General features: G+C 41.7%; 5 protein-coding genes across 8 annotated transcripts in view; 4 read left to right on the forward strand and 1 right to left on the reverse strand.

The window, feature by feature from the left end:
* The window catches only part of LOC124276797 (solute carrier family 28 member 3-like), a 20,958-nt gene extending 1,003 nt beyond the window's left edge, over positions 1-19,955 (forward strand). Inside the window, exons 2-13 of one of the 2 annotated variants that reach the window (XM_046712449.1) lie at positions 2,650-2,770; positions 3,538-3,725; positions 6,477-6,650; positions 7,979-8,123; positions 9,794-9,985; positions 11,357-11,518; positions 12,076-12,201; positions 13,201-13,331; positions 15,154-15,322; positions 16,981-17,244; positions 18,188-18,368; positions 19,470-19,955. In XM_046712449.1, coding sequence (XP_046568405.1) covers positions 2,654-2,770; positions 3,538-3,725; positions 6,477-6,650; positions 7,979-8,123; positions 9,794-9,985; positions 11,357-11,518; positions 12,076-12,201; positions 13,201-13,331; positions 15,154-15,322; positions 16,981-17,244; positions 18,188-18,368; positions 19,470-19,495 — 1,875 coding nt within the window. In that variant the 5' untranslated portion in view covers positions 2,650-2,653 and the 3' untranslated portion in view covers positions 19,496-19,955. The remainder of the gene's footprint in view (positions 1-2,649; positions 2,771-3,537; positions 3,726-6,476; positions 6,651-7,978; positions 8,124-9,793; positions 9,986-11,356; positions 11,519-12,075; positions 12,202-13,200; positions 13,332-15,153; positions 15,323-16,980; positions 17,245-18,187; positions 18,369-19,469) is intronic. The other variant, XM_046712450.1, reaches the window with a different exon arrangement.
* An 8,517-nt stretch (positions 19,956-28,472) lies between these two features.
* On the reverse strand, positions 28,473-63,403 carry LOC124276798 (serine/arginine repetitive matrix protein 2-like). Of its 2 annotated transcripts, none has more exons than XM_046712451.1 (12): positions 63,280-63,403; positions 58,927-59,077; positions 55,085-55,302; positions 52,755-52,945; positions 51,410-51,621; positions 44,840-48,832; positions 44,476-44,626; positions 43,800-44,355; positions 42,962-43,111; positions 36,103-36,168; positions 32,139-32,224; positions 28,473-29,116 (listed from the first exon to the last, which is right to left on the reverse strand). In XM_046712451.1, the coding sequence occupies exons 1-9, from the start codon at positions 63,280-63,282 to the stop codon at positions 42,971-42,973; spliced, it is 5,616 nt and encodes a 1,871-aa protein (XP_046568407.1). In that variant the 5' UTR covers positions 63,283-63,403; the 3' UTR covers positions 28,473-29,116; positions 32,139-32,224; positions 36,103-36,168; positions 42,962-42,970. The 2 variants fall into 2 exon arrangements, with proteins under 2 accessions (XP_046568407.1, XP_046568408.1); XM_046712452.1 differs by lacking the exon at positions 28,473-29,116 and adding an exon at positions 31,705-31,747.
* A 230-nt stretch (positions 63,404-63,633) lies between these two features.
* LOC124276800 lies at positions 63,634-87,647 on the forward strand. The gene is made up of 9 exons (XM_046712456.1): positions 63,634-63,834; positions 66,238-66,313; positions 74,401-74,729; positions 76,326-76,449; positions 77,911-78,070; positions 79,198-79,250; positions 80,442-80,563; positions 83,797-83,818; positions 87,514-87,647. The coding sequence occupies exons 1-8, from the start codon at positions 63,779-63,781 to the stop codon at positions 83,816-83,818; spliced, it is 942 nt and encodes a 313-aa protein (XP_046568412.1). The 5' UTR covers positions 63,634-63,778; the 3' UTR covers positions 87,514-87,647.
* A 4,877-nt stretch (positions 87,648-92,524) lies between these two features.
* On the forward strand, positions 92,525-96,434 carry LOC124276799. Of its 2 annotated transcripts, none has more exons than XM_046712455.1 (2): positions 92,525-94,079; positions 94,130-96,434. In XM_046712455.1, the coding sequence occupies exons 1-2, from the start codon at positions 92,525-92,527 to the stop codon at positions 94,909-94,911; spliced, it is 2,337 nt and encodes a 778-aa protein (XP_046568411.1). In that variant the 3' UTR covers positions 94,912-96,434. The 2 variants fall into 2 exon arrangements, with proteins under 2 accessions (XP_046568411.1, XP_046568409.1); XM_046712453.1 differs by having other exon boundaries at positions 92,525-94,070; positions 94,106-96,434.
* Positions 96,435-100,740: 4,306 nt separating this feature from the next.
* On the forward strand, positions 100,741-107,526 carry LOC124276801. Its single transcript, XM_046712457.1, has 5 exons — positions 100,741-100,849; positions 102,053-102,150; positions 103,191-103,395; positions 105,101-105,286; positions 106,232-107,526. Exons 1-5 carry the CDS (start codon positions 100,817-100,819, stop codon positions 106,358-106,360), a joined length of 651 nt encoding a protein of 216 aa, XP_046568413.1. The 5' UTR covers positions 100,741-100,816; the 3' UTR covers positions 106,361-107,526.
* Positions 107,527-144,179: the final 36,653 nt, after the last annotated feature.

Here is a 144,179-nt window from a genome sequence, read left to right on the forward strand (position 1 = left end):
GACTTGTGTCAACCAAGTCAGCGAGTCTAACCACCCGATCCCGTTAGTCGCCACATAAGACAAGCATGGGATGCTGGACCAATTCCAACCCGGATCTTCACGGGTGTTCTAGGTTTGTCGGCACCATACCGCTGTTCGTGGGGACTCATCAAAGTGGTACAAGTCCAACACCCGCATCGCGTCGGTCTTCCTCCCACCTTCAGCTGACGCATCGTGATGTGCCCGGAATACTGTTGAATATGATGTTAATCTCAAACAACGATACAAGTCCTGGGCCTAGATTTTCGAAGCTCTCTTAGCGCTAAGATAGTCGTAAGTGCCATACATTAACATTAACTTACGACTATCTTAGCGCTAAGAGAGCTTCGAAAATCTAGGGGGGCGGTGGGGTAGCCTAGTGGTTAAAGCGTTCGCTCGTCACGCCGAAGACCCAGGTTCGATTCCCCACATGGGTTCAGTGTGTGAAGCTCATTTGTGGTTTGCAAGTTTATACAAGTATACAGCACATGTTACAGGCATTTCACAAAAATTGCAGTTCAGATAAAATATTGCTTCTAAGAAAACAGCATGTTTTACATAATGCGCTAGATTACTTATCACATTTTCATTTTAAGAGGATAGAATGGAAACAAAGGCAGTTGTAGGATATTTTAACATAAAATTTTTTGGGATATATTGTTTTCTTAAATCAACATAATTTGGGCACACAAACGTGAAGTGGATTTCATCTTCTACAGCGGAGTTACATAATAGACATATTCTTAAACTTTTCTCTATTGAAAAGAAACCAAGTAATGGTTTGTTCATTAGCTTATTCTCCACAGTGAAAAGCAATAATTCTCGCTAAAATGACAGACAGACAGACAATATGCAAATACTCATGATTTAGGATTAATGGTATTTCTTAACCCAGTGTAATCTCCGTGACGACTTACGATTGAATATTATATTGTATCACGTGTGCAGGTCTTACATAATTGCTAAGAATTATATTAAAATAAAATGATAGCTTCAAAAGTTGATGGGTGTTTATAAGCTGTAAACGTTGTCATAATATATTTCATATCAAAACGGGGCGGTGGGGTAGCCTAGCGGTTAAAGCGTACGCTCATGACGCGGAAGACACGGTTCGATTCCCAACATAGGTACAATGTATGAAGCCCATTTCTGGTGTCCCCCGCCGTGATATTGCTGGAATATTGCTAAAAGCGGCGTAAAAACTCACTCACTTTTATCAAAACGATTAAAGACGTGACGAACTATTGTGTGTATAATGTATATATACTCGGCGTCATTAATGAAGGGTCAAGCTATTGGTAACAATACATTTCTGAAAAGATGTAAAATCTTCGTTTTTGTTTGAAATATATATACAACTGAATGTTTTACAAACTCTCTTAACAGTATGGAAAGACACACCAGACCGTTGAAATATCATTATTACGTTCTTTAACGTCCGATACATTCTGTTACAAATGGCATATTTTTTATTCAAATTGTCAAATGGAAAGCCACCTGCTACTTAATGTCGCAGCTTAAAATGAGACGTTTTGTGACACTTGCTGAAAGGGGTCAGGCTATAGGCCTTTTGGAATCTGGTCAAACTCAGCGGCAGGTTGCTGTCCGCTTTAATGTGAGTCAGAGTGCTATTGTAAGTGTCAAGGGGTCAGTGAAATGTGCACGTCGACCAGGTCGCCCCAGAGTCACAACAGTCGGAGATGATAGGCACATGACTAACACTGTGTTACGTAACAGGTTCCTTAACGCAGCAGATCTTCAGTCAGAACACTTCAATGTTAACAATGTAAGGATATCCAGGAGCACCGTTCGTCGACGTTTAAAGACAGACGGGCTCTGCTGTAGGCGACCTGCAGTTCGTCCACAATTACGGGAACAGTCTCGTAACTTTAAGAAATGTGGATACAATGATACGCTTTGTTCCTTGAGTACCTACGTCAAATGTGATCACGGGCGCGGATACATTGTACTCTGGCCCAGAAACTCGAAATACTGCACACAATCGTTGACATTTAAGCCATCCATATTATTTCATGTTTTTCTGATCTCCACACTTAACTAACAGTCAAAAACAAATGAAAAAAATCACTAATCGTGTAAATATTGTCTTTTTTCTTGGTTTGTTTGTTTGTTGTTTTACGCCGCACTCAGCAATATTCGAGCTATATGGCGATGGTCTGTAAATAATCCAGTCTGGACCAGACAACCCAGTGATCAACAGCATGAGCATCGATCTACGCAATTGGGATACGATGTCAGCGAGCCTGACCACCCGATCCCGTTAGTCGCCTCTTAAGACAAGCATGGGTTACTGAAGACCAATTCTATCTTCACGGGGTTTTCTTGGTTACAGTATTTAGATAAGCTGATGATGTAGATTGAGTCGCTTTGCTTCCAAAACATTTTGTAAATTGATGTAGATGTAGAAAGGCCTGTTTTTTTATGAGTGTACAAGGTTAGTGTATACTTTTTATCACAGCAGAGCATAACTGTACATAGGGGCTTGGAAAGTTGAAACATCATATTTTATCACGTTGGATTAAAAATTCACTGGGTGGCGGAATATGGGAAACATTGAAATAAGTACGGACCGAGCAGCCTCACCTATAACGTAGTTTTATTTGCATTCAGCAATATGGAGGATGCAGATGTGAAGACGATGCCTGAAAAAAGCCTTACAGAAAAAAAAATGTCGGTCCTGGTTAACCCGGCGTTCGAGAATGACAGCTCGGACTGTGAGAGAAACGGAAATGTAGGTATACTATGAACAGTGAGTGAACTGTGCGAACTATGAACAGTTTATAACAGTAACGGTAAAAATATTGGGTCAGTAGATATTTCATGTCAATCTTTCGGAATAGATCGACATATACCAACCTATCGACCTTTGATTTGGAAAAAAAAAACCAAACTTATTTGTAATTCGTATTCTGTAGATTTTGTGAGCTAAAGATAAAATTCCCGATGAAGAAGCTAGAATTAGCTCTGAAAGTTGTTATCCATAGAAAACGTGTCATGCATTCATGTTCCAACTTCTAAACGCCTTTCAGGAACCTCATTCCGTAAATTACGGGGAAGGAGGAGATCCGTCATCATGAGCTCATCTCCTCCATTATATGAATGTATGGATTCCGAGTCTACTCTGTTAAAAAAATGTCTATAATGTCATAAAACAATATTCATTCATTCCGAGGATTTCATTCTTAAACTGAACTTCAGACAAATTATGTATACACATAATCATAAATTAAGCAACATCTGATTCAAAATCCAATCCCGAAAAATTCCAATACCAAAGCCTCACCTAAGGCCAAGTGTTCACGTTTGGGGTTACTTTGGCCACCAACTTGGAGCCGACATCTTCCAGTTCACAACCTGAAGGAACCGACTCAGCCTCTGGACCAGGAATGGGTAACCAGAGGTCTGAAACATTCAGACAACATTTTGTGTCATTCGTCCACACTACCCGCTACGAATTTTGAGATTCATCGATATGCGCTTGTCTGTGTATGACCATAGGTACCATTTCCCCCCGAGGAACCCGAGGAACCTGAAGACCGGGGTAACCTGTGTTCCCGAGGGGTGGGGACTCTACAGACAGCTGTGACGTCAGCCTACACCAAACATGAGAAGGCGGTGTGGATGGTGATCAAGTTCCTCCTCATGGCGGGATACATCGGCTACTTCGGATATGCGATGTATTACAGGTATGTCACAGGTGTATAGTAGGTGTGTCAGGGATGTATTACAGGTGTGTCACAGGTGTATAATAGGTGTGTCAGGGATGTATTACAGGTGTGTCACATGTGTATAATAGGTGTGTCAGGGATGTATTACAGGTGTGTCACATGTGTATAATAGGTGTGTCAGGGGTGTATTACAGGTGTGTCACAGGTGTATAATAGGTGTGTCAGGGATGTATTACAGGTATGTCACAGGTGTGTAATAGGTGTGTCACAGGTGTATTACAGGTATGTCACAGGTGTGTCGGGTGTATTACAGGTATGTCACAGGTGTCTAATAGGTGTTTCAGAGGTGTATTACAGGTATGTCACAGCTGTCTAATAGGTGTGTCGGGTGTATTACAGGTGTGTGTCACAGGTGTATAATAGGTGTGTCACTGATGTATTACAGGTGTGTCAGAGGTGTATAATAGGTGTGTCACTGATGTATTACAGGTGTGTCACAGGTGTATAATAGGTGTGTCACTGATGTATTACAGGTATGTCACAGGTGTGTAATAGGTGTGTCACAGGTGTATTACAGGTATGTCACAGGTGTGTCGGGTGTATTACAGGTGTATTACAGGTATGTCACAGGTGTCTAATAGGTGTGTCAGAGGTGTATTACAGGTATGTCACAGCTGTCTAATAGGTGTGTCGGGTGTATTACAGGTGTGTGTCACAGGTGTATAATAGGTGTGTCACTGATGTATTACAGGTGTGTCAGAGGTGTATAATAGGTGTGTCACTGATGTATTACAGGTATGTCACAGGTGTGTAATAGGTGTGTCAGGGGTGTATTACAGGTATGTCACAGGTGTGTCGGGTGTATTACAGGTATGTCACAGGTGTCTAATAGGTGTGTCAGGGATGTATTACAGGTATGTCAAAGGTGTCTAATAGGTGTGTCGGGTGTATTACAGGTGTGTGTCACAGGTGTATAATAGGTGTGTCACTGATGTATTACAGGTGTGTCAGAGGTGTATAATAGGTGTGTCACTGATGTATAACAGGTATGTCACAGGTGTGTCATAGGTGTGTCAGGGATTTATTACAAGTATGTCACAGGTGTGTCGGGTGTATTACAGGTATGTCACAGGTGTATAATAGGTGTGTCAGGGGTGTATTACAGGTATGTCACAGGTGTCTAATAGGTGTGTCGGGGATGTTTTACAGGTGTGTCACAGGTGTATAATAGGTGTGTCAGGGGTGTATTACAGTAATGTCACAGGTGTTTAATAGCTGTGTCACTGATGTATTACAGGTATGTCACAGGTGCGTAATAGGTGTGTCACAGGTGTATTACAGGTATGTCACAGGTGTATAATAGGTGTGTCAGGGATGTATTACAGGTGTGTCACAGGTGTATAATAGGTGTGTCAGGGGTGTATTACAGGTATGTCAGAGGTGTATAATAGGTGTGTCACAGGTGTATTACAGGTATGTCACAGGTGTATAATAGGTGTGTCAGGGATGTATTACAGGCGTGTCACAGGTATATAATAGGTGTGTCAGGGATGTATTACGGGTGTGTCACAGGTGTTTAATAGGTGTGTCAGGGATGTATTACGGGTGTGTCACAGGTATATAATAGGTGTGTCAGGGGTGTATTACAGTAATGTCACAGGTGTTTAATAGCTGTGTCACTGATGTATTACAGGTATGTCACAGGTGCGTAATAGGTGTGTCACAGGTGTATTACAGGTATGTCACAGGTGTATAATAGGTGTGTCAGGGATGTATTACAGGTGTGTCACAGGTGTATAATAGGTGTGTCAGGGGTGTATTACAGGTATGTCACAGGTGTATAATAGGTGTGTCAGGGATGTATTACAGGTATGTCAGAGGTGTATAATAGGTGTGTCACAGGTGTATTACAGGTATGTCACAGGTGTATAATAGGTGTGTCAGGGATGTATTACAGGCGTGTCACAGGTATATAATAGGTGTGTCAGGGATGTATTACGGGTGTGTCACAGGTGTTTAATAGGTGTGTCAGGGATGTCTTACGGGTGTGTCACAGGTGTGTTACAGGTATGTCAGTGATGTATTGCAGGTGTGTCAGGGATGTATTACAGTTGTGTCAGTGATGTATTGCAGATGTGTCAGGGATGTATTACAGGTGTGTCAGGGATGTATTGCAGTTGTGTCATTGATGTATTACAGGTATGTGAGTGATGTATTAGAGATGTGTCAGTGATGTATTAGAGGTGTCAAGGATGTATTGCAGGTGTATCAAGTATGTATTATAGGTATGTCATTGGTGTATTGCAGTTGTGCCAGTGATGTATTTTAGGTATGTTAGTGGTGTACTAGTATTACAGGTGTGTCAGTGATGTATTACAAGTGTGTCGGTGACGTCTTATAGGTATGTCAGTGATGTATTAAAGGTGTGTCAGTGACGTCTTATAGGTATGTCAGTGATGTATTACAGGTGTGTCAGTGATGTATTTTAGGTATGTTAGTTGTGTACGCATTGGTTTTTCACTTAGTATTGGAAATCTCATGTATTTATCAAATTGAGATCAATGATACTTGTTTATATTTTTCTAGAACACAAATTTAAACATTAAGAGGAACTGGCTATCAGTATCGTACCAGCTGCATATAAAAAACCAGTAACAGAAATACTCCATCAAAGAACCAGGTGCCATCATGTCGATCAGTGTCACAATGTGTGTAAATACTCGCCATAAAACAACGCTCACTCACATCATACCACCTGCATTATTCCAGATTCGGTGACGAGGGATCCTACCGACTGATGGTGGTCACGGTCCTTGGTGTTCTCATCATTCTGTGGGGTATAGGGGGAGGCTCCGTCATGAACGTCATCAACAGCTTCCACAGAGGCTGCGTGCAATACCACGGCAGGAACAGATGCCGGATATTTTCCATTTCAGTCAGATGGTCAGTAGGAAAATAACCTTGTTCGGTGACAATGTAATGGTGTAGTCTACCGTATTTCCCCAAATTAGCGCAATAGTGTAAAACGGAAACACAATGTTATACATGTTGATTCCCAATTTGACCCCAGGAATCAGTCCACAAAATAAACTATGTGTGAAACCAATAAACAGCTAAAAATGTGATGTAATTAACAAATGGATTCTGAATCTGACAAGAAATTCACAAATCAATACAAGTCGCTAGTAATATATCATTGTGGGTGAGTGAGTTTAGTTTTACGCCGCACTCAGCAATACTCCAGCTGTATGGCGGTTGTCTGTAAATAATCAGATCTGGACCAGACACTCCAGTGATCAACAGCGTGAACATCGACCTACGCATTTGGGGTACGATGACATGTGTCAACCAATTCGATCCCTTGGTATAATGATCACCACACAGAATGCTCGTCTACAGGTAACTTGATAGGTAATGTGAGATGAGAAGCAATAGCCTGCTCCACATATATTTCCAAGGAACAGTTTAGTAATGTCTACAATACTCTCTGTGGCAGTAGAACCTGGGACCAGCACCCTGCAGTACCTTCCAGATCTGTCTGTCTAAATCTAGCACAAATCTAAACACAGAACACCACTGTCTACTACTGAATGTCAACAGATTTTGTACTGAAGCAAATATCCGAAAATGTGGGTGTTGCTTAATTTATGTTGATGTGTATATCCGTTGTATCTTAACATATATGACCGCCTCCGTGGTGTAGTCGTTAGAGCGTCCGCCCGGAGAGCGGAAGGTCGCGGGTTCGATCCCCGACCGCGTCATACCAAAAGACGTTAAGATATGGTACTTGTTGGTCCCTGCCTGGCGCTCGGCATTAATGGGTACAACAGTGACTGGTCTGTTCGGAGTCAGTATAATGTGTCTAAGTGGGGTACCGAACTCAACGTCATCAACTTTGTACATTTGAATCAATAATATGCTTTAGAAATATGGAAAGGGGGGAGGTGAGCATTTATTTTGTACATAACATTGAAAGGGGGGGGGGGCACTTACTTTGTACCTAAATTTAAAGGGTGGGGTGGTCATTCACATTGCACATGCTTCTCTATACAGATCCGTCCTCGCTCCGTCCTTCCTTCCCTCACTCACTCACTGTTTGTGTTCCAGGTTCCTGTACGTGTGTGCGGCTGTGTTTATCGGCGTGTACACGGGGGTGCCTTCCTTCCCTCACTCACTGTTTATGTTCCAGGTTTCTGTACGTGTGTGCGGCTGTGTTTATCGGCGTGTACACGGGGGTGCCTTCCTTCCCTCACTCACTGTTTGTGTTCCAGGTTTCTGTACGTGTGTGCGGCTGTGTTTATCGGCGTGTACACGGGGGTGGAGATCGGAATGAACCAACCTAGGAACCTCATGTCCCTGATTGGCATCGCATCTTTAATATTTGTCATGTACATCACAAGCACGGACCCTGCCAGGGTAGGGTCTCTTGAACAATTGTACTACCAGAATCCAATCGCGAATTCCTAATGCATATGATAAGCGGTATTTAATGGATTAAAACCCCGCAAAACGTCAGCAAAAACAGGACAATGGTAGGTCCATTCTTTCAATTTATTAGTACAGTTGAAACAATAAGAAGAATTAGAAGCTTTATATGAACGTTTTAATATATTTGATCTTTCTCGAACGAGCTACTACTTTGTTTGTTTCTTTGCCACTCTCATTTATATCCAAACTATATGGAAATAATCAAATCTGACCCGACAGACCAATGACTGAGTCAATAGCATTGGTCTACGCAGTTCAGATACCCTATAAGAAACAAGTAAGACAGCCTGACCACCCGATCCAGTTAGTGCCCTCTTACGACAAGCATGGGTTGCTGAAGACCAATTCTATCCCGGATCTTCACGGGTCTCATTCATCTTACGACTAGCTTGGATGTTTTGAACATAGAAAACGTCTAGCAATTACACGACAGAAATATTTGGTCTATGGTTTTGCACAAACGTTGCTCCCTTGACATTTTGATGTTTTGGATTACAACTGAGAAACACATGGATGTCCTAACGCAAAGGCCGAAAATACAGTATGTGTCTGACATACATGTCTCCGGTTCCTAATAACCTGCTCAGTCCCTCAGGATAACTGAACATATAACTAAAGATCCCCCATCTATTTGTGTGGTCATGTGCGTAGAGCGCAGGTCACAAATCAGTTAAGCCACGTTGGGCGCGGAGAGCAGTTGGATGGGTGACCGTGTTGGGCAGCTTGGCTCCTGAGAGTTTCGAGGAGTTCAGTCCTGCCCCACAACGAAGCACATGTGGTCTCACCTTAGGCAAGTGAGTTTGTACAAACTTGCCTCTGTTCACCCAGCAGAAAACTGGGTATCCGGTGGAATAAACCATGTGACTATTAACCTTCTAGCGCTTAACATGCAGCTTGGGTTATCTAGGGTAATAATAATCACATTGTTGCGCTTTCCGAGTGCCCCTCCGTGGTGTGGAATTCAGCACATTACAAATGCCCCGTATTATTATTAATATGGGCTGGCTTAAATGATCAAAAATCTGAAAAATCGTCGATAGGGGATGAAATATTAATGAATATCGATATGAAAATTCTGTTATCGTTAATGTCGTGCATTCACATTTGTGATCGACAAAAGTTTTAATTTTCTCACAAAATATACAACTTTAGGACTTTATTCATGGTCGGCTTCTAAATTAGGTTCAGGGCCCCGTTCCTCAAAGCGATCGTAGCGCTACGACAGTCGTAAGTCTATGTTAAAGTATGGGAGTTACGATCATCTTAGCGATACGGACGCTTTGAGGAACGGGGCCCAGGACGACGTTTGGTTATAATCCAGTGATGTGAAATATATAAATTTCTTTCAGACATTTGTTACATTTCTTCTCAAAGATACGTCTGTGCTATTTATCGATAATCGATCGGTATTTAGTGATCGATTGTCGATGTCTATGATCTATACTTATAGCCAGCCCTGGTGATATCCGCAGTGAAATATCAACAGCTTTGCCAAGCTATTGTGATAGCCATAATGTCGACTGTGGTCACCTATCCCAAAGACAATGACAAAGATCAAATTAAATAACAGATCTGGAACCTCGCCTTGATCTCGACAGGTGAACTGGCACCCTGTCTTTTGGGGGATGGCGATCCAATACATCTTCGCCTGTCTGATACTGAAGACCGCGTGGGGGTACGGTGCTTTTGATTGGCTGGGAAAGAGGATGACGGAGGTCCTGGGTTACTCTAACACAGGCGCCCAGTTTGTGTTCGGGGACAGCTATGAAGACCACATGTTTGCCTTTAAAGTAAGTAGCGCTTCTCTTCTTCGTAACCTCATAGTCAAAATCTGCACCACTACATGCAGCCTGGTTCCCTGGGTCCGGACCCAGGGAACCAGGCTGCACTACATGTCGGTTAACCGACCATCTCCTAAGCGTGATGAAAATCTTGATAAGGCCAAGTCCATTCCACCAAGTGGTCAAAACTGTCATGTTACCCACTGTATTGACTGGTGAGCGGTGAGTCGTCAGTGAACTATAGATCCCGTAAGAAGGTCACGGCACTTCGCGTGACCTTACGTTGATTACTTTAATACTTCCGGTAACAAATAACTACCTGTTCCAATGGTCTCATGGTTGTCGGTCATTCCTGCAGGAATAACAAATTTCCGATCTAACCATCCCCAAAGTAGCCAACTATTACAACTATCAACAGCTGTGACAGCCAAGCATGGTCGTACACTTGATCCAGTCTGGTAAAGTCAAATTTGGCGGTTGCGCAATTTGGAACCAGAATAGGTTCTTGAATATACGATTGCCACCGGCAGTCTGGTACCGGACGTTACGCCTCGCGAGACCTACGGGCACTACAATCATGCATGTTATAAACACCAAGTCTTTCCTCAGTGGTTGAAGTTCCAGGTGTCCCTGAACTGGGATCTCCTTCAAAGCTCTTTCTACCTCTCTGAAACTCCGCTGCACTCTTGACATGCACAAAGAAATGAGCATCATCCCATACGTTTTGGTTTTGTTTGGTGTTGTGTTATCCAACTCAGCGAGCCTGACCACCCGATCCCGTTAGTCGCCTTTTATGACAAGCATGGGTTGCTGAAGATCAATTCTTACCCGGACCTTCACGGGTCTGATCCTATAAAGTGACATCAGGCCCTAGATTTTCGAAGCTCTCTTAGCGCTAAGATAGTCAGTGCCATTCATTAACATTAACTTGGACGCGCTGTTGCCCTGGTTGGACGGCTCTTGTAGTTAGTCCCTTTCAGATATTTGGTGATAGCACGGATGCCAGTTTTGTCAATTTTTCAGCAGAGAATATCCAGCCTCCTCGATATACGTAGAAATGTACTACCGGGTTAGTTAAAAACATCCAATTAGCGTCTAGATATGAATTACGCTCAGAACGTTTCAGCCACCCCTCGTCTATCAGTAAAATTTATATTGTAACAGATTTGAAAGTCAAAAGGGTTTGTCTTAAACAGTTTCCAGCGATTTAGTTAATTTTCATTAACCAAAATTCATTTGACGTGAAAGCGGTGTGTGAACATCTGTCAGAATCGGGTTTTGTGGTTACTTATTGACCACCAAGGGCGGTACAAGCTCATGGAAAGATACCGATGATATTTACAGGATCAGAAAGTCAACCCACCACCCTTGTTTCCGCAGGTATTGCCCGTCATCGTGTACTTCAGCTCCCTCATCGCTGTTCTCTACTATATCGGAGCTATGCAGTACATCATCCGGGTACTGGGCAAGTTCCTGGCATTCTGTCTGGACACAAAGGCGACCGAGTCTCTCAACGCTGCGGGTAACATCTTCGCTGGAATGGTGAGAGACATTATGTGTAAATACACGACACAAAAAGACATGAGATGAATGGTATCTTTTTCATATGGTATTAATTTCAAAATATTCAAATTTTTCGTATTTTCGTTCAATAAGGTAACGTTTAAAGGCGCGTAGGAATACATTTCCTGAGTGAACTGTTTCATTCACAATATAGCGCCAATTATTTCAAGCCATGTTTGCTTACAAAGGCACTCATCGTGAAATCTCTGTTGATACTCTGGGGCACCTTTTGCTATAGTTTTAGTCAGTTGGCATCGCACTGGTGTATGGAGCTCAACGAAAGTAGTTCCCATGACCTTCACCATTCGTCACCACTCGCCCCTTTCCGTAACCTCCAAGAAGATCGCTATTCGGCTTGTTCCGGAATAACACGAGTTGGTCACGAATGGACCTACGAATTTATCTGGTGACGAAATCCAGTTGATCGGGCTGGTTTCACTCATGTATGTGATAAATTGTTTCACAGACTTTATACCAAAACAGGCCAATGTAAAATAACGAAATTCCAAAGTAATCGCCATTTACAAATGTTTCAGACCGAGTGCCCTCTCATGATACGCCCATTTCTGCCGTTGATGACGAAATCGGAGTTGCACGCCGTCATGACCGGAGGTTTCGCCACCGTGTCCGGCAGCGTCCTGGGCGCGTACGTTACGTACGGGGTAAGTTGACAAAGAAACGTCCACAGGTTCGCAACAAGTAAAATCACGGCATATCAGCTTGGGGATAGAAGACCAAGGTGGTGCAGGTCTCAGACGATCATAAGATTCTGCCACGTCTAAGGGACGCAACTCATATTGAATTAATGCTGTTTAGAGCCCTCGGCCACCTGCGTCGCCGACAGTGTAGGTGAATAATAAGAAAGACATGATACATAAGCCGTAACCTGTCATGAATAATTATTTGTATCATTTACAAATATTACACTTAATGTCACATCGAATATTCAGTTTAACAAGTTCTTTATTACACATCGATCTTCAGTAACCCATGCTTGTGGTAAGAGGCGACTAACGGGATCGGATGGTCAGGCTCGCTGACTTGGTAGACAAGTCATCGTATCCAAATTGCGTAGATCGATGATCTTGCTGTTGATCACTGGATTGTCTGGTCTAGACTTGATTATTTACAGACCACCGCCATGTAGCTGGAATGTTGCTGAGCGCGACGTAAAACTAAACACATGTACGCTTTCGTGACACTTCTATAAATGTTCATTGTACGTGTTATTCCACACTTGCCTTGTATTATTTTCACATGTCATTCAACTATATGAACGTCGTGCGTGTTGAAAGACTTACGCGCAGTTGGAAAATGACAAATTTCTCCTGAGACTCTCAATATGAGAGTGACGGTGAGGTATCCTAGTGGTTGAAGCGTTTGCTTGTCATGCAGAAGACCCGGTATTCCCACATGGGTCAATGTGTGGAGCCCATTTCTGATGTCCTCCGCCGTCATGTAGCTGGAATTTTGCTAAAACTACGTGTATATTCACACCTCACTTGATAACTTCTCTTTGCACTTCCAAAATCTCGAATATTCTTGCAAAACTACCAAGTTTATTATGCATTTTTCAATAATTCAAGCTTAGTTCTTATCCTGACAATTATTTTGTATTTGCATTTTGACAAAAATAAATCGTCCGATCATTTCTTCTCAAGGTGAAGGCCAACCATCTGCTAGCAGCGTCCGTGATGTCAGCTCCAGCAGCTCTAGCCATCTCCAAACTGACCTATCCCGAGACGGAGACGTCGGACATAGACCCGGACGATGTGTACAAGCTGCAGATGGAGTAGGTCCTTAATACATGCATAGATCGACCATGTAGTTTCACACTACAGGCACACTATAGACCGTGAAGGTTCTTACCAAACACACGGATAGTGCCTTTAGGTCTTCACAGTACACACTGACAAAGCCTTTAGGTCCTAACAGTACACACTGATAGAGCCTTTAGGTCCTTACAATGCGCACTGATAGAGCCTTTAGGTCATCACAGCACGCACTGACAGAGCCTTTAGGCCCTTACAATACACAATGATAGAGCCTGTAGGTCATCATAGTACATGCTGACAGAGCCTTTAGGTTGTCACAGTACACGCTGACAGAGCCTTTAGGTCATCACAGTACACACTGATAGAGCCTTTAGGTCATCACAGTACACACTGACAGAGCCTTTAGACCCTTACAATACACACTGATAGAGCCTTTAAATCATCACAGTACACACTGATAGAGCCTTTAGGTCCTTACAATGCGCACTGATAGAGCCTTTAGGTCATCACAGCACACACTGACAGAGCCTTTAGGCCCTTACAATACACACTGATAGAGCCTTTAGGTCCTTACAATACACACTGATAGAGCCTTTCAATCATCACAGTACACACTGATAGAGCTTTTAGGTTATCACAGTACACACTGACAGAGCCCTAAGATGCATACAATGCACGCGAAAAGACCGTGTAACTCCTTACTATATACACGTGTAGACACACCCGAGTAGACATGAGGTGGGGTGTGTGTGTGCGTGTCCAGTGTTTTCCTCATCTAAAATACTGAACTTCTATATGCCTTCAAACCACAATGTCCTAGCCTGAGGCGAGTTAAAACAACTTCATCTCTGCAACAACGCCGACGAATTTTAAAATGTTTGTTCACTACTGGACAAGTAGAGTACATGTGTCTACCAGTAGTTTCAATGTCCCATTTGTTTTGCCAAGATGCATTTATTGAAGAGGAAATGACAAACAAGTAATCTCTTGGAATTGGCTTAATAGATTCAATATCTGGCTGCTGAGCGTTACAAGCCATCTTAGCAAGTTTGTCGGGCTGCCGTAATTTAATGTGTAGAGTTGCGTCCCCTGGGCACTCCAGAAACCAGATCCTGGGTTCGAATCCTTGTTTACCTGGAAGATGATTCTAAGTTCGTTGGCACCATACCCGTTGTCTTGGGCTTCTCTAAAATGTATTACGCTGTGCCTTTTTCTTCAACATCAAACAGGGCGGTGGGGTAGCCAAGTGGTTATGGCGTTCGCTCGTCACGCCGAAGAACCGGGTTCGATTCCCCACATGGGTACAATATGTGAAGCCCATATCTGGTGTCCCCCGCCGTGATATTGCTGGAATATTGCTAAAAGCGGCGTAAAACCAAACTCACTCAACATCAAACACGCTGTGACGAAAGTGAAAACCTACTCAATGCTGGACATGCGTATATATCAATTGCACCTCACACACACACACACACACACACAATTCTATGGCTGTCTTTCTTTTCCTTCCAATACAATCTGACCCGTGAAGGTCCGGGTTAGAATTGATCTTCAGTAACCCATGCTTGTCGTAAGAGGCGACTAGCGGGATCGGGTGGTCAGGCTCGCTGACTTGGTTGACATGTCACCGGTTCCAAATTGCGTAGATCGATGCTCTTGCTGTTGATCACTGGATTGTCTGGTTCAGACTCGATTATTTACAGACCGCCGCCATATAGCTTGAATATTGCTGAGTGCGGCGTTAAACTAAACTCACTCACTCCAATACAATCTGGTCAATTAAAACCAAACTAAGTTTTTGAAATATGTTCAATTGATTACATGATTATCTGTCCCCAGCAAGCCAAATAACGTCATCGAGGCTGCATCAAACGGGGCATCGGTCTCCATAAGTCTTGTTGCCAACGTTGCTGTCAACGTCATGGCGTTCCTGGCGTTGCTCCAACTCGTAGACGCCTCATTGATATTTTTGGGAGACAGAGTAGGCGTTGAAAACCTGACCTTCCAAGTAGGTATATCTCCTTGGGAGACTTTTCACATACATGTATACCCTTCTCCTTCTACTTAGCAGATAAAACGTACTGTGTTTGGAAAAAAGATGAATGTTAGACCGAATTGATAGTCTCTAAATTTCATTTGAAGCCGAACCTTTTCTGATCGACCTACGACCTGTAACTTATCAAAGACTGTAAATGTTTATGACCGGCGAGTGTTGATCACGATTTCACGTACGTGCCTCCACCCCCGCATGCGACGAAAGAGAGACAGTGCTGCTTTGTGTACATGCCACTAACTTGGAATACCTTGGAATATTGTTTTCATCATTTGGGACTGGATTGTGACCAAGCTTTTTTTTCAAAGTGTACACACAGAGATGACCAGCAGTGATAGCCTTGCTTGAAGCTGACAAAGAGCAGAATTCTGGTGGTTCAATTTTTGACATGTATTTTTCGAACGATGCAACGGGACATGATGGAGTATGCATGAGTTGAATAAATTTGGTGTTTCGCCTGACAGTTATCTTGCAAATTTCCCATTGTAAACGGAAACAAATATACCACTTACCAGGTATGCAAATGTTTACTGACGTTTTGCTGTGAATTTTGTATACACGGGGATGTAAAAGGCTTTCTGACTTAGATATTGTTTGTTTATGTTTAGGGCTGTGCATTGTAATTGAGTTTGAATATTTTTATAATACAAGGTTATGTGATAGTGAAGTTCCCTAATAATTGTGGAGGAAAAATCATATAATTGTATGTTTAGAGTTTGATGAATGTTTTATAAGAATTTCAATCACGTCTGTTGTGTTGATATTAGCCATGTTGGTGGCCAAGCTGAAGTAGTGCGGCTGTGTTGTATATGTGCGCAGTGAAGCGGTCATGAAATCAGACGCATTCTCAATCCAGGATTGATGGTGTCTAATTTTCTTGATTGTCCAATCAAATTCGAGTATTTCACGTAGTCATGGAATTCCCAATAGAAACTCCAGGATTTGTTATGCATTTTGTACTAATGCTATGCAATGAGTATCATAATTTGGATGACGCCCCACCCAAGAGGATTCGATTGTCAGGCTCACTAACTTGGTTGGCACATGTCATCATATCAAGATGTTATCACTGGGTTGTCTGGTCCAGACTATTTAGAGACCACCGCCATAAAGCTGGAATATTTTGATGCGTTAATCAACAAACAAACAACTTAAAGGAGTGACAGAAATTATAATTGATGTTTCACACAGATCCCAAAAGCCGAGTGGTCGATCCCGTTGCAGCATCTAGTGGCCTCTTGGAGTTTCAGAAATCTCTTGACCCCTGAAGGCCCGGGTTAGAATTGATCTTCAGTAACCCATGCTTGTCGTAAGAGGCGACTAACGGGATCGGGTGGTCAGGGTCGCTGACTTGGTTGACACATGTCACCGTATTCCAATAGCGTAGATCGATGTTCATGCTGTTGATCACTGGATTGTGTGGTCCAGACTCGATTATTTACAGACCGCCGCCATACAGATGGAATATTCCTGAGGTTGCATAAACGTAAACTCACTCACTCAGAAATCTCTATTCCACATCAATTATATACATCCTGACCTAAAACTAGACCCTCGTAACCTTGACATGTGACAACGAAAGATGGTATGTATATATCATTCTCTGTCCACAGTTGATCTGCTCCTATGTTTTCTACCCAATCAGTTTTGTGATGGGTATTGATCCTGTCGACTGTCGGCGAATGGCGAGGTTGATTGGCTTCAAGACATTTACAAATGAGTTCGTGGCGTACATTGAGATGGGGAAACTGATAGATAACGGTCACGTATTTGACAACTACACAGCAACGTTACCTAACGCCAGTTGGGTAACTCAACCTAATGACGACATCTTTTTGACAGACTGGGGCCAAACCTTAGTTGGTGGAATTATGCTGGTAAGAAATAAGACCTAACCTTCAATTTACATTCATACATTTATCATAAACAAATTAATATTATGACGCACTGTTAAACACTATTTCACTGTTCGGCTTCGTCACACTGTTGGTCCCAGTTTTGTAAGCCGCCACAGTTTGAAGAACAAAGTTACTTCCCTTTGTATGTCAGGACCCCAGTTGTTTCTTGATTTGTAAGAGCCATACCCGCACTGGTGGATTTCATATCAGGGACCCAGTAAACGCGAGAGACATGCGTCATTTCAAGCTTTCATAAACATTTAGCTGAAATCGTGAATTGTGGATCTCCCTTTTTAAACATTTATTCATTCCATGTAAACGACAGTAAACACTTAAGGAACCAGTTTCACGTTGGAGCCAAGTCCAGATGACGAAGGGGAGTAGACATAAATACTTTGGTGAAACCTGTGAGCAAGTAATGGTGCTGACAGACCAATGGTAATATATCTGAGATTCGAGCCCAGCGGAACCTGGCCCTGTCCTGCCACCTATCTTCCCATGCCCGCGATTGTCATCATTAGATATTACGCATAATGCAATACGTTCATAATGCACTTGTTGATGTATCTGTTCTTGGTGCTCCGGACCCGTGAATATCCGGGTTAGAATTGATCTTCAGTAACCCATGCTTGTCGTAAGAGGCTACTAACGGGATCGGGTGGTCAGGCTCGCTGACTTGGTTGACACTTTTCATCGTATCCCAATAGCGTAGATTGATGCTCATGTTGTTGATCACTGGATTGTCTGGTCCAGATCCGATTATTTACAGACCGCCAACATATAGCTGGAATAATGCTGAGTGCGGCGTAAAACTAAACTCACCCACTCACTCTTGGTTCTCCACGGGGAATAGAGATTTAACTTTGCATATTTACTAAAATAATGAATAAAAAGTGACATTGTTTCATTTTATTTTCCAAAGCCCCGATCACAGGTTATCGCAACGTATGCCTTGTGTGGGTTTAGCAATCTCGGCTCCATGGGGATCCAGATCGGAGGATTAGGAGCCATGGCTCCATCTAGGAAGTCAGATCTAACAGCCATGGCTCTGAGAGCCATGATCGCCGGCAACGTAGCTTGCTTTTTGACAGCGTGCATTGCAGGTACGTATTTCTTTGAAACTGGTGGTGTAGTGGTTAGAGCGTCCGCCCGGAGAGCGGAAGGTCGCGGGTTCGATCCCCGACCGCGTCATACCAAAAGACGTTAAAATATGGTACTTGTTGGCCCCTGCCTGGCGCTCGGCATTAATGGGTACAACAAGGACTGGTCGGCTCGGAGTCAGTATAATGTGTCCGAGTGGGGTATTCATGCTTCACTGCGGCATGGTATCTCAGTGGGCTAGCACTAAAAAACCAGCTTAAGTCTGGGCTAGTACAAGCAGCCTCACATACACATACACACGCATGCACGTCGTCATATGAGCGAAATATTCTTACCACCAGGCTACCCCACCGCCCCCTTATTTGATAGTGATTCATAAACACATACCCATGATCCAGTCTGAATCACACAAAACCTGCTTTTGCCAGATATTACTGATGATGGTAGGTTTTATAGTTTTAGGGCGACACGGGCCAATAAGAGGTCTATTTGCGCCCATACTGATGATTAGAAGACGAGAGTTGTCGTCCTTATTTTCAATACGTGAGTGAGTGAGTATGGCTTTACGCCGCATTTAGCAATATTCCAGCAATATCACGGCGGGGGACACCAGAAATTGGCTTCACACATTGTACCCATGTGGGGTATCGAACCCGGGTCCTCAGCGTGGCGAGCTGCTGCTTTTACCGCTAGGTTACCCCACCGTCCATATACTTGTCTTGAAATTATACCTAAAAGAGAAATTTTAATGTATGAAGTGACAGTACTCTGACAGAAATGAAACACAGACAAAATACTTCCATGATATGGAAAATGAAGAAGATGAACAATTCATACCTAGACAAGACCTTTGCATAGAAAGTAAAGACTGACTGACTGACTGAGTTTTGGTTTTACGCCGCTTTTAGCAATATTCCAGCAACATCACGGCGGGGGACACCAGAAATGGGCTTCACACATTGTACCCATGTGGGGATTCGAACTCGGGTCTTCGGCGTGACGAGCCAACGCTTTAACCACTAGGCTACCCCACCGCCCCAGAAAGTAAAGAAGACGTATACAGAGGTTCTACTTGATTTGAGACAATCTGTTCTTTGTTACAGGACTTTTCTACAGTGGTGAGCTGTAAGCAGTATTGGTCGTCCAACAGGTTTCGAACCATCGACTGTGACAAATGAAAGGGGAATAACGATATATGAAAAATATACTGACGGTAAAATCCGACGAAACTGCAATACACACGGAAGATAAATATTTTCGGACTGGCGAAATCTATCTTGTGTTCTTGGCCTTACTGGATATTCTGGTGTTCGGTCAAACGTGGGGCACACTTGAAGCTCCTAGGATGTGCTGGAAGTCAAGGATGAGTGTATGTATCTACGTGTGTCCACTTCCACAACCAGCCAACAACGGATCCTTTGCCTTTGATTGTTAATCAAACCTTAAAAACACATGCAGATGTACTTAAAGAAACTTCCAGGAAGTACCAAGGATCTAGCTTGTAATCAGCCCAAATCCACATTATGTTCCTGCTGTCTGAACCATTTGGATAACTATCATTATATCACAGCTATAGCATATCCCAGAAATAAGAACTCTCTCTCTTGGCAAATATATCACTCAAAATATGTAGAGGGCACCTGAATTGTTCATAAACTATTCACAATTTGCTAAAGATCAAATCATTGATTCAACAGAAAACTATGATGTGGGATCACACTTGGTTTAAATATCTAAGCCTATTGTAAGCATGGATCCTTAGTTTCAGTATGTCATTGCATCTTGTGGATCGCATACCTGCTATAGACAGGTGTTGTGTACTTGTCAGTGACTCGTTCAATGATTTGCAAAAAAGGTTGATTGGTGCCATGAAACCCATTTTCTATGGTTAATCATACACCAAGAGCATACGGTTAGCTTAAAGTGGCTGTTTTCCTAAAGATGTGTTACCATATCATTATTTATCCAGTTTTAAATGGATACAATTTCAAAATAAAAATCTACGTTAAGTAAAGTTGCGTGTTTTTGTGATCCTTAGCAAAGTGTGAGTAGTATATTACTGTGGTGAATCTTTCGTGATATTGACGGATTTGGTAGTCCTTAATCTATTTTGAGTTGAATACGTTCCTTTAGTAAACACGCAACAATTAGTTTACATGTTCTTCTTGCTGTTCCAACATCAGTGTACGTAGGATGTTCCATAGACTAGAGGGGCGGTGGGGTAGCCTAGTGGTTAAAGCGTTGGCTCGTCACGCCGAAGGCCCGGGTTCGATTCCCCACATGGGCACAATGTGTTAAGCCCATTTCTGGTGTCCCCCGCCGTGATATTGCTGGAATATTGCTAAAAGCGGCGTAAAACTAAACTCAGTCAGTCCATAGACTAGATGTTCCACTATTACCAGACATGTACGTTGACTTGTACTCTGCTGGCGGTAACCATTGGCACCCTTTACTTTCCACGCGGTTCGCCAGTCTTCGCACAAGGTGACGATCCTTTAATTAAAGTTGTCAAATCGTCATTTGTCATTGCAATGTCAGAATTTTATCGGGAAATGTGTTCATATTAAATTTTCCTCGCCTCACAGGCAGCTTGGGTTATCTTGGGTAAACATGTCCAACATGTTGTATTCGCATAGAGCATGTCCCTGCTGCGTGGAGTTCTGCGTTATGTAAGTGGCCATATTTTTATTATTTCATATGGTGTCTAAATCCTAGACTAACACCTAGTCTCTGAAATGAACATATTTTACCGAAAAACTGTTCCTAAATAAAATGATGAAATGAACTGAAAATGAGCCCAGATACTTACTTCATTTTTAGAAGAGTTCATGAAACTGTGGAAATCTAGACTTATTACATTTTCTAGTATTGACTCCACTTCTGTGAATGATACATTGTGACCGTTGTAAAACTAGGAAGATTTGATTAAGATTATGTCGACATTTGCAAGTGTTACACTGTCGAATGTATGAACTGGGCTGATCTCTCTGGAATAAACCGCACGTGACTCAACAGATCAATGAATAACGAAATAATGAAATAAATATTTCTGGTAATATTTCTGTTAAACTGGGCGGTATTCTTTCATTACATCACTGAGCGAGCGAGTTGGGTTTTATTCATATATTCTAGCAAATCCACGACGGGGGACAGCAGAAATGGACTTTACACATTATACCCATGTCGGGGAATGAGCATGACGAGCAAATGCTTCAACCACTTGGACACACACACACACACACACACACACACACACACACACACACACACACACACACACACACACACACACAAACACACACAAAACACACACACACACACACACACACACACACACACACACACACACACACACACACACACACACACACACACACACACTTTTACCCGGAAATAAACGGGATCTTGTTTTAATTTATGCTCATCTGTAACCATGCATCGAACTATCGATGGATTGCATTGGTTGAGTCTCCGATAGCAATTAATCGATGGTAGAAACGAAGAACTATCGATGCATCGATTGCATGTGTGACGATCGATATCTTAGTGATTGACTTACGTTGATAAATGTGCAGCTCAAAATGCAGGAAGTACCAGATTCGTTCACTTTGATTTAGAGTTATCAACCCCTGTTACCTCTTAAACTAACTTGATCTACTCCAGCTTGTTTTTATTTCATACAAACTATACATTCACTTGGGAAATGACTTCAAATGAGAATTCAAGGAAAGAACAACTATAGTATTGCAATAGTTGGTCGCAAAAGTATGTTGCTGTATTGAGACTATCGCTATTGCGTTAGTTGTCCCCCCCCCAAAAAAAAATAATAAAAGATATATATAAAAAATATAAAAAAAATAGTCCCCTAGTAGCCAACACGTATCAAAATGCACAATCACAATGATTGCTTTCCCTGAACACGACCCTCAGCACGCCTAGAACTAATCCCGGCGGTAACAACCAAGCGAAAGAACAACAGCAACCTCTGGTTCACACCAAGACTGACTGACTGAGTTTGGTTTTACGCCGCTTTTAGCAATATTCCAGCAACATCACGGCGGGGACACCAGAAATGGGCTGGTTCACACCATGAGCAACATTCAGTATGTTAGCATATCCACATATTAAAAACGTTGTCTCTGAAATATACACATGGAAATAAGTATCACAACATCAATGATTCAACCCCCGTATAGCCATGTATAGTCACATCACAGTTACGTTTGTTTGCATGCATATTTTGACCCTTTGGGCGCACTATACATATATTTCAGAGATACATGTGTCACGATCAAAGGCGACATCACGTACAACACGTGTACCAATCATTAAGCAAACTGTACTTACAGCTCGTTTACTTAGAAAATCAGTTGATTTCGTTGTTAATATGCAAATATGGGGCCTCTTCAACTGACAACTGCACAAAGACAGCAAGTTGTATAGGTGTGAGGAATGCTGGCATGGCATTGACAGTTGTAAAGGATGACGGTTGTCATCCATCGACTATCAGCCCATAGGCCCAGAAACATCAGCAGAGGTGAAATGGTTTAAGGTCGCACTTATGAATATTTCGCTCATGTGACGATGTGCAGGCGTGTGTATATGTGTGGCTGCTTGTACTAGCCCAGACCTAAGCTGGTTTTATAGTGCCAGCTCACTGAGATACCATGTCGCAGTTAAGCATGAATACCCCACTCAGACACATTATACTGACTCCGAGCCAACCAGTCCTTGTTGTACCCATTAATGCCGAGAGCCAGGCAGGGACCTACAAGTACCATATTTTAACGTTTCTTTTGTTTGACGCGGCCGGGGATCGAACCTGCGACCATCCGCTCAGGACGTGAAGGAGTGAGTGAGTGAGTTTAGTTTTACTCCGCTTTTAGCAATATTCCAGCAATATCACCGCAGGAGACACCAGCAATTGGTTTCACACATTGTACCCATGTGGGGAATCGAACCCGGGTCTTCGGTGTGATAAGCGAACGCTTTAACCACTTGGCTATCCCACCGTCCCCTTAGGAAACACGGGTGACAACTCCAAGGGAGGTTACTGACCCTTTCAGAATTGCCATACTTCATCCATTCGTGTTAAGTGGTGTGTTAAAAACAGAGTGGCTTCCACATCGTGGATTGTCCAAATCGCCTAAAATCGGCCGGGTATAGACCCACACGGTCTATCCAATGTTCGTTGTTATCTCCAGCACACAAAGCAGCAGACTTGCTCGACGCCACTGTAGTTGAAGTCATAGGGAGGGGGTCATGTGGTCGGACGCAAGTCGATGTCATTACTAATAGTGGCCGAGCTCGTGTGTGGCGCCGCACAAACACTGCATGTGCACAACGGAATATATTGACGCAAGTACAGGTGAGGTGAGGTGAAATTGGGTTTTACGTGGTGATTGAGAATATTTCGCTCATATGACGACGTGCATGCGTGTGTGTGTGTATGTGCGGCTGCTTGTACTAGCCCAGACTGAAGCTGGTTTTATAGTGCTAGCCCACTGAGATACCATGCCGCAGTGAAGCATGAATATGAATACCCCACTCGGACACATTATACTGACTCCCAGCCAACCAGTCCTTGTTGTACCAATTAATGCCAAGCGCCAGGCAGGGACCAACAAGTACCATATTTTAACGTCTTTTGGTATGACGTGGTCGGGGATAGAACCCGCGACCTTCCGCTCTAACCACTACACCACGGAGGCGGTCGACGCAAGTACAGTGTGGTGTGGGTTTATTGATGGTGTTGGTATGCCTCTCACATGACTGTAAACTTCATCCAGACAAAATCTGACTGGAGAGCGCTGACATCCTAGACAGGGTTGTATGTTTCGATGACCATCCTTCGGACACAAGGCCACTCAGTCTGGACCAAACACACCAGTAGCTGATAACATGAGCGAATATGTCTCTCCAGATAAACTAATCCAAACACTTGTCTATCCCAACACCCATCCAGCTAAAGTTTCAGTAATATTATTCACAGGAACAAGTCCCAAACTACAGAATAACACACAATCACAATGCCAATATATCCAGTAAAGAAATAATAAAATAAGAATGAATAATAATGAGAATATTTATAACGCACCTTTTCCTGGCAAGATATCCTGCTTAAAGTGCACTATCTGATCATTATTACCCCGGATAACCCAAACTGCCTGTTAGGCCCTAGGAGGTTAAGTAGCTTCACAAGGTATTCCACCGGGTACCCATTTTCTGCTGGGTGAAATCACACAAAACACACAGCTGCTAGTCTACCATTTATTAGCCTGACATTGTGTATTTACGTACATCCACTAATACATACATGTTTAAAAGATGACAAGAAAGGATGGAAGACAGTGAAAAGACAGAAGATGAGGGTAAAGAAACATAAGAGAGTAACTAAATAGATGTAATATTCTCATAACAGCCATGGTCCTCATATGTTCATGAAAATACAACCTTTATGAGAATTAAGATGATTGCTTTTTCAATAGTAGTTCATTATTAAAAACCTGGTGAGAGTTATAAATCAAATAAAAACACATTCAAACATGTTTTATCACACTTAATCAACGATTTGGCCTAAAAAAGTTCATAATTTCAAGTGTCCTCTGGAATCAAAATGACTTGTCAAATAACCTCTTGCTTATCATATAGCACTAACGATTTGAGATTTCACACATACAAAACAAATCAATAAGTGAGGCAGGTTTGTCTTAATGCCTCTTTTATCAGCATTCTTATGACATTGCTGTGTGCCAACTTGATGTGTGTGTGGGGTGGGGCCCCGCACGCACCTCAGATGTCTACGACTTGGGACAAACCATCAAGCATGATTTGGTGCTGTCAAAAGCATCATAATCTGTCCAAACTGTGACTCAAGCCCATAATCAACGGTTTATGGCTTAGCACTAAGACTATTGTAAGTCTGTTTTTATGAATGGGAGTTAATATGATGAGAATGATGATAGTGGATATTTTTAAACTACAATAACTCCGCACAGCAAGTTGCATTGCCATAGACTACTAGGCCACCCATGCACCAAATGATTGTATGAATAAAAAAGAATGAATGATGCTTGAAATATACCAAAGCTTTCCATCACAATACAAAACTGACAGCTAAGCATCCTTGAAACAGTCATTATTTAAATACACCCTAATACACCATATGATACACCTTTATCCAAAAGCACTTTCAAATGAAATAAATGGGGACATTGTTTCTGTTTGAGGGCAAAATCTCGGCAAAAATACATCCAATACTCAAAAGCCGCCAAAGATACAACCAAAGTAATCCATCTTGCCTAAGATACAGTCACCTGGCTTACAAACAACTGAATACACTGTGTAACTGTCTGAACATGGCCTTGTTCTGCGAAATGATCTTACATAAATATTTGTATCATTTTGTGGAAGGAGGCTCTGATTGTTACATGTTCCACACTGCTCTCAGTAATCTTCAAGGTCAATGAGTGAGCTCCATAAATAAAGATCAGACAATCTGCATGAGTCACTGGACCCTGTTGGATAAAGCAGTCTTAGGGCTAAGAGTATCATAAGTCTTTTTATGAAAGGGAGTTTATATGATGAAAATGATGATAATGGTTATTCATAAAGCACCTGTTCCCACACACTTGTGTATGCTCAAGGTGACAACACATTATTACCCCGGATAACCCAAGCTGCCCGTAAGACGCTAGAAGGTTAACAGTCATATGTTATGGCCTAGGGTCTGTTCATTGTGGGGTTGGACTGAAGTCCTAGAAACTCTCAGGAGTTTAGCTGCCAAACACATCACCCATCAAACTCTCAGTGCCAAACCTTGCTTAACTTCAACTGATTTGTGACCTTGGCTCTATGCACAGGACCACACACAAGCACAGTTACAATCACCTCGTGCTAAGATAGCTTTGTGCAACAGGGCCCTGAACACTACCTGACTACCAAAAACATCCACATCTTCATCAGCAGTTAAATGATAAACACAGACACAACAACATGACAATTCAGAATAAATACAATATTATATAAAACGCTGACACAATTATAAGGCTAAAAACATACAACTTATCTGTAAAGTTCAACCTACAGATTAAGTATTACTATTCCCTAAACCAGTGTTCTTTTAGACTATACACTTGGTACACTGAGCCTCACATGAGTTGAAGCACCCATCATTTTGACTGACCTGATCCAGGGGTGGAAATAACTTTAAAATTGCTAGTGTACTCCGGTACAGTGGCACATGTAAAATCACTTGCCCTGATAATTTTTCCACTTTTCCGTCCGTTTTCTTGTTGATTTTTTAAGCAAACAACATAATTAACATTGGAAAGTCAACTGGACACTGGTACAGTGTGATTTACAAATTTGCTTGCCCGACAGAAAAAAACACTGGACTTGGACGTCGGGCAATGGGTTATTTCCACCCCTGCTGATCAATGATGTAGTAATGCACTTAACATTCAGTGCATCACAATAAAGGTATCAATACAAAAATATACAGCTATATCATTATATGTTAACACCATAAGGACAACATAAAGATTGTACGAGTTACTTTTTCTTGCTGGTACATACAAGAGCTCTCAGTATGATTATCAATAATGAACTGAAATCTACTACATGTTCCATGTTACCCTACTTCTGGTGTGCTTCATTTCAAGTCAAGTTTTCATGTCTTCTATCTAGTGAACAATGTACAGGTACAGTCTTCATGTTATTTACATGTTCTCTAGTGCCATCTGTTGCAGGTGAGTGAGTGATTTTAGTTTTATGACGCTTTTAGCAATATTCAGCAACATCACTGACTCCGAGCCGACCAGTCCATGCTGTACCCATTAATGCCGAGCGCCAGGCAGGGACCAACAAGTACCATATTGAAACGTTTCTTTTGTTTGACGCGGCTGGGGATCGAACCCCCGACTTTCCGCTCAGGACGTTAAGGTGTTTTAGTTTTATATCACGGCAGGAGACACCAGAAATAGGCTTCACACATTGTACCATTATGAGGAATCGAACACAGGTCTTTGGCATGACGAGTGAACACTTTATCCACTAGGCTACCCCTTCTGTTGAACGTGCAAGGATACAGTGAAACTGTGACACATTACGAAACATGGCCTTAAAAAAATATGTACCTGTATTCTGATGTGAGATGATACAAACTACATATTTACTGAAATAACCCTATCTTGCTTGGTTCATCACTTCTTCATATAACAGATGAAAAGGCTTTGTCAGTTGTTACAACCAACTGAAGTGACTGTTGTGTGGGTGACATCATTCCTTTACATTTAAAAACCTATCTGCCTTCTCATTGATGTTTGTCCCCCCAAAGTTTCAGATTCATTCCTTTGGGTTTTAGAGAAGTAAAAAAATCAATATGAATAAAATTCATTAATAAGGGATCAAACATACTAAAAAAGCACTACACAGTTTTAAATGATACTGTACATCTTCTTCTTGCAACACTTCTGAACACTTTACAGATCATGGAGAAATATCAAGGTGGATGAGGAAGTAGTCAAAGAATAATACTGCCATTGACCAGCAGAAAGCTCCCCATGCAACATTCCAGCAATATGACGACGGGGACACCAGAAATGGGCTTCACACATTATACCCACGTTGGGCATCAGACTAGTAACATGGACAAGAATTAAACATTCCGGTGAGTGAGTGAGTGAGTGAGTGAGTGAGTGAGTGAGTGAGTGAGTGAGTGAGTGAGTGAGTGAGTGAGTGAGTGAGTGAGTGAGTGAGTGAGTGAGTGAGTGAGTGAGTGAGTGATCTAGGTTCAGTGCCACTTTGAACAGTTTGTCAGTTATATCACTATGTGTGAGGGAAGCCCTAACTGATGCAGGTCTTGACATTTACCATTTGGTGAAGTACAGGATCTAGGGTATGCTGGCCAAGGAATTCCGGATGGGGTTTGAACCAACAATCATGGGTTTCTTGCATGGCCAAGGGACACAGTGAACAGGGATGCCTTAAACAGCTGGGCCATTGGTATCCCGACTTACATTATAAGAGACACCTTTGTAATATTTCCTAAAGAAACATTGGTTATTGCCTTTTTCCGAGTACAGTTCAAATTCAGGCGAATGTATCTACACTCCGGTTATCTATAATCCTGACACTCATTTACTGAGCTGTAAGCCAGAGACAAAAGCTTGTGGAGCTGTAGTCCTGACACACATGCTTGTCCTGATGGAACTCAGACACACATGCTTGTCCTGGTGGAACTCAGACACACATGCTTGTCCTGGTGGAACTCAGACACACATGCTTGTCCTGGTGGAACTCAGACACACATGCTTGTCCTGGTGGAACTCAGACACACATGCTTGTCCTGGTGGAACTCAGACACACATGCTTGTCCTGGTGGAACTCAGACACACAGGCTTGTCCTGGTGGAACTCAGACACACATGCTTGTCCTAGTGGAACTCAGACACACACGCTTGTCCTGGTGGAACTCAGACACACATGCTTGTCCTGGTGGAACTCAGACACACACGCTTGTCCTGGTGGAACTCAGACACACATGCCTATCAAGATGTAACCTAGACATGCCTAGATTCACAGTGACTCCTTTATACATATGCTTGACAGGATTTCATTCCTAAGGTTCCACTCTGGTGAGATGAGAACAGCTTGTGAGTTTCACATTATCTGCCAGATCTGTCAATCACTGCTGTTCACTGTGTTGGAAATATTGTCCAGAACACTGACATCAAGGCTGTCTCGCTCATCTGGAAGGAATACAAATATAACCATTAGAAACTAGAAATTGTCAGGAAGCAATTTTACAGAAATAGAACTGACAAATCAGAACCACAAATACACAATCTAACGAAAAATCGCATACTTACATTTGTTTTTGTAGATGTATGAATTTGATTAGAAAAGAAAAAACCCAATGATTACTCCACAAATATATAATATAAATATAATCATGGTAATGGTTAACTGTGTGAATAATAGGGAAAAGTCTGGCTTGGGGTAGAGAGTGATGCATAAGGTTTTAACTTTTAACATGTGGGGATCAAACCCGGTCATCATTTGACAAGCGAATGCTTTAACCACTGGCTACCCCACTGCCCTTTAAGTTGGGGAAGAACTGTTGAAGGCCAAACCCTTCTCTGAGAAAAACTGTCCAGAGTGATGTTTCAGCTGTTACGCTGGTTCAGGATGTCAATGACACCCCTCATACACACTGAATCCAGGGTTTTACACAGACTTTTAAAAATGGGAGTCATGGTGACTCACAATATTTATTTTTGGGAGTCATTTTTAATATTTGGGAGTCATGAAAATAGTAATATTTCTTTGTGTTAATCATTCTCAGTATGTAGCTATATGTATGTCACACCACCAAATGAAACTACAGCATAATTCAATTCACACAACCAGGATTACTGTCTCCTCTGAGTTCTCAAGAACAATCTGACAACTCTGTAAAAGTCAAACTATCATCGAACAATATCAGTTTTTGCTTATCAAATCGATTTTATTGAACTGAATTGTGAGGGCGGGCCACTATAAAACTTGCGTCAAGCTTGACTCATATGATAGTATTTAGGAGTCATTAACATAATTGTTGCGTCAAATACACAGGAATCACGCGCCATGTAAAACCCTGCTGAATCACATTATATTTTATAACAACAAGGGAATAAGCGGGTGACAGATACAGTAATGGTTAGTCAAAAGTGTAAATACAGAAACATGAATGAAACAGTTCACTGTTTGCATGGTGAGGACACCCCAACATTAGCACAATAACGTCAGGTAAGCATTCATTTACTTGTTCTGATAGTGGTGAAGCACAAGTCACCTCTACAATGCTGGGTAGATATAAGTTCCAGGTTGACAAGATATACAGACAACTGCTGCAGACCTTGGGTGATCATCAGCATCTGAGCAGGTCTAGACAAATCCTTGACAATGTGTATACCAGCCTGCAATGGTTCAGTCACCTGTCACACTTGTGACATGAGGTGAAGTAAAATGGGGTTTAACGTCGTATTTAAGAATATTTTGCACATATGACGATGTGCATGTGTGTGTGTGTGGCTGCTTGTACTAGCCCAGACTTCAGCTGGTTTTATAGTGCTAGCTCACTGAGATACCATGCTGCAGTTAAGCATGAATACCCCACTCAGACACATTATACTGACTCTGAGCCGACCAGTCCTTGTTGTACCCATTAATGCCGAGCGCCAGGCAGGGACCAACAAGTACCATATTTTAAAGTCTTGTATGCGGCCGGGGATCGAACCCGTGACCTTCCGCTCTCCAGGCGGACGCTCTAACCACTACACCACGGAGGCGGTCCTTGTGACACGAATAAGTAAGTCATTTCACAAACATTTAAAAGGTTAATTATATATTTTATTTGTTTGAACAGTTTGTCAGTTTCCTGTTTTGTGCAGCAGTCAGCAATATGCCAGCTATATGTAATTTGGAATGTAGATCTATGTCAAACTCAAACAAAATCACGTTTATGACTGAGAAACATTCTGTGCAAAGTCAATGATGGAGATGGTAATGTTGAAACATAACAATGGTAGTGAAAACATCCAGGGTATATATGATGCCATGGACATAAAACACTGTAGATCAATAAAGATGATCTGACAAAAAGATGAATCTTTTCCTTCAATACCCATCCTCGATAATCTCCAGAGTATACGTTCCAATAAAGCTCCACTATACCCTGGATGCATCTATGGCTTGAGCCGATGATCTTATTACCTCCCTTTTAATTGGCTGGCTTTTTATCCAATCAGGTGTCTACGCTTGGAAGTTGAGCATACCAATCACAACTCATTTTCGCTTTTTAAATTATCTAACCGATGAAACCTGGCAACACAATAATATATTGTTACAGAGGTACTCTGAAAGAGATAGAAGGAGTTCTTGCATATATTTTCTTTAAGATTTCAGACCTGTCAATTTGTCTGTATGTTTTCCCCCAAAATCTGAGTCGCACTGCGAACAAACTTTCGCGGGTGCGACTGCTATCTTTGTTGACACTGGCAAGCTCGGCTGTAACGGCGGCTTATCTGATTGGATACTGTGAGAATGCGGAGCCAGCAAAGGGAGGTAATAAAATTATTCGCTCGAGCCGTAGATGCATCCAGGGTATAGTGGACATTTATCGGAACGTATACCCTGGGGATTATCGAGGATGTTCAACACCAAACTGCTGAATATTTCATGAAAGGGTTAAGTAAAAATAATGTTAGCTGCAAGTGACAGAATTTTCCTGAAAACATGCAAAGTTTTTTCATCAATACAAACAGGTTGAAACCAACACAAACATCAACTAATTCAGTCACCATCATCTTCTTTCTTAATTCTTTTCTTTGGGACTGCCACTGTGGTAGGAACAAGGACACAAACATATTACATGATCTCACAAACACTTACAATCTAAAAATGATCCACTTGGTCAGGGTACAACATGAATCATGTGGTTGATGGTATGAGCAATGACCCACATCGTCAGGGTATAATTGGTCTTGATCAATCAAGTAACCCAGGCTGACCATCCTATCTATACATGAACTGGAAGGGCCAGCAAAGCTTGCTGGGAAACTGGCATCACCAGACTTCTGACAGTATCAAAAGTCAAAATGTCAATTGAAAGGAAAAAAACCCACACACTTTGGTTTTAATGCAGCATGCACATTTCTACTTTCTGTTTTATGACAGCAGTGGAATGCCTAGTGTAAATGTATGGTCCTTATTGAAATGCCAGGGACTTACTTTTAGCTGGTTTGGGAGATTTGAACAGCTTCAAAGGTGCCTTAGTGAAGAAATGGGATGTGCCTGGATCTCCTCGACGAAGCTTCCTGAAACATAAATAGTCCTTGTAGAGATTTATCTAGCTGGGATTGTAGATAAGGTGACATCGGCTGACAAACTGGGCAAAAATTTGGGATACTGCTCAAAACTTAGATAAACTTGTAGAGGTTTCCAATTCTTTGAAGAGAATCGTCCTTGGGGTACACATATGCATTTTCTGCGGCTGAAAATGTCATGTGACAGTTGTATCAATGTTTTAATAAAAACATTGTACAGTAAATAAAAATCTTTTTTATTTATTATACGACCCCCACCACGTGGAGTTACCTCACTGCTACGCATGCGCAGCCAACCAGGTAAGCACCCAGGCCCATATCATCATTCCTTCTGCTGAACAAATCACTGAACAGAATTGCGGGGAGGTGGGCGGCCCTACCCCAAGGACGATTCTCTTCAAAGAATTGGAAACCTCTACAGGTTTATCTAATTCTTTTTCATAGAGATCGTCCTTGGGGTACATATTTACATTAACTCAGACTCCTTTAGGCTAGGGAGGAGGGAATTCTGTCACAGTACAAATAAATAGCGATCTTGTAATTACAAACAGTTACTCACGCCATAACACTCACCTTTCACGTGTCCCCGAAGCTTCTGCGAGAGGCATTATGGGAAGTGACCCGACAGGGAGAAATCGTACTGAGGACTGACCTCAATCAAGTTAAGCATGACAACATACACATCATATAGAGTGTAAACAAACCCCGCCCACTGAGTGAAAACTCTATACAGAGCACCGTAAGGGGGAACTACAACTCACAACCGAAAATCTCAACTGAGCGATTCAAAGTTGGCAAGATTCAACAGCGGATATGTCAATGAAACAACAATTGAACACAGCGTCTCTAGAAACCAAATAACCAAGACTCACTTGGTCAGGGTGGCAGGACACTGTCCACCGGAGAGAACAGAACGGCCAAAGTATGCTCGATCACGGGAGTGTGTATCCAGCTGATAGTGCCGTATAAAACTTAAAAGTGCTAGGCCGGCTCCAAATAGCGGCAGAACAAATCTCTTCGATGGGCAGTGCCGCTGCAAACTGCCCTGACCTAGTGAGCCTTCAACACCTCAGGGGGAGGCTTTCCCTTAGCCTGACATGCAGCACAAATAACCGACACAAGCTAGCGAGAAAATGTCTGTTTGCTGGCAGGAGCCCCAGCCTTCCCGCCACCGTAACAGCAGAACAGATGGGTACCCGTACGGATCCCGTGTGTTCATTTGAGATAAACCTTGAGGGTCTTACGGACGTCCAACGGGTGAGTGCTCGTTGCAGAGGTCCCGGATGTGGAAGGCTGGTTAAGAGTAGGAAGTTGGATAGGAGCTGTCACGTGGAAAGCGTGATTGATCTTCGGACGGTAACTATCTGGGAGGTGAATACTGACGCGATCTGGATGGAACACAGTCAGCGCTGGGTCTGCAGATATGGCATATAAATCACCGACCCTTCTCCCAGATGTCACCGCCACCAGAAAAACGGCCTTCCATGTAACAAGTTGAATGGAAATAGCCAATAGACGTGAGAAAGAAGGACCAGACAGCCAATCTAGCACGATTGACAAATCCCAAGGTGGGCCGGTACTCCTGAGAGCAGGTCGAACCCGATCCACGCCAGCTAGGAAGCGCTGCATAAGAGGGTGCTGCCCCTCGACAGGGGTGTGAAAGGTGGAAATAGCGGTGGAGTAGCCACGAATGGTCGAAGCCGCCAAACCTTCTTCCAAACCAGACTGGACAAACCAAAACTCGGACTAAATCAGCAGAAAAGGAATCTGCAATTCCCCTATCTGAACACCAGCGCGCATAGTGGGACCGCCCATCCTCGTACTGAACGTACCAAAGTGGTGCCAGAGGCACAAGTAGCCGAGCTGGCTGGGTAGCTGGGAGAGGACCCAGGGAATGAGTGGTAGTGGCGGAAACGCCCACAGCACCTTGCCCGTCAAATCCAGCAGGAAGGCGTTGGAGGCCAACGCCCTCTGGTCCGGTATTCGAGAGCAGAACACGGGTATCTGATTCGTCCGGCCGGACACAAACAAATCCACCTGGAACGATCCGTACAACTGGGAGATAACTCGGAATATCTGCTGGTTGAGCTGTCTGTGGCCAGGATCCGGCGAGAGAGAGCGTCTGCTCACACGTTCTCAAGCCCCGGGAGATAAACAGGAATCACATGACAGTCGCACCAGAGGAGAAACTCCCACGTCTCCCGAAGGAGCGCTAAGGACACCGTGCCGCCTTGCTTCAGGATATACGTCATGGCCGTACGTTTGTCCAGCTGAAGACGAACCACCTGGCCCTGAACATGCTCCCGGAAGAGCTGGAAAACCAAAAGCACAGCTCTCAGTTCTAAGACATTGATGTGAAGGCAGGCCTCGGCTTCGGACCAGCGTCCTGACACCGACAGACTGCCCAGAACTGCCCAGGCAGAACTGGAGCCTCCGCTCTCAAGGGGATAGGGACTGGGTGCAAACCCTCCCTCTCCGGGGTGGCAGAGGCGTCCGGACCCGAAGCCAAAGGCAGAAGCCTCGAGGCCTATGGATCGAGGTGAGCCCGGCGATCCAACCCCCGAACTCTCCGCCCCTCGTCCAGGGCCAATGAGGAACTCCCGCCGGAGTCCTCCAACCGACTCGTGAATGAGGGACTTCACTATGCTGTTGGAACAATTGCTGTATGAAAGACATATAAAGCGATATAGATTCTGTACAATCTTTAGATTTAGAAGGCTTTTTAGCCTTTTTCGCTTTGGATGGGGGTCACATCAGTCAGGTCCCCTCACGCCTCCCTCAATTCTCTGTAGAAGAGGAAATCGGCAGCCCTTCGTTTCTGGGCACGTGGGGAGAGACCAAGGCAGAGTTCGCACACATCAGGAGTATGCCCAGCCTTTTCAAGGCAACATACGCACTTGTCATGCTTATTGGCAGGCGGTAGGCGTAGCCCGCAGGCAACGCACGCCGTAAACGCCTGAAAGCAAACATGCAATGCATGTAGCTAATGGCCAAAACAGCAGCAAAATACACTTATAAAACATTGAAAATACGTGAATACGACAACGCGACATGAAATAATTGTAGAATAAAGCAATATTTCAACCACATGACACGCCAAACTTCCTGCCATGGAATAGTAACACGTACGTAAACCACGGGAAAGCTAGCGTAAATTTTAATTCAATAGTCACATAAGTGAGAAATAACCAACTGCAAAGTCCAAAGAGCGTTCTAAAGAACGAATAAAGACCATACATACAGTAGTTGAAGTCTCAGACATTATCGTAGTATGCATCTATGTTGGTCAGCTCAATCAAGCACATGTGGACACAATGCGTCACATCAGAAGGAATGATGATACAGGCCTGGGTGCTTACCTGGTTGGCTGCGCATGCGTAGCAGGGAGGTAACTCCACGTGGTGGAGGCCGTATAATACATAAAAAAATTTTTTTATTTATTGTACAATATTTCTATTGAAACATTGATACAACTGTCACATGACATTTTCAGCCGAAGAAAATGCATATATGTACCCCAAGGACGATCTCTATGAAAAACAATCATTTGTTTTATCCTTTCTGGTAAATTCTGAGGAATTGGGAAATTTTAAATGCGAATTGAGAATTTGAAATCTCATTTGTTGGAGACTTAGGGCTCAATGTTGACCACAAAGCAGGCCATATAAAAATCCCTGCAGTGAGACAATTAAACTGTCAAGTGTACTGGCTAGCCAAACAATTTGTTGTGTGTATATCATGTATGTGCCTGAAATAATTCAGGCCACAACTACTGAAGGACAACTTTTTCTCTCAGGTTATGAGTGAGCTAGTGTTGAATAGATTTCATTTTGAGAAAATATTGCACATGTTGAAAAGGTTTTACTCACGAGTTCATTAAAGGTTCCTTGTAGCTGACTGCAACCCCTCTCCGTGACCTCTTCTCTCCTCCTTCCCTGTAAACAAGTGAACTTGACTTGCAATGTGAAGTACCGGTACATGTGTGGGTAGTAGATCCAAGTTGCAGTGGGAGGTGATCAGGAGTTGTAGGGGGGACGTAAAACTGGATGGAGCAGTGGGGGTTAACATTGAACATGGGGTGCAGTGGAGGTGAACATGGGATGGAGCAGTGGGGGTTAACGTTGAACATGGGGTGCAGCGGAGGTGAACATGGGATGGCTGCAATGGGCTTCATGTAAGATGCAGTGGGAGATGAACATGGGATGCAGTGGGAGATGAACATGGGATGCAGTGGGAGATGAACAGGGGATGCAGTGGGAGGTGAACATGGGATGGAGTGAGAGGTGAACATGGGATGCAGTGGGAGGTGAACATGGGATGCAGTGGGAGATGAACATGGGATGCAGTGGGAGATGAACATGGCATGCAGTGGGAGATGAACATGGGATGGAGTGGGAGATGAACATGGGATGCAGTGGGAGATGAACTTGGGATGCAGTGGGAGATGAACTTGGGATGCAGTGAGAGGTGAACAGGATGGAGTGAGAGGTGAACAGGGGATGGAGTGAGAGGTGAACATGGGATGGAGTGAGAGGTGAACTTGGGATGCAGTGAGAGGTGAACATGGGATGCAGTGGGAGATGAATTTGGGATGCAGTGGGAGATGAACACCGGATGCAGTGGGAGATGAACATGGGATGCAGTGGGAGGTGAACAGGGGATGCAGTGGGAGATGAACTTGGGATGCAGTGGGAGGTGTACAGGGGATGGAGTGAGAGGTGAACATGGGATGCAGTGGGAGATGAACTTGGGATGCAGTTAGGGGTGAACATGGGATGCAGTGAGAGGTGAACATTGGATGGAGTGAGAGGTGAACTTGGGATGCAGTGAGAGGTGAACTTGGGATGCAGTGGGAGGTGAACAGGGGATGCAGTGGGAGATGAACATGGGATGCAGTGGGAGGTGAACATGGGATGGAGTGAGAGGTGAACATGGGATGCAGTGGGAGATGAACTTGGGATGCAGTGGGAGGTGAACAGGGGATGGAGTGAGAGGTGAACATGGGATGCAGTGGGAGATGAACTTGGGATGGAGTGAGAGGTGAACAGGGGATGGAGTGAGAGGTGAACTTGGGATGCAGTGGGAGATGAACATGGGATGGAGTGAGAGGTGAACAGGGGATGAGAGTGAGAGGTGAACAGGGGATGGAGTGAGAGGTGAACATGGGATGCAGTGGGAGATGAACTTGGGATGCAGTGGGAGGTGAACAGGGGATGCAGTGGGAGATGAACATGGGATGCAGTGGGAGATGAACATGGGATGCAGTGGGAGGTGAACATGGGATGGAGTTTGAGGTGAACATGGGATGCAGTGGGAGATGAACATGGGATGCAGTGGGAGATGAACATGGGATGCAGTGGGAGGTGAACATGGGATGGAGTGAGAGGTGAACATGGGATGGAGTGGGAGATGAACATGGGATGCAGTGGGAGATGAACTTGGGATGCAGTGGGAGATGAACTTGGGATGCAGTGGGAGGTGAACGGGATGGAGTGAGAGGTGAACAGGGGATGGAGTGAGAGGTGAACATGGGATGGAGTGAGAAGTGAACATGGGATGCAGTGAGAGGTGAACTTGAGATGCAGTAAGAGGTGAACATGGGATGCAGTGGGAGATGAACTTGGGATGTAGTGGGAGTTGAACAGGGGATGGAGTGAGAGGTGAACATGGGATGCAGTGGGAGATGAACGTGGGATGCAGTGGGAGGTGAACAGGGGATGCAGTGGGAGATGAACATGGAGTGCAGTGGGAGATGAACATGGGATGCAGTGGGAGGTGAACATGGGATGGAGTGAGAGGTGAACATGGGATGCAGTGGGAGATGAACTTGGGATGCAGTGGGGAGATGAACTTGGGATGCAGTGGGAGGTGAGAGCGGGATGGAGTGAGAGGTGAACAGGGGATGGGTGAGAGGTGAACATGGGATGGAGTGAGAGGTGAACTTGGGGATGCGGTGAGAGGTGAACATGGGATGCAGTGGGAGATGAACTGGGATACAGTGGGGAGATGAACACCGGATGCGGTGGGGAGATGAACATGGGATGCAATGGGAGGTGAACAGGGGATGCAGTGGGAGATGAACTTGGGATGCAGTGGGAGGTGTACAGGGGATGGAGTGAGAGGTGAACATGGGATGCAGTGGGAGATGAACTTGGGATGCAGTTAGGGGTGAACATGGGATGCAGTGAGAGGTGAACAGTGGATGGAGTGAGAGGTGAACTGGGATGCAGTGAGAGGTGAACATGGGATGCAGTGAGAGGTGAACAGGGGATGGAGTGAGAGGTGAACATGGGATGCAGCTGGAGGTGAACATTGGATGGAGTGAGAGGTGAACAGGGGATGGAGTGAGAGGTGAACATGGGATGCAGTGAGAGGTGAACTTGGGATGCAGTGAGAGGTGAACATGGGCAGTGAGAGGTGAACAGGGGATGGAGTGAGAGGTGAACATGGGATGCAGTGGGAGGTGAACATGGGATGGAGTGAGAGGTGAACATGGGATGCGGTGGGGAGATGAACATGGGATGCAGTGGGAGATGAACATGGGATGCGGTGAGAGGTGAACAGGGGGGATGGGGTGAGAGAGGTGAACATGGGATGCAGTGAAGAGGTGAGCAGAGATGCAGTGAGAGGTGACATAAGGATGCAGTGGGGAGATGAACTTGGGATGCAGTGGGGGAGATGAACTTGGGATGCAGTGGGGAGGTGAACAGGGGATGCGTGTGGGAGATGAACATGGGATGCAGTGGGAGATGAACATGGGATGGGGTGAGGTGAACAGGGGATGGAGTGAGAAGTGAACATGGGATGCGGTGAGAGGTGAACATGGGATGCAGTAAGAGGGAGATGAACATGGGATGCAGTGGGAGGTGAACAGGGGATGGAGTGAGAGGTGAACAGGGGATGGAGTGAGAGGTGAACATGGGATGCAGTGAGAGGTGAACTTGAGATGCAGTAAGAGGTGAACATTGGATGCAGTAGGAGATGAACTTGGGATGCAGTGGGAGGTGAACAGGGGATGCAGTGGGAGATGAACATGGGATGCAGTGGGAGATGAACATGGGATGCAGTGGGAGGTGAACATGGGATGGAGTGAGAGGTGAACAGGGGATGGAGTGAGAGGTGAACATGGGATGCAGTGGGAGATGAACATGGGATGGAGTGAGAGGTGAACAGGGGATGGAGTGAGAGGTGAACATGGGATGCAGTGGGAGATGAACATGGGATGGAGTGAGAGGTGAACAGGGGATGGAGTGAGAGGTGAACATGGGATGCAGTGGGAGATGAACTTGGTATGCAGTGGGAGGTGAACAGGGGATGCAGTGAGAGGTGAACATGGGATGCAGTGAGAGGTGAACATGGGATGCTGTGGGAGATGAACATGGGATGCAGTGGGAGATGAACATGGGATGCAGTGGGAGATGAACATGGGATGCAGTGGGTGAATGAGTGAGTTTAGTTTTAAGCCGCACTGAGCAATATTCCAGCTATATGGCGGCGGTCTGTAAATAATTGAGTCTAGACCAGACAATCCAGTGATCAACAGCATGAGCATTGTACTGCGCATTTTGGATACGATGTCAACAAGTCAGCGAGCCTGACCACCCGATCCCGTTAGTCACCTCTTAGGACAAGCATAGTCACCGTATGACAAGCATTGGTTGCTGAAGACCTATTCTAACCCGGATCTTCACGGGTAGGGATGCAGTGGGTGGTGAACATAAGTTGCCATGGGAGGTGAACATAGGATGCAGTGGGAGGTGAACAGGGGATGCAGTGGGAGGTGAAGATGCAGTGGAGGTGAACATGGGATGCTGTTGAGGTGAAGATAGGATGCTGTAGGAGGTGAAGATAGGATGCAGTGGGAGGTGAACATGGGATGCAGTAGGAGGTGAACATGGGATGCAGCGGCAGGTTGACATCTGATATAGTTAGAGGTTCACATGGGATGGATGCAGGGGGCTTCACAACCATGGGATGCAGTGGGAGGTTAACAAGTGTCATGTTGACAGCTATAACTAAAAATTCTGAAATAACAAATTTCTGATCTTACCATACCCAAATTAGCCAACTATTACGAATATCAACAGCTGTGATCGTCAAGCATGGTTGTACACTTGGTCCAATCTAGTCATATTTGGCGATAGCGCAATTTGGGAGTGAGTGAGTGAGTTTAGTTTTAAGCCGCACTGAGCAATATTCCAGCTATATGGCGGCGGTCTGTAAATAATTGAGTCTAGACCAGACAATCCAGTGATCAACAGCATGAGCATTGTACTGCGCATTTTGGATACGATGTCAACAAGTCAGCGAGCCTGACCACCCGATCCCGTTAGTCACCTCTTACGACAAGCATAGTCACCGTATGACAAGCATGGGTTGCTGAAGACCTATTCTAACCCGGATCTTCACGGGTAGGGATGCAGTGGGAGGTGAACATAAGTTGCCATGGGAGGTGAACATAGGATGCAGTGGGAGGTGAACAGGGGATGCAGTGGAGGTGAACATGGGATGCTGTTGAGGTGAAGATAGGATGCTGTTGAGGTGAAGATAGGATGCAGTGGGAGGTGAACATGGGATGCAGTAGGAGGTGAACATGGGATGCTGTTGAGGTGAAGATAGGATGCAGTGGGAGGTGAAGATAGGATGCTGTTGAGGTGAAGATAGGATGCTGTAGGAGGTAAGATAGGATGCAGTGGGAGGTGAACATGGGATGCAGTAGGAGGTGAAGATAGGATGCAGTGGGAGGTGAACATGGGATGCTGTTGAGGTGAAGATAGGATGCTGTAGGAGGTGAAGATAGGATGCAGTGGGAGGTGAACATGGGATGCTGTTGAGGTGAAGATAGGATGCAGTGGGAGGTGAACATGGGATGCAGTAGGAGGTGAACATGGGATGCAGCGGCAGGTTGACATCTGATATAGTTAGAGGTTCACATGGGATGGATGCAGGGGGCTTCACAGCCATGGGATGCAGTGGGAGGTTAACAAGTGTCATGTTGACAGCTATAACTAAAAATTCTGAAATAACAAATTTCTGATCTTACCATACCCAAATTAGCCAACTATTACGAATATCAACAGTTGTGATCGTCAAGCATGGTTGTACACTTGGTCCAATCTAGTCATATTTGGCGATAGCGCAATTTGGGAGTGAGTGAGTGAGTTTAGTTTTACGCCCCACTCAGCAATCTTCCAACTATATGGCGGCAGCGCAATTTGGAACCAGAACTGGTTCTTGAATAGAATAGAATAGAATAGAATAGAATAGAATTATACTTTAATGCCTTTACAGGAATTTGTGTTACATCAGCAGAGCTACTGACACATTAGAGAGATACCAAACATATTTACATAAATTCATTGATTTAGGTATCTTCCCATTTGTTTAAGAGAGATATGGTACTTGGAATAAACGATGTACGGGCTCTCTAAGTTTTCACAATTGGAACTTTGTAGCGACGGCCTGAAGGGAGGAGGTTGTATTCCGAATTTAAGTAGTGAGTACGGTCAGATATAATTTTGACAGCTTGATTCACGATTTGCCGCTCATATATTCAGAGCTACAGATAACTTTTCGGGTCATTGAGTTATGTACTCGCTTGTGTTAATCTCAATTGGGTATCCTAATTGTCCTTTGAGTAACCAAATAAATTGTACCCACCTCACTCAAACTCAATTGGTTATTTGGCTAATTTGCATTAAATTTTAAAATATAACAAAGTATAAATGGCATGTATATTGGATCTGTAATATGAGAAATGATAAGAAAGACTGCATGTTGCCAAGTTCATGTGTTGAAATAGAACCTCTCAATTTACCTCAGTTATTTTATCTATGCACCGGTACGCAAGCTAAGATTTGACATCTTTGTGTGTACGCACGTAAGGTCAAACGTATTGAGTATTTACAAAACTTCAAGCGTACTTGTACGCAACTAGCTTAATTAGAATTGAGTTTTCACATAAATATTTGCGTAATTTAAGCAGATACGCAGCTTATCTGTACCTCTGTATATTGATGATAAACATTCAAATCTGACTCCAGCGATTTTACTTGCAGTGTTAACAAATTTGTCTATTTTAGATTTGAGATGAACTGAGAGATCCGTACCAACAGTGGAAGGAAAATGTTAAAATACTCTGAATAAATGCTGCATAAAAAGATGACATCACAGATGGGTTAACATTAAAAGATCTCAGTTTACGCATGAGATGAAGACGTTGTTAACACTTTTTGTATAGGGCTTCATTGTTAGAGTTCCAGTTCAGCTTAGAGTCAATGAAGGTTCCCAGATACTTATACAGATACTTATCAACATTCGCCGTTGATTATCACTGGAAGCATTTCTGTGGGCTTACTCCGAAAGTCAATTATCAGTTCCTTTGTTTTTGTGACATTTAAGAGTAAGTGGTTTTCTGCACACCAAGTCGGAAAATGATTAATGTCCTCTTTATACAGTTCTTCAGAATCAGTGTCGTTCAGTTTGCCGACAGTTGCTGCATCATCTGCGAACTCACTGGAATATATGCTTGTCACTGGAAATCTGGTAGTGGAACTAAGCTGGATGCCGTCTCACATATCACAAGTTGGCGCACAAAGGGAGCTGGGAACCAGATTAGTTCCAGAAGTAGCGAAACTTAAGGACCCTATGCTTACCACAAGGGGACAGACAAACCCAGTCCTTGCTAGATATCTCAATATATCTTAGCTGAAATCGAGAAGGACTTACCCCATTTCCTCAGATTCTCTCTTCCTCTTCAGATCTCCGTTCTCCTTCTCTGTCCCTGCGAGCGAGATCATATAGCGACATCCTCTCTGTAGGGTTGGGAAGCATGGACAACTTGCGCTTCAGCTCATTGAACATCACTTTCAGCTCAGCCTAGAACCGATGGGGGCATTCAGACATAATTTAAAGGAAGTTTTGGTTATTTTTAAATTCACAATGACCAAATTAATACAAAATGTTCTCAAAATGCTCCTGAAATTGGACAGGAGAAACATTAAGTTATCCTGACAGAAATGCCACCTGCTACCAAAAATGTGGGCCTTGTATTTTGGGAAATGTTCCTCAACATGAGGGTTAAGACCCTTCGCCTTTCACATTCCAAGGCGAGTTTGTGCTGCAATCTAATTTGGTAAAATGCGATTCAAATTCCCAAAATCTGAGTGGAAACACCAAGTGTGACCGATACTTATCAGAAAACCTAAATGTAGTTTTTACTTTCCCAAATTCTGCTACTAAGCTGAGTTTAGTTTATCACAGAAATATGTGACAGTAACGATTGCAAATAACAGGCTTCCCAAGTGGACATCACAAGAACAAATCTGTAAGACTTCAGGATAGATTGAGTTATTCAGAAAATGACTGATGACGTCTGTATTTCCCAAATGAGCCGATTTTATGGAGTACTTGATGCCACAAAATTTTAACATTTGAAAACTCTGGATAGAATTTCCAAGCTTTCAATACTGAATATAACCCATGAGTTTCTAAACACAATATTTGCCTCTTGATCAAAAACACTGACAGCCAAATGAATCATTCTGTCATTCCCATGTCCACTAACCTGTTGACTCTCCTTGCTGCGGGCAGGTTTGTCTGCTGTCACCTCCAACTTCTTCTTGGCCGATTTCTTCCCCGTAGACTTGGCGCTTTTAATTTCTGATGAAGGATTTGTCTTGTTGTCTTTATTTGTTTTCTCCTCAGATGGGGTCTGAGAGATCTCCTCATCTGATTTTCTTTTATGCAGTTTCTTGACACTTCTCTTACCACTATCTGTTGACTGCTCGGCATCAACTGTGATCTGAAGACTTTCCCTTCTTGATTGGGATTTCGAGTCATTTCCTTTGTTTCTATCAGGTGTTGCTTCCTCGTAAACAGCATGCTTTTTACTTTGGCTGCGACCTTTCTCAACCCGTGACCTTGACTTGCTCCGGGATCTCGAGTCTTTTTTCTTTGGTACCTCTGGACTTCCTTTCAAAGGTAATGAATATGTTTCACTTTGTGACTTATTGCTGGGTGGATCAGCTTTTGCACTTGATTCTTCCAACTGTATGTCATCTTCATCAGAATCTGCTTCAGTGTATTTCTTTCGTTGACTGCGACCTCTCTCGACTTGCGACCTTGACTTGCTTCGGGATCTTGAGTCTTTTGCACTCGATTCTTCCAACTGTATGTCATCTTCATCAGAATCTGCTTCAGTGTATTTCTTACGTTGACTGCGACCTCTCTCGACTCCCGACCTTGACTTGCTTCGGGATCTCGAGTCTTTTTTCTTTGGTACCTCTGGACTTCCTTTCAAAGGTAATGAATATGTTTCACTTTGTGACTTATTGCTGGGTGGATCAGCTTTTGCACTTGATTCTTCCAACTGTATGTCATCTTCATCAGAATCTGCTTCAGTGTATTTCTTAGGTTGATCTTGAGTCTTTGCTTGATTCTCTCGACTTCACTCGACCTTGACTTGCCGAGATCTCGAGTCTTTTTTCTTTGGTACCTCTGGACTTCCTTTCAAAGGTAATGAATATGTTTCACTTTGTGACTTATTGCTGGGTGGATCAGCTTTTGCACTTGATTCTTCCAACTGTATGTCATCTTCATCAGAATCTGCTTCAGTGTATTTCTTTCGTTGACTGCGACCTCTCTCGACTCGCGACCTTGACTTGCTTCGAGATCTTGAGTCTTTCTTTTTTGGTTCACCTTGACTCCCTTTCAAAGGTAACGAATAAGTCTCACTTTCTGTCCTGTTACATATCTCACTTTGTGACTTCCCACTCAGTTGTTCTCCCTTTCCAGAATGTCCACTTGACTCTTCATCCGGTACTTCCTCTTCATCATCAGAACTGGCTTCAACATACTTCTTGTGTTGACCTTTCCGAACTCTTGACCTTGACCTTGAATTCTTTTCCTTTGGTTCATCTGGACTTCCTTTCACTTGTAATGTGTATGTTCCATTTTCCTCTTCATTTTTCTTTTGTTTGTCACCTTTAGAATCAGAACTTCTGCTTGATTTTTGAAGTTGTATGTCAACTTCATCACCAGAATCTGCTTCAGTATGTTTCTTGCGCTGACTGTGACCTTTCCCTACTCTGGACCTTGACTTGCTTCTAGATCTCGAGTCTTTCTTTTTTGTTACTTCGGGACTCCCTTTCAAAGGTATTGAATAAGTCTCACTTTCTGTCTTGTCAGTTGGTTCAGCATCCCAAGAATGAATGCTTGTTTCTTTGAATTGTATTTCATCTTCATCACCACAAGCTGCTTCATTATGGTTACTGCTCCTACTTTGACCTTTCTCCATTCTTAACTCCGACCTACTTGGAGATCTTGAGTCTTTTCTTTTTGTGTCATCTGTACTTCCTTTCAATGGTGATGCCCCATTTTCCACATTTTTACCTTCGTCATTCTTGGAATTAGAAATGCTGCTGGAGACTTCTGATTGCTCTTCATCTTCATCCTGAGAATCCACTTCAATGTAGTTCTTGCGTTGACTGCAACTTCTCTCAGCTCTTGACCTTGACTTACTCCGAGATCTGGACTCTTTTCTCTTATTTTCCTCGGGGCTTGCCTTTAAAGGTAACGAATATGTTCCACTTTCGATATTTTTACATCCATCCACTTTGTCCCTCTTTCCTTCTTTACTGCTACACTTTAACTCAAAGTCTTCCGAATCAGTCCTCTTCTTGCTTCGACTACGACCCTTTGACCTTGACTGACCCCTCGCTTTGCCCTTTCCACATTCATTTGGGCTGTCCTTGAGAGGAAGATGATAAACTTCCTCTTCGTCACCAGGATCTTCCATCTCATCCAAAGGCACAAAGTGTTTAGCACTCTGATCAGTTGTTGGAGAATAATTCTTGATAGATTCTGCTATTACAACACTGTCATTTCTACAAGTTGCATTTAACCGCAAACTGTGGTCAGGATCATCAAATTCTGTGAATGCTTGGAGGAGTTCCTTTACATCAACCTTCTTCTTACTTTGAGTGCATTGCCTTTCAACCTTTTTTATTTCCTTTGGTCTTCCTCTTGATACTTCCGGTTTTCCTTTCTGGGGTAACTGACGTTCATCAGCTGATGCAGCAGCATCTTCCTTTGTCAGCTTTCTGGACCGACTTTTATCTTGTCCCATGTTCTCAGCTTTTACGGTCTCCTTTTTCTTTTCACTCTTGGCTATTTTCTTCGTAAATGCATCTTCTTCACTATTGCCTTCATCGTCTGTTGCTGGTACTACCTTCGTCTTGTTCCCAATATCATCATCTTCCGCTTCTTCATCTGTTGTAGAGACCAGACTCTTCTTGCCATCATCCACCTTAGACTGTGTTGGAGGAATCACTTCATCATCAGAGTCTGAAGGAATCCTCTGCCTTCTGACCAAGCTTCTCGAGGACTTCCTAACTGGTTGAATTTCTTCACTGTCAACCATATCCTCCTTTGATGTCTTAACTACAGGTTTTATAGAGATGAGTTTTGCAATGAAATCTCGTGAAGACACGGGCTGTAAGTCACCTACCATGGTAAGACTATCATCCATTGCTGTCCAATCATCCTGCAAATCATCACCTGCTTCCACAGCCTTCTTCCCATCTGTAACAGACTGATCTTCATCATCACTGCAGACTGCAGCCTGAATTTTGTTAATATTGTTGGCTTTTGTCTTGGCAGTTCGTGAAGCCCTGCCTAGAGGTTGTATACATTCGGGATCTGTATCTCGGGACTCTACTGCCAGGGACTCTTTGCTCTTGTCTCCCAATTTTGGTTTGTCAGGCTCATTTTCGTTATGCTTTGCTGAATCTTCAGTCTGATTTTCTGGTTTGCGCTTCTTACTCCTGCCATTTCTTGAGGATACAAATTTAGATGAATCTATTTCAGACACAGACTGCGTTAATTCAGTGTCATTATTTGCAAGTTTAGAGCTCTTTAGTTTCCTATGTGTTTTTTCAAGAATCTCTCCAGCTTCAGTGTTCATCATCTGAGCATCTTCACCCTCTGTCACATCATCAGAATCTGACTGGCTTTTCCCCCTACCAGTTTTCTGAATCTTTTCCACCCCCAAACCATCTTTCTCATTTTGGTTTTGGTTTGGCGTTTTCTCCTCATGTTCATCATTCATTTCAACATCCTCATCAGCAGGCTGTCGTTTCCTACTTTGTGACCTTGACCTTGTCATCAAACCTCTTGACCTTGACCGACCTCTATCATTACATTTCTCATCTGAATCATCGACATCCATCTCTTCTTCATTTGCATCTTCTTTTCTGGCCCGACTGTGTGACCTCCCACGTCGACCTTTGGATCTAGAACCTTTTAATCCTGATTCTTCTTTGTCAGATTCACCTTCGACTTCAGTATCTGAAGTCGGTTTTCTACTTCGACTCTTTGACCGGGAAGTGGGCCCTCTGCTTCTAGATCGACTTCTAGCTCCAAGCTTCTTCTCATCCGGGCTTCCTTTCAAAGGCATGCTGTAAGTGACACTTACAGAATCACATTTTTGGGCATCTTTCTTTGCAGTTTCTCCCTTTAACTGATTCTCTTTCTTGTTGGGCTGCTCAACTGAAGGCTGGACATTTGAATCATTTATGGAGATGTCATACACCGAGGGCTGGACCCTACTCTTCTCTGCAAGATGGACAGGCGTCTTGTCATGGAAGTCAAAGATATTCTTTGGTGAAGGGAAATTGGTGGCAATGGAGTCCTTCATATCTTTAATTTCCTTTTTACTTTTAGTTCTAGGCCTTGAGGGCAACTTGGATGGAATTGCTTTTCTGCTTCCATCAAAATCTCTCCGTGATGCAGTGAAAACAATCTTGCCAGGTTTCCGTAGCTGCAAGACAACAGCAGGTTTGCTGGATTCTTCAGATTCCTTGCTAACATCAGAATCACTCTTGGACAATTTGATGTCCTTCTTCTCTTTGGCTGATATAGAAGTAAGAGAGGTCGACTTTGCAATCTTAGACTTTGATTTCTCAACTGTCTGTGTTGGTTTTTTATCAACAGTTTTTGTCTTTTCCTTGACCTCTGATTTAGGATTCTCATCTTCATGAGGTGGCATGTCCGCTTGTTTGGCGACAGCAATCTGTTCAACGTTGATCACCTCTGTCAGCTCCATATCACTGTTGAGATAGACGGTGACATCGTCAGGATCACACACAGGGAGAGGGACTTTGAATACATCTTCCTGTTCCACCATTACTGGTTTGACTGACTGATCTGGCAGAGCTGGGCTTCTGCTCAATACAAATGTCTCTCTCTTTGAATCCTTCTTTGGCTTTTCTTTGCTTTCTGGAACAGGTTTCTTCACGACGAATGTTCCTCTACGATCCTGCTTACACCTGTCTTCAGGTTCAGCTTCTGGCTGAGGCTTGGGAGGGGGAACAACAAATGTCCCCCGGCGATCTCTCTTGAGCTCTGAAGTGTTCACATTAAGCACTTCTGGACTCTTGATCAAGTCTCCATTAGAACTGGACACTGCCTTCTGCCTGCTTTTAGATCGGCCACTTCTTTGGGATTCTTCAATGACATATTTGGGTGAGACTTTATCTGAAATGCTGGAGGAAACCGCTTCCTTGGATTCGGTCTCCGTTAACACGGGGCCTTCTGAAACTGAAAATTAAAGACAAATTGCATTGAATAACCCTGACAGTTTGTACATAGTACATGTTTGATGCCTTTACTGCCTCGTGTACATAATTGCGAATACTGGATAAGTTTTAATTCATTCACTGACACTCAAACTGTGCACATCTCATCGCCATTTCCGGCTTAGTTTATGAGATGTCCCAACCAGTCTTCATCTTTGAATATAAAACAACACGTAGCTGAATGGAAGATATAATGTAAACAGTAAACCATCATGTCTTGCAATGTTCTATCCCAAATGTTTAGTGACCAAGTTTGTTATTGTCATCTGTATTGGATTTGCTGAATGGCTACAATGTCGAAAATACAGTAGAAACCAACAGGCATGAACCCATACAGATGTTGCTAGTAGAGGTGTTGACATTTTAAAGGCACTGTCACAGTGTTCACGAATAGCGTCTGACCCTCTGACAAATCCAGCAGATTCGCCAACAGTCCGATAGAAGTCTACAACCCGCCGGCCCCAGTGTCTGACTGTATATTTCACAATGACTTTGATTGAAGTTGTTATATGTGACATGTGACACTTATTTGCCATTTATAAATCTTATGTTTGTTAATAATTTCAATGCCAATTATGAGAAATGTTAAATCTGAAATGTGTGTTTAATTTTATTCTATGGGTCCTGTGAATTTTGAATGGGTCAGAGAGACATCTGAAACTTACAGGACCCAATGTCCTGTTACTTTGAAACACCATTCGTAAACACTGCTGTCAGTAGGAGAGTACTCACTAAGATTACTTTGAGAGGGTTCATTGGTACATCCAACACAAACTCACAATTAAGGATTAACTTGTCTGACTAGTTTCTGTAATAACTATGGTACCACTACCAGTGTTGAAGGTTCACTATGGATGGGGATTTCCTTATTTGAACTAAATGTTGCTATGGAGTGATACAATTTTGACACAAACAGTCTAAATATTGATCTCACTGCAGATCTATCCATCATTCAATATTTCTGTATCCCACTACAGGAGGCAACAGAGATGAAATGACACCTTGAAATGTAAGTGCACTGTGATACACCAAGGATTGAAACAGTGCTTAACTTGCATGGCATGGCACAGTGAATATTGAAACAGCATAGATGAGATATTTTGTATGTGCCCTGGCGGCACAACTGAAATTATTGAAATAATACTTGCCATGATGCATTAATGGAAAATGTGACAAATTTGACCAACTTAAATGATTCAAGACCTAACTTTGCATCCCACCAAACTGTGTATCAGAGGTACGCTCTCTCACAGTCAGGGGTGGAAATAACCCATTGCCAGACACCCTAGTCCAGTGGTTTTTTTCTGTCGGGCAAGGAAATTTGAATATCACACAGTACCGGTGTCCAGTTGACTTTCCAATGTTAATTATGTTGTTTATGTAAAAAGTCAACAAGATAATCGGCCAATATAGCGGAAAAAAGTATCAGGGCAAGTGATTTTACATGTGCCACTGTACCAGAGTTAAACATGGGTGTGGCAGGAAATCACATTTTGGATGGTAACATAGTTTGTGGGTGAGTTTATGGGTCCAGGACAAATGAAGCTGAACTATTCTTGCCGTCTTGATAGTGTTTGGGAAATCCAGCTGTCAAAGTTAAAGGTTTGCATGATGTTTACTGATTTATTAAACAATAAATTGACATAATTGCCAAGTATAAGGTGTTGTCATATTGTTTCGTGACCTATGCATCAACCATTCAGGAAAGCAGTGGGATTTATAGTGTATGACTTTGACTGACTTTAAATCATAAATGTTTCTGAAATATACATAACAAGCCCATCCTGCACCAAAGTATGCATACTGGTTTCTGTCCAGAAGGATCTTGTGAGCGAGCGAGTGAGTATTTAGAGTCACTATCTTTAAATGAAAATCCCAGATAGGAAACAACTATTGTGATGCGGGGACTGGATATGGAATCCAGTTTTAAGTTGTGACCAAAAAATCGATGTGGGATAGAGATTGCGAAGTCGACACAGATATAGCCATGTTACAGTGGGATAAATGGGATTTTACCTGTTTAAGATCACTTCACTAACACAGCAGTGAGCACGTGGCACTTTTGTACCGCTACCCCATAAAGATAACATGCTACAGCTTAACATGGAAGTCCACCTCCGACTCCCAGAGACCAGTCCTTGTTTTACTCGTAATGCTCAGCACCATCACATTAACAAGTATCATCTTCAAGTACCTTTTGGCATGACATAAATGGAAGTCAAATCAATGACCAGTGAGTGAGTGAGTGAGTGAGTTTAGTTTTATGCCGCACTCAGCAATATTCCAGCTATATGGCGGCAGTCTGTATATAATCGAGTCTGGACCAGACAATCCAGTGATCAACAGCCTGAGCATTGATCTACGCAATTGGGAAACGATGACATGTGTTAACCAAGTCAGCGAGTCTGACCACCGGATCCCGTTAGTCGCCTCTTACAACAAGCATGGATTATTGAAGATCGATTCTAACCCGGATCTTCACGGGCGAATCACTGACCAGAGACGCTGTCTGACACCGTCCATGCGGCAGCTGACTCACCTGCAGGGAGGTCCTCACAGTCGTCATGCAGGTTCCCCTCAGCCAGTACAGACTGTTCCAGAATCATGGTCATTTCCTGCACCTGGCGGACAGTGTCAACACCCTGCTGCTGTAGGGCGTCGGTCTCCATTGGGGCGGGGTCCACGGTCTGCACCGGCTGGGGGTGGGACACTGACACACGGGAGAATGTGTTCGGGTTATAGTAGATTGAGCTGAAACCAAATATTGACGGATGGATTGTATTTTGTATCTATGGCCACAGACTTTAAGTAACACATACATAATGGTGCACATTGATAAATACATACATCATGTTATATGTATGAAGTTTCACTTGCATTGTCCATAAATAATATTTACTGCAAGAACAGGAAATCTGGAAAAAAGGGTTGTAATACTATTTGTAGCCTGATACAGCGTGTTTATCTTATTACTTGACTTGGGAGCAGCCCAGTCACAACACTGAATCATTAGTTTTTTAAATTTCAGATATCAAACAAGGACATGACATAAATAAATAGGTTGGACAGCTCAGTGAGTGTAATGCTGGTTCTGTGGCTGGCTTTGAACAGATTCATCCATCTTTCCATTCTCTTCCCACAGAGGTTACTTGTCATATCTTCCTACGCAACCTCTGTTCTAATATTTCCCGGTTCTCGTAAAATCCCCTAGCGGCAAAAGATCGCAACACGAATTATCTCCCTTCTTTCTATCCAATCAGAACACGTGTTACATCGACTTAGATTCAACTTGACTAACACAAGCAAATGTGGGGCCACAAATATCCCCCATCTGCCGGGGACTTGTGTTGATGTTACACACAAGACGTTTAATGGCTAGCTTGTCCGTTGTCAACGAGGGAGATGGAGACGCCACTGATCCGCCATAACGTGACTGAGTTCTGTCTAGAAGAAACGTTTGCGCATCGCGCAGGGGAAGAAGTTTAGTTTTCTTGAAGCATACGGAAATTACTGAGGCCTTGCGAATGATCACTTTTGAAACAACGTCGCTGATTGCACAACTAAATCTGATTGCCTCCAATCACGAGTCTTGAACGCTCACACCATGAAAGGGCCGTATTAGAACAGAGGTTACGTTAGGAAGATATGACAGGGGTAACCTCTGTGGGAAGAGAATGCCATCTTTCTAAACCTGCTACAATTGAAATGTTTTCATGCCACTTCAACTTGTGACGCAATATACTGCATGTCGTGATACAGGTGTATAAATCAGTGTATGATGGGTCATGTATCCACAAATGATACTGTTCAGCTGTACTGTTACATCTCTAGTGATTGATTTAGAGAACATAATTCACATAATCACAGTTTATCAGAGTTCTGACCTTGTGGCGCCACTGTTGATGGGGGAGTAGGCATCATCTGACGCCCCGAGGGAGGAGTTGCGAGCGCTGGAAGCCAGGGACATGCGACTGGGGTCCATACACTTGTCGAGAGCATCCTGCAGACAGCTGCCAGCATCCAGCAGATGGACACTCACCTTGCTCAGGATGTACTTGAGCTGTTGAGTCTTATCCTGTAGCACATGGAATAGAATAGAATAGAATAGAATAGAATAGAATAGAATAGAATAGAATAGAATAGAATAGAATAGAATAGAATAGAATAGAATAGAATAGAATAGAATAGAATAGAATAATACTTTAATGCCTTTTCAGGAATTTGTGTTACATCAGCAGAGCTACTGACACATTAGAGAGATACCAAACATATTTACATAAATTCTTTGATTATTAGTAGGGCTCTAACGATGCAGACTATCGATGGATTGCTATTGTTGAATCTCCGATCGCAATAAATCGATGGTAAAAACGAAATAATATCGATGCATCGATAGTATGTGTGACTATCGATAGTTTAGTAATTGACTTCCGTTGATAAATGTGTGGCGCAAAATACACTAAGTACCAGATTCGTTCACTTTGAGACTTGCAGCTTCATTGAGTGTATGTTTTAACTGTTTCCTTGGTCTGGGTTTCAAGTTTCTTGTCAGTTATTAAAAGAGACTGAAACTACTTCAGATTGTTTTTATTCCATACAAATTATACATTCATTTGGGAAATGACTTCAAATGAGACAATTCAAGGAGAAGAAAAATATTGCAATAGTATTGCAATAGTTGGTCGCAATAGACTATCTCTATCGCAAAAGTTGTTTCCCCCTCAATAGTCACCCCTAATTATTAGATCTCGACTTCAGCCCTGCCTGGACTTGATTTGTAAACTGACTGACTGATTGACTGAGTTTGGTTTTACGCCGCTTTTAGCAATATTCCAGCAACATCACGGCAGGGGACACCAGAAATGGGCTTCACACATTGTACCCATGTGGGGATTCGAACCCGGGTCTTCGGCATGACGAGATTTGTAAACTAGGACACCCAATGAGCACCATCCATCTCACTGTAACCATTGTAACCTACACACTAAATTATCCAAGAGTTTATTACATGACAGTATTTCATCTTGACCTACAAAGCCACATATACAGAGGAGCCCCAATCACTAATTTCATGGGTCTTAAAGGATATATTCAAGAAATGGAATGGTGTAATATACTGACTATTTTAATTACAGGAACCATATATTTCTTTTCAAAAATTTGATATACTGAATATTATTGAACATCTCTTGGGATGCCATTTACATCTTCTTCTGCGTCTATTTTGTACGTTTGTCCAGACTGGACACACTTATCTAAGTTTGTCCGGACTGGACACACTTTTCTGCGTCAATAACCCCCTGACATGATTATTCTGGCTTGACATTATCAGTCGCTCACTAGTCACAAGAGACACATTGGTTGATGTACCCTCTATGTTTGCTTATGTTCCCTGAGCCCGAAGTGACCAGTGAACAACATACTTATTATTAATGTTACTTATCTTACCAAACACTTCAATGTTAATTTTAAACTGTTTGAAGCACGGGTGACATGGAACCTAGCAGATGACACGAAAAACAAATTTAGAGTTATCTCCCTTCCATCGATTTTGCATTCGCAAAACATTGGTAATTTCTGTACATCAATTATTCAAGATAAAGAATTACTAACACAAAGTACCAAATGAATTCCCACACAGACTTTTAAGAATGGGAGTCATGAAAAGTTTAATATTTCTTTGTGTTAATCATTCACAGTATGTAACTGTGTATGTCACACCACCAAATGAAACTACAGCATTGTTCAATTCAAACAGCCAGGATTACTGTGTCCTCTGAGTTCTCTGGAACAATCTGACAATATCATTTTTTGCTTATCAAATCGATTTGATTGAACTGAGTTGTGAGGGTCACCCATAAAACTTGCGTCAAGCTTGACTCGTATGATAATATTTTGAGAGTCGTTTACAAAATTGTTGCGTTTAATACGCAGGAATCACGCGTCATGTAAAACCCTGCCACAATTCGGCATTCCCAGCATGCAACATAGAAAATATTGCTTCTACTATGGTTTGTTACTGTTAGACTCAGTTAGACTCAATAACAGTGTAACGAATAATACTAAGCCTAAGTTTACTTAGACTGGGTCTTTGGATTTGGTGTTTCAGATAGCAGAGAGTTCTATAACATGCCTCAATAAAGCCTCTTAAGACAAAGCTGTGTGGGTGTCATAGAGTTACAGTGCTGATCCTAAAGTTCCCTGTCAACGTTACCTCTATCCTTCGCTGAACCTCCTTCTCCAGACTGTCGTCCTTCAGTCCAGCAACACGTTCCAGGTTCATGAGGCGCAGCTGGAGGTCCTGGAACTCCTTCTTCATATCGTTGTTCACCTCGTAAGATACACGAAGATCCTGACGGACCTTCTCCAGTGACTGGGCCAACGCCTTGTTGTTTGCCCTCAGGGACGCCTTGACCACTGACGAGTTGGCTGCTGTGTAAATAAACATTATTTTGCTTTAAAACGTCTCACTAGGTAATATTCCAGCTTTATGGTTGGTACCTAAATATATATTCCAGCTTTATGAAATCTACCAATCTAGTTGGTAGCCTTATATAACAAGGATGGGTTGCTGAAAAAACAGTTCTAACGAAGATCTTCATGGGGGTACAATGAAAGACAGAATGTAAGGGGAAAGTACAAATTGAAGTGGGCTGCAAATGTTCACAACTTTGTGAAACCCTACGACTAGAAATATACTCGGCATCATTAATGAAGGGCCAAGCTATTGGTAACACTATTTCTTAACAGTTGTAAAATTGAACAAACCTGTTTCTGATTCTTTGAAGAAAGTCCTCCTGGGGGTACATATAAGCATTAAAATGTCCATTTTAAAATCCTACAACAGTTGTAACAATATTTTAATAAAAAATATATTTACAAAACAAAAAACTCGTTTTTGTCTTGTGAGACCACCCCTACAGGGCCCCGCAGAGCCCCCTACAGCCAAGAGCAGGTAACTCTCGCCGTCTACCTCGTACCTAACTTTTCATGCTGAACGTGATCGGACAGGACGTGGGGAGGCGGGTGGCCGTACCCCAAATAGGACTTTCTTCAAAGAATCAGAAACCTCTATAGGTTTGTTTGATTCTTTTTCAGAAGAAGTCCTCCTTGGGGTACATATAAGCAAAAGACAGACTCCCACAGATAGTGAATCGGGAGTGGCATTCTGTCTGACAAAACTAATCCCATTCTCCAATGGAATCTACCACTGATCGGAGATAGCAAAACACACTTACCTAGTCACCTGACCGCCGATGTCCATCAGGCCAGGGGCATGGTTTTAGGGCAGGGAGTAGATTAATGTCAAGCTCATGCGCTGATTGGCTTAGAAGCGTATCAATCAACCCCCACCTCCCCACCAACAATTTGGAAGAGTATGGGGACTCGACAACAATTCCCAGTAACATACATCTAGCCAGTGAAGCGTGGTGGAGTCACGGGGTGGAAATTACGAGTGAAGCGAGTACAACGCCGTAAAAGCCAATTTGAAGCGTGGGAAAATATCACTAGGGCTGCAACGAATACACTATGTGGCGAATATGACACGTATCATGAATTTTGGGTAACGAATACGAATAATTATTCACGAATACAATATTGTAGTTTAGTGATTAATGCACTTTATGGAACGTCCATGTTGACAGTTTTGACTTGTCACAGCAATAACCAGTGATCTCATGACACTCAAATTTGGTATGTAATAGTTATAGTCGACAGTACCATGTGCAGTCTTGGCAAACTAACATGACTTGCACTACTGCAATGCTAGTACATGTTCCATTCTTGCATATCTCACTTTGGAAAGGACATAAGGGTTCAAGTAAAACATGCTCCCTTTAAAAAATCGTAAATATTTGTTAATATTCGGTTCTGGTGACCACGAATAACGAATTAAATTCATGAAGGGCTACGGTTCGATTCAGCGAATATGAGAGTGAATCGTTACATCCTTAAATATCACCACCAAATACCATAACCGATAAAAGGAGGAATGACATGACCTAACACCAGAAAGTGCAGAATGATGTAATATCGAGAGCTCAAACGGCTCAAGAGATACAACTCGTATGTTGGCTGTATGAAGTAATATTGTACTACGGGCTGATGGCCTACATACACCAGAATAAAGAGATTGATTGAACTCCGCCCACTGTGTGGAGAACAGTCTGGCCAAACGAGTGTTTGTCCAGCTGATAGGTACAGATGAACATGCTGAGCAGATCTCCACAATGGGCAGTGCTGCGGCATATGCTTTTCATGTGGTCACTGCCCTAACCGAATGAGTTTAAAACCCATCTGGGGAATTAAACCCATGGGAATATAGCCTAAACAATGGCAGAGACAAGACACCTGGTTTGCTTGTTCGCCGAAATGCCAGCCGTACCACTGCCATAACAGTAGAACAGTGGAACATATGTTACAGTTGACCACTTTCTAAATGGTATTGTGTAACCATAGCAGAACAGTTGTTTATCCTTACGGATAGACGCTGTTCTTGTGATATAAGCCTTGCGAGTCGTACGGACATTTAAGACGTGCATCACGTTGTAGAGAGGTACCGGACAAAGAAGGCTGAGTAAAAGTCGGATATTGAATGGCTCCGTTACGTGAAAGGACTATGTGAACCTAGGGCTACAAGTGTCTGGCAACCTAATGCTGACCCTATCGCTGTGAAAGACGGTCAGCTCAGGATCCGCTGACATTGTGTGCATGAATGTGGCCGACTAATCTGCCAGACAAAACCATCACAAGGAAAGCTGCCTTCCAACTTAACAGCTGGAGAGAAAGCTGACAAATCGAAAAAAAGAGGACCGGACATCCAATCAAGAATGATTGACAAGTCCCACGGGGGACTAATCCGCCGGACAGACGGTCGGTTTCTGACGCTGTACAATGGGGGTTGTGCCCCTAAAGTACACCATCGGCAGGTGTGTGAAAAGCAGAAATAGCCGTGGAGTAACCTCTGATAGAAGAAGCGGCAAAGCCGGCTTCTCATCTAGATTGCAAGAAAAACCCACCCAATACTCTGACTAAATCTGTAGGAAAAGGGATCGAGAATCGCTTGGGATGGGGCGCTTTGCTTGGGATAGCAGTTCCGGATGAAAGGGTAATGGAACAGGAGGCTGAGCCAGCAACCGTAAACCGGGTCGGGCCGACCAAAGAAGTACAAGGAGTACAAGTAGTCGAGCTGGTTGGGTGGCAAGCTGCGAGAGAACCCTGTGAAACACCCACAGAACCCTGTCCGTCCAATCGAGCTTCGGATCCTGAATCCAGGGGCAAACACCGGTATTTGGTTTGTCACCCCAGAGGCAAACAGATCCACCCGTAACGACCCTGTAAACCGGGAGGCAAACCTAAATATTCCCTGATCGAGCATCCACTCGTGAAGGGCTAGTACACGCCGTGGGAGTGCATCTGCACGAACGTTGTCTATCCCCGAGAGATAAACAGTGAGTTTGATTTTACGTCGCTTTAAGCAATGTACCAGTAACATCACGGTGGGGGACACCAGAAATGGGTGTCACGCATGGTACCCATGTGGGGAATCCAAATACTCATAATGACGTCACAGAGACGCACCGCTCTGATTGGTTGAAATTTCATTCGCGGGTGAGAATTGTGCACTGTTGTCAAAAAGGTTGATTTAAGTCAATTAAAGATCGAAATGAGTAGTTTTAATGACGGGGTTTCATTTATTAAGATGCCAATTAGCGATTTATGTATTTGTATCCCCTAGAGTATATGTGATCTTTAAATATCGTCAAATTTGCACATTTTTGTCACATTTGTCTGTTTAATTTTCTCCTTTACGTTTTCATTCATGTCATTCAATAACTTGAACAACTAACAATGATTGTAGAATTTCCCTGTCTGTGATGAGGCAGTTACGCGAATCAGTGAGCCCCTCTCTGGTAGTCAGATAATCAGATGATTTCTGTTATGAGCACCAAATCAAAACGTTGGGTTACTCTAATACACTATTAACCAGGGGCCAGTTCCAAAAAATCAAACTTAGAGCTATGACAATGGTAAGCCAATAGTAAAGTACAATACCTGTAATATTCATCCTGGCTGAAAAGGACATCTTGTTATTTGTTGAGAGATTCAAGTCGAACTTTGACTTCTTCTTCTTGATTCTCTTTAGTTTGATACGTTTGTCTCCTCCATCTTCCCTAGCACCACCCATGCTTTCTTCCGTTGGGTCCTGAAAGTATAACACCACAAATCCACATCAGAGCTGGATGGCACAACCACGAGCATTATCATGAGTGAGTGAGCATGTGGCACTTTTGTACCGCTACACCATAAAGATAAGATAACATGCTACAGCCTAACAATAACATGGAAGTCCACCTCTGACTCCCAGAGACCAGTCCTTGTTTTACTCGTAATGCTCAGCAAAGTATCATTTGCCATGACATAAATGGAAGTCAAATCACTGACCAGTGAGTGAGTGAGTGAGTGTAGTTTTATGCCGCACTCAGCAATATTCCAGCTATATGGCGGCAGTCTGTAAATAATCGAGTCTGGACCAGACAATCCAGTAATCAACAGCATGCACATCAATCTACACAATTGGCATTACACGATTATCAATGGGAATTTCATGAAAATGAACTTCTTCATATTACAATATGTATTGCAATACATTGCAGGGGTGGAAATAACTTTAAACTTGCTAGTGTACTCCAGTACAGTAGCACATGTAAAATCACTTGCCCTGATAATTTTTCCACTATACTGGCTGATTTTCTTGTTGATTTTTTAAATAAACAACATAATTAACATTGGAAAGTCAACTGGACACCGGTACAGCGTGACATACAAATTTGCTAGCTCGACAGAAAAAACACTGGACTGGTGCGTCGGGCAATGGGTTATTTCCACCTCTGTATTGGGAGCTTAAGTGTTTGACAGTAAGTGACACTAATTGTACATGTCGATCCTATTTCCTACATTATAGACCCGTGAAGATCCGGGGTAGAATAGGTCTTCAGCAACCCATGTGCTTGCCATAAAAGGCGACTATGCTTGTCGTAAGAGGCGACTAACGGGATCAGGTGATCAGTTTCGCTGACTTGGTTGACACATGTCATCGGTTCCCAACTGCGCAGATCGATGCTCATGCTGTTGATCACTGGATTGTCTGGTCCAGACTTGATTATTTACAGACCGCCACCATATAGCTGGGATATTGCTGAGTGCGGCGTAAAACAAAACTCACTCACTCCTACATTATAAGCCTATAATAATATGTGTTATGGTTGTGGTAACATCAACCTCAAGATTCTGTTGCATGGTTAGGGATTTTCTTTTCTTTTTTATACAATATATTGTCTGTACAGTATGCTGTTTTGTCATTGAATAACGAAGGAAAACATCTGTTGTGAATGAAAGTCTGTGTAGATCTTAATTTAGCCATAAAAATAATCCCCGAACTCCATATATGCTTTTTTTACCTAATGCACCAGTTCTCAGGCAAAATATTACAAAACGTATTGTTTGAAAAAGAGTATTGAGGTATAAAACATATCGTATCAGGACCTTGCTGTATTGTTTCACCCCAGTGTTTCCGTTATCTTGTATAAACCAGACTTTGACAGGAACAAAGTTAGAATGTCCAGTAATATCAAAGGCTGTCGGTCATCATGTCTGGCAATGTTGTCAGTTTTATTTCTCCTCGAAAAAGATTAAGTTTTCACAATGACATTGAGGTGTTGTCAAATAAAAAATAGCAGTTTTGGAAAACCCCAGGCTAAAAATAGTGGCATTGATGCATTGCGATACCCTCTACATTTCTGATTGGTTGTTAGGGTGCAAGGTCTCGTGCACAATCAAAAGCATGATCACTGACTGGTAAAATTTACAAATGACCGGTATTTGAAATGCTAGCCGGTCACAATGTCTAGCTGTAAAAAAAACGCCAGCGGAAACACTGACCCCTAGTGCATAGTAAGGGTTTTAGCATTAAATAACGGTTTAACGCTGCATTCAGCAATGTTCCAGCCGTATGACTGCAGTCTGAATAGAATCAAGCCTGGACCAGATAATCATACAATTTAAATCATGAGCATTGATCTATAAACATTGGATACGATGACATGCATCTACCAAGCCATCGAGTCTGACAATTTGATCCTGCTAGTCATCTGTTATGACAAGCATGGTTGCTGAAGATGAACTCTGACCCAGATTTTGATGGGTAACATTAACCACACGTTTGTTTACCAAGACAGTAAAGTTGTGTGAGGTGAGGTGAGGTGAGGTGAGGTGAGGTGAGGTGAAATTGGGTTTACGTCGTACTTGAGAATATTTCACTCATATGACGACGTGCATGCGTGTGTATGTGCGGCTGCTTGTACTAGCCCAGACTGAAGCTGGTTTTATAGTGCTAGCCCACTGAGATACCACAGCACAGTGAAGCATGAATACCCCACTCAGACACATGATACTGACTCCGAGCCGACCAGTCCTTGTTGTACCCATTAATGCCGAACGCCAGGCAGGGACCAACAAGTACCATATTTTAAAGTCTTTTGGTATGACGTGGTCGGGGATCGAACCCGTGACCTTCTGCTGCTGTTGTGAGAGTAAGTCACTTTCAGCAACAGTCAAATGTTACACTATCATGGATCGGGACACAAGAAATGGGCCTCAAGCATTGTGCCCATGTGGTGGATTGAGCCTGTGTCTTTGGCATGATGAGCGAACATTTCACCACTAGGCTACCCCACTGTCCCAAAGATAGTTAAATACTACAGCTCAAAATTAGCATTTGTATGACTTAACATCATCAGGGCTCCAGATAAAGGCCGTATCAGCGTATGTACGGATAAAAAATATGCACGATACGGTAGGAAATAATTTAGAAAATGCAGCAGATACGCACCACAGCAATGGTGTACGGTCTTAGAATCATTTACAGGTGTATTTATCTGAAAAAAGTATTGTTTTATTGTTTATTGAACTGTTTACACCAGAGTTGCAATATTGTGGTGCATATATGAAACGAAACACAAGATTACTGATAGTCCATTAATTTCCATTCAGTACTTTAAATGTACGCTTAAGGTTTTCCAGTACTCCTATATTGAACAAATAAGGAGTACGTACCCCTGATGTTGAAAAATTATCTGGAGCCCTGATCATCAAACATTAAATGAATATCAAAGAAATTAATAACCATAGTAAACTTGACCTCAGTATAGAAAATGTGCTCTAAAACAAAAGCTTTGTGAAAATGATAGTCATCATACTCATTAGTTAGATCATTCATGGTCTATTTTTCATTGACGTGTTAACTTTGATAACCACTGATAACTATGAAAACAGAAAATAGAAATTAAGGTCAATTACTGTAAGAAATTAAAAAAAATTGATTTGGGGCAAATACAGTAAAATGTTGCAAATGTTGACTGAAAAACATAAAACATAGACACCATTAGCAAGAAAAGAACTAATGCATATGCCTTACCAAAATCAGGGGGGTTTGTTTCAAACAAGTGGTGCATGCAAAATATTTACATTTTGGTAGATTACAACTTAGGAATTTGGATTTTATCTATTCTCAGGCTAACGGGCAAGTGGTTGGGGCTTATCCTGAAAATGACGGATCGTAGCCTTCATACAGTAGATTCTAATTCTATCAATTGTTGCACTTCAGCATAACATTACATGTAAGTGCCTGTATGTATGATACTTCATGGTGGCAACCATTGTTTACCATATTATTGAATGTCAAGTATGTGCAGATTAACATTTATTTTTTAAATAGAATATTGAAATATTATTAGCTACCTCTCAAATGTTTCCCATCAGCATGATCAGTGTGGTACTTTACATACATGAATTTAGGTACCCACACTAAAATTGAAATATATATTGCACACATAGCTGAACATATAGCACAAATAATGGAAGTTTGACAGACTAAAAGAAGTTTCAATCAGACAAAATTTACCCCTGAAGACATTCTGTGGCATGCCACTATGCCAACAATGACCCCAAAAGCAACATGTACATGGATTTATCAGCAACTGCAGCAGTGTTAACGCGATACTAAGTAGTAAAGGATCTTTGTATGAAACATAAATCATAATGACAGAATGGTGAGTTTGCCTCCAAATGGACTTCCACGATATATTTGTATTGACTTGACGATACTTGGACAATGTTACGAATGTATGATACACAATATAAATGGGTCCATGATTACAATTCGCAATAAAATAATCTCAGAATCCAGAGACCATATACCGGTATATGGTCTCTGAGAATCTAATGTGTTGACATTTCAATTCAAAACATTGTCTTTGATTTGAATGTCATTGTGAGACAGATTCGAAGAGCCCCGTTAGCACGCAAACCGCTAAATATAAATGAATCTCTGTCAGATGGACCACAAACCATTTTTCCTCTGTAGTTAAAAATCCGATGGTTTGACAGTTCAACGATCGGAAATACAGCCGATCATGGCATTCTTTCGTAACGGACATGAAACGCCGCCATTTTAACTTGAATCTACCGCCCAGAATCGAGCAGCTCTGCAGCTGATATGCGCAAGCGCCCTTGTTCTTATATCATGTTTTCGTTATTTACATACAGTGCCCAGTTATTATTCAATGAATATTATTTTTGTCGTAAATTTTATATTTCCGGTGCGGCTGATATTTTTACAGATATTAACAGCCATTAGGGTCAAGTCATTTATTCATAGTGAAAGATTAATATCTGCGCTCAGATTTAGTCACGTGATTTGTAGACACAACATGGCGTCTTTTGTCGTGGAAATGTCAGACCTGGTGTAATGGGACGTTTACCTTTTAAAACAGACTGCAAATAACGTTAGCCATGTGGAAAAAGCAAAAACATAAAGAGGAAGTTTTGTAAGAAGCAAAAAATCAAGATGACATTTTCTCCAGGAGATCTGAAAGACGTGGCAAACCTTGTTGCTAGGAAGCTGTGAGTATCTAGGCTAGGCTCAATGTCCAAATCCATTTCACCTTATTCATGTTTTTCATTCATGTGTTGAACTGTATCGGTGATTGTTTTCTCATTGCTGCTTCGCAGTGCTTCGTCAGTTAGCGGTGATTATATTCTTTTCTTTTAAAATTATATGGAAAATATCTGTAAAACATGGGCAAATTTGTTGTCTTCGAATTCACGCACCTGTTTGGCCGAACAAGAATTTAAAAGCCATCTTTATTCTTTGATGTAAATGAACGATCTCCCTTATCCAATTTGGATAATTTTAACTACACATATAGAATTATAGGCATTATACGTACAGCCCTCCCAATAAAACTGTTTTATCGAGATTTTAGAAATTTGGTATTTATCTTAAAACTTTGTGTGGATTTAGATTTTCTTTCTATATCTTTTTATTATGGCCAGAAATATTTCCACAGCTCCACTAATTGCATGTTTAGTCTAACAGATCTTCAATGGAACAGGTGCACACCTTACTTCCCCATTGCCACTTAACAACCAGTCCTTTGTCACCACAACACACATTACCACAATCACAAATTTGGCGCCTGCCTAACAATAGGATATAAATAAACCCTGCTATTATCTGAAATGTTATAACCCTGCCCTGTTTAACATTGATTCATGGACCAGTATTGTAAACTTTGTCCGTTAAAGCTTATGATCATCAACACAATGGATATAAATATGAGGCTTGATTTGCCAACACCTTGGTGTTTGATATTATAAGAAAGAAATTCATTATTGTGTTTGTCAAGTTTTTGTTTCGTCCTCTATGGAGGGGCTTGCCACGCTGAATAATAACATTTTGTTTCTACTGTAGTCTGGCAATGTACAATGCTACTACAGTTTACTTGTTCTACTTTGCAGTTGCCAGGATGTGATTGTATTATTCCATTGTTTTACATGATCTTTCTTAACCATGTTAATAATCCAAGTTTTGATGTCATTGATTTCTGTTGATAACTGAAAATTCCTTTTGTAAATTTGCTAAATGTTAATGTTGGATGCAATGTTGTTTCTAAGTTTATGTTCCCCCAATATTGATGAGTGAAGAAGAAGATGTAAAATTAGTTTGTTATCATGTGACTCTGTCATGTCACTAAGAAGTAGACAAGCTATGTTAGTAAACATGGTCCACCTTGAGTTTCATTAGGCAGGGCTCGATTTAAGAGATGTTAACCTACTTGCAACAAGATAAAAACCTAGTTATACCATCCAAATTCCAATTGCACAGCTTTTATTGCAATATGTAATGTAAGAAATATGCTATTGAGTTTATCCACTCAAAAATTGAGTTGCACCTGGTGCAAGTTCAACTAATTACTAGGTTGCACTTTGTAATATTGGGTTGCACCAGTGCAAGTAACAAAGTACTAAATCGAGCCCTGTTAGGTAAACAGTTACCTCCAGGTTTGGAATTTCTTCAGTAAAAGTGCCAATGATGCTGTTAAAATAAGTTCATTGTGCCTGAAAGTCATGTTTTGAAATGTCTTTCTTCAAAACAAACTAGCTTGTGATGAGATTTTTTATTAAAATTATTAAATTAATTGTAAACTTAGTGATAATGTCCATTGGCAACATTAATCTGTACAGATTTCAGGTGCAACCTAAGGCAATCACCTTATTGCACCAAACAAAAACAGGTTGCACCTGCTGCTTAATATCAAATCTTATATAATGCGTGAGGTTTGGTAAAGACGCTTTAGAACAGTATTATGACAAAAGAAATCTGTAGTTATCTTACTTCCATGAACAGCAAGTCCTTCAGTCACTGTTCCTACAATAATCAGTCACTGTTCCTACAATAATCAGTCACTGTCCAAGTCAGTTCCTCATCATTCTGTTTTACAGCTGAAGTCTATGTTCTTTGAACGCAAATTAGTAACATGCACTGTTAAAAAATGTCGTTCCAATTACACCTCTTTAGAATTTAGGGTAGGTAGGTCGAAATATATTTTTTTACGTATATTTTTTATAGTAAACTTTAGTAAAGTACAAACTAATAACACATTTATTGATGTGTAATTGTTTATTCAATCAAGTTTGCAGCCATCATATTGACTTTCTCTATCAGAATGACCGATATCTGTTGGTGCCGGGGAAAAAACAATGGGATCTGAAAGCATATTTTATTGATTCCGCTTAAATAAAAATAGGGTTGGCACCAGAATTCAAGGGTCAGTCGGGTAATTGGAACCGCAACATTTTTTTTTTAGGCCTGACCTGGGTCGATTCCCCACATGGGTACAATGAGTGAAGACCATTTCTGGTGTCCCTCACCGTGATATTGCTTGAATATTGCCCAAAGCGACGTAAAACTAAACTCACTCACTTACTCCATAATTTCAGATGAGAATGTTTGTGTTTCTGTAGGGAGGTGTACATGAATAAAGAGAGGAGGGAGACACGGTTCCAGCCAGCTGGGTGTTTCAGAACAACAAAGAAAATGGTAGGCTATTTTAACTTTACTTGCTCCAGTTGGTACTTACAGGAAGCGGGGCGGTGGAGTAGCCTAATGGTTAAAGCGTTGGCTCGTCACGCCGAAGACCTGGTTTCGAATCCCCACATGGGCACAATGTGTGAAGCCCATTTCTGGTGTCCCCCCGCCATGATGTTGCTGGAATATTGCTAAAAGCGGCGTAAAAAACAAACTCAGTCAGTCAGTCAGACTTACAGGAAACCCTTTGTTAGTCTCTGTGGTCGTTAACCTGTTTATCTGTTACTGGCTCAGCGGCTACAAGCTACTGATGATGTTAATGAGACATTATAAGTTGTTCACAGGTCATGGGGGGGGCATGGGTTGATGTACCCTCGATAATCAAACATCAAGGGTACATCAACCCATGGGCACCGAGGGACCGGTGAACAAAGTATTTATCTTACCGAACACCTTAATGTTAATTTTGTATTGTTTGAAGCACGGGTACAGTAGCCATCGCTAGATTTTGCTGACAAGAAAAACAGATTCCCTTCCAGCGATTTGCATTCGCAAAACATTGGTAATTTCCGTACATCATAGTGATTCAATGTTATTCGAGATAAAGAATTACCAGCATGAAGTACCAAATGAGTTGCCATTGACAGCGGGGTACATTGAAATGTTACTCGCTTGTAAGCGGGGTACATTGAAAAAAATAGAAGAGCACTCAGCCAATCAGAAAGCGACATTTTTATGTGTGAGGTATGATAAATTTTTTAATTTCTCCTTATCCTGACTCATGCTTATTGCTTGTCTTCTTTTTCTTGCAAACATAGTGGAACACGTGTATCTCCCAATTGAAGTTCCCTTCAATTAAAAAATCACTAATTAGTACTCACCACGAGTTACCTCCCTTCCACAAGCGCGGGAACGAGGGCGCCACCTGAACCCATGTGCCTCACTCTCTCCTTCTTCGCCCAGTGAGCTGGACGTGAGAGCGCCTGTGTCTCCCAACACACCATATCCTTTATTTATATTTAGTTTAGTACCTCTTATATTCAGTTATAGAGGTGTAACTAGTATCCTTATTCAACTTGCATTGATTATTAGTCGTGTTTCTGCTGTTTTTTCACGGTTACAGCCCGTGTTTGTTCAGCAGTTTACGTTAATGAGAATCTGCACAGGTTGTAAACTACGTTATTCTGCTACCGATCCACATTTAAAATGCCCTAGTTGCATTACTCCATGTTCTATTGTTTCTTATTGTAAATTATGTATTAATTTACCAATTTCTGCCTTTGATAAATATTTATGTTCCGTTTTGAGATGGAAGGCAGATAAATCTCGCAAACAATCTTCAGTCATGGCTAATAGATTGGAAGCTATTATACCCTGTCAACTGTTGACTGACGACCCGCCACCGGCTGGTGGCATGCCGGAGTTTCCCTCGGGGGATAAGCGTGGGACGCAGTCCGCTATGTCCAAGAAGCGACCTGTATCTCAAGACATTCCGTCTTCACAGTCTAAGACTAGGAAAGCGTCCACATCATCTCAACGTACGCTTCGAACCCCCAGGTCCACAGCTTCGTCAAAAGGGAAATCTACGAAAACTACAAATAATTTTGCCTCCGATATTCTACCTGTCTCAGAATTATGTTTATATGATGATGACATTCCGATTATCATTCCAGATGTACGTCATAAGAAACGTCCAGTATCTGCTACCGTCACTACAGCGCAGATAAACACGCAACCAGAGATGCCTCACGCTGGCGCTTGAGTTTACGATTGAGGGTCCCGGCCACTTTCACAGAGGCCACCCTCAGCGCCAGCATGAGACCATCCCAGACGACCTGGTTAACCAAATCATGAGACTGATGGAGGACCGTTACGGGTTACACAGAGGCCCCAGAGCCACGGGCCCCAGAGCCCAACCCTTAATAAGTCATACAGGGCCCCAGAGAGCCGCTTTGGCTTCAGCGTGGGGGCCCCAGAGCCCACAAAGGCGCCTCCGCGAAGGGCAACCAGCCCGTAGTGATCACTTCGCAAAGGAAGTCCCAGGCCGCCTCCGCGAAGGAGCTAGAGCCTATCCAGTTGCGAGGGACATCGCGGAGAAGGAGCGCTTCGCCGAGCCCACACCCTGTAGAACACAGAGGTCGTTCGCGAAGCAAGCGCTCATATGTCGATTCGGACACTGACTCGATACATTCGCGAAGGTCGCGAAGGCTAAGTGGCTCCATATCTACCTCGCCCAGAAGATTTAGAAGAGCTTCGCGAAGTCCCCAGCGTTCGCCGAGGATTTCTCCTCCAAGGTCTCCTTACACTAGCCACTCGTCAGTCCGTTCACCACAGTCCTCTCATAGATCTTCCTACAGATCTAGGACTCCGACATGTGACCCTACATCAGAGGAAGAAGGTATCATTTTCTCAGATGCTGAGATCAGATACTGGATGGTGAATGAGTTACAACTTGCTTCCCCATCGAAGAACGAGAATTCAACTCAGACTTACCTGATGAAGGATGATGATGTAGACAATATCACCTTACCTCCTATTGATCCGATTGCAGCGGTACCAGCTAATTTGGATACAGCCTGTTGCAAATCTTCAAAAGTCCAATCTACTCATTTCCCGGTCTTCAATGCCAAGAAATTTGCTGGACACAATATGGACCCCTTTTCAAGGCCCAGGATATTGATGACAACTTTAAATTAATCAGCGATGCCAAGTCCAGAAGTTACAAAGTAGGCGATCGCAAATTCGGCTCAACTAGATACCATCGCCAGGAGGATGTTCTTTGGATTGAATAGATCTAGAACGATTAATGAAACTCTCATCACCAAGTTCAAGAATTCTACAGAGGAGGAAGATAGAATGATCTGCTCAGCTCTACTCATGCAGAAAAGAGACCACCAATTTCTTACAGAGCACCTATCAGCGCTTACTGAAACTACTACCATGGCTCGTCGGCAAGGCTTACTAGCCTCCTGCTCTTGGGATAAGCAATTTACAGAATCTCTATACACAGCTCCATGGTCATCGCCCTTACTGTTTGGTGGCAACATAGACAAGGTCTCCAAAGAAGTATCTAAAGACTCAAGAGAGGTTCTTATGATCAGATCCATGGATACCTTAGCGAACGTCATTAAACAGTCAACACCGAGATACTCAGGCAAGTCTAAGTTTTCGGGGCTACAGAAAGCACGGGACAAGAAATTAGCTGCAGCTAAAGATCCCAAGGATTCTTTTTGTCGCCCATACAACAAATTTAGGGGAGGATCAGCTAGAGGCAGATCATCCAGAGGTGCCCGTGGATTTAGACGATGAAATTCAGGTTCGGAACGACTGGAGTCTTCCCCCCCCCAGCCGTTCCAGTACAACCGTCTCAAGTGGGTGGACACCTTCAGCTACACTGGGAAAACTGGGGAATACTACAAGATCCATATGTATCCAACACCCTACAGCACAGATATCTAATACAACTCAAGGCCAAGCCTCCGTTAACAGTCACCCCCACAGGGTTCAACGTTCAACCGGCACAACTACCTATGTTAAGAGAAACAGTACTTACTCTACTAAACAAACAGGCCTTAGAAGTTCTGGATCAACGAAACATCGTGCCAGGTTTTACTCCCCAGTTTTCCTAGTGCCGAAGAAAAATTCCAAGGAGAAGTTTAGTCTCATATACAACATGAGCATCTTCAACAGAGAATATCTATGCAAACCTCCAACGTTTTGCATGATACACTTACCTTAACCTTCGCATTTAATTAGTCCCAAAGATTACATGGCCAGCATAGATTTGCAAGACGATATCTACACATTCGATTCATCCCAACTCATGGAAATATCTAAGATTTATCCTAGACGGAAACATTACCAATGGAAGGTTCTTCCCTTCGAATCACATCGGCCCCTTTGGGTATTCACAAGAGTGACCAAGCCTATTGTCTCATACCTACATCGACAAGGTCTTCATGGCGCTTTTACCTAGACGACGGTATACAAGTGGATCCAGATCCACAGCGTCTCAGACTACAGCTGAACTTTATAATCAAGCTACTAACACAATTAGGATGGTTAGTAAATCTACTCAAGTCGGACCTAGAACCAACGCAAGATCTGCAATTTCTAGGTATACGATTTCTAACAGCTCAGAATCGTATTGTAGTCCCGGAGGAGAGATGGATCAAGATCCAACAACTTATTCCTCAAGCCCTACTCTCTCCGTTACCACTACGACAGTGGCAGAGCCTATTGGGACTACTCACATCAGCTCAAGACTTGACAGTCAGAGGCAGGCTTCTGTTACGTCCGTTACAAGTCCTCATCAATGCTCTTCTCGAGGACCCTCTACCATTCAGTCTACCAGATTATGTCAAACCACATCTACTCTGGTGGACCAAGAGATTGAATGTTTGCGCAGGCGTCTCCTTAGTAGAGCCGGAATCGAACACACATCTCTACGTAGACGCGTCACTATAAGGTTGGGGAGCCCACCTTGCTTGCAGGACAGCGTCAGGCCTATGGAGCAATCAAGAGAGCAAATGTCACATAAATCTGCTAGAGATGCAAGCAGTCATAAACGCCATAAGTCACTGGAGCAACATACTACAGAACGCTCAGTTGATGGTTCACACAGACAATTCAACAGTGGCGTTTTATGTGAACAAACAAGGTCACAGAACCTACTGACTCGATGTTTCAGACTGTTCGATTTAATCGACAATCTAAACATACACGTCAGAGCTTGCCACATTCCAGGAGCAAAGAATGTATTAGCAGACGCTCTCTCTCGGCCACACCAACCATCGCCGACAGAATGGATGCTCCACACAGAGATATTCACTCAAATAATCATGGAAATAGGATCTCCACTAGTAGACCTATTCGCCACTCGATTCAACAAGCAACTGACAACATTCGTGTCGCCAGTGCCAGACCCACTAGCATGGGCAACGGACGCTCTAAGCATATCGTGGGAGAGACTCAATGCGTACGCTTTCCCGCCTCCAGCGTTGATCCCACAAGTCTTACAGAAAATCAGTCAAACGCAGAGCCTCCATCTGATTTAGTCGCGCCCTACTGGCCAGCAAGAACTTGGTTTCCAGATCTCATTCAAGTAATGGGAAAACCAATTCTTCAGCTCCCACACCGCCCCAATCTATTGATACATCCGCACACCAAACAAGTGCACGAAACACCAGAAGCATTCCAACTTCACGTATGGATTGTATCAAGGCATGTCTGAATAAGAGAGGTTATTCTGCCAGAGCGGCTAAAGCGGTCACGCTTGCACTACGTAACTCAACTCGTAACTTGTACGATGACAAATGGCACAGTTTTGTCAATTACGCTGCTAAGAAAGGATTTACAGCCAGATATGCTACACATCCTCAAGTGGCAGATTTCTTATGTTATCTACGGCAAACTAAGAATCTAAAAGGCTCAACCATGTCCACTTATCTTGCAGCCATAAGTTCTGTCATAACTATGCGAACGGGCGTCAAGTTAACAAAAACACCAGAGTTACTCGCTTTGTTACGAGCGTTCCCGATTGGAGGATCAGAAACGGAAGTTTCACGCTCCAGCCTGGGATCTAAATACAGTGCTCCAACACCTCACTAGTGAGGCTTATGAACCATTGCTATCTACATCGTTTGAATCACTGACCCACAAAACCTTATTCCTGTTAGCACTAGCTACGGCCGCCAGGATGTCAGATATTCACGCTTTGGATTACGAGAGAACACGCTTTGATGATATTCATAACATCGCTCATGGGATTTTATAGCGAAAAACCAACTGCCAGGTCAACCAGACAGATTATTCCACGTCCCAGCTCTCTCATCCATACTTGGACCGCATGATACGATGGATCTATCACTATGCCCAGTAAGGGCACTGAAAATATATCTCCAACGATCCAAACAGAGCAGAGGGAAATTCAAGAGATTATTTATCCCTATATATACAGCTACGCAGACGGAAGTCTCACGTACTACGATCTCTATCTGGATCAGAACTGTCTTACTACGTGCCTACAAGGCTGCAGGACTCGACCCTCCAAGAGCTTCTAATCCTCACGAAATTAGAGCGCTAGCCTCAACTCTCGCTCTACATGGGAATTGCTCATTGAATACCATAATGGAGGGATGTTTCTGGAGATCCGATATGGTGTTTGCCAACCACTATCTGAGAGATATCACCACCGAGGACGTCTCAGGTATCCACCATTTCGTTCCCATGGTCCTCGCTCAACAGTTGACAGTTCCACGGAGAAGATAAGTCTATCTTACAGAATTTATACTTATCTGATAACAGTACTAATAGCTACATGCTATCTATATATTTTGCTTAAGTTTAATTTATTATCTTAAGCTCAGTACTATGGTTTTTATATCATACTATATATAAGCTTACAACTCCTAGGAGTTTTGCTACTATATATATATGTTCAGCTTAAGTTTCATCAATCCTTAAGCTCAGTCATATGGTCATATGCATAAATGTATTAGCTAACAAACTCTCAGGAGTTGGTTACTATTATACAGCTTAAGTTATAATTATATCTTTAGCACAGTACTATACTATTATAGCTTAAATATATGCATATCTTAAGCTTAATACTTTGGTTAATTTATAAAAGTATCCACTATAAACTCACAGAAGTTTATACTATCACATTAATAGCTTCAGCTTACATTAATGTTGTATGTACTTTTATCATATTCAATAAATTGTAATAACCTTTATATGGCAGCTGATACGTTAAACAGGAATTCAGTTCAGTGCCTTTATGAAGTTCCCATAGGGTTATTACAATCATCACAGTTCAAATCACTAATTATTAAAATCCAAAGTATATATATTCCCACCTCCTTTTCCGTCGGATTCTACAAGCAATAAGCATGAGTCAGGATAAGGAAAAATATGAAATTTTTAGAGTAAAATTAATATTTTATACTTATCCTGACTCATGAGGTAAGCCCTCCCATCCTCCCCACTTAACACTTTGGATTTCTTTGGAAAAATAAAGTGTCAGGCTCAAAACAAAAGGAGAGAGTGAGGCACATGGGTTCAGGTGGCGCCCTCGTTCCCGCGCTTGTGGAAGGGAGGTAACTCGTGGTGAGTACTAATTAGTGATTTTTTAATTGAAGGGAACTTCAATTGGGAGATACACGTGTTCCACTATGTTCGCAAGAAGAAGAAGACAAGCAATAAGCATGAGTCAGGATAAGTATAAAATATTAATTTTACTCTAAAAATTTCATTATTTTTCTCACTCAATTTTTTAAAATTAAAACAAACAAATATTTTGAAGAAAGTAGATATTTTTCACAATTCAGCTACCATGGGTGTTTAGCTTGGAACCCTACATAAATCCCTGATTTAGAGTTGTGACAAGGTCTGTCAGGGTTTCACACAAACTTTGAAAGTCATGTTGGCTCAAAATGTTTTAGGGAATCATTTTGTAAATTTGTGAGTCATGAAGATATTTTGTCAATAAATCTTTTCATTATTTATTCTAAATAGTCCAAGTGCAGTGAAAGCATACTGTTTTGCTGATAGCAGTTTACAGTCCGAAAACATTGCTCTTTGATTTAGTGGACCTGTTTGGATTCACTTAGGCCTGTTTTTACATGGTTTACAGATTTAAAAAAAAAGTATTAGGTTGGTAGGGAGGGGAGAAAAGGGAATATGGAGATGTTATTGTATATCGTGGTTTTATGAGTTCTGACGATTTGTGTGATTTGTGTCTTTTGTAAAATATAAAATAGTTTCAGGGAATATTTGATAGGTACAATTTGCTAATTTTTTCAATTTTTTTTTCATTTTCTTTGTATTTTATAAAGTTGGTGGCATGTAATGGCAAAAACAAATGTAAAAACAATTAAATTTTTTCCCACTTTCTTCACATTTCAGCTTAGCGGATCCATAAACCAAGTTATGAAAAAAGGCTGTATGTTAAAGAAACATTATGCAACAGCTATGACTTGTATGAAAATTATTTTTGAGTATTTTTCAAAATTGTTTAGTCAAATATGCAGAAATTACGCATTATGTAAAACCCTTGGTCTCTATGATCGGTATCCTTTATATTGTGTGATTTACAGCAGAAGTATGACCTCCTACAGAGAGTAATGGAGACCTCTGATCTCGAACAAATCCCAGCACCTCCATCAAAGAGTCCGCAGAGGAAGAGTCTCAGGAGGAAGAGCCCTGACGGAAAAGTGAAGATGGCCCATAAATCCAGAAAACAAGATCCTTCCAAGGAATGGAAAGGAACCAAAGATAAGAGGTTTGATGTGTCACAAAGTGGCAAAGACAAGTGGAAAGCACAGTCGGACTCGGACAGGAGGGGGGAGGCGGACAAGAGGAGGGACAAGGATGGAGTGCTTCTGAAGAGGGAGACATGGGTGCGGGTTGTTGATGATGATGAGAGGTGAGAACAGGCTCATGTTGTGTGGAGTACAACAGTAATGACGCAAAATGATGTACTACGTGAATATACCTGGAAAGAGATAATAGCTACTATAGTCCGCTTGGCTCAAAATCGGACCAATGAATTGCAATCTAACTCGAGAACTACTAAACATATAGTACACAATGAAACACTGATTATAATCAAAACATCAGACCAACTCTGTGATTTCTTTGGAGAATTCATGGCCTAAAAATAAAGAAGTTGTTTAACAAACTGTCATTAAAATTTTGACAAAGTTCACTATTTGTTACGAGGGAGGGGTGCAAAGAGAGGAACAGCCAGGTGTGCGAGAAGGGATGGAGATGGCACAGCACAGGTTAATGAATCAGTGACTTTGTCGGCACTTGTGCTGGCCTTCTCTTTGCAGTCCTCCCTCGTAACAAATAGTGAACTGTGAAGTATTCTATGTTTAGTTGTTTTCGAGTTAGATTGCAATTCATCAGTCCGATATTGATATAAGGGATGAACGCTTTGGTGACACTAGTATAGAGTTGGTCCACCAACAGCTGATGGGTGTAAGAGGCGACCAAATGGATCTTGTGTTGGAGTCTCCGAAAGCGTGAATGGTTCCTCATATTATCAATCGCAGGATATATATGTTAAGACTAAGTTATTGGCAAGTTCCTCACTTGTATGTAGATGGAATGTTGCTGAGTTTGACATTGAACTCCAAAGAAACCATGTTGAACCTACACAGTGATGATCATTGCACACAATAACCATCCTCGATAATCTCCAGGCTATACATTCCGATAAATCTCTACTAGTACCCTGGATGCATCTATGATAATTTTATTACCTCCCTTTGCTTGGTCCGCACTCTCACAGTAGCCAATCAGATGAGTCGTTGCCGATCTTGCCAGTGTCCACAGAGATAGCATCCGCAGCCGCTAAGGCTTCTCATTGTGTGACTCAGATTTAGGGAAAAAATCATAAAGACAAATTGAAAAAATACATATGCAAGGGCTCCTTATACCTCTTTCAGAGTACCTCTGAAACAATTGTGTTGCCAAGTTTAGACTGTTAGATAAAAGAAGTGAAAGTGAGTTGTGAAAGAAACCATGCGATTGGTACGCTCAACTTCCCAGCGTAGACACCTGATTGGATAAAACGCCAGCCAGCAAAGCCATAGATGCTTACAGGGTACTAGTGGAGATTTATTGGACGTATACCCTGAAGATAATCGAAGATGACAATAGCACAGGGATGGAAATAACATTAAAATTGCTAGTGTACTCCGGTACAGTGGCACATGTAAAATCACTTGCCCTGATCATTTTTCCACTGTACCGTCCGTTTTCTTGTTGATTATTTAAATAAATAACATAATTAACATTGGAAAGTCAACTGGACACCGGTACAGTGTGATATACAAATTTGCTTTCCCGACAGAAAAAAACACTGGACTGGTGCGTCGGGCAATGGGTTATTTCCACCCCTGTAAACAGCCACTGGCTTGTCTGGTTCTAAACGTCAAGTGCTCAAAGAGTTATTATTGTGAAGGTGAACTGTTATGGTGAACTGTAGAGATGACCTGATGTTTTGATGTTCCAGTTTCAGTGATCCAAGTTCACCTGATATGAAGCTGTCTATCTCTCCCAAGCTGAAGAAGACGTCCCTCTCTGTTGTGGCCAAAAAGGAAGCTGCCCGTCTGTCCGAATATGCCAGCAATGTCTTCGTAAGTACCAAAGTTGTCCAATAGCAACACACTAACACCATGTACGGCTTGGCATTAGTTGTCTTTTCTGTGTTTGTTTGTTTAAGGCACCTCTAATATTTGCCAGTAGGTTTAATAGGTCCCCAATTTTTAATCCGATGGCTCTGTGATGTCGTTGTCTGTGGCTGTTGAACTTGCTTGTCCCTTTGGATTTGTCAATTTACAGATCAGCGTTCAAAATAGCTACTGGCCTGCTAGCCAAATTCAGGCTGATTGTGAATCAGGCCAGTAATTTCTTGTAAATTCTTCTGTCAAGAACTGTGACAGACATAGTGCTCACATGTTATGAACATTAACAAGTCTGTGTACAAAATTAATTATCTCGTTTCTCGAATGAACATTCAACAACTCGGGTGGAATTTGATGAAAAAGTTTAAAACTGGTTTTGTTTTGACCTTAAGGTGTTTTATAGTTGGTGTTAGAATTAAAGTTTTTTGTTATCGTGATACGTGTAGTATCGCCACCTTTGTATCGGGGTTCATATTGTATCACAGCTTAAGTGCACAATACTTTGACAATATATCGTCGTGCCTATAATGTTAGTATTGGGATGTATCGTATTGCAGGTTGTATGCCAATACCAGCACTAGCTCATATGTCTTAGGCTAGTTGCTGTGCTTGGTTTCCCTTCTCCATATAATGGTTGTAAATTTTCGTTGGCTTGTATCAAGTCATGCATGTTTATCACTTCTTGCTTGATGGAGAGGTCTTGGGGCTCAGCTGTCTCAGGCTGGTTGCTGTGCAGAGTAGTGTCCCTTGGACAAATCAGAAACCAGTGTTTGGGGGTAAACAAGACAGGATATTGCTGAATGCTGTGTTAAACAACGAACAAACAACAGTTTCACAATTCTGACAACTGACTGCAGGGCTCCAGATAATTTTTCAACATCAGAAGTACGTCACTTTTTCAATATAGGAGTACTGGAATACCGTAGGAAGACATTTAGAGTTCTGTCTGACTGACTGAGTTTGGTTTTACGCCGCTTTTAGCAATATTCCAGCAACATCACGGCGAGGGACACCAGAAATGGGCTTCACACATTGTACCCATGTGGGGATTCGAATCCGGGTCTTCGGCGTGACGAGCCAACGCTTTAACCACTAGGCTACCCCACCGCCCCTTTAGAGTTCTGAATGGAAATGAATGGAGTATCAGTAATCTTGTGTTTCGTGTCATATATGCACCACAACATTGCTACTCTTGTGTAAACAGGTCAATGAACATTAAAACAATACTTGTTCAGATAATTACGTCTGTAAATGATTCTAAGACCATACATCATTGCTGTTGTGCGTATCTGCTACATTTTCTAAATTATTTCCTACCGTATCGTGCATATTTTTTATCCGTACATACGCCGATACGGCCCTTATCTGGAGCCCTGTGACTGACCATTATGGTGGTGTTGTTGTTGTGTCCAGGATGGTCAGGACCTGGACAAGCTTCAGGTGATTCACCGGTACCGACCCAACAGCTCCGACATCCCCCATATCACGGAGAACGGCAAGGTCCAGAACTACACCTGCCACGTGGGGTCAGCACTCCATGCCAAGAAATACGTGGATTACTACATCAAGGAAGGTAAGATCACAACAGACTTCCATGCATCAGTGAAGTGTTGGCTCCACAGCTCCATAGCTCCAGTGCTCTAGATAATTTTCAACCATCTGAGTACAATTCTGGTCGTCATGGGAACTGACAGGTGCCAGTACCTTTTCAAACCAATTTTGCACCATACTGTGGTTGGGTAGAATTGACGAATTATTTGATCGGCATTCTAGAAGTTGGAGACTGAATAACAAAGCATAAAAATCTACATTGAAATATTGCTCTGTGCAATAAGTTAGAAGTTGTCCATAAGTCATTATGGCCACTGGTATCTTGATAAAATTGATGTAAAATTCAGTGGTCATTCTCAGGGGCTAATTTGGACCAATATTCCTGAGCCAATATTCCTGACCATAGCGGATAAATTGGCAAAATTGACAAAATCATTTGTCTATTTGTCTGGGTTAGACTATTGATCTTCAGTAACCCATGCTTGTCGTAAGGCGACTAACGAGATCGGGTGGTCAGGCTTGCTGACTTGGTTGACACATGTCATCGTATCCCAATTGCGCAGATATATGCTCATGCTGTTGATCACTGGATTATCTAGTCCAGACAGACCGCCGCCATATAGCTGGAATATTGCTGAGTGCAGAGTAAAACTAAACTCACTCACTCACTATTCAGCAGGGGCGGATACAGCTTTTTGAGAAAGGGGGGTTGCACACTATTGAGAAAGGGAGGGGTGCACACTTCATTTTCACCCGAGTTTCAATGGTCATTTAATAAACTTTCAGGACAAAGGGGGGGGTGCGCACCCCCCCTCTGGATCCGCCTATGTTCAGTATGGTTACAGTGGTATATTGACGTTGTATAAATGCAGTAATGTAAACCTAAGCATCAATCTTCCTCTGATAGAGCTCTGAAATACAGGTCACAATAGTTGTATCAACTTCAACTGGGAATTTTGGTGTCCAATTTGGATGATGTTTCATGGGCTTTAGTACTGGGGGCCAAAACTAACTTGTTTGCAGGTCTACATATCCCTGATCAGCAAGAACCTGTCTTATTTATAGTTTATTGTCTTTGTCTTCCAGCAGAGATGCGACATAGTTCAATATTCTTTATGTTGTACCAACTGTCTCTTCATGCTCTTGCAGGACTCCAGACAGGCAGGAAGGAATACTCTAAAAGACTTCAAGAGCTGAAACGGGTAGGTAATTTTAAGGAATGGTGTCTCTTAAAATTGCTCTTAAAATTCCAATCAAATTTTACACATGGCAGCCACAATGGCCAAATTGTTCATGTGAACTGGCTACTTTATTTGACCATTTCTGAGGTGAGGTGAGGTGAGGTGAAATTGGGTTTAGCGTCGTGCTTGAGAATATTTCGCTCATGTGACGACGTGCATGCGTGTGTATGTGTATGTGCGGGTGCTTGTACTAGCCCAGACTGAAGCTGGTTTTACAGTGCAAGCCCACTGAGATACCATGCCGCAGTGAAGCATGAATACCCCACTCAGACACATTATACTGACTCCCGAGCCGACCAGTCCTTGTTGTACCCATTAATGCTGAGCGCCAGGCAGGACCAACAAGTACCATATTTTAACGTCTTTTGCTATGACGCGGTTGGGGATCGAACCCGCGACCGGACGCTATAACAACTACACCATGGAGGCGGTTACCATTTCTGAGCATGATCATTGAACAGTTTTCAAAATTTGTAGGGTCCTCATGAGATTTGCAGCCATTCTATTTGAGTCTGAGGACCCCCTAAATTTTCAGTTCTTGGCTTTCATGCTCTGTTTTCTACCACTGCAGTAGAGCGTGTGTATTTAAGTTACATGTTATAGGGGCAGTGGGGTAGCCTAGTGGTTAAAGGGTTCGCTCGTCACGACGAAGAATTGGGTACATCTCTGGTCTTCCCCGCCGAGATATTGCTGGAATATTGCTAAAAGCGGCGTTAAACCATACTCACTCACTCACTCCATGTTATATGATTTCTGGCGTATTTTGGCTTTGGATGTAGTTACTAAGTTTGACTTTTACACATCAAGATTTTACTTGTGCTTTTGCTAGTTTCACAAGGGTGTCAGTTTGCTGATCACATGTTTTCTTCCCATATTTAGCTGCCATGATATGATATTCAGACAATGTGTTGAAAGCGGTTTAAATAGATTAAATTTTCATAGAGCCAATAGGGGTGGGGTAGCCTAGTGGTTAAAGCGTTCGCTTGTCACGCCGAAGAACTGGGTTCGATTCCCCACATGGGTACAATGTGTGAAGCCCATTTCTGGTGTCCCCTGTCACGATCTTGCTATAATATTGCTAAAAGTGGTGTAAAACCATACTCACTCACTCACTTGATAATCACATGTCCCTCACTCACCCCATCTCTACAGGGCACACCGACACCTTCAGAGAAGGGCTCGGAGAAAGGATCGGTGCAGTCTGTGAAAACTGCAGCATCAGCGTCGACAGTGAGAAGTGAGGACTACAGAGACACCTGTAGAGAGAGAACGAGGTGAGTGTACCTGTGATACCTGACAGGTGCTTCATGTTGTCACCTGTGATACCTGACAGGTGCTTCATCTTGTCACCTGTGATACCTGACAGGTGCTTCATGTTGTCACCTGTGATACCTGACAGGTGCTTCATGTTGTCACCTGTGATACCTGACAGGTGCTTCATCTTGTCACCTGTGATACCTGACAGGTGCTTCATCTTGTCACCTGTGATACCTGACAGGTGCTTCATGTTGTCACCTGTGATACCTGACAGGTGCTTCATGTTGTCGCCTGTGATACCTGACAGGTGCTTCATGTTGTGACAAATGTTGGTTTGGGTTATGTGATCTTCAGTACACTCGATGATATAACATTCAGAATGAAGTTCAAGGATCCTTGTCATAATCTGTGATAAGTAGTAGTGTTATAGTGTCCTTGGGTCAAAATGGGAGTTGAAATCAGTATAGAATCTGGGACATTGTATTGATTTGTATTTAATCTGTTTATCATAAAATATGTCTTCAAAATGTGAAATAATGTGTAAATTATCATAATATGGGCTGGTGACTTATTTTATATGTTTTAATCATGAATTGTTTTCAGCTCAGATTGGTTTACTAGTTGTCATTCTCAAAATACAGTCAGATTTGTTAGACCCAGTGTACAGGTTATGGCCTTATTATATATGTGTGAGGGTCTCGGAAATTATTTTTGCCTTTTGCAGGCAAATATATATGAAGTTCTTTATACCTGAAGAAAAATCTTGTGCACAAGTTTTATATACTGGCAATTACTATCACCTGAAGTGATATTCTTTGTGATACTTCTGAACAAACAAAGCTTAAAGAAAAATGCTTTTTACACACTTTTGAGTGTTGTGTACAGAGCAGTGTTGTAATACAGTCAAATCCCGATGAGTCGAATGCCGAATATTATGCATAACTCGAGGTACCTGTCGGTTCGGACCATTCCCTGTTATAGTTGTCATCATTTGAATACCGGTTACATGAATTCGACTCATAAATACACACGATGACTCGAGAAGAAAATTTGGTCCCATGAGATTCAAACAACAGCAATCTTGTATACATAAGCCGAAGTCAGTCAATGAGAAGTTGATTGGTGTAGCAAACTGATCCAATTAACAAACCAGCGCGGCTCACATCTTTCCGCCTTTGACGGGTGAGTTCAAAAGGCAGATTAGTGATTTTACGGAAATCACTGTCTGTGCTAATCAGACTGGAAGTGATAAGGTGCCCCTATTAGTGATAGGGAAATCATTAGATAAACAAATGCTTAGGCGGAGGAATTAGGACTGGGTCATCTTTTTTTCTACCCTCATAGACATACCTATGTCTCGAATACATCGATAAGTCGAATTTATTACTTGGTCCCCAGAGATTCGACTCATCGGGATTTGACTGTATTTGTTCTTTTTATTGCCTGTGTGGATATAGTTTATCTTTGTTGTATAGTTTATGGTGAAAGGGCTGTTTTCAAAGTAGACGTTTCAACCATCCTCCATGATGTTGTGAATTCTTTCGCCAATCTGTGATGATCTGTTCATTGACTATTCCTCTGCAATAGTTTCATGTTGGGTGATGTTCCAATGACAAGATCATCAAATATCCATCCAGTTAGAGAAATTCTGTGGAGGGTTCAGTGTTCCTTGTATTTTAGTGGTCAATGCAAGATGTGAAATGTGTATGATTTAATAGACCCCTCTGTCAGGTAGCTAGGGTACTGATTTTGATGAAAATTGATTATCAAATCATAATATTTGTGACAAACATGAACACGTGACACATTACGGTGAAGATGGTAAATGAACCACAAAAACATATGGCATGGACAGTATGATAGGGCACTTATTCCAGTGAATACGGTACAGGGCCCCGTTCCTCACAACGATCGTAGCGCTAAGATGATCGTAACTCCCATACTTTAACATAGACTTATGACTGTCGTAGCGCTATGATCGCTTTGAGGAACGGGGCCCAGTAAACTAAGTCTGGAACACTCATGCTAATAACACACTGATGGATGTCATGGACTGTTTGCTGGTCAGTTTAGGTTTGTTATTACTGCTGTTCACTGTTTATGAAACCCATAATTGGACAAACAGTATGAACAGCATGCGTCTTAGGTTAAATGTATTTGAAACCGATAATAAATCTGATGAACATGTGAACATTGTTACAACTAGGGGTGGGTATTGCCGAATATTTTCATATTGCGATATATTGCGATGCGAAAGCATATATTGCCATATGTATTGCAATATATTGCAAGAATTCTTTTTTAAAAAAACTACTTATAATCGAGTTAATGCTTGATTTACAAAGCAAAAGCACAACAAAATCACTATGCTTGATTAGGCTTTAATAAAAACTTTAAATCATGACAAAATGAAAAATGCAAATAATGTTTGGAACAAATGAAACAAGGAAAGGAACAAATTAAAAAAAACGGAAATATCCGAAGATTTACGAGTGTTACGAAGTTTTCCGAATGCATGTCAAAATACCGGATTTCGATCAGCGTATCGCAATACGTATCATTCTCATGCCTAAACCGGTATATACCGGTAAACCGGTTATATTGCGCAGCCCTAGTTACAACTCAGTACCGTATGTTTTAAAAGGTATATTTTACGGCTATTATAAAGAGGGAGAAGTTGTGTGGCACATGTGGGAAGATATATACATTTCTATCCTGGGTGTGATGATGCTGAAAGTGTTGAGATGAAACTATGGTAGCGAATGAGTTAAGGAAATGTATCATTCCAAAATGAAGGGGATGGTTTCGTGTGCTTCGGATGTTTCTTTTTCACACAAGAATATGCTTATGATTGTTTATCCAAAATGATAATCATGCTTTTTAGACAGTTGTGTTGTAAATATGCCTGTGTTTACATTTACATCTACAATATAGGGGCTGTAATTGTGGCAAACTTCCACACAGTTGGAACCCGTAAAACTGTCCTTTTGTTGACGTTTCTGACAAATCACAACCTGAAAATTACTGTCATGAAACTGAATCCTGTACATAAGCCGCCTCCTTCTTCATATTGCTTTTTTTGGTCCTCAAATTCGGCTTATCTACGGTCATATACATGGTACATATATCTGAGATGTGTTTTAAATATATTTTTTACAGATATAGTATGTCTTTTCTTTGTCTGAGTTAGAGAAGAGTAAAGTAGAAAGTGTTGTAGTCTCTGATATGGTGATGATAACGATGTTTTCAGGGTGAAGGAAACTCGCGGCTAGGTAAGACACAGCATGGCTCTAACACCGCATGGTTCCTAGAACTGATAGCCTACCCTATGCTGTATCAATTCCAGGAGGATAATCTGATAGAGATTATTCCGAGTATTTTTTGTTTTCACTTTATGCTATCCAGAGATGTAGATCTGGTCTATTGCCTGTATTCAATTTCCTTTTATTATTGCGTTACTGTAAATCATGAAATAAATGCAGCAAATTGATGTGGAAAATGTGAGTGTACATTGCTGTCTCGCTTTCATTAAGTGACATTTTTATGTGAAGTGAGTGAGTATGGTTAACACCGCTTTTAGCAATATTCCAGCAGTATCACGTAATACCAGGAATAGCCTTCACACATTGTACCCCTCTGGGGAGTCTAAGTCAGGTCTCTGGTGTGATGAATGAACCCTTGAACCACTAGGCTACTCTACTGCCTTTGGGAGGTGAAGTGAAATTGGGTTTAACGTCGTGCTTGAGAATATTTCGCTCATATGACGACGTGCATGTGTGTGTATGTGTATGTGCGGCTACTTGTACTAGCCCAGACAGAAGCTGGTTTTATAGTGCTAGCCCACTGAGATACCATGCCGCAGTGAAGCATGAATACCCGACTCAAACACTCGGAGTCGACCAGTCCTTGTTGTACCCATTAATGCCGAGCGCCAGGCAGGGACCAACAAGTACCATATTTTAACGTCTTTTGGTATGACGCGGTCGGGGATCGAACCCGCGACCTTCCGCTCTCCGGTCGGACGCTCTAACCACTACACCACGGAGGCGGTCCTACTGCCCCTGGACAGCCGCATGTCGACTCATAACATGTTAACTTTACAGTCAGTTTGTTTTAATTGGAGACCGATGAATTGCTCACTAAAACAAAATCTAATAATTGCAACCAAACCAAATTTTGCACAGTCACATGAAATCGACAGACCAACTCTGATGATTTGTCTCATAATTTTGGACACCCGGATAAAAAACTTGTTTAGCAAACAATCATAATTTTGTTGTTACTTTTCACCATTTTTAACGAGGGGAAACCATTTGCTGGTAGAACAGCCAGGTAATCAACAAGCGTGTGTGGTGACATTTATATTTTAAACATGAAAATATCGAAAAGTGACAACAAAATAATGATCGTTTGTTAAACAACTTTTTTATCCGGGTGTCCAAAATTATGAGACAAATCATCAGAGTTGGTGTCTCGAGTTCATGTGATGGTGCAAAATTTGGTTTTGTTGCAATTATTACATTTTGTTCAGTTTGTGAAGAAAGCTGTTAATATCATTCCAGCAGCTGTCACCCTATGCTATATTAGGGACCTTTAAGTCTCCAGGTTTGTGTCATTGTTTGCTGATTAGTTTCTATAGTTACACTGCAGGACTACTTGCATGAAGGGAGGTGGTGTTGCTTTTCACCTGACCTAAGATTTGGGTTCCATTCCCCACATGGGTACAATGTGTGAAGCCCATCACTGTTGTCCCTGCCGGGGTATTGCTGGAGTAAAGATAAAAGTGGCATAAAATCACTCACTCACTCACTCACATGTATTAAATTTATAATGAGTTTTAGGCCAGAGCTGATACTCATGTTTACTTGACAATGCATTAATTTCATGATTAACAGTATGTATAATATACATATAGCTTTTAATGCTTTTGATTCTGGCTTCACCTTGCTATGCTTCGCTTTTAGATTGGTAGTTTCATTTGCTTTGTAAGTCAGCATTTACTTTCACATCTTTCAGTTATATTACATAGTGCTATCATCAGTCATCTGCTCCATATTTGAATGATCTCATTCACAAATCTGTAAAATTGAGATCACTTCAATCTGCCAACCATTATCTACTTGAAGTACAATCTGAAAAAGTTTGGAGATAGATCTGTTGCTAACCTGGCTGCCACTTCATGGAACCCGTTTCCTCTTCAAATCAAGGAGGCAGAATCCCTTGACATTTTTAAGAGCAACCTCAAAAACTATCTCTTTAGTACTTTCTATAACTTGTGAGCAGCCATGAAAAAAAAGCCTGCCTATGACTTTTTGCAGTGGCTTCATTGTGTTTGTAGCGCCATAAGCAAGGCATATTATTAGTGTTATTATAGTTATTATGAGTAGTTGTCATTAGATGTTCCTTATTTGATCTCTGTATATACTCAAACCAATAACATTGACAAGAGTGAAAATCCCGTTACAGCTGGAGGTCATTTTCCAGGGATTTATTAATTCTTATTTCTGACCAAAAGTAATGTTAGTACAATTTACTTGTTATGATCAAAATCATTCCCAATTCATGACCAAATTCCTCAAATTATAACTACAATCCATTTTAATTCTTGTTAATATGGCTAGAACTAACATATTTTCCTTCTCCTTTTCCTTTTACTTAACTGACAACATAACCAATATACATAAGAGGAACAAACTTTATTGCATAGATGTTGTAAATTGCTTTAAATGCAGAGTTTAGAATGCATTGGTAAAATAAGTCTGACTTTGAAGAGTATGTTTTTTCAGAAAATTCAAATATTGAGCAAAATAGTGATTGTTCTCATCTGCCCTTATTTTAAGATAAATCCCCTTGTTGACAGTGTATCATCATGCATTTGTCCCCAGTAACCAGGTTGAGAGGGGAAATACAGGGGCCATGTCAGTCTTTGTGATGTGGTTGGCTCGTCATTCTGACAGCTCTCGATACCAATCACTGCACTGTGTTTGGATCCGGACTTGATTATTGACCATCACTGTTCTATAGCTGGAATATTGCTGCATTTGGCATTGGACAACCCAGACAGCGTTTGATTTTGATTTTGATATCAACCGCTGGTTTTTCTTGTACATGTTATTGATAGGCTGCCTGATATACAATACATTTAGGACATGTTGAGTACAGGTTGATGCAACAACAAAAATATAAATTCTGATCCTCCTCGAAATGCAGGAGAAATTAGTCCCCCAAAACCTCATAATTATCATAAGAGTTGACTGAAAGTGAGATTCAGTTGTTACAATTTATGACCTGACAATGTGTGTCACTCTACTTAGTGACCCGTGAAGATCCGGGTTAGAATTGGTCTTCAGCAACCCATGCTTGTTGTAAGGGGCGACTAACAGGATCGGGTGGTCAGGCTCACTGACTTGGTTGACATATGTCATCACATCTCAAACGCATAGATCGATGCTCACGCCATTGATCACTGCATTGTTGACTTGAATATTTACAGACCACTGCCATATAACTGGAATATTGCTGAGTGCTGCGTTAAACAACAAACCAACCAACTAACTTTCTACTTATCCAGTTTGGTCCATTGTTCAGTTTCAATATTGTTTTGTGTGATAAATATTACATAACATGCTCTCCATCCTGATGTAGAGGTTGTTTCTCTGACCACTAGTAATATGTAATGGACTGACAACATGGATTATGTGGTCAAACTTGGTGACTGGATAGCATTATCCCAGAAGTGGAAACATCAATCACTGTATTTTGTAGTCCAGACTGTTACAAGTTGACCTAATCTCGCAGCCATCATGTTGCTGGAACATTACTGAGTTATATTGAGTAATGCAAACAAACTATGCTGTTGAGATTACTCATGAGGAACCACCTAAGTATGGTATCAGCTGCAGTATAGTTCATGGGAAATGTATATCTGTGTTTGCTTGTCTTTTATACACTTTTGTTTCTTTTTCAGAGGCACACTTCCACCAATCACCTCAACGGATCTAGTCAGTCCTCGTTCAAGTCATTCCATGCAGTCATCCGATTCACCCATGTCCAGCCGTTACTCTTCTTCGTCCTTCAACTCAGACCTGACCTCCACCTACAAGATTGTGTCCACATCGCTGTCCCAAGTACCCCATCACCAGCCCCATCCACCTGTTCAGCCATTAAGACGCACCCTGCAAGAACCTCTGTGCATCCAGGCAATAATGTCTCACGCTAGACCAGGATCTGCCAGACTAGCTGAACGTCGATATGTGCCTGTAGTTAGAGATGCGTTTCTTGTTGATGCTGAAGATAAGGAAATGTATTCTCCAAGGTCTCTGAAGTTGGACAGGGCTAGTTCCACCACTGATCTTCTGCCCAGGTTTGACAACTACACTCAGACTCCTAGAGACTCTGAACCACAAACTCCCAGAAGACATAGAGAACAGATCACCACAGAGGACTCGTCTACCATCACCAATGATACCTCTGTTGATCAGGAAACACAGACGCCAAGGTCCTCAAGGCATGGACCGAAGAAGAGGAGGAGGAAGAAGTATGAAAACCTTGAGTTAACATTACAAAGCTCAGATGCTACAGAGTCAGTGGACTCGGAAATACATTATGAAGACAGAAGGTCCGGGAAACGAAACAGGCACACTGGAGTTAGTTCAACAAGTGACAGTTTTAGGTCAACCTCTACACAAGACTTCAAAACTAAAGTCTGTCAGACGAGCTTCTCCTTAGAATCAGAAGAGTCCTTCCCAAGCCTTCAGAGAAGGCACACAAACATGAGTGAAACTATCACACTGAAATCTGTTGATGAAGATAATCCTGCATCTTCTCTGCCAAACAGCACTGTCCATCTCTTCAAAGATGGAAATATGTCAGACTCTGTGTTTGATTCTGAAGAACAGAATGGAAGATATGTTGGAAGTGCAATTGATTCAGAGAAAAGAGCTGATGTTGGAAGCTCTGAAGAGTATGTTTCATATGACAGAGCTGGTGAGGATGATAAAAACCCAGACATGAAGGAAACAGAACAACATGGACCTCCAGATACAGAGAAGCAGCTGGAAGATTGCCCCCAAAATCTTGGGAATGAATCAAATGAGGATAGCTTCTGGGAGAGCCGAGGAGTCAAGGATTCCCCACATGATGGGGGTTGTTGTAATTTTGGTGAGGAGAATGGGTGCAGTGTGAGTCAGAATGATCCTAAAGATCAGACTTCAGCTCAGGACACTTCTCAGCTTGAATCTGCTCAGACAAAAGAGTCTGAATCAAATAACATTGATAATCAGGTGTCTGTGGTCACTTCTGAGGTCTTCACAGTATCACCAGAGAATGTTACAGTGGAAGAACCAGCATCAGCTGATACTGCTACTGAGGTAGTGAAGACTGATCCCGAAGTTGCAGTTCCTGGAGAAGATGCAAAGAACCTGTCTGGCAGTTTTGATGATGTGTGCCGAGGAGCTGTCGAGTTGCCTTGTTTTGAAGAGGATCCCAGAGGGGATAGAATTTTCTCTGACATTGATGGAACCATGGAAGAATACAGAGGCATTTTCCTTAACAACCTTTCTGAAACATTTGGAAGTGATTCTTCATCAAGGTACCAGAAGTTTCCAAGTAATTACATGTATGTTCCAGAGGATAGAGGATCAGATGGAGATACCCTTGTTGACTCTGATACAGATCCTGAAGTTTACAACAAATCTGAGAAGGTATTTACAAGGGAAGAAACTGATGAACAGCTTGAGATTGATGAAGAGCTGTGCAGGGGGGCAGCTCCAGTTAAGAGGAAGAACAGTGAAGCATCGTCATATTGCAGTGCAACCAGAGCACAAGGAGAGACAAACCCTACATACCAAGAGATAACTGTGAGTCGAGCAAATTCTGTCACTAGCCAGGCCACGCTGTCCAGTGTCAGAGGTTCAAGAGTAAGTGCCTGGAAGAAAGATCCATCAGGTAAAACAGCTTATGATCAAAGTGAGAAGTCAGAGCAAACAACTGAGATGGATCAGACTCAAGATCTTCTGAATGATGAAGATTTCCTTGAAGTAGCTGAAGATTATGAAGCTGATGTGGTGAAAGGACCTACTGCTGTGGCTGCAGATATTGATCCTATTATTGATGACAGGACCTCCTCCTGCTCAAGAGGAAGTGCTGATAAAGTTCAGTCCCCTGCATCAGAAATGCCATCAAGAGGAGAAGAAGAGTTTTTGAATCTTGAAATATCAAAAGATGAAATTAAATGTGAAGTTTTGGACAGTCCAGTTGATACGGAAGACAGACCAGCCTCATGCAGCTTGAGCACTGGTACTGGGGATGTGAACAAGATGTCTGTCAGTAAATTTGATGCTTCATCGCCTGTTCCAGCTGATGCTGAGATTCATGTAGCAGGTATTGATATTGGAGATGATGGAAATAAGATTAAAGAAGACAGACTTGAAACTGCTGATTCTGAATCAAGAGGAAATATGGAGAAGACTCAGCATGACCTAACCATGTCCTCTCGGGGTGGTGATGAATCGGGTATTGAGCTTATTAATACTACAAAGGATGACAATAACCAAATGGCAGAGACTCATTACAACAGTGAGGTAGAGGTAAAGTATGAACCAGATGACAACAGAGAAGAGTTTGACACAGCTGTTTCAGAAGGAGCTGCATCAGAGACAAAAGATGAGATCACAGAAGAAGCAGGAGTTCCAAGACCAGATTCTTCCTGTTCCACTTCAAGAGGATTTGTCATAAATGATTCCTCTCTACAAGGATCAGGTCAAGCTGCTTCTTCTAGAGGCCATCATAATGATGAGACTGTTGCATCATTTGAGGAAGCTGCCGATGAGGGAGACAGTGAAGATGCTGTGGCGATGAAGAAGAATAAAACTGATTACGTCACTGATGATAATTTCAACAGTGAAACAAAACAGCTGCAACAGTCCACAGTACCCACTGTGTGTAGTGAAGAAGGAAGAGGTGATGCTGATCTTTTCTTGAGTGAAGGAAATGAATTAGGTGTCTCCAAAATGGATGAAATAAGTGATGGAGATTGTGATTTCAAGGAAAACGTGAAATCAAAACTGTCACATGAGGAAACCTCTAAAAATGTACCAAGTGATGATGAAGTTTTTTATTCAGATCCTACTGTTTCTAAGCAGTTGAGACCAGTATCAGCTCGCTGCATAGATAGCCCTTCTGCATCACCTACAAGACCCATCTCAGCCCGTCATGTGATGGTTCCACCACTAAAGATGGGCAGCGCTGGCCTGAAAAAAGATATAGCATTACCTGACGAGTTGCACATAGAAGCAGGGAACACTGATGATGATATCTGTCAGATACAAGCAAGTGATCCTAAGGATTTGATCAGCCATGATGAGAGTCGAGGACAGATAGATACAACTCTGGCCTCTGAAGTCATTCTGTGTGAAGGGGAAGGACACACCACAGGTCATCTGGAAGAACCCTGGAAAACTGAGGATGATCAGATTTTACAGATTACCAGTGTTCGACCATCATCCACTAAAGATGAAACTGTCAATAACAGTAACAGTATTATCTTAGATCTTGGTGCTCCTGTCACATCTGCTACATTGAAAGACACTCAAAGAAGGCCAGTCTCGGCTCATGGTATGAGAAGTAACCCTGCACCATCTCCCAGACAAAGACCAGTCTCAGCACACCATAGGCAGATGCCTAATATGATCATGGAAGGATCGTCTGAAGAACAATGTGGCACAGTGGCAGGGTCTGTTACCATTGCAGATGATGATGTTTCAAAGGGTATTAGTGGCATGGATGAAGCTGGAATTGTTCTGCTTGATGAAAGCCGAGGACAGATGGATGTGCAAGTGGAGACACTGTGTCAAGGAGATCCTACAGACAAGGAGCATACCTTTGAGGAGAGTGAGCAAAGAGAGTCTGAAACTGAACTGCGAGAGGAGACAGAACCAGCAGTTCCTGAAATGTTGACGTTGAAAATGGAACAATCAAATCATCAGGATATATCTAGTCAGATTCTGACACCTGTGAATACACATAAGGATGACATTGAAAAAGACCAAACCCTGGAACCAAATACAAATTCTGAGGAGAAGAAAGCTGAACAGGAAGATGTAACCGATCTAGAGATGCTAACAGAACACCCTGAACGTCCAGGATCGTCTTTGAGTATAGAAAGAGGTAAAACTACAAACACACCAAGACCAGTTCTAAGTCCACCAAGAAAGAAGTTTGAGAGATCTGATTCTATATGCAGTAGAGGATCTGAAATTGATGACAATGGTAAAATATGTTCTAAGGAGAGTGAGGAACAGAAAGCTGAATCAGATCATAAAGAATCAGTAGATCAAGGTCCTGGAAGTGTTTGTTTGGATCCTGCAGAGACAGACACTCAGGAATCAAAACCTGATGCAGAGTCTCATCCTGAAGGTCAATCATTAGAAGTCAATACACCTGGTGCTACGAAACAGACACTAATCCTAGAGACATTACACATGATGGACAAGAAGATGTTGCATGTGATGTCAGTGAAGTGATGCAAGAACAGCCATCTCAGATATCTGAGTTACAGGATGTTAAGGAGGGAGAGGAACCAATATATGTTTCATCTCACAGAGGAAGTATTACACACAGAGATGCTGTCCTGACTAAAGCTGTTCTGACAGGTGTGTTATCTCCAACACCATCCATTGACAATGAGGAATCATGTATGCCCCGTGCCACTAGAGACTCACAAACTCATGGCATCACTCATGATGACACACAACAGGGAAAAAATGTTGCATTGCAAGGTGAGGTGATGACTAATTTGAAGACTAATGACCTTTGCTTACCTGATGACAAATCAGACGAAAAGCCAGCACCAAACAATTTGATACCGAAGGAATGTTTGAATTTCTTTTCTTTTTGATGACCCTGATGGGAGTAAAGTAGGCCAGTCCTTCACTTCAAGTGATGAGTCTGTTACACTTCAAACTTCCACTGACACAGTGATGAATGATACTACAGAATCAAGCACTACTTGTAATACAACAAACACAACCGACATATTGGAGGAGCACTACACCAGGACAGACCAACCGATTCCTGGTAATGTTTCTCAAGATTCTTCGGGGATAAGATATGCTATGTTAGAAAGCGACACTCAGATTCATACAGAACAAGACATCTTAGAAGATAAAATGGATGAGGCCCCAGCAACTGGAATAAAATCTAATGATCCAGTGTCTCATGAAGGTTCCCTTGGATATGAAGAAGTAGATAAAGATCATTCACAGGAGGATGGGACCAGTCCAGTAGGCACATTAAGACCACTGTCAGTATTAGGTCTGCCTCAGAAAGATCTGTCAAATAGAAGGCTTTCCTTAGAGTCCAGGGGAAGTAGTGAATTTATTCTTGAAGCAGACGAAGTTCCGATCGTTTCGTCAAGAGGAGATGAAATCTTGCCTGAAACCACTGTTAGTGAATTACCTACAGATGATAACCTACCAGAATCTCAGACTTTTATCAATGGATATCTTCGACTCAAACCGACTGTTGTTGAACACCGAGGCGATGAAGGAGAGGAGTCTTACTGTTCACTTGCAGTTCAATCAGCACGCCCTGAACAAACAGAAGACACCAATACCACACAGAAAGGACAAGGAGATGATAAAGTAATCAACTCTCCCAGTTGTACCCACCCTAGTCCACTAGAGTCAAAACTGGCTGATTATTTGGGAAATGTAAATATGAATTCTTTGATAGCTGTTGTGGGTGAATCCCCGGTGGATGTTGATTATATAAAAACTGGGAAGTCCAAAGAAACATCCTATCACCTTGTGTTGAATGAAGAACATTGTGAACCAGATAGTGGGAGCCTAGGAGATGATAATGTCAAGGACAGCAAAGCTCCAGACGATAAGGACAGTTCTGGAAGTGGTATCAAAAGTCTTGAGGACAAAAGTGAATTGTCAGTTGTTAAGAACATACCTACTGTTAGCGTTGATCCTGAACTACAGGAAATTAACAGGACACAAGGAATGACTCACTTAAAGGAACAACCAACAGGAAAGAGAAAAGCTGTCACCTTTGTTGATGGACATCTGCCTCAAAAAGACATTCATGCTTCGGATTTGTCACCTGAAGAGATTAGCAATGCAGCAGAAACACAAGGCAGTAACGAAGAAAGACTGACAAATAAGGCTATGTTGAAATCAGAAGTAATGAAACCTGAAGTAATCCTTCATCAGGGTACTGACAACCAGGAAGACCTGAAACCACACAAGTCAGTACAGGAAGAAACGTCTCTGCCTGCAGCCACTTTGCAAGCAAATATTAACCATGTTACAGAGACAGTGCCTGACAAGGGTATGTCTGAAGACACAACAGCAACAAGTCCAAACAATGTACCAACTTCAGAAACAAATCTAATGCCAGGCCATCACAGACAGTCAACAAGTTTGCATGGGCAGACGGTCATGACAGTTGCAGAGGTCCCAAGAGGACTGTCGGAGAAGGTTGATGAACCTGTACCAACTTCAGAAACAAATACAGACCATGGTCATCCCATACAGACAAGTTTGCATGGGCAGACAGTCATCCCAGACAGAGAAGTACCAGACATTCGACAAGTTTGCATGGGCAGACAGTCATCACAGTTGCAGAGGCTCCGAGAGGACTGTCGGAGAAGGTTAAAGAACCTGAGGATAAAACAGCAACAAATCCACTCCGAGGGAATCACACCCTCTCAACAAGTCTGCCAGGGACGACAGTCCTGACAGTTGCAGAGGCAGGTCAAGTTTCAGTAGCTGCTGCCATTGTTCAAAGTAGCAATGAAGCAGTGGATGGGCAGGTGGAACAGAGATCAGAACACCGAGTGGTTGCTGTGTCAGAATGTGAAGGGCTGCCAGACAAGGCTCCCCATAAACATGTGACACAGGGGGAGGAGCAGAACAGGATGAGTCCACCCCGAAATGAGGAGCAGAAGGAGGAGGTCGAGCCTGAGCAAGTTTTAGGGGACACTGAAAATACTGATGCAAGGGACAGCAATGATCAGTTGTCAGATGAAGCTTCTGCTCCGAAGCCCGCCACAGTTTCTGATAGTGTGTCAAGTGTTCACGAGTCTGATGCTTCAGGTCTGAATGGTGATGCGGCTTGTGGCAGACAACAGACAATAGCAAGTAAACCAAGTGGAATGTCAGTGACTGGAAACATGGCTGAATCAGATGGGCAGTCTGTGTCTGAATCGAAAAGGGGACTGCATTCAGATCAGACCTCTGGACATAGGATTATCCTTGTGTCAGAGAGTCTCCCAGCCCCTGTTGCCAAAGCCAAGGTCATTGAGAGACGCCCAGGTGGATCCAGAGTTATTCTTGTGTCAGAAAAGTCTGAGGTGTAAAACAGTGAACTCTGTCATCTCATTATTATTTTATGTAACATTTAAGCAAATTCTTTATGGAAGGACTTGACATGCGTGACCTAATGTGATTATGCATTTTCAGATGGACTTGTTGAGTTATTTTCCAAATGATTTGGATGTTATGCATCAAGTCTTGGCTTTTGGAAGATTACACCCTAACACAGAATATTTGTAATGACATACCTGACTTGTGAAGAAAAGAACTAAGATGTCCTTTCCATGCTGACAGTAGTTTGGAAAAAAGGACCAACCTAATTGTATTACTGTTCAACATGTGTGAGAATATGAGTTGCTGATTTCATAAACAAAGTCATAGAGAACAGTAAACTGGTGACATTCAGTGAAATTGTCTGATGTAACAAACTAATAAATAATGCAGTGAATATTGTGAATCCACATGTCATTCACAGTGAAATTTATGGAATGAGCAAAGGTGTAGGCATTTGTAAGGAGATCTTCCGACAGGACAACAAGGTCAATGGTATACATGTTCCAGGACGTAATCTTTCAGGAGGTGGAGTAGGCGCCATTACATGGCAGACACCACTCAACAACTCAGCGTGTATATTGTTTATTGTGTTTGTTGTTGACATTTTTTTTATTTATTGTGTATTATTTGTTTTCTATGTTTTTTTCCTTTGGTTGACAATATTCAGCTGTTATCATGTTTATTGTTTGATTGTTTTGGGACTGGGATTTCTTTTTACAATTTGTGACTACCATAATGCATTTGTTGCCAGTGAGTACATACTAATCATTTTGACTGTATACTGTAGAATTAAGAATATATACTTACGTCTTGAAGTGAAGCCTAAAATGATTTTTCTGATGGCATTATCAATTATCGTTTGTCCAAACAAGTCACACTGTCTGCACCTGGACACTCATATACCCTGGACTCCATGCTCTCCCCTCCCCTTAGTGGTCAGGCTTGGAGAATTGGTTGGGTCCTGAGGCAATTATTATGTAGCTTGAATATCGTTGAGCGCAGCATTATACAACATGCTCCCATTTCTTGTCAAAAGTTGAGGAGAACGGTTTTGTTCTTCTGAAGAGTGATGATAATCAAGGAATATTTTTTATTGGTTTTACAAAGAATATTTACAAGGAATATTTATAACAAATGTTTACAACGAATCAGATCTTGCTCATATAGATTGAGTTGTATGAAATGTATATACACGATGTCATTCAATCAAAATTAACCATTTATGAACTTCTTTGATTTGTGTGGGAAATGTTTATATATATCTGCTGTAATCAGATGAGTTGGAGCTATAATACTCCACATGTGATGGGTGTGAAGTAAGGATGTAGTGTTACACTTTGGCACAAGTGGCATGAGGCATCCAGTACATTCAGACAGAATCTGCAAATACGAGCAGAAGGTAATTTTATGTATGTCTGTATGGGCCCACATGCATGTATGGATTGTATGTATGTATGTGTGTGTGTGTGCATGCATGTATGGATTGATGGATGAATGAGCATGTATCTATGTATGTGCATATGCATGCATGGATGGATGGATGTGCATGAATGTATGGATTGATGCATGCATGTGTGCATATGTATGGGTGTATGCATGCATGTATGGATTGATGGATGGATGTGCATGCATGTATGGATTGATGCAGGCATATGTGTGCATATGCATGCGTGGATGGATGTGCATGCATGTGTTGATTGATGCAGGCATATGTGTGCATATGCATGCATAGATGGATGGATGTGCATGCATGTATGGTTGGATGCATGTGTGCGTGCATTTGCATGTATGTATGTATGCATGTATATGTTGGTATGGATCCATGCATGTATGTATGTGCATGCATGAATTGATGCATGTAGGTACTTACTTGCATAAATGGCTCTGATACACCTGGAACTGGATAAGTGACATCTGAAGTGTGTTGTTCCATGGCTGGCGGTGTAGTATCTATACCTTGAGTATAACCTCTGTATTTAGCTCATCAACAGCTGTATGCTATCTGTGATGTGTAGGAACAGTGAATATTGCTGACACCAAAGAAGGTTTGGTATTATAGGTCACATTGTCTTCTCAACATCCAGGGCTGGATTTAAGGAATGCAGTGGAATATTTTTACCATGACACTCTTAACTTCCTTTTGTTTCTTTTATCTTGATTAGTGTATATCATCGATCAATCCATCAACAGGTTCAGAGGGATAAAAGGCAGAACCTTTTTAAGCATAATTATTACTTGCTTCTTGGAAATGAAATGTATGTAAACTTCTTGAAACAACAATATGCATTTTTCCAAGAAAACAAGATTGTTTCATTTTTGTTTTATTCAAAGGCCCTGCCCCACATTTTTATGGTTGTCTGTCCTTGCCTGCTTTTGTTTTTACTTCTCGCCTGTTTGAGGATAACAACTGTTTGAAATGCCAAGAAAGCATTGATATTGCTCTTCATTTGTTACTGTTTATGAATACCAAAGATGAATGGTCAAACTATTCATAACGTGAAGCATCTTGGTGGGGTAAGGACATATGCTTCGCACAGCAGAATTTGATGTGTGTGCTTGACCATTTTCCAATATTTGTCTGTGTATACGTATGGGGAGTGTTTTAATTATCTTTTAATATTATTTTGTGGTTGTTACAATATCTCACATCTGAGAGATTAGACAGGTTGGTGTTTGGTGATTTTATAAGGTATAAGTTTTGCCTTTTATTATGATTTCAGTTTATTTTTTCCCAAGTCTGATATGTTAATGAGTAATTATTTCAATTCACATCTAATACTATTGTGATATTTGTGAGAAAGCATTGTGATGTTTGAAAAATGATTTGTGATGTTTATGAGAAAATGATGTGTTGTTTATGAAAAGATCTTATGTTTGTTAGAAGCTTTTGTTATGTTGTTGATAAGTTATTTTGATCTTCTATGTTTATGAGGTTGTGTTGTGATGTATGTGAAGACATTTTGTGATTTAATGAAAAGGTATTAGTGATATTCTTATCAGAAGGTATAGTGATATTCTTAAGAGCAACTTGTTCTCTTCCTGAGAAGTGATACATACTGAATTGGGAAAGTGGGGATATCAATGAAAAAAACATTAAGATGTTTTTGAGAAAGAATTGTGATGTTTATGAGAAAGAATTGTCATGTTGCCAACAAACTATTTGAATGCTTGGATTGCTACATTGAATGTTCGCAATGTTACTGTTTACAAGGCTCCAGATAATTTGTCAACGTCAGGAGTACTTACTCCTTACTTTTTCAATATAGGAATACTGTCGGAGTACATTTAGAGTACTGAATGGAAATAAATGGAGCATCAGTAATCTTGTGTTTCGTTTCATATATGCACCACAACATTGCTACTCTTGTGTAAACAGGTCAATGAACAATAAAACAAACATGTTCAGATAATTACGTCTGTAAATGATTCTAAGACCATACACCATTGCTGTGGTGCGTATCTGCTATGTTTTCTAAATTATTTCCTACCGTCGTGCATGTTTTTTATCCGTACATACGCCGATACGGCCCTTATCTGGAGCCCTGGTTACAGAGAAAGTATTGGAATGTTACAGAGAAAGTATTGGAATGTTTATGAGAAAGTATTGCAATGTTACAGAGAAAGTATTGCAATGCTTTTGAGAAAGGATTGTGATGTTTATGAGAAAGCAATGTTACAAAGCAAGCATTGGAGTGCTTATGTGTTCATGAGAAAGTATTGGAATGCTACAGAGAAAGTATTGGAATGTTACAGGGAAAGTATTGGAATGCTACAGAGAGTATTGGAATGTTACAGAGAAAGTATTGGAATGCTTATGAGAAAGGATTGTGATGTTTATGAGAAAGCAGTGTTACAAAGCAAGTATTGGAATGTGTATGTGTTTATGAGAAAGTATTGCAATGTTACAGAGAAAGTACTGGGATACTTATGAAGAACATTTGTAATGTGAGAGAGTGTTGATGTGGTGATGGATGCTTTGTTCATTCTGTGTGATCCTGTCACTAAAGGTTGTGAGTACTGAGTGGTCATGTTGCCCAGAGCACAAGGGTTGTAATGTTAGCATGTGGTGATTTCAGCGTGTTTTCAATATTCGGGAATAAGTTGTACACAGGAGATTGCTTGGTTCACTGATAGTACAATACTGTGATCACTTGGTTTGTTTAACTCATCATTTATTGTTGATGTTTGCTCTCTGCTGTGATACAAATAAAACATATACAATATCTCATGTAGTTAGTGTGCTGTTTGCACCTGCGGATGGGGAGCTGTAGAATAGCAAAAGAAGAGAGAGTTTATGCAAAAGAAAGAACTTATTTCTGCAAATAAGGGGTTTATGCAAGAGAAGAAACTTGTTTCTGTGAAATAGGGAGTGTATGCAGAATAGCGAACTTGTTTCTGCAGAAGAGCGAGTTTATGCAAAAAAAGGAACTTGTTTCTGTAGGGTAGGGAGATTATGCAAAAGAAAGAACTTGTTTCTGCAAAAAAAGGGGTTTATGCAAAAGAAGGACTTGTTTCTGCAGAAGAGAGAGTTTATGCAAAAGAAGGAACTTGTTTCTGCAAAAGAGGGAGTTTATTCAAAAGAAGGAACTTGTTTCTGCAGAGGAGACAGTTTCTGCAAAAGAAGGAACTTGTTTCTGCAAAAGAGGGAGTTTATGCAAAAGGAGGAACTTGTTTCTGTAGAATAGGCAGCATACAAAAGAAGGAACTTGTATCTGTCGGATAGGGAGTTTATGCAAAAGAAGGAACTTGTTTCTGCAGAAGAGGGAGTTTATGCAAAAGAAGGAACTTGTTTCTGCAAAAGAGGGAGTTTATGCAAAAGGAGGAAATTGTTTCTGTAGAATAGGCAGCATACAAAAGAAGGAACTTGTATCTGTCGGATAGGGAGTTTATGCAAAAGAAGGAACTTGTTTTCGTGGAAGAGGGAACTTTCTCAAAAGACGCTCCGCTGAACCTGAGGAAAATCTAAACATTCTTTACTTTGGCCTTTTGCAGTACAGGAAGGTGGTTATGGGACTTTGTGACATGCTTGATCAAATCCTGTAATATTATTGTTTTCGTCCTAACAACCACATGAACAAGATCTGTCCTAAACGGAAACATTACATCTGAACTATCATGTTGTATATGTGCTGACATGGCCACATGCAGCTCAGATATGCATCAGAGTTGTATGATACCCATGGAGTTGAGATCGATAATATGATGTGCCGTTTGAGATTGACATCCGATGATGGAGGAAAAACAAAGCGCCTTTGAGCAGCTGAGCTGGATATTGGCGCTATACTAATATTAGCATAATAATATGTCACCAAATATGTTGCATGTTCTGTTTTTGCTATCAAAGTAAAGTCACATTCGTTTAAGGGGACGACGTTATTGCTCTAACATATTTCTGAATATGTTTCTGAAATATGAGAGTTGTTTGCTTTGACTAAAGAAGGCCCGAACCTGAAAATATGTTATAATGCATATTTTAAAACACCAAAAGAAATAACGATAAAGCATAGTTTACCAATGAAATCATTACTCGGTTGAGGCAACGTTGAAAATAAATAAATACATAATGGGCATTGTGACTTTCAGACTGATATTCCGATAGATGTAGCTACGATATCGCTGACCGCGGGAATGTTAAACAATGGCAGTATGTCCCTCCTTTTATTAGATTGTAAAGATACCGGTTCTGAGTCGAGACTCAATATAGAAGACGATGAAAGGTCGTGCAAATGACCCGGCTGTATCCGGTTGATAAGGGGAACCGGATCGCCCTAACCGGAACTGACCGACCAAACGTTCAGCGTCATTCAAAAGGTCAAGCATAGTGGGCGGCTCTGCAGACTACCTACAAGTTTGTAAACTTTACTTCTAGAAGCGGTGTTGTGCTGGGTGATAATCATGAATATTTGGATAGTACTTTCGTTGTGTATCGTAAGTATTTTATTTGTTTTTTGCTTTGTGTTTCCTTTTCAGGTGAACGTGTATTATTCTTTTCGAAATCCACATTTCATTGATTGTCAAAACACTTTTGAAATTTGAACTTCATAAGTCTTAAAATGTCTCAATCAGAACATGATTCATGTATTTACATTAACGTAAATATCTGTTATTTCAATCTGTTATTGGTAATATAACATTCTTTCTTCATATTGTATACATAAGACATGTAATACATAGCAGTGTACTAAAATCATATCGACTGTGGATAAATTCCATTTTACTAGAATCCATTTTCAGGCGGTCTCTTTACTCTGACCGCCTCCGTGGTGTAGTGGTTAGAGCGTCCGCCCGGAGAGCGGAAGGTCGCGGGTTCGATCCCCGACCGCGTCATACCAAAAGACCTTAAAATATGGTACTTGTTGGTCCCTGCCTGGCGCTCGGCATTAATGGGTATAACAAGGACTGGTCGGCTCGGAGTCAGTATAATGTGTCCGAGTGGAGTATTCATGCTTCACTGCGGCATAGTATCTCATGTGGGGTCAAATTCGGTTTAAATATCTAAGCTTGTTGTAAGCATGGATGCTAGGTTTCAGTGTGTCATTTCATCTTGTGGAACCCACATCTGCTATTGACAGGTGTTGTGTACTTGTCAATGACACTGTCCATGAATTGCAAAAAGGTTGATTGGTGCCATGAAAACCATTTTTATGGTTACTCATGTATCAAGAGCATGAGGTGAGATTAAAGTGGCTGTTTGCCTAAGACAGCTAATTCTTTGGAATCAATTCGCTAAATCAAAATATGAACCGTTACACTGCACTCTCGAGTCTAAGCAACGAATGCTCATTCAGTATGTACCTCATGATCACTCACTCTGTGTGGGAGGGCATTCTGATGTTGCGTAACTTTTAACATGCAGTACACAAAATATGAACAGATCCACGGCAGTCTCGAGGCTAAGCGACGAATACACATTCAGAATGTACCTCACTCACTCTATGTGGGCGGAAAATCTGATTTTGAACATCCAGTATACATGTAACTGCACTTTCCTGTTCAAGAAAACCAAGACCAGGCCTAAAATGCGAACTTTAAACGCGTACCTTATTAAATGGAAGCAGAAATAGCTTTGTCTCTGAGAGAATATATCCGGTCTTTAATGGTTGACAAAAATAGGTTTCTATTTATTTATAGGTGGCTGTGTTGTCGGCTGATGAAGGACCTTGCTTTGAGTTCAATGGAAATAATTCTTATCTGGAGTTCGTACCCGACAACTTCGATCTGATTGACAGGTTTGTACTTGTCTTTTTTGGTGCGTGCGTGCATGCGTACCTGTGAAAGCGTGTGTGTGTGTGTGTGTGTTCGTACGTGTGTGTGTGCGTCTGTGTGTGTGTGCGTGTGATCATTATTGGCAACCAGGTAAGCGGAAGGTTGTATACAGTTGTGTGTTTGTTCAATTGCCAGATCGTAGGTTCCAATCCCCGTTGTGCCAATTACTTTTCTCGTTCGTCATCACCGTATCAATGGTCGTGTGTTTTACCAAAGTAGTAAACCTCTGGCACCAGCATCATGTCAATGATTCCTCCCACATCAGGTGTAATAAAACTGAACTACAGTCCGTTTGGCTCAAAAGCGGACCGATGAATTGCAATCTAACTCGAAAACTAATAGACATAACATACTCAATGAAACGCTGATCATAATCAAAACATTATACCCACTCTGTGAGGCTTTTGCAAAAATTTTGTCCTAAAAATAATAAAGTTGTTTAACAAACTATCATTAAAATATTGACACAGTTCACTGTTTGTTACGAGGGAGGAGTGCAGAGAAAGGGACAGCCAGGTGTTCGAGAAGCACGTTCACAGACAATGTGATTTATTCATTAACCTGTGCTGTCTCCATCCGTTCTCGAACACCTGGGTGTCCCTTTCTCTGCACTCCTCCCTCGTAACAAATAGTGAACTGTGTCAATAGTTTAATGATAGATTGTTAAACAACTTTTTTATTTTTAGGACAAAAACTTTGCAAAAACCTCACAGAGTGGGTATGATGTTTTGATTATGACCAGCGTTTCATTGAGTATTTTATGTCTATTAGTTTTCGAGTTAGATTGCAATTCATCGGTCCGCTTTTGAGCCAAACGGACTATACTGTTCAAACGGCGTTACACAAAACTGTCACATTCACTCCCACACCAAGATCACACTCCGTGATATAACTGAAATACTGATCAAACCAAACTCAGTAACTATATTGGTAAATCGATAAAACAATCACTGCTAAATCGATATTCAAATATCTAACTGAGCGTTCTGTGTGTCCTCTTCAGTGCTCACTACAAACTGAGCTTCATGACCACCCAGGAAAACGGCATCATCCTCTTCGCCCGCGGCTCCCACGACTACGAGGCACTATACGTCCGCGACGGCAAGCTCAACTACGACCTCTTCAACCCCACGTCCAATGGCGCTGGCGGGACTTTCGGGATACACTTTGAGAGCAATGGACCCGTCAACACCAACGACTGGTTCTCGGTGAGGACCGATACAAAACTACTATGATGCAAGACACCATTCTGAGGACACGTACGATATTTCCCGAATGAAACAGATCTGAGGAATAACTGTTCTGAATTTCTGTCGTCTGCTTCTTAAAAGAATGTGAAAAATCTAAAACATAGTGGTAAATGCCTAACTGTGGTATTCTTATGTATTCGGAAAAAAACGAACATGCGTAAAGATAACTAGTATTAACTGAGGTGTGTGGTTCGATGAACGGGGATATTTATTGATACACTCTCGATCTCAAAGACATTAAAATTCTCAGGTGACCTCGACCCACGGTTCCGTCGAGGCTGCTGGACAACGGCGACCAACTGGATCGGGTGGTCAGACAGACTAACTTGGTTCACGCATGTCATCGTATCCTCATTGTGTAGACTGAAACTGATGGTCAATCAGTAAAATGACTATGTATATATATATATATAATCGTAGATCGATGCTCATGATGTCAGTCATTGGAAGATATCAAGCTCGATTATTTTCAGACCGCCGTCACATAGCTTGAATATTGCTGAGTACGGCGTAAAACAACACACAGACAAACATTATTATTATTATTTATTATTATTAATATTGGATATTTATATAGCGCACATATCCATCTAAACTCCCTGGGGAGCATACAGAAAGGCGCACCGAGTTAGTGTGGCTTTCCCACCTTACGAGGTACCCATTCACAGCTGGGTGGACTGGGACACATAGTCACAGTACTTTGTCCAAGTTTACTGCACGTTGCTGTACCCGCAACTAGGTGTTTGCACGTATTCATGTGGCCACCATCTGGTCATGTACCAACGGATTCGTGGGTTCTTTTAAGTGCACAGGGATGTGTACTGTACACTAGGGGTTGTGACAACACTGAAAGAGTCTGCACACAAAGTTGACTCCAAGGTTTTTACACCAGGTCACAGGTGGGCTCGATCCCAGCACCTCATGCCCGCTGGATCACAAGCCTGGCTCCTCAGCCATCTCGCCCACCACGCCCCATAGCTCGCCCATCACAAACATTATAGTACTAGACTATGAATGAATAAATTAGGCCTGGCTAAAAGTACCGATAATCGGAAATATCGTCGATAAGAAATTATTAATGATTATCTATATGAAAATAGTTTCATCGATAATATCGCACATACTCTTTTGTGGTAGAATAAAGTTGTAATTTACTCACACGGTAAACAAATTTAAATTTATTCATTGGCTGCTTCTAAATTATGTTCAGGACGCTGCTTTGTTGGTAATCCATGGAGAAACATGCCACCGCCCACAGTGGTGTGAAATATTGTCATGTAGTTCATACAATTTTGCTAAAATATTTGACATTTATCGATTATGATCTATTTTTATTCAACGATTATGATCTATATCGATAGCCAGTCCTAGAATAAATGGTGGAAAAAAGAGAATATATTTGTTTGAAGGCCGTGAAAGGGTTGAGCACACAGGCCCGCGTGACTTTGCGAGGATTAAAGATTAAAAAAATATTGTTTTTGAGATGACCCCCCGACTCGAAATGCTTCACAGTACAATACATCATGACAAGCATTTTGAGACGGGGGTCATCTCAAAGTAATATATTTTTTTAAATCTTAAATTCGCTCAAAGACACGAGGGCCTGTGGTTGAGCATTGTTCAAAGCGCATTGAACTTAACTCACTCACTGACTGTGCTACAGGTGGAGGTGTTCCGCAACAGACGTGTCCGGCGTGGTGAGGCCAGGATGACTGGACAAGAGTCCCCGCTCATGTCCGGCCTCGTTCTGACGCACAATGGCGTGGAGGAAGAGCACGTGCGAGAGGTCACGCTGGAAGGGGTTCACATCCAAGGTCTCGTGTATGTCGGCGGCGCTGGACGAGAGCTGGTGGGTAGATAGTGTTCATGGGGAATTGTAGATATTCAGTAATTGGAAATACAGATAGCTGTACATAGGGACAATGCTGCAAGATCAGGGTCTCCTTTCACAAAGCACTAAGGAGATCGTAAGTCACTAAGGTAACCCGAGTGCAATGTTAAAGAATGGGAGTTAAGGTTAACCTTAGTAAAGGATGCTTCGTGAAGGGAGCCCCTGGTCCCTTGGGTTGGGTGAACTGAACATTAGGTTTGGGTGAATGACACCTTTTCGTAAAAGCAAGCCATCCTGCGAATATTTGTTCATGTGATGCGACAGAACTCGCTATCGCGCCAGTAACTGCCGTGCGATAAACATGACCCCAAAAGCTCAATGCTGACAGCCTGTTGATCACTCGATTGTCTGGTCCAGACTCGATTATTAACAGACCGCCGCCATATAGCTGGGATATTGCTGAGTGCGGCTTTAAACAACAAACCGACCAACTGACCCTCGGCCAGTATATATAGTGGAAAGGCCCACAGAACTGTCGTACCCTGCAGTACCTTCCAGAACTTTCTCTAAATGTATGTCTAAATATAGCACCGCTGCCTCCTTACTGTATGCCAACATGTGGAATGAATTTGAACATGTGGAATGAACTGTCACATAACAGTATACAAACGCGATACCGTTCCTCCTTGCATTTACTTAAACAGGTTATAATGTGTAGCTAATAATATGTTCATAATAAAACTACTGTAGCAAGTACACATTAAAAATATTGTTTTAATTGGAACTGCAATGTTGCTAGTAACGCGTTTGGGAGGCCTTTAGGAGATGGAGCAATAAGAAAGGATGACAATATAGATGAACAACTTTGTATTGCAGTGAGAGAGCGACGTTTCATGGTAGGTTCTAACACCAATTTTGCCAGCGTGTCTTTTACCGCTAACGGCATGAATCTGTTTGTTTCAGAGCTCGAGAGTCCGAGAGTTTAAAGGGAAGATCGAGAACATTTGGGAGTTGAAGAATGGCATGCGGTTCGAGGACCCATCCCGTAATAGTGGAGTGACTCGTTGCTTTCCGCAAAGAGGCTCGGCATGAGGCGTCGCTGATAATGCACTGTGTGGAGTTTGTAATGCCTGGTTGGCGTGTTTGAATCTATTATGTTACTCTAGCTTCAGAAACCTTTCTTTAAAAGACCGGAACTGTACATCAGTCACAGGCTGCCGGCTATTGATATTTCCGAAAAGCCCCCAAACAACCATGTTAAATCGGCCAGGCGGACATACAATCACACAGAATATTATTTCAAAAGCAACATATAGCCTGTGTCACTGTACACAAATATATTTAGTTCGTGTTCGTTGTAACATGTGCAGCTGTTTATCGAATAGACGTTGTCATCAGTTATGTCCAGAATACCGAATGTCCGGATTGACGAGGTCCACTCTAAGGAGGTTTCACTTATTTATGACAGTCAACAATATGTTTTGTGTTCTGATGTTAGTTAGATGTTTGGTCTTTAATCTCTTGCCCTGAGTCAAGTTTCCTAGTTGCCTTAGGCAAGTTTCGTCTTAATACGAGAACCCGATAATTCAAGGGAGGCCACTCTGTACAAATTAATGGCTCAAAGAAACACATAACGGCGATTGCAGTTAGTACCGATTTTTCTCTTCTTCAAATACCCACTTAGATCAATAATAGATGAATCCACAATATTGGGAATCAGATTATAATGATTATGTGCATTTATTTATAACTTGTCAGAAAGTATGTTAATATTGAATAATATGATATTGATATATATTTTATCAATCGTCTAACTGAGACCAACAAAACATGTTTTGGAAACCGTTTCTTTCTTTGTTTCGAATACATTTTTTCCTTTTTAAACTATACGGAAACAGAAATATTAAATGAGCAAATACATTATCATTGAAGGCAGTAGACAAGTTATATTTAAGTGGGCAGTTGAAAGTATTTTATGAACCCTTCTTTTGCTTTCACTGCCCGAGCGATGCCTCGGGCCTCCATTTCTAGTGATAAGAATGGAATCTGTTAGGGGGTATGTTTTATCAAATCTTTCAAACTGTTACTGACCAAAGGAACGAATATGTTTCCTATTATTATTATTACAAGCATTACATCCCAACATTTAATCTGTCTGAAATCTTTCAGCTGTTCCTCGCAGCATTCTTTAGAACGGTTGACCCCGGTCACTGCCTTTTGATGTCAAGCCCTTTTCCGTCTCTACTCGGGTTGTTCCGGAAAAAACCCGAGTGGTCACGAATGCACGACACTATCACAGATTCCATGTAATGGCTGATGCGATTGACAACGCATCCTTGTCGGAACAGAATGAAATGACTTAGGTTTTCGTGTCTTTTATGTTTCATGAATTGGTATATTAAAACATTTGATGCTTGAATAAATTTGAGTAAACTGCTACATGAATTTTGAAACTTTGTTCTTCCTTTTTCATATTTCACTTATTAAAGAATTTACACAAATACGTTTCAGACCTTAAAAGTTTCCCCAAATTGAATAATTCCTGTTTCTGTTACAATTCGCTATATAAGAGGCACGGGGAGTAGGGTTGTGTCGGTTGGGATGGGGTGGGGTGGGCTAGGGTTCGGGATGGGGTGGGGTGGGGTGGGCTAGGGTTCGGGGTGGGTCAATTGGCGATGCATAACCCCATCATTGTTGGTTCGAATCTAAGTTTTGATTTGATTATTTTTCGAGGTTTATCAGTACACTACCGTCGTGAGTTTCACTTATAAGGTGAACATTCAAACAACACGCCGAGAATTATCTGAAATATTGTTCATAGCTATGAACATGTTTTAATATATATAAGAAGGACGCCATGTTGAGTCATTTGTCACTGCATGCCAAAGTCGTACAAAGTCAACAGGGCGGTGGGGTAGCTTCGTGGATGAAGCGTTATCTCGTCAGACCAGGGTTCGATTCCCTACATGGGTACAATGTGTGAAGCCCTTTTCTGGTGTCCCCCGCCGTGATATTGCTGAAATATTGCTAAAAGCGGCGTAAACTGAACACTAAACTTACCCACGATGAACGGTCGAGTCACGAGTGTGTTAAATTTCCCGGCTCCTCACATCGATATCTTGCTTCCTAAACCGAAAGATGTCGATGACGTCATGCGCTTGAATGGAGCTTGGTCATTATGGCAGACTCGTTATCTCCACTTCTCCTCACAGCGCAAAGAAAGGTGATGTGTGAAGTTGATATGTGGGCATTCAAATCTTTTTGCTCTACAGAATCTCGTCTCTATTAAATATCATATGCCAGTTTCATCGTAGCTTGTAAGTTGAACCCTTTGTTAACGGCGCCGTCGTCCCCCTTCCCCCTTTACTTGTAAATATTGCAGCTATTTCCTTATTACCTTTGTGCGATGGGGCTGTGGGGTAGTCTAGTGGCTAAAGCGTTCGCTCGTCAGGTCGAAGACCAGAGTTCGAATCCACACATAGGTACAATATGTGAATCCTATGTAATTTTGTTCCCGGCCGTGATACTGCCAAAAGCGGCGTGAAACTAATTTCACCCACTCCTGCATATCGAAGAACCCGCGAAGATCCGGGTTAGATTTGTCCTCAGCAACCCATGCTTGTCGTCCCGTGAAGATCCGGGTTAGATTTGTCCTCAGCAACCCATGCTTGTCGTCCCGTGAAGATCCGGGTTAGATTTTGTCCTCAGCAACCCATGCTTGTCGTCCCGTGAAGATCCGGGTTAGATTTTGTCCTCAGCAACCCATGCTTGTCGTCCCGTGAAGATCCGGGTTAGATTTTGTCCTCAGCAACCCATGCTTGTCGTCCCGTGAAGATCCGGGTTAGATTTGTTCTTCAGCAACCCATGCTTGTCGTCCCGTGAAGATCCGGGTTAGATTTGTTCTTCAGCAACCCATGCTTGTCGTCCCGTGAAGATCCGGGTTAGATTTGTTCTTCAGCAACCCATGCTTGTCGTATGAGGCGCTCGCTGACTTGGTTGACACATGTCATTGCATCGATGATCACTGGATTGTGTGGTCCAGACTCGATTATTTACAGACCTCCGCCATATAGCTGGAATATTGCTGAGTGCGGCGTAAAACAGCATGCAAACAAACAAACAAACCGAACTGTCAAAGTATTGTCTCATATCAGGTCGTAGAGATCAATGTGTCAGATGCATGTACATTTGCATTCTCTTCCCACAGAGGTTACTTGTCTTATCTTCCTACGAACCTCTGTTCTAATACGGCCATATTTCCCGGTTCTCGTAAAATCCCCTAGCGGCAAAAGATCGCAACACGAATTATCTCCCTTCTTTCTATCCAATCAGAACACGTGTTACATCGACTTAGATTCAACTTGACTAACACAAGCAAATGTGGGGCCACAAATATCCCCCATCTGCCGGGGACTTGTGTTGATGTTACACACAAGACGTTTAAAGGCTAGCTTGTCCGTTGTCAACGAGGGCGATGGAGACGCCACTGATCCGCCATAACATGACTGAGTTCTGTCTAGAAGAAACGTTTGCGCATCGCGCAGGGGAAGAAGTTTAGTTTTCTCGAAGCATACGGAAATTACCGAGGCCTTGCGAATGATCACTTTTGAAACAACGTCGCTGATTGCACAACTAAATCTGATTGCCTCCAATCACGAGTCTTGAACGCTCACACCATGAAAGGGCCGTATTAGAACAGAGGTTACGTAGGAAGATATGACAGGAGTAACCTCTGTGGGAAGAGAATGGTACATTTGATGAAAGCGGTCAAGTTGGAACTGCCTCTCTTAAGACTGTAACAGCGATTGCAAGTACAATGTATGCAGACAAAACATACAGCAGACAAAGCAGATAACTGACCACTGGTCACACACTGGGATGACCACCGTGGACAAGCGAGAGCAAGGGATGGCGTCACAGTAGGGTCACAACTTAGTCCATGTAAACCGACACGACAATTTATAATTGTGCCTGTGTGTATGTGTGTGCCTACGTGTGTATGAGTGGTTGGTGTGCCTATGTGTATGTGTACCTGCGTGCGTGCAGTGCGTGTGTATGAGTGCGTGTGTGCCTGCGTGTATGTGTGTGCGGTGCGTGTGTATGTGTGTGCGTGTGCATAATCAGGGCAAATCCTGGATACAAACCAGGATAACTGCATTGTGGGTAGGCCTAAGGGTGTTAACTGCGCTAGTCTATTGCGGCCACCTTTCGACTGGACCAATCGGCCCACTTTAATGTAGAACTGTTCACTGACTGAGTTTGGTTTTACGCCGCTTTTAGCCATATTCCAGCAACATCACGGCGGGGGACACCAGAAATGGGCTTCACACATTGTACCCATGTGGGGATTCGAACCCGGGTCTTCGGCGTGACGAGCCAACGCTTTAACCACTAGGCTACCCCACCGCCTCTGTAACTGTTGAAGCAGCCACGAAATATCATAGTCAGGAACATTGTGGGTTTCGGAAACCCGATATAATATTACAAAATCCTGACACGCCGAAGGAACACAAACCTGCAAGACATACTTATGTTTCTATGACGACGTGAAGATCCGGGTGAGAATTGATCTTCAGAAACCCATGCTTGGTACACGAGGCGACTAACGGGATCGGGTGATCAGGTTTATCATTGGATTGTCTGGTCCAGACTCGATTTTTTACAGACCGGCGCCATTAAATCTTGAATATTGCTGAGTGTGGCGTTACACAACCAACCAACCAACCAACCAACCAAATCTATGAGTGTGTAAGTGAGTGAGTTAAAATTTAACGTCACTTCAGAAATATTTCAGCCATATAGTGACGAGAAAGGTTTTGCATAAACAATAAATAGAAGTTGTTAAATAACTAGAGTATCACAGATGGTGTCTAAAACTAGCATGTAAATGTAAGAATATTCCATTTAAAAAGACAAAACAATATAGAAACAGGCTATAGGTCACCAACAACTGAAGGTTGTTCCAACCAAATCTATGACGACCACCTGTTTCCTTGGTAGACCAAAACACAATCAGCCTACGTGCCCATCAGATACTCATTTTTATGCCACTCTTGTCTACATTTGTCCACTGGAAATAAGACATGCGTCTTCACCATGTGCTTCACTCAGATGTGTGCCAATCCTTAACAACGTGTTACCGACATCTACGCCATCTTTACCACAGCATGCCAATACCATCTGCCGACTTGACAACGTCGTACGGAGGAGTAGCACGGCCTACTGTGGTTACCCCATCATATTGCCTTTTGCCCTACACAGCTGATCCAAAAATATAATATACTCTCCCCCAAAAAGAAATGAGTGAGTGATAGGAAATTTCAAATATATTATTTTAAAATCAGTGTTTGATTGTTATAATTTTGCTATTATAATGCTGGTTTGTGTACATGCAATGAATGCTCTGCGCATAAACGCATCTTCGGAAACTTTTACTGTGCATGGGCAGACCAGACGTGTAACGACGGCGGAAAAATGACTGATTCTAAATTTAGGAATTATAATAAATGCCTTATCAAAAAGTTGTTGAAAGCATGAAAATGTCCTTACACCGTTCCTCTCGTGCATCACGATTCATTTAGACTAATTTAAATACTCGAGATTTTAGAGTGAGATTCGGCTCACTGAGCTCGAACACACGCTTTTCATTAATGTATTGATAGAAATAGAACAAAAGTGATGTTGAATGGAAAAAGACTATAATCTGCAGGTGTCATGGTTTAGAACCCCTACTTGCCTTCTTTTAAGACTTGTAAATACAATGAGTGAGTGAGTTAAGTTTTACGCCGCACTCAGCATTATTCCAGCTATATGGCGGCGGTCTGTAAATACTCGAGTCTGGACCAGACAATCAAGTGATCAATAGCATGAGCATCGCACAAACGAGAGGCGGTGGGATAGCCTAGTGGGTATAGCGTTCGCTCGTCACGCCGAAGACCCGGGTTCGATTCCCCACATGGGTACAATATGTGAAGCCCATTTCTGGTGTCCCCCGTCGTGATATTGCTGGAATATTGTTAAAAGCGGCGTAAAACAATACTCACTCACTGTAAATAAAAACACCATTGTGGCAATGTTGAAGGGACCTACGTAGATACTTCGAGTTACACAAGGTTCGAGACAACAGCAAATAGGTTCGAGACAGCGTCATATAAATTTCAAGACATTGTCTTGAATTTCAGAAAACACAATAACAGTTCGATTTCATGTTCGAGGGAAGCCATTTTTTCCCGACACGACTAAATACTGTTCACCAACAACCACAGGCATAAAGGGCAAGCGATTTATGATGCGTGACGTTCGTGACAAAGCCTCCAGCGATCATCTGGTACAAGAACGGTTTTGTGGCTGCGTGTCGGTCATTACTGGCAAGCAAGGATAAGTTGCGCACCGACCTGACAACTTACCCATATGTACGAATGCCGCCCACTGGCGCTTGCCATTGTTAACGGAGGCCCAGGTTGTCAAGGTTTGCCAGTAATGATGACTCGATGTCCGTCGTATGGTAACTGCTCAACGAGAGCTACTGTTACGCTAGGGAGTCGTCCCTGATCTGAATGGGCGAAGAGGGTGCTTAAGATGCTTACAAGACGTCTTCGAGTAAACAGGGTGGAATGCAAGGTAATGAACATGTACTGGAACCTGGGTTTATTTCGAAATTCCATGTCTTTTTTAAAATCCTGAAAAGCTATGTACAGTGTTCCTGAAATCATACGGTGACCTATTAGTTAGGTATTACTTCAATCGTACTGTAATGATATGTCTTGAAGCTTCTACAAGTACATGGATTTAATGATTACCTAGTAATCCTGCCTACATCAGGCAGGTCATAATATACTATTAAAAAAAAGAAACGCATAGGTGTTTTGTATTTTAAAAAAATACTATTAATTACCTATTGTGATCAAACAATCATCAGTATATATAACAACAGTGTTTGATAACATGATTTTTACATAATTGCACAAATAAAAACATCAACTTTACCTGAAAATGTTGATTTTGATGATAATTTTTACAAAGATAAGAAAGACATCACCACAACGCAACAGAAATCACCTTCCAGTTGAAATTGTGCAGCAAAGAGCATGCACTGTCTGGCTTAAAAATCCAGATTACTTTCGGAAATCGGCTTTCGTTTTGAAGGAGTTTCAAGGTCAAATTACTACGCCACGTCTTGACGCTGCGACACCGAACATCGCCATTGAAAGAATGCACGCTGGAGATTACCAATCTTCTGTTACCAGGCGTCTGAATGTTAGTCAGAGCACGATATCACGCCTTACAGCTCGTTACAACCAAACAGGCATGACAAATGACCCTCCCCGTACAGGCAGACTTCGAGTCACCACTGTAGCCCAAGATCGGTACATCCGGGTGATACATTTGCGTGATCGTACTGTCACGGGTGAGAGCACAGGGTGCCTGGACTTCGGAGGATATCCGGTCAAACGGTACGGAACAGGTTGAGAGAGATTGGACTGAGAGCCTGAAGACCCGGCATCGGGATCGTGCTACATCGTCACCGTCCCGCTTAACGTCTCCGTTATCTAAAAGTATCCGCTTGGTTGTGTAGACATTGTATTCTTCTAAACTGATGCAAAAAATCATGTACTAAAGTCTCTTTGTGGACGAGTTATACAAGTTTAAAAAAACAACATTTTTGCAACAGATTTCTGGGTTATGCGTTTCTTTTTTGGAATAGTATAGATATTGTGAAGCAGTACGTATTCGGTGAGTTATTTAGGAGATGGCTCAACTGTGTGGAAATTATAATTAGCGTATCGTTGAGGTCCAGTCTCACGTGGAATCCAGCACGTGAAATATCCTCTGGAATACGTCAGGGACCAAGCAGCGAATGGGTACCCGGCCGGGTGAGCTGGCATTATGACGTATACGATTATTATTAGTAGTTGTTGTAGTATTAGTATATCCTTAACTTATTAACTGACTGACTGACTGAGTTTAGTTTTACGCCGCTTTTAGCAATATTCCAGCAATATCACGGCGGGGGACACCAGAAATGGGCTTCACACATTGTGCCCATGTGGGGAATCGAACCCGGGTCTTCGGCGTGACGAGCCAACGCTTCAACCACTAGGCTACCCCACCGCCCCTAAACTTATTAACAAATATTCTCAAAGGAAACTGATTTTAGTGCGGGATATTTGAACAAGTACCCACACTTAAAAGCAACCACTGAAACTATTCCCGTTTACGTTTGGCTAGATATCAATAGGTTGGCACATTGATGTGAAATGTGGTTTTGAATCTGTTTCGCTTCACAGAGAATCTCGTTATCTCAGAATTTCTTTTTTAAAATTATCAGTTGATGTGCTTGGGAACACACAGTCTGTATCTATTCATACACGCGGATATATGAAGTATTGGTTCTATATCACAGCATCATCTACATGTACCTTGTCAATATCTTACCCTTGAAGATCCGGGATAGAATTGATCTTCAGTAACCCATATTTGTCGTAAGACGCGACTAGCGGGATCGGGTGGTCAGGCTCGCTGACTTGGTTGACACATGTCATCGTATCCTAGTTGCGTAGATCGATGCTCATGCTGTTGATCACTGGATTGTCTGGTCCAGACTCGATTATTTCCAGACCACCGTCATGTTGTTATATAGCTGAGTGCGGCCTAAAACTAAATTTACTCACTTGCAAATATCTGCATCAGTGTAACTCAATGTTAAGTGAGGCGTATTCACTTGGTGGACAAAAAATCCATGACAACAAGCCAGACTTGATTTCTTTATTGTATCAGAAGATATATTTGATACAACTTTGGATTCAGATATTTTGCCAGGCTATAAAAGTGACCACTGAACAATAACATTAACCTTTTCAAACGCTTTGAGCCAGGAACGAGGACATGGGTACTGGAAGTTTAATAATTCCTTGTTGTTAAATCCTGAATATGGAAACTTAGTCAGAACTATTTTAAATGACACTGTTCAGGAATACTCAACAGAAAAAATGGATAACTTTTAAAACACTGAAAATATTAAACTTACAATTTCCAACTCCTTATTTCTAGAAACATTATTAATGAAAATCCGAGGAAAGACCATATCTTTTTCATCCTACATAAAGAAAACAAAGGTAAAACATACAGAAGAACTAGAATTACAAATGAAACAGGTCGAAGATACTATTCGAAAAAACTTCCAAAACATTGATGAAGACCTTTTGAATGAACTATCAAAATATAAGAAAGAAATGGAAGAACTTAAAATTGAGGAAATGAAAGGAATACAAATCCGAAACCGAATTCTTTGGTATGAAGAAGAAGAAAGACCTTCAAAATATTTCTGCCATCTAGAAAATAGGAATTTCTCAAAAAAATCAATTAATAAGTTAATAACTAATGATAAGAACGAAATCACTGACAGCAAATCAATACTGAATGAAGTAAAACTATTTTATAAAATTCTCTATGCTTCTTAGGATCAATATAAGGAAGAAGACTGCTTAAAAAATATTAAAACTCCAACTTTGAACAAAACACTAAGAGATTATCTTGAAAGAGAAATCAGTTTGGATGAAATTAGCAATGCTGTTTACAGGATGAAGAATAATAAAAGCCCAGGGATTGATGGATTTCCTATTGATTTCTTTAAATGTTTTGGGAAAGAATTAACAATTTGGATCTATAGATTTATTAAAGAAGTATCAACAAAAAATGAAATGTCTTTGAATATGAAAAGGGGTGTTATCACCTGTATTCCCAAACCCCCAAAAGATAGAATATTACTTAAGACTTTGAGGCCAATCACTTTACTTAATGCTATTTATAAAATTATCAGCTCCTGCATTGCACATAGATCAAAAACTACTTTAGATGAACTTATTCACTCTAACCAAACTGGTTTTATACCGGGTAGGATTATTAGTGAAAACACAAGATTGTTATATGATATAATGTTTGAAACAAAGAAACAAAACATTCCTGGTTTGCTGATTCTGATGGACTTTGAAAAAAACCTATGAAACAACATCTTGTGTTATCCAACATGGTCATCTATCCGAGGTCTTTGCAAATGAAAGGGGATGTAGACAGGCAGACCCACTATCCCCATATCTCTTCCTTTTTGTGGCGGAGATTCTTGGTTGCATGATAAGAAATAATACAAACATCAAAGGTATTGTCATCAACGATAATGAATATAAACTGGATCAATATGCCGATGATACTGAACTATTTCTTGATGGAACTGAAGAGAGTTTGTACTCTGCTATTGACACAATTAATAAGTTTTACAAAATGTCAGGCTTGAAAAATTATTTAGACAAATCAAATGCAATCTGGATTGGATCCAAAGCTAAATCTATGGATAAAATATGTAATGATCTGAAAATTGAATGGGTAATTGGTGAATTTGATGTACTAGGTATTAAATTTACACCAGATCTTAAAGACTTATGTGTAATCAACACAAGAAAGAGACTGGAGGGAATTAATGGACTCTTAGCATCTTGGAGAAAAAGAAATTTAACACTTATTGGTAAAATAACAGTAATAAAAACTCTAGCAATCTCCAAATTGGTCCATATTTTCAATTCCTTGCCCAACCCACCAGCAGAATTTATCACGTCCCTTGACAATTGTTTTTAAAATTTATTTTGAATGACAAGAATGATAAAATAAAAAGGAATGTAATTAAAAACAACTATGAAGAAGGAGGTTTGAGAATGATTAATGCAAAGACATTTATAGACGCTTTGAAATTATCTACTTTAAGACAGTATTTCAAAAGAGGTGATAAGGATAATCCATGCGATATACCTTTTAAAGACATATTTAATTTTGGAGCAAATTCTGAAACTTACTTTAAGATTGAAAATCCTTTTTGGCGTGATGTGCAAAAAAAGCATGGCAACTATTCTACAAAAAACATTATATTGACCCAAATAACATTAATGAAATTCTATCCCAACCATTATGGTTTAATCATAATTTTAAAAATTTATTAAACTTCATAAAAAACTGGGCAGATAAAGGGATTATAAATATTAGGGATATTTGTGATGAAACTGGATTATTGTCAATAGAATCTTTAAAAGAAATATATGGTATCAAAGGTACATATTTAGATTATAGATATTTACTACATGTATTACCTGACTCTTGGAAAAATACTCTTAACCACTGTCATTTAATACCAGTCAGGGATTTAAATATTAACCAATGCCAGATATATCTAGTAAAAACATCTAAAGGCTGCAGGACTTTTTATGATAAACTTATTTCCAATGATATACGCCCAAATATGTGTAATAAATGGCAGCTGCTATTTCCTGAAACAGACTTTGATTGGAAAAATATATTTACAACATACAGAAAAGGATTGCAAAACACAAAACTTTGAGATTTTCAATATAGATTTCTACAAGGTGTTATTTATACAAAAAGAGAATTGCTTAAAATGAAAAAGGTTAATAGCAGTCTATGTTGTTTCTGCAATGATCTAAATGAGAGTGTTTGTCATGTGTACTGGGAATGTCAGGAGACACAAACTGTTTGGAAAAACCTACAAATTTGGCTTAACAATTTATACCCTCATCCATTGCTATTATCAAAACATATGGTTTGGTTTGGTACTCTACATCATAATATATTACTAAATCACATCATCCTTGCAGCAAAAAGACACATTTACGTATGCATAAATCGATCTATAAAAACTTTGAAAGAAATATTCTTTGTGGAAAAACATATATGCAAAAGAAATAATAAAATAGAAGATATCAATCATAAATGGGGTCTTCTCTTCCTAGTACTTTGATGAATTTAAAATGTATCCAATTTACCTGAGGTCATATTTCTCTTTTATTGACTTATATATGTGTATTAACATGATATTGACATAGTACCTGTACATCATCCATCTGTCTGTACATCACTGTTCTACATATGACATTGTAATCCTGGGAACCCCCCCAAAAAAATGAAAAAAAATGTGAGGCGTATGAAACCACACGTGTTATGTCACTTACATCGAGATATACTGGCGACTTGTAGCTGAATATACGCTGAGACTCTGGGCACGTCTCCGGTGTCACGCCCACGACGTGGGCCATGACGTCAACTGCTTCTCTCGTCTACGTCAAGCACGCCTCACGTTCTCCAGAACAGACAGTTGACTGATCAGAACATCACGTGGGGCGCCGAGATTAAATGTATTATCTGGTTGCATCAACCCTGAACACTCGCTTAGTACAGGTCGGCGTCGCCTAGATGGAATATTGCTGACATGACGTAAAATAACATCACTCACTCACTCACTGTGAGGGGAATTGTATAGATATGATGAAATACCTGAAAAGTCAAGGACACATTCTGGTGTTTTCGCTGTTTGAAAATGAAGATATTTTACAAAGGAAGTTTTGCCGTATTTTGCCGGGTCGGATAGACATGGAGATAATTGTTTTGAGGATGAATAGTCTCTGATACAGGTCAAAGAAAACGTGACTGCAAATGCTGCCTTTCCGTATAAGTTGGGGCGATGGGATAGCTCAGTGGTTAAGCGTTCGCTGGTCACGGCTTCGTTTCCTTACTTGGGTATAACGTGTGATGTTCATTTCTGGTGTTCTCCAACATGATATTGCAGCAGTATTACTAAAAGCAGCGTAAAACTAAACTCACTCACTCCGTATGGGTTGATATTAATCGTGTTTCCAAATATGGTGTTTCCTATATTTTTGTTTCTAAAATGTGAAATTGGAAACATTTAATAAGCATAGTCTTCAATACGTGAACCTCCATTGAGCACCACCTGATTCAGCCCCCTATTTCAAATTAACAGTCGACTTGATATATCTGGGTTTCCATTTACGCTTTGACAGGCTCCTCCGTTATGACTGACTGACTGACTGAATTTAGTTTTACGCCGCTTTAAGCAATATTCCAGCAACATCACGGTGGGGGACACCAGAAATGGGCTTCATAAATTGAACCCATGTGGGGATTCGAACACGGGTCTTCGGCGTGACGAGCCAACGCTTTAACCACTAGGCTACCCCACCGCCCCCTCTGTTATGAACCCGTGAAGGTCCGGGTTACCACATTTGGTGGTCATGCTCGTGGGCTTGGTTGACACATGTCATCGGTTCCCAATTGCGCAGATGGATGCTCATGCTGTTGATCACTGGATTAGCTGGTCCAGACTCGATTATTTACAGACTGTCGCTATGTAGCTGGAATATTGCTGAGTGTGGCGTAAAACTAAACTCACTCACTCACTCTGTTATGAAATAAGTGACAATTATCAAGGAAAGAACTTCAGAAGATCAGAAGCATAGCAGTTAGTGCACTCTTGAAGACGGGCCTATCAAGACCTCTTCCCGCAGGCTCCTAACCCCAGCCTCAGTAACAACCCTTAATGATCAATACGGCCTCTGCAACAACAGCTCACTACATCATATGGCAAGGCTAGATAGTCCCCTGAAGTGTTTTTGATAAAGAGGACATAAATGTCAGACGTCAGTGACACGGACTATCAAGTAAAACCTTCTCCCCCCTGCCCGACCCCAGTAACACACCCCATTCATCAACACGGCCTCTGCATCAACAACCCACTACATCATGTCGTAAGGGTAAATGTTCTAAGTATGGTTGATAAAGAGGACATAGATCACATAACGAGTCAGACGGATGTGACACAGACGTTACGTTGTTTATGGCAACCTCATTTCTGAATGAAACCCACGTTAAACAACACGTTTTAGTCCACTCGACAATCCAAGACGCCAAACCCGACATATATCGATTCCTTGACAGTCACATGGCGTAATTGTGATTGTATTTATAGGCGCGGCCTTCGGAAATGTTTCTCGTGATGGACAAGTTGTAGAAACTTTTGAGACACTCAACACGCGCATTTGGAACATTATACTTTATGTCGAGATACAAGTGCATGTCGAGATACAAGTGCATGTCGAGATACAAGTGCATGTCGAGATACAAGTGCATGTGCATGTCGAGATACAAGTGCATGTCGAGATACAAGTGCATGTCGAGATACAAGTGCCCATGAAGAAGTTACTTCTGTATGGTAAGTGAGTGAGTGGGTGAGTGGGTGAGTATAGTTTTATGACACTTTTAGCAATATTCCTTGAATACTTGTTAGGTTCCAAGTTAAAAAACGAACACTTGGTACTCAAGTCTTCCTTGTAAATGCTTAGGGTTTGAAATCGGTGTCCATGTTTCGACTGTGTTGTTAACAAAATATTTTTGAAAGGTATTAATGTCGTAATATTGCTTATCTTTATGCACGGGAAGTTGTCAGGGATGAATAACAGCAATTCCAATGTCACAGTCTGGTTGGTTTGTTGTTTAACGCCGCACTCAGCAGTATTTCAGCTGTATGGCGGCGGTCTGTAAATATTTCAGTCTGGACTAAACAATCCAATCCAATTTGGGTACGATGACCTGTGTCAACCAAGTCAGCGAACCTGACCACCCGATCCCGTTAGTCGCCTCTTACGACAATTATGGTTTGCTGAAGACCAATTCTAACCCGGACCTTCACGGGTATTGTGGCAGTGTGGTGTGTCTAGGTCGCTGTTATGACTACAAGCTGATGTTAATGTTAAACGGGTATGCGAGAAAGTGCGAGATATTTGTATGCAGAAGTATGTGAATGATTGGTATGAGTTATTACACAAGCCAAGCGGTAGAACGGGAGGTAATAAATTACGAACGTATCGAATGTTTAAGGATGTGTATGGCTGTGAAAGTTATGTGAGTATGAGTATGCCCCGTTCTTACCGCTCTGCCTTCTCCAAGTTCAGATCATGTACTGCTCCTCTGCATTTGGAACCGGCAGATATACAAATGTGAATGTGAATGAGAGGGTATGTTTTCAGTGCAGTGAGAGTGTTGAGGATGAAAGACACGTTCTGTTGTATTGCCCTATGTATGATGATTTGCGTGAAAGTTTATATGAAAATGTCTGTTTTAGCTATCCCAACTTCTTAGATCTTTGTGATGATGATAAATTAGTTTTACTTTTTAAACACCATGTATATTTCAGTGCCAAAACCTGCTTTTATATCTTGCAAAGAAGAAAACATATTTTATACGGATAGATTTTACACTGTATGTACCTATATAATTATTTATTATTTAGTATTTATAATATATTAATACATTAGTCTCTCATAACCCTTAAAGGGTGGCTCACTTATATGCTATATTTTATAAATATATTTATATATGTATTTTATGTGAGGTGAGACTGAAATAAAATATCTGTCTGTCTGTCTGTCTGTGACTTGTATTGCTACAAGCCCTTGTTTGAGATATCTTTCACTATTTAGCAGGCTTCAGTCTAGTGACCTGTTGATCACTGACTTCGTCTCTGAGATGCCCCAGCACTGCTCTGTATAGACCGGGGCGGTGGGCGCCCCTACATAAAGAATATATTGGCTACAAACGTACTTACCTGACCCGAACCCCGACTTCCCAGGTTGGTTATGAGTGAGTGAGTGAGTGAGTGAGTGAGTGAGTGAGTTAATATTAAACGTCACATAGTTAGGAGGAAAACAACCCATCTCTGAGGTCATCGGATTTACTTTCATCAACATTCTATGATGAAATATCCATATTGATGGCTTCAGTTGAGTAATTCGAACAAACCGAATTATCCTGGATAAAATATGAAATAAAGGTACGGGAATAAACAATAATCACCTATTGTTACATTGCATTAGACGTCGAGCCGCGACATAGCCACGAGCTTATACAAGCTGGATCTGACGTATAAAGTGCCAAGGTAAAGGACGAGTAGAGACAACGTGCATGGCGACGCCTGCTCTGATCATTGTTTGTTGTCCCGGGAGAGTCTGATAAAGGACGGGGATACTTTCAACCGGGCTTTGACATTAAACATATTGATAAACTTAGACTTGCAGTCATGAGACATTAAAGCTAAGTCGTCACCTAGGCGGAAGTCAATGCCCTCAATGCACTATTGTCTAACGTTCATAATCCGTTTATGACGTTCCGCCTTTTGAGTATTTCTGTAAAAACATGAGTTTATTGTAAGAGTGAGTTTAGTTTTATGTTGCTTTTAGGAACATTACAGCAATATGACGGCGGGAACACCAGAAATGGGCTTCACCCATTGTGCCCATCTGGGGAATCGAACCCAGGTCTTCGGCGTGACAAGTGAACGCTTTAACCCCCCCTCACCTCCCCGTTTTATTGTAAAAGGATACTACATATTGCTGATATTAAAACAATGGTAAGTCTGGCAGAAATATCATGTTTTATGTTATCATAAATATTTATGTTTCTATGACGACGTGAAGATCCGGGTGAGAATTGATCTTCAGAAACCCATGCTTGTCACAAGAGGCAACTAACGGGATCATTGGATTGTCTGGTCCCAGACTCGATTTTTTACAGACCGGCGCCATAAATCTTGAATATTGCCGAGTGTGGCGTTAAACAACCAACCAACCAACCAACCAAATCTATGAGTGTGTAAGTGAGTGAGTTAACAATTAACGTCTCTTCAGCAATATTCCAGCAATATAGTGACGAGAAAGGTTTTGTATAAACAATAAATAGAAGTTGTTAAATAACTAGTTATCGAAGGACTGTACAATAACTAGAGTATCACAGATAGTGTTTAATACTAGCATGTAAATGTAATCATATTTCATTTACAAAGACAATACAATATAAAAACTGGCTATGGGTCACCAACAACTGAAGGTTGTTCCAACCAAATCTATGACGACCACCTGTTTCCTTGGGAGACCAAAACACAATCAGCCTACGTGCCCCTCAGATACTCATTTTTATGCAACTCTTGTCTACATTTGTCCACATGCGTCTTCACCATGTGCTTCACTCAGATGTGTGCCAATCCTTAACAACGTGTTACCGACATCTACGCCATCTTTACCACAGCATGCCAATACCATCTGCCGACTTGACAACGTCGTACGGAGGAGTAGCACGGCCTACTGTGGTTACCCCATCTTGTTGCCTTTTGCCCTACAGCTGATCCAAAAATATAATATACTCTCCCCAAAAAGAAATGAGTGAGTGATAGGAAATTTCAAATATATTATTTTAAAATCAGTGTTTGATTGTTATAATTTTGCTATTATAATGCTGGTTTGTGTACATGCAATGAATGCTCTGCGCATAAACGCATCTTCGGAAACTTTTACTGTGCATGGGCAGACCAGACGTGTAACGACGGCGGAAAAATGACTGATTGTAAATTTAGGAATTATAATAAATGCTTTATGAAAAAGTTGTTGAAACCATGAAAATGTCCTGACACCGTTCCTCTCGTGCATCACGATTCATTTAGACTAAATTAAATACTCGAGATTTTAGAGTGAGATTTGGCTCACTGAGCTCGAACACACGCTTTTCATTAATGTATTGATAGATGTAGAACAAAAGTGATGTTGAATGGAAAAAAGACTATAATCTGCAGGTGTCATGGTTTAGAACCCCTACTTGCCTTCTTTTAAGACTTGTAAATACAATGAGTGAGTGAGTGAGTTAAGTTTTACGCCGCACTCAGCAATATTCCAGCTATATGGCGGCGGTCTGTAAATACTCGAGTCTAGACCAGACAATCCAGTGATCAATAGCATGAGCATCTCACAAACGAGAGGCGGTGGGATAGCGTAGTGGTTACAGCGTTCGCTCGTCACGCCGCAGACCCGGGTTCGATTCCCCATATGGGTACAATATGTGAAGCCCATTTCTGGTGTCCCCCGTCGTGATATTGCTGGAATATTGTTAAAAGCGGCGTAAAACAATACTCACTCACTCACTGTAAATAAAAACACCATTGTGTCAATGTTGAAGGGACCTACGTAGATACTTCGAGTTACACAAGGTTCGAGACAACTGCAAATAGGTTCGAGACAACCATAAATTCGATAAAGCGTCATATAAATTTCAAGACATTGTCTTGAATTTCAGAAAACACAATAAAAGTACGATTTCATGTTCGAGGGAAGCCATTTTTTCCCGACACGACTAAGTACTGTTCACCAACAACCACAGGCATAAAGGTCAAGCGATTTATGAGGTGAGGTGAGGTGAGGTGAGGTGAGGTGAGGTGAGGTGAGGTGAGGTGAGGTGAGGTGAGGTGAGGTGAGGTGAGGTGAGGTGAGGTGAGGTGAGGTGAGGTGAGGTGAGGTGAGGTGAGGTGAGGTGAGGTGAGGTGAGGTGAGGTGAGGTGGGAGGTGAGGTGAAAATGGGTTTTACGTCGTGCTTGAGAATATTTTGCTCATATGACGACGTGCATGCGTTTGTATGTGTAGGTGCGGCTGCTTGTACTAGCCCAGACTGAAGCTGGTTTTATAGTGCTAGCCCACTGAGATACCATACCGCAGTGAAGCATGAATACCCCACTCAGACACATTATACTGACTCCGAGCCGACCAGTCCTTGTTGTACCCATTAATGCCGAGCGCCACGCAGGGACCAACAAGTACCATATTTTAAGGTCTTTTGGTATGACACGGTCGGGGATCGAAGCCGCGACCTTCCGCTCTCCGGGCGGACGCTCTTACCACTACACCACGGAGGCGGTCTCAAGCAATTTATGATGTGAGGCGTTCGTGACAAAGCCTCCAGCGATGATCTGGTACAAGAACGGTTTTGTCGCTGCGTGTCCGTCATTACTGGCAAGCAAGGATAAGTTGAGCACCGACCTGACAACTTACCCATATTAGCATGTACGAATGCCGCCCACTGGCGCTTGCCATTGTTAGCAGAGGCCCAGGTTGTCAAGGTTTGCAAGTAATGATGACTCGATGTCCGTCGTATGGTAACTGCTCAACGAGAGCTAGTGTTACGCTGGGGAGTCGTCCCTGATCTGAATGGGCGAAGAGGGTGCTTAAGATGCTTACAAGACGTCTTCGAGTAAACAGGGTGGAATGCAAGGTGATGAACATGTACTGGACCCTGTTTTTTTTCGAAATTCCATGTCTTTTTTTAAATCCTGAAAAGCTATGTACAGTGTTCCTGAAATCATACGGTGACCTATTAGTTAGGTATTACTTCAATCGTACTGTAATGATATGTCTTGAAGCTTCTACAAGTACATGGATTTAATGATTACCTAGTAATCCTGCCTACATCAGGCAGGTCATAATATACTATTAAAAAAAAGAAACGCATAGGTGTTTTGTATTTAAAAAAAATACTATTAATTACCTATTGTGATCAAACAATCATCAGTATATATAACAGAAGTGTTTGATAACATGATTTTTACATAATTGCACAAGTAAAAACATCAACTTTACCTGAAAATGTTGATTTTGATGATATTTTTTACAAAGATAAGAAAGACATCACCACAACGCAACAGAAATCACCTTCCAGTTGAAATTGTGCAGCAAAGAGCATGCACTGTCTGGCTTAAAAATCCAGATTACTTTCGGAAATCGGCATTCGTTTTGAAGGAGTTTCAAGGTCAAATTACTACGCCACGTCTTGACGCTGCGACACCGAACATCGCCATTGAAAGAATGCACGCTGGAGATTACCAATCTTCTGTTACCAGGCGTCTGAATGTTAGTCAGAGCACGATATCACGCCTTACAGCTCGTTACAACCAACCAGGCATGACAAATGACCCTCCCCGTACAGGCAGACTTCGAGTCACCACTGTAGCCCAAGATCGGTACATCCGGGTGATACATTTGCGTGATCGTACTGTCACGGGTGAGAGCACAGGGTGCCTGGACTTCGGAGGATATCCGGTCAAACGGTACGGAACAGGTTGAGAGAGATTGGACTGAGAGCCTGAAGACCCAGCATCGGGACCGTGCTACATCGTCACCGTCCCGCTCAACGTCTCCGTTATCTAAAAGTATCCGCTTGGTTGTGTAGACATTGTATTCTTCTAAACTGATGCAAAAAATCATGTACTAAAGTCTCTTTGTGGACGAGTTATACAAGTTTAAAAAACCCAACATTCTCGCAACAGATTTCTGGGTTATGCGTTTCTTTTTTGGAATAGTATAGATATTGTGAAGCAGTACGTATTCGGTGAGTTATTTAGGAGATGGCTCAACTGTGTGGAAATTATAGGTTGTGTATCGTTGAGGTCAAGTCTCACGTGGAATCCAGCACGTGAAATATGTTCTGGAATACGTCAGGGCGCCCAGCAGCGAAGGGGTACCCGGCCGGGTGAGCTGGCATTATGACCTTTACGATTATTATTAGTAGTTGTTTTAGTATTAGTATATCCCAAACTTATTAACAAATAAGGAAACTGATTTTAGTGCGGATATTTGAACAAGTACCCACACTTAAAAGTAACTACTTAAACTATTCCCGTTTAGGTTTGGTTAGAATCTGTTTCGCTTCACAGAGAATCTCGTTATCTCAGAAATTTCTTTTTTAAATTATCAATTGATGTGCATGGGAACACAGTCGGTATCTATTCATACACGCGGATATATGAAGTATTGGTTCTATATCACAGCATCATCTACATGTACCTTGTCAATATCTAACCCGTGAAGATCCGGGATAGAATTGATCTTCAGTAACCCACATTTGTCGTAAGACGCGACTAACGGGATCGGGTGGTCAAGCTCGCTGACTTGGTTGACACATGTCATCGTATCCTAGTTGCGTAGATTGATGCTAATGCTGTTCATCACTGGATTGTCTGGTCCAGACTCGATTATTTCCACACCACCGCCATGTTGTTGTAATATAGCTGAGTGCTGCCCAAAACTAAATTTACTCACTCGCAAATATCTGCATCAGTGTAACACAATGTTAAGTGAGGCGTATGAAACCACACGTGTTATGTCACTTACATCGAGATATACTGGCGACTTGTAGCTGAATATACGCTGAGACTCTGGGCACGTCTCCGGTGTCACGCCCACGACGTGGGCCATGACGTCAACTGCTTCTCTCGTCTACGTCAAGCACGCCTCACGTTCTCCAGAACAGACAGTTGACTGATCAGAACATCACGTGGGGCGCCGAGATTAAATGTATTATCTGGTCGCATCAACCCTGAACACTCGCTTAGTACAGGTCGGCGTCGCCTAGATGGAATATTGCTGACATGACGTAAAATAACATCACTCACTCACTCACTGTGAGGGGAATTGTATAGATATGATGAAATACCTGAAAAGTCAAGGACACATTCTGGTGTTTTCGTTGTTTGAAAATGAAGATATTTTACAAAGGAAGTTTTGCCGTATTTTGCCGGGTCGGATTGACATGGAGATAATTGTTTTGAGGATGAATAGTCTCTGATACAGGTCAAAGAAAACGTGACTGCAAATGCTGCCTTTCCGTATAAGTTGGGGCGATGGGATAGCTCAGTGGTGAAGCGTTCGCTGGTCACGGCTTCGTTTCCTTACTTGGGTATAACGTGTGATGTTCATTTCTGGTGTTCTCCGCCGTGATATTTGCAGCAATATTACTAAAAGCAGCGTAAAACTAAACTCACTCACTCCGTATGAGTTGATATTAATCGTGTTTCGAAATATGGTGTTTCCTCTATTTTTGTTTCTAAAATCTGAAATTGGAAACATTTAATAAGCATAGTCTTCAATACGTGAACCTCAATTGAGCACCACCTGATTCAGCCCCCTATTTCAAATTAACAGTCGACTTGATATATCTGGTTTTCCATTTACGCTTTGACAGGCTCCTCTGTTATGAACCCGTGAAGGTCCGGGTTAGCACGAACCTTCAGCAAGCCATGCTTGTCGTAAGAGGCGACTGACTGGATCGAGTGGTCAGGCTCGTGGGCTTGGTTGACACATGTCATCGGTTCCCAATTGCGCAGATCGATGCTCATGTTGTTGATCACTGGATTGTCTGGTCCAGACTCGATTATTTCCAGACTGCCGCTATAGTATGACCAGAAATTATTGAGAATTTTAGGAATATGTTTAGTTGGATTTCTAGTATAAACAACCTTGACCAGCTATCAAGTGCTTGGTTTCATTCAAGAGAGACAACTCCGTTAATCCTTTTTCATTTGTTTGTGAAGAGTTATCCCCTTTGTCCAGGAATTCCATCACCGATCATGAAACCTGAACAAAAGGAGCGAAGGTTGAACTGGTGCTTACAGCATAGAAATTTTAACTGGGACAATGTGATTTTCTCAGATGAAAGTTCTGTGTGGCTGTTTCCTAATACACTGAAATTCTGGACAAGACAAACTGAAAAACCTTTGTATCAGCGCCCAAAATAGTTGAAAGTACAGTCCGAAATTTAACGTGTGGGGTGGCATATCTGTGTTAAGGGCAATGCCCCTCTGTGTATTTGAAGGGAATATGAACAGTGAGCGGTACACAGATATTCTCGAGGGACATTTACTTCCATCTGCTCACGTGTTCTGTGGAAAGGTTTTGATTTTCCAGCAGAACAACGACCCAAAACATCGTTCAAAGCATTCACAGGCCTGGTTTCGGACCCAAAATATGACATTATTAGATTGGCCAAGCTATAGCCCTGACCTAAATCCAATAGAAAATGTTTGGGGACTTATGAAGGAAAGTGTCAATAAGAAAAATCTGACAAATATTGCTGAAATGAAAGAAGAGGTGGTCCGATATTGGGACAGCATGGACCACGACTTTCTAACTTCTTTGATCAGTAGTGTGCCCAGCCGCATTGAAGCCTGCATTGCTGCCCATGGTGACTTAACAAAATACTAACTGTTCACCTGTCTTTGAATGTGGAGTTATGTTCTGCTAATATTCACATTTAATACGTGGGTAATGAGTGAAAAAAATAAAAAAATTACAATCTCTAAATTCTCAATAATTTCTGGTTGTACTGTAAGTAGCTGGAATATTGCTGAGAGTGGCGTAAAACTAAACTCACTCACTCACGCACTCTGTTATGAAATAAGTGATAATTATCAAGGAAAGAACTTCAGAAGATCAGAAGCATAGCAGTTAGTGCACTCTTGAAGACGGGCCTATCAAGACCTCCTCCCGCAGGCTCCTAATCCCAGCCTCAGTAACAACGCTCAATGATCAATACGGCCTCTGCAACAACAGCTCACTACATCATATCGCAAGGCTAGATAGTCCCGGAAGTTTTTTTGATAAAGAGGACATAAATGTCAGACGTCAGTGACACGGACTATCAAGTCAAACCTTCTCCCCTGCTCGACCCCCGTAACACTCCCCATTCATCAACACGGCCTCTGCATCAACAACCCACTACATCATGTCGTAAGGGTAAATGTTCTAAGTATGGTTGATAAAGAGGACATAGATCACATAACGAGTCAGACGGATGTGACACAGACGTTACCTTGTTTATGACAACCTCATTTCTGAATGAAACCCACGTTAAACAACACGTTTTAGTCCACTCGACAATCCAAGACGCCAAACCCGACATATATCGATTCCTTGACAGTCACATGGCGTAATTGTGATTGTATTTATAGGCGCGGCCTTCGGAAATGTTTCTCGTGATGGACAAGTTGTAGAAACTTTTGAGACACTCAACACGCGCATTTGGAACATTATACTTTATGTCGAGATACAAGTGCATGTCGAGATACAAGTGCATGTCGAGATACAAGTCCATGTCGAGATACAAGTGCATGTCGAGATACAAGTCCATGTCGAGATACAAGTGCATGTCGAGATACAAGTGCATGTCGAGATACAAGTGCCCATGAAGAAGTTACTTCTGTATGGTAAATGAGTGAGTGGGTGAGTATAGTTTTATGACACTTTTAGCAATATTCCAGGAATAGCACCGCAGAGGACACCAGAAATCGACTTCACGCATTGTTCCCATCTTGGGGAATCGAACCTGGTTCGTCGTCGTGATGGGCAAACATGTTATCAACTCGGCTACTCACCACCTCTTCTGTACGGACTAAAAAAGTTCAAAGGGATTTTTATATTCCTTGAATACTTGTTAGGTTCCAAGTTAAAAAACGAACACTTGGTACTCAAGTCTTCCTTGTAAATTCTTAGGGTTTGAAATCGGTGTCCATGTTTCGACTGTGTTGTTAACAAAATATTTTTGAAAGGTATTAATGTCGTAATATTGCTTATCTTTATGCACGGGAAGTTGTTAGGGATGAATAACAGCAATTCCAATGTCACAGTCTGGTTGGTTTTTTGTCTAACGCCGCACTCAGCAGTATTTCAGCTGTATGGCGGCGGTCTGTAAATATTTCAGTCTGGACTAGACAATCCAGTGATCAACATCATGACTATGGATCTACGCAATTTGGTACGATGAACTGTGTCAACCAAGTCAGCGAGCCTGACCACCCGATCCCGTTAGTCGCCTCTTACGACAAGTATGGTTTTTCTGAAGACCAAGTCTAACCCGGATCTTCACGGGTATTGTGGCAGTGTGGTGTGTCTAGGTCGCTGTTATGACTACATGTGACATGTATTGCTACAAGCCTTTGTTTGAGATATCTTTCACTATTTAGCAGGCTTCAGTCTAGTGACCTGTTGATCACTGACTTCGTCTCTGAGATGCCCCAGCACTGCTCTGTATAGACCGGGGCGGTGGGCGCCCCTACATAAAGAATATATTGGCAACAAACGTACTTACCTAACCCGAACCCCGACTTCCCAGGTTGGTTATGAGTGAGTGAGTGAGTGAGTTAATATTAAACGTTACATAGTTAGGAGGAAAACAACCCATCTCTGAGGTCACCGGATTTACTTTCATCAACATTCCATGATGAAATATCCATATTGATGGCTTCAGTTGAGTAATTCGAACAAACCGAATTATCCTGGATAAAATATGAAATAAAGGTACGGGAATAAACAATAATCACCTATTGTTACATTGCAGTAGACGTCGAGCGGCGACATAGCCACGAGCTTATACAAGCTGGATCTGACGTATGAAGTGCCAAGGTAAGGACGAGTAGAGACACCGTGCATGGCGACGCCTGCTCTGATCATTGTTTGTTGTCCCGGGAGAGTCTGATAAAGGACGGGGATACTTTCAACCTGGCTTTGACATTAAACATATTGATATACTTAGACTTGGAGTCATGAGACGTTAAAGCTAAGTCGTCACTTAGGCGGAAGTCAATGCCCTCAATGCACTATTGTCTAACGTTCATAATCCGTTTATGACTTTCCACCTTTGGAGTGTTTCTGTCAAAACATGTCAGTTTATTGTAAGAGTGAGTTTAGTTTTATGTCGCTTTTAGGAACATTACAGCAATATGACGGCAGGAACACCAGAAATGGGCTTCATCCATTGTGCCCATGTGGGGAATCGAACCCAGGTCTTCGGCGTGACAAGTGAACGCTTTAACCGACCCCACCGCCCCGTTTTATTGTAAAAGGATACCCCATAGTTACACACGTTGCTGATATTAAAACAATGGTAAGTCTTGCAGAAATATCACAAATCATTTGGGTTTTGTCAGAAAGCAATGCATCAAAGCGCAGCTGTGACGCATTGTAACTGATGGATTAAACCATTGTACAGACCCGTGCCAGTTATATTCGGACACATGACGTACTTCCATAGACTTAAATGTTACTTAGTGTGGCATAAATAATTTTCAGGAATTTAATTTTCGTAAGATCCAAGTCAAATTTTGCACATTTGTGAGGAATCATCTTACCTACAATCACGTAATTTCTGTTTAATTTTCCGTTGCTTATTATAGAATGGTAACAATTTAACCAACATAACAGTGCCGTGAACTCCTTTAACATGGCGGCCTATGGGATTGTGCATTGTGGAAACATACGTAAGTTGATAAATATGATGTCATTAGTTAAATAGTGGTGGGAAAACTGAACTTAAGTTATGTGTGCAGAGCAGAGATGATTTCAAATTTGCCTGTCAAATTTTACAAAGATCCATCCTAAACTCACTTCATGAAAATTATTCATGCTACTCTGAAATAACATGTAAGTCTATGGAAATCACGTCAGGTGTCCGAATACATCTGGCACGGGTCCAGCTGCAGTAGTTGGCCATGAGTGAGTCATCATTAGTGAAATTTCCATAGACTTACATGCTAATTAACTCTTGCAAGAATAACTTTCACCAATTGAGTAGAAGTTCCTGAGGTCATCATATCTGCTAGATAGGGTTTGTTTGTTTGTTTGTTTGTTTGTTTGTTGGTTGGTTGGTTTGTTTGTTGGTTGGTTGGTTGGTTGGTTGGTTGGTTGGTTAGTTGGTTGGTTTGTTTGTTGGTTGATTGGTTTGTTGGTTTGTTGGTCGGTTGGTCGGTTGGCTGGTTTGTTTGTTTGTTTGTTTGTTTGTTGGTTGGTTGGTTTGTTGGTTGGTGTGTTGGTTGGTTGGTTGGTTGGTTGGTTCGTTGGTTGGTTTGTTGTACATAGTCCAGTTGTTTGGCGTCGGTCTGTAAATAAACGAGGTTGGAGCAGACAGGATCTGGAAACTGGAACATGCTCACTTCTGTTCATGGAAGATCTGTCATCGTTCGGATCTTCTGTGGTATCATCTCTATTTTGAACATGGAGAAAACCTTTGTTTTTGTCGTGGGATTCTCTTGTCTACAATTTCGTATGATTTTGCTCGTGACACCGTTAGTGTTGCCATGGATTATTCCTCTTGTCACTAAACACGAAAAATAGAAGAACTATGCAGAAGATGACGGCAGTGTAATGCGATTACATCCTCAGTCGATGCCTTACAAAAACAGGTATCGCTTCTTTAAGTGACATTTAGAGGCTGGTGTGATGAAGAGGAGCACATTCGTCACTTGTTTGATAACGGCGTGAGCATCCGCACTGAAACGTCGCATCGTTTGCATTAAAGAGGTTATCAATCCATACATTTGTTCCATTTTCCATTGTTTCATTTGTTGGAGAACCTATAAACTAATCCGAACAGTCACAACTTAATTGGACAAAAATTGGTTGCAATCACTCGAAAGTTTAGAAAAGGCGACAGTTGTCAGCCGAGTGCCCAAATGTGTCATCTTGGGGAAAGAATGCGTCATTTTAAGAGAGAATACACGAGATGTTGCCTGTGTGAACTGAAATCTAAAATACTTTACCACCATTAAATCGCCACATATTTTTTGGACAAAAGGTATTGGGAGTTGTAGAAATGTAGAAAATGTCAAACTGTATCATCGTGAGATGCTGAGGAATAATCTCGTTCTACGAGATCTAATCAGCCAGAATTTATTTTTAATGCTTAAAAACCTTTAAAACCACTTACAAGCCAAAATTAATTGGACACTTATTGGTTTTGAAATGATGGAAATGTTAAAATGGTGTCTTTCGAGAAATGAGTGCCAAAAAGATGTCTAAGAGAGAACGCATGATCTTCAGCGATACTGAACTTGTCCCAACAGATGTGAATGGCCAACCTTAAAACAAAAATAAAGTTTAGGATAAAGTTTGATATGTTAGCTTAAATAATTCTGTACGTATAGAATTTTTTTAAAACCGTCATTTGACAGAAGATTGTCAAAATGTGTCATTTTGAACAGAACGTGTCATCTTGTAGAATGAGATCTTTACAGTACATGTATAAGACAAAATACAATGGATGTCAGCTTCTTTATTGTATACAGAACGTTTCAGGCTTTTCCTTGCCCCTTCGTCATGTGAATGAGATTTATACAGCCTTAATGGCTTTTAAAAGGCTTCACATCATTCTAAACTAAACAAAAGAGCCAAAAGTTAATTGGACATAATTTGGTTCAAAATACGACAAAAGGTTAGAAACGGTGAAATATGGCAGCAATCAAATGCGTCGTTTTGGGACAGTGTGTCATCTTAAGAGTTCTGTTTCACGCATGTATTTTAGAGCAACCTCCGAGAGTGAGTGACAGAGTGAGTAAGTTTAGTTTTATGCCGCACTCAGCAATATTCCAGCTATATGGCGGCGGTCTGTAAATAATCGAGTCTGGACCAGACAACCCAGTGATCAACAGCATGAGCATCGATCTGCGCAATTGGGAACCGATGACATGTGTCAACCAAGTCAGCGAGCCTGATAACCCGATCCCGTTAGTCGCCTCTTACGACAAGCATAGTCGCCTTGTACGGCAAGCATGGGTTGCTGAAGACCTATTCTACCCCGGATCTTCACAGGCCGCAACCTCCGAGAGTCCTGAAGAAATAAGTCATTGTTGGTGTGTTCTGTCATAGCGTAGAGACAATCTGGCCCCTGTGTACATGAAAATGGACACATCGAAGGTTATCTTCAAACGTATAGTTTACAAAATTGAATCAATAGGCACATTTCGAATTCAAACAGGCCACCCACAATGGCGCATAATTAGAACATTTCTATAAAGAAACCCAACTATTTGACTTTCTTAAAACAGAGATTATTATTGGATTGTTGTTAACCTGACAACTCCGACAACTCTGTTTTAATTAACACCTATATGATACGAAGGAATTTCTTATGATTATGGAGTGAGTGAGTTTGGTTTTACACAATGTTCCAGGAATTCCCGGCGGGGAACACACGAAATGGGTTTCACATTCTACCCATGGTGGAATCGATCCCAGATCTTCAGCGTGACGGGCGTACGCTTTAACCACTAGGCTACCCCACCGCCCCTCAACTATGGTATAGTACTGTCGGGTTTATGTAAAGGAAGTTTTGCTACAAATGTGTTTGAGACTGTGTGTTTTAACACGTAAAACTAACTTGAGTGTTTCATTTGCATGCCAGGCACACACGACCCGTTTGTTTTTGGAACGAATGTTATTACATCTATATGTAATGATGTGAGGATCGAGGTGAGGTGAGGTGAAATTGGGTTTAACGTCGTGCTTGAGAATATTTCGCTCATATGACGACGTGCATGCGCGTGTATGTGTATGTGCGGCTGCTTGTACTAGCCCAGACTGAAGCTGGTTTTATAGTGCTAGCCCACTGAGATACCACGCCGCAGTGAAGCATGAATACCCCACTCAGATACATTATACTGACTCCGAGCCGACCAGTCCTTGTTGTACCCATTAATGCCGAGCGCCAGGCAGGGACCAACAAGTACCATATTTTAACGTGTTTTGGTATGACGCGGTCGGGGATCGAACCCGCGACCTTCCGCTCTCCGGGCGGACACTCTAACCACTACACCGCAGAGGCGGTCTGTGAGGTTCGAATCCCACTTTATGGGAAGGAAAGGATGTAACCAGTAGGTTCCTGAATAGTAGTAGTCGTATGTGGAGCAAATAGATAACGTCCGTTCCATGCTTTCGGTGTGACGAGGGAACGCTTTAACCACTGGGCTACCCCACCGCCATATTGCAGAAAGGAAATAGCTGCAATATTTACCACAGGACTACAGAATCATAATAGTGATTGAGTGAGTTAAAATTTGTAGTCACATTGACAATATTTCAACCATATCGTGACTACAAAAATTTCAAATACATGATAAATGACTTAAATTCTATAAAAAAAACTGTCAGCGAAGAATAATAACATTACTAGATTATCACAGATAGAGAATTAAAATAATGGACAAAACAATATACCCCCAAAAACCCCCAAAACAAAAAACAACAACAAACAAACAAAAACAAAACAAACACAAAACAGAAAATAACCCCAAATAAAAACAACAACAACACCCCCACCCCGCCCCCACCCCCAACCCCCAAAAACACACTCCCCAAAACAACGCAACAACAACAACAACCAAAACGGGCTGGAGATTACCAGCAACGGAAGGGAGATCGCGATGCTAGGGACCATAGGGACTCAGCGTTATTTTGCTACCTGCTCTGACCCTAGCTGGATTTACATCATTCCGTCAGATGTTGGTGGAATCGTAATGGTATAATTATACCATGTAATGGTCCATATATGAGACATAACTGTCAATATGATAGACATACAATAATATATCACCCGTTGTACACGTAATGCGTCTCATACAACAAATGTAATAGATACGACTACCATGTATGTCATGACTAAACGCCATCCCGGGAAGTTATTTGGCCACTATAACGACCTTACTGTATATATATGACATTCATCAGATCTTCAATACATCAAGATTAATTAAAGCAAACAACAGCTCGAAGTGGGACAGGTAAGTAGATAAAGTGTAGCTTATCATTATGAAAATCCGTGTTCGACTCCCAAGTAATGTGCCATCCAATTTTCTGGCTTCGCAGTGACTAAAGGGACATGAAGTCAAGTTTAAATTAATAAATTGCCATTGAAGGTATCTTCCCTGTTGTTTTGTAGCGAGCGGGGGTTGGGGGTGAGTTGGTGTGGGGGGTGAGTTGGTGAGTTGGTCAGAGAATGCACAATGTGAGTGAGTGATTCTACAGTCTTACGGCGCTCCAGATTTCCATGATATGACTTATGTAACTGTATAAGGGGCCTTTTGCCCCTTTATTGAATAAACCAATTATTATATTGAGCGAACAAGCGAGCAAAAGGGAAGGTTAGCGGCTGGGCAAATGTCCAAGCGAGCTAGTGGGTGGGTTGGTTAGTGAATGGTTAACTTGACTGAGTCTTTGAGCGAACGAATGGGTGGGTTAGTGGGCGAGTGAGTGATTGAGAGTACGGGTGAGCGCGAGCGCGTGGGTGAGTGAGTGAGTGCATAACGTGAGTGAGTGAGTCCGTTACAAGTTTACGTCACACCGGCAATACTTCAGCCATATCGTGACGACAAATAGTTATGTACCAAGAATAAATATATGTTTACATTCTTAAAAACCTGTCAGCGAAGGACAGTATAACGACTAGATTATCACAAATTAATTAAAACTAGTTTGAGTTCAGTGTTAAATGCTAAATATTAAATAAAAAAACACAACATAAAATCAGGCTATATAACGCCAGCAACTGAAGGTAGATCACCAAACTAAGGACCATGGGGACTTATGCATAACGTGAATGCAGGAAGTGAATTCATGCATGGCGTGAATGAGTGATTGAGGGAACAAGTGAGCGAGAGGGTGGCAGAGTGAGAGTGAGTGATATATTGTGGAGTGGGGTGGAGTGGAGTGGGTTCTGGGTGGATGAATGGGTGAGTAACGTGGTAAATATCTATATATATATAGGGTGAGTGAGTGAGTGAGTCAGGTTTTACGCCGCTTTTAGCAATATTCCAGCAATATCATGGCAAGGTACACCAGAAATGGGCTTCATACATTGTACCCATGTAGGGAATGGAACCCAGGTCTTCGGTGGGACGAGCGAACGCTTTATCAATCCATCCATCCATCCATCTATCCATATACCTATCTTGCTAGGCCTTTGGATTATGCAAAAATAACAATGATCTCTAACTAAGAGGCAGTATTGTGTTTGGGGTTATCATTATAGGTATAAACTGATGTAGAAATCAAAGTCCACACCAGAGCCTAGATTTTCGAAGCTCTCTTAGCGCTAAGATAGTCGTAAGTAAATGTTAAGGTATGGCACTTACGACTACCTTAGCGCTAAGAGAGCTTCGAAAATCTAGGCCCTGGTGCTTTGGGATTACTGAAAAACTGTCCAACGTATTATATTTTCGAAAGTGAAAGTCACAAACATTGTGTATGTGTGGCCAAAATAACACAGATATCGCACCCAAAAGCAACATTGCCAGTGTCTCACGCTTCTCGTCCAACATATACCATTCAGATGGTGTTCAGGGCGTGCCCCCGAAAAGGTTAAAAGGCCAGGACCTAGATTTTCGAAACTCTCTTAACGCTAAGATAGTCGTAAGTTAATGTTAATGTATAGCACTTACGACTATCTTAGCACTAGAGCTTCGAAAATCTAGGCCCAGGATGCCAAAAGCATGCAGTTGTCTCATCACTATGTGCTATTGATGTGACCCAAGGCTGTTGATGCCAATGACGCCAAAAATCAACACGCGCAGCACGGTGGAAAAGCAATGATATACTGGTGACTTCTCGTTTACCTAGTCAAAGTCAGACTCCATCTGGCTAAACTCAATCTCTTATCAAAGTAAAAAGGACACCAAAAAGTAAACGGTCATCACCAGGTTAATCAATATTCAACGCATATTATCGAAACATCGAAACTCATTTTATCATACTTTATTGAACAAACAAAGACGTTTATGGCATGGTCAAACATCCCTTAATTATTACGGTTGTTCTCCAAACAGAATCGCCATGCAATGTGAAAATCTGCTTGATATTCTTTCCTCCTTTTACAGAACAATGACAAAGACTAACATAGCAAGCTTTTTTCAAGGAAAACAAAAACTTCATTGACAACTGCATTCCGAGTCTTTTCAGCCTTCCGTACAAATAGTGTACACACAAACCTTTCAGCCTTGCAAATAAATAGTTTACACACAAACAGAGAAAGAAACAGTTATCGTTTATCTGACAACAAATATGGAATAAAACTAACAATATTAAACTCAAATATACCTGCCAAATAGTAATGTGTCGGGAATGAACCCCACGTTGCCATTGTCTATCCCCAGAACAACCATTCTGTCACCCAATAACCCGTTTGAAAACTCACACTCAGAGTCATTTCAGCCCAGCAAACAAATACACAAACAGAGAAAGAAAACAAATATCGACCGTTCATCTAACAACAAATATGAAATAAAACTGACGATATTAAACTCCGATATACCTGCCAAAATTATTTTATCGATAATGACCTCCACGTTCCCATTGTCTTATCCCCAGAACAGCCATTCTGTCACCCAATAACCCGTTTGAAAACTCAAGATGCGTCTCCTCTTGTCATGAACGATCGTTAATCTTTCATAAATTCAAATACATACATTTTTATACAATACAACTGGAAAACATAACCTTTATCACATTATCAATATTTCTCAAGGAAAAACTTGTAAAGAATATTACTTTCATATTTGTTTCAAGTCACTATCGTCAAATGTCTCCAGTTGGCTGGGCATATCACTTAAATTTTGCTCCCTCCTTTTTGCAATCAAGTTCCTTTTCCCCGATCTCTCAAAATATAAGAAACAGAACCAGGAATGTCAAGCGGATTTCATTCCTTGTCTCCTCTCTGATATTGCTGTACCTACAATTACCTCCTCAATATTCTGCTATTGGTAACATGTCGGGATGCCTGACATACCTACAATTTCCTCCTCGCCAAATAGGTCTTTATATTTGGAGCTCTGATAAAATGTGTACCCTTGGTCGATAACCTACGGCACCCCCACGAAATCTAATGCCATACACCAAGAATAACGGAACATTACTTCATAGCCGTGCAGATGAAAGCATTGTTAACAAAGGAAAATGGTGTACGTCTCTCCACTATGACGTCATAGTCGGTGGTCTGATGAGTGCAGTTGTTTGTTACTTTTTAGAAAGGACACAGTAACTTATGGCTTTTTGTGTGTGAATATACACATTGTTTAACGTGTAATAAAGCGTGCCATTATTCAATATAGCCCTATAAATAACAGGTCGATGTCACCAACGTGTGTTACCTGTTCGTAATAAACTGCACATTATTATTCACACCTCACAAAAGGGTCTCATCAAAAGATGAAATATCCACCCGGCTCCCATAAATCCAAAACTATCAAATCATCTGACTCTATCATTAAGTCCATTTTGATAAACGATTTTCCATGTGATCTCTCTGTTGGAATACAGGAGCTATGGAGTCATGAAAACAGTACCAAGGATTCCGAAACTTTGAATTTTTATGTCAGAAACACAAATATTGCCAAGGTAATGGTTAAAAAATATCAATTCTAAACGTCCCTAAATATAATAGCAGATATGGTCCAAACATACATATTCTTAAGAGTAGTGTTAAAGACAAACTTGTTGTGGAAACAAGAGGAAAAAATACACTTAAAAATCCTAAATAGCATACGCCACTGATTAATACTCCTGCCGAATGTTGCGGAAAATGGGATAACATAAATATGCAAATGATCCACGATCTCTTGAACGATACTGAACAGTTATTGAGTTGTTTATGGACAGGCGGATGGACGAGACCTAACATATCCCAGTTAATAACAACACGATACCATGAATGTCCGTTACCTGCTAGTCCCAAACTGCATGATATCCATCATGCATTGCACAAAACAACGACTTAGACTAACATTGTACGAGATCATTAAGGTAAGTTACGGCAAGTCATTAAATTAGATTTTCACAGTTTCCTATTGGTAATCGCTAACACATCGGGACGCGTGACATAAACCCACAAGCTGGACTTATTTCACTGGACAGCCCTGCGAGAAAAGAACGTCATACACGTGACGATTTTTGTAACGCTTTGCTATCATGGCTGCTGTTTTCTCACTCTTGTCTCGGGCGTTAATTTTGACCATGTTCTGTGAGAGGATGTGCTTCACAATCTCCACATGTCCACCCCAAGAGGCCAGATGAAGGATGTTCATCAAACGATCATTCACTGAGTTAATTACACTACCTGTATTCACAAGAATCGCAAACGTTTTTTCATGTCTAAACTTCGCGGCTGCCATCAGCGGTGTCCATCCGCGTCTTCCCCTACTGTTAATATTTACTGTGTTCAAGCATAGGATATACTCAACCATCTCTGCAGATCCCCCAAAAGAGACATGATGAAGTATGTTGTCTCCGAAATCATCCACGCATGATGAATTAGCTCCCACACGCATGAGGAAATCAAAAACGTCCCTTTGTGCCCTATCTGCCGCCAACATGAGAGGGGTTTATTCGTATCCTCACCAGCTTTTAATATCAACTGTGCATTGTGAAACCAGATACTTCACTGTATCCAATTGTCCGCCTTTGCTCGCACAGTGCAAGGGATAGTTGCCGTCGAGACCAGTACACACTTTATTATACCCTCATGCCCACCCTTGCATGCCCAATGAAGCATGTTCTTACCATCATCATCCACTTGTGATACGTAGCCCTTTTTTTAATAAGAAGTGAAACAATACTGCAATGTCCTGCTTGTGCCGCCACCATGAGTGATATCCTTCCGTGCTGTTCGACTTGGGGCGGTGGGGTAGCCTAGTGGTTAAAGCGTTGGCTCGTCACGCCGAAGACCCGGGTTCGATTCCCCACATGGGCACAATATGTTAAGCCCATTTCTGGTGTCCCCCCGCCGTGATATTGCTGGAATATTGCTAAAAGCGGCGTAAAACTAAACTCACTCACTCACTCACTGTTCGACTTTGCTGTTGACGTCGACCAAACCCCTGGACAGGATGCGCCTCACTCGGCTCAAGTCGCCCTTCCTCAGGCCTACCAAGGTAAACTTTCCCACTGTGCAGAAAAACGCAGAAAAGCCCATATTAATCGTGGAAATAGCCACATAAACATAATACCTCGCTACTGAAACAGTTAAAACGGCAACTTTAAATCGCTAACACTGCATCATAAAGCAAGGAGACCGCAACTTCGATTTTGCGCATGCGCACATGGAAGAGGAAGTCTCGACAGCATGTTGACATTTTCCAGCTTGGACAAAAGTAACATTCCTTTTTAAGTATTTCTGTTGTGTTATTTGGCATTTATCATCATGATACTTGTGTGCACACTTCTTTAGTTTACTTTCCATTCGTATGAAACGACTGACAGCAACTATTTCGACATATTTAATACTTTTTCTACGCGAGGCGATTCACGGTTGCTCGGAAATTGGAAAGAAGCCCGGATCGTTATGCATGCGCAGTAGAGGTCAAAGTTCGCTGATATAAAAATGTTGCAGTTTCATAGTTTTTCGTTGCCGTTTTTACTTTTTCAGTAGCGAGGTAATGTGTTTATGTTGCTATTTCCGCGATTAATGTGGGCTTTTCTGCGTTTTTCTGCACAGTGGGAAAGTTTTCTTTGGTAGGCCTGTTCCTACAGGCATAGTGAAATGAGCTGCCCACAAATCTTTCCTGCTTGACAGGTTTAGGTAGTGAAGGTTTCTCGGGCTTCTTATCTGTGGATATGTATATGACAATTATACAATGACGGTAATTTGTTAGCATCATTTATCGCAGAAAATATCTGATAAAATAAAAAGTGTGTTTCCGCCTCTGCATAATGTTCTAGACAAAGCAATTTGTGAGCAGTGGCCTCCTTTAAGTAAATGTTCTTTAAGTCGCGTCAGCAGTATTGGAACTATTCGCGGCTAGAAAAATCAAATGTCATTTGGAAACGAATACATACAAAAAGCGATGACGAAGATCACTAAAGCATCAGTCCATGACCCTAAACAGTAAAACAACACTGACTTTCAGAGTTTAAAATCTACATCTGATGCAATTGTTTGAGGTATTATAAATGAAAGTTTGAAGAGGTGCAAACTAATAGGATTGCCTTAGCCTCTGCTGATGAAATGAAACTTCCATCAGTTAATCGTAGTACTAGTGATAAGCGTTATCTTCAATGAGAGCTGCAGATGACAGTTTGTTTCCAATCTTGGATCCACCAGTGTGTATACTTTTATGATTAGTATATTGCTGTTGAAGTAAATGATTTGGTTGTTGTTTAACTTTTAACATACGTTATCAACTTCTGAAACACTGACCAGAATCAGGTTTGAGACGCTCTTACATATGCCTGGTGACATGTGGACTTCTGGAAAATTTCCTTCCTCATGGCTTGATGCCATAATTGTACTCATCCCTAAACCTGAACGTGATCATACCGATCTTTCAAATTATCCACAGATTTCACTAACTAGCTGCGTCACCACATGTAAACTCCGAATCGGTTCTCAAGGCGCCAAGTCAGTCATAGGCAAACGGCCCCATAGACCATCCATGTCGTGTCGTATGCTTTTCTAAATCGAAATAGATAGACTCTGCATGTTGTTTGTTTATTCTTATCGAATGGCTCCAATCAAGCTCAGTGATCAATGGTACTGGGGAAGGAAATGTACGACACGTCCATATTCAACAGTGGACCAATGTTCACTCCGGTGGCTCATATGAACCTCAACAGGTGTAGTAACAGGAGAGGGCGTCTTCAAGCGATGGTAACTGATAAAATGCTACAGATATATCAGAAAATGTTTAAAGTTCCTGTCTTAAAACATCTTGTAATAAAATAAGGCATACGGCCTTGAAGATCAATATCATGCAGGTCTTTTACGATACCAAACTTCCATGCCGTATCATGGCCTTTTTCGAGTATAATTATATAGATACAACATGTTGATTATTAATAAACCCATTTCGAGCAAATGATTCTAACCTCACACGATGAATAATAATGCTCCTCTAATATCTAAAACCAGACTGGATATCCATTACCAGATTATTTGATCCTTGATACCAAACAAAGTGCCTACTGATCATTCGCCCCATAGCTGTACAGACAAACGTATTTCGAGCAAATGATTCTAATCTCACAAGATGATTAATAGTGCTCCTTTAATATCTAAAATCAGACTGAATGTCCATTACCAGATTATTTGATTCTTGATACCAGACAAAGTGCCTATTGATCATTCGCTCCATAGCTGTACAGACAAACGTATTGCGAGAAAATGATTCTAATCTCACAAGATGATTAATAGTGCTCCTCTAATATCTAAAACCAGACTGGATATCCATTACCAGATTATTTGATTCTTGATACCAGACAAAGTGCCTATTGATCTTTTGCTCCATAGCTTTACAGACAAACGTATTTCGAGCAAATGATTCTAATCTCACAAGATGATTAATAGTGCTCCTCTAATATCTAAAACCAGACTGAATATCCATTACCAGATTATTTGATTCTTGATACCAGACAAAGTGCCTATTGATCATTCGCTCCATAGCTTTACAGACAGACGTATTTTGAGCAAATGATTCTAATCTCACAAGATGATTAATAGTGCTCCTCTTATATCTAAAACCAGACTGGATATCCATTACCAGATTATTTGATTCTTGATACCAGACAAAGTGCCTATTGATCATTCGCTCCATAGCTGTACAGACAAACGTATTGCGAGCAAATGATTCTAATCTCACAAGATGATTAATAGTGCTCCT

Source organism: Haliotis rubra, unplaced genomic scaffold, assembly GCF_003918875.1.
Source record: "Haliotis rubra isolate DU_JTF1 unplaced genomic scaffold, ASM391887v1 Scf213, whole genome shotgun sequence".
Classification (NCBI taxonomy): domain Eukaryota; kingdom Metazoa; phylum Mollusca; class Gastropoda; order Lepetellida; family Haliotidae; genus Haliotis; species Haliotis rubra.

What these genes read in the sequence shown, in the direction of transcription:
- LOC124276798 (XM_046712451.1), bottom strand. An exon ending in ATCAACAGTGGCGCCACAAG is followed by an intron (nt 51,622 to 52,754) that starts GTCAGAACTCTG and finishes ATTTGGTTTCAG; the next exon opens with CTCAATCTACTATAACCCGA. An exon ending in AGATCCCGAAGCAAGTCAAG is followed by an intron (nt 44,356 to 44,475) that starts GTCGGGAGTCGA and finishes AAGCAAGTCAAG; the next exon opens with GTCGCAAGTCGAGAGAGGTC.
- LOC124276800 (XM_046712456.1), top strand. Translation starts at nt 63,779, where the DNA reads ATGACATTTTCTCCAGGAGATCTGAAAGACGTGGCAAACCTTGTTGCT. An exon ending in GTTGTTGATGATGATGAGAG is followed by an intron (nt 74,730 to 76,325) that starts GTGAGAACAGGC and finishes TTGATGTTCCAG; the next exon opens with TTTCAGTGATCCAAGTTCAC. An exon ending in GACTTCAAGAGCTGAAACGG is followed by an intron (nt 79,251 to 80,441) that starts GTAGGTAATTTT and finishes CCATCTCTACAG; the next exon opens with GGCACACCGACACCTTCAGA.
- LOC124276799 (XM_046712453.1), top strand. Translation starts at nt 92,525, where the DNA reads ATGAATGATACTACAGAATCAAGCACTACTTGTAATACAACAAACACA. An exon ending in TTCAGAAACAAATACAGACC is followed by an intron (nt 94,071 to 94,105) that starts ATGGTCATCCCA and finishes TTGCATGGGCAG; the next exon opens with ACAGTCATCCCAGACAGAGA.
- LOC124276801 (XM_046712457.1), top strand. Translation starts at nt 100,817, where the DNA reads ATGAATATTTGGATAGTACTTTCGTTGTGTATC. An exon ending in AACTTCGATCTGATTGACAG is followed by an intron (nt 102,151 to 103,190) that starts GTTTGTACTTGT and finishes TGTCCTCTTCAG; the next exon opens with TGCTCACTACAAACTGAGCT. An exon ending in ACACCAACGACTGGTTCTCG is followed by an intron (nt 103,396 to 105,100) that starts GTGAGGACCGAT and finishes ACTGTGCTACAG; the next exon opens with GTGGAGGTGTTCCGCAACAG.